The 144,179-nt window shown below is 47.4% G+C and overlaps 1 long non-coding RNA gene across 1 annotated transcript; it reads right to left on the bottom strand.

Annotated features, from left to right (window-relative positions):
• Positions 1-48,164: 48,164 nt before the first annotated feature.
• On the bottom strand, positions 48,165-124,414 carry LOC123626006. Its single transcript, XR_006730713.1, has 4 exons — positions 124,349-124,414; positions 54,117-54,302; positions 53,759-53,873; positions 48,165-51,048 (listed from the first exon to the last, which is right to left on the bottom strand). It is a non-coding gene; the product is annotated as an uncharacterized LOC123626006 (long non-coding RNA).
• Between the last annotated feature and the right edge of the window lie 19,765 nt (positions 124,415-144,179).

Genomic DNA, 144,179 nt, shown 5'->3' with positions numbered 1-144,179 from the left:
TGGGGGTGATCTGGCCCCCAGGGGACATTTGGCAATGCCTGGAGACATTTTTGGTTGGAGGGGGATGCTACTGGCATCTAGCGGGTAGAGGCCGGGGATGCTGTCCAACATCCTGCAATGCACAGAACAGCCCCTCCCCCCCCAACAAATAATCATCAGCCCCAAATGTCAGTGTGCCAAGGGGACACACTGAGAGCTGTATGCTGGGCGCCTTCTGGGCAGCTGGGAAAGACAGTGCAGGAGCTGAGCCAGGAGGGTGAGCCCGGCAAGGCCAAAGTGGGCCTCGGTTGTAGCTTGGGACCAGCCGGGAGACAGGAAGGGTTTTAGGCAGGGGCGGGTTGGTACCTTGGGACCTGCACTCTAGCACTGTGGGACAGGACATCCCAGAGGCAGAAGGGACAGCCCTCCGAGGGTCTGGGTGAGCTTGGTGGGCAGAGGCAGAGGGAAGAGAGCGGAAGAGAGGGAAGACCAGCCCCTCTGAGCAGCTGATGGGTTGACACAGCGTGTCCCACTATGAGGGATGGAACATTAAACTCTGTAAATGAGAGTAGTGACCTGATTAAAGATGGGGCTGAGGGCCTCGCCCCGGGGATGCGCACAGATTAACACGGTTATTCAAGCAGCTTCCGAGAGTGGAGGAAGGAAGGAAGGGCTGCAGCCGGGCAGGGACACCTGGTCTGTGGGTGCTGGCATCTCCGTCTTCCCTTAGTCTCCCCGGGGTCCCCCACTCCCACCGGCCCCTACTCATTTGTCCTGCTCTTCCCCAAATCTACTTAGTCCTAGAGCCCCAAGGATCCCCCACCCTGGGTTAGGCCGGTTGGTTGCCTCCTTCAACAGGGTTAAGGGACATGCTGCTGTGGTTGGTAGTGGTCATTGTTGCTGGTGTGTGTGTGTGTGTATGTGTGTGTGTATTGTGTGTATGTGTGCATTTGTGTGTGTGCATATGTGTGTATGCGTGTGTGTGTGTGTGTGTGTGTGTGTGTGCGTGCATGGAGTATTTAATATAAAGGCTTCTGGACATAAGGACAGGCTCATTGCATCTTAAATCATGCCAGACCCCTCCCTGCCCTGCTCAAATCCCCCTGGGAGCTCCCAGAACTACCAGATGAAACCCAGCATGGCATCTGGATCTCCCACGATCCAACACCTTCCTGTGCTCTGACTTGGACTAGTTTTCTCCTGAAATGAACCTGCTGCTCCAGCTGACTGGTCCCTTCAAAACCCCCAAACGTGCCTTATAAATTCCCGACCCCAAATCTTTCCTAGGGCGAACTCCGTGCGTGGGCTCCTCCCCCAAGGCTCGACCCCTGCCTTCTCCTTCCCAGGTGAATATTCTACTTTTTCTTTGATTCCCACCTCCTCCCAAAGGCTTCCACGATACCTGCGGCCCACACAGTCTTCTAGTTACCGCCTGCGATGCTCACACGTTTGGGGCTGCACATTTTGGGGACCCGTCTGCCGGTGTTCCCGTGGATGCACGGGTGTGGTGAGCAAGGGTGGTCACTGTTTTATTCTTTTGTTTTTTTAAAATCCTTTCATCTCTGACCCTCCCCGACCCCAGCCCTGAGCAACCACCAGTCTACTTTCTGTCTCTACAGTCTTCCCTATTCTGGACTTTCATGGGAAAGGAATCATCCAACTGGTGGTCTTTGGTGACTGGTTCTTTTCCTTCAGCATGATGTGTCCCCGTTTCATCCACCTTGCAGCATGCGTCAGCACTGCCTGCCTTTTTATGGCCAAATAATATTCCAGTGTGTGGATATATCACAGTTTGTGTCTCCATTCATCCATCAGTGGACGTTTGGGCTGTGTCCACCTTTTTGCTGTAATGAATCATGCCGCCATGAGCATTTGGGTACCAGTTTTTACATGCACGTATGTTTTCATTTCTCTTGGGGTGGTCACTGTTTTAATGGCTTCCTTTTTATTCCTGGTTATGTTTTATTTATCTTGCAATTTCAAACATTAGAACGTGAAATCGTTAGGCGTACGCAGACAAAGCACAGGTATAACCAAGTCTTAAGAAATATCGCTCTTCCCGACGGGACAGGAACCCTCTCGAAGGGCAGTGATCATACCTTATATTTCTTTCGGATCCGCAGGGATTGCTCCATGAGTTCTCACTGAGTGACTCAAATGATTAAATCAATTCAGTTTTTACAAATATGTCCTGGGCTGCGTACTTTCCCATGCCTGGGTTCATGTATCCTGCAAGACGTGGGAGATTATACGGTACAAACATTCATCCCCATTTTACAGATGAGGAAACTGAATGAGGGGCCAATGCCGCAGCCCTGTGCCTTGAAGTAGTTCCAGAAAATCGAACGGTGACAAGTCTCTGAAGCCGGAGGGGTAGCGATTCCCTTTTCATACCTTTTATTTGGCCTCCCCTGTGAAAATTGATGCCGGGGATTCTGCTTTAAACAGGGAAATCTGGATTGTCCCAGCAGACACGCAGTCTGGTGTGAGTCGTTTTACAAAAGGATTCTCTATGGCAAGAAAGAACTGAGGATCCTGGTCCTCGCCCAGTCCCGGGGGTCCCATGCTCCGCAGCCTAGCAGGAGGCAGCCCGCATCATTTTACACACCAGTTGGGCTTCCAGCGGAGTTGTAAGTCAAAGTTGCGTAAATTGGATCATATTTTAGAGAATGGATAAAAGAATAAGACTGGGAGTCCTTGGGAAGAACCCGTGCACGCGGTGATAAACAGAACCAGATTTATGACTTCTGTAAAGACAAAAATCAGAAATAAATGTCAACAATGCCAGGAATCAATCCTGTGATGATTCATTAAGAGCCTACTAGAGTAATAGCGGCTGTCTTAACTTTAAGGAGGTTTTTTCATTTAAATCTCACAAAAGCAGAAACAACAAAGAAATTTTTTTTGAGGTGGTATTTATCTTCAGTTTAAGATTTGGGGACATCGAGGCTCAGGGATGTTAAGCAACTTACCCAGGGTCACAGGGTTCAGAGGTAGAGCTGGGATTCCAACCAGAGCTGTGCTTTCTTGGAAGCTATGGCTCTTTGCAGGAGACAGTGCACTGGCTACGTGTGACTCCGTGGTCAGACTGCCTGGCCAGAGCCTCAGCCTCCTCCCTCAGTCTCTGTGCACCTGTTTCCTGGGCTGTAAAATGAGCTGCAAAAGCCCTACCTTAAAAGGTGGCTGTGATATTTACCCCTGGTGAGAACCACTATCCATATTTGGGTGTTTACCATTCCTGTGACTTTCTTTATACCTTAACCACACACAGCATAGACCTATGTAATATATGGTATTGGTCTGTATGTTTCCAAATTTTGTAGGAACGAGGTCATACCGAATGTATTCTGCAACTTGCTTTTTCCTCTGCATGACGTCTGCAAGATTCAACCGTGCAAAGATATGGAGGAACTGGAACCCTCATACATTGCTGGCGGGAAAGCAAAATGGTACAAGCCACTTTGGAAAACAGTCTGGCAGGTTCTCAAAAAGTTAAGCCCGCAGTTGCCATACGACCCATCAATTCTACTCCTAGGTATACGCCCAAGAGAATTAAAACATACACACAAATCTGTATATGAGTGTTCACAGTAGCATCCTTTATAATAGTCACAATGTGGAAACAACCCAAATGTCTACCAATGGATGAGTGGATACATAACATGTGGTCTATTCATATAGTGGAATATTATTCAGCTAGGAAAAGGAATAAAGCACTGATAAATACTACAACATGTGTGAACCTTGAAATTACACTAAGTGAAACAAGCCAGATACAAAAGACCACATATTATATGGTTCCTTACTATATGAATAGGCAAATAAATCCACAGAGACAGAAGGCAGATTAGGGGTTGCCTGGGGCTGGAGGGGGAGAGAAATAGGGTGTGACTGCTCGATGGGTATGGGGTTTCTTTTTGGGATGATGAAAATATTCCGGAATTAGATGTAGTGATGATTGCACCACTTTTTGAATATACTAAAAACCACTGCATTGTACACTTTAAAAGAGTCGATTTTATGATCTAGGAATTATATCTCAATAATCGCTCTATCATTCATTTTGACTACTTTATCATAATCCATTAGTGTGGATATTCTACATCTACCCATTCTCCCATTAATGGGCGTTTGTTTGTTGCTGTCACAAGCAGTGCTGCTATGAACATTCCCTGCATATCTCTTTGTGCATATGAGGGTTTCTTGAAGATACATACCAAGGAGTGTGGTTGCTGGGGTGTAGCGTTTATCCATCTGCAACTTCACACCCCCCTGCTCTCTAAAACTTCCTCCTGAGTCTAGGGAGAGAAGACAAGCAAGCAGGCTCTGCCTCCACCCTTGGCCCCTGCAAACCTCCCGAGGTCTCAGAAAATAGGGCAATTGAAATGGAAAACAAATAGCACAAATCAAGTTGTGGGCTGTTTCCCCTGCCGCCGCCGTTTGGAGACCCACTGGATGGGCAGCCGTGCCTCCCCCATCAGAAAATATTAACAGCATTTAATGAATATTCACAAGGATTCATTAAACATTTCCCTGTGTGGCTGAACAAAACAGTGTTCAAACCCCCAAGCCATTAACAAAAAAGGAAGAAGAAATATTACAGGGATGATATGCGCAAGCTAAAAATGCCACAAGCAAGAAATAGCTTTTATTTTTTTTTTTTCCAAACTCAACTTCATCTCCTTCATCTCACTGGTGTTTAGAAAGCGCCAGTATCCTGAGTCTTTGTGACATCTTGGAATAGAATAATCCTGATTAATATTATTATGATTATTGCATTTTTCACTTTATATACACAGAAAGTTGCCTTCGACACCACCATAATATGTAAATGAGACATTTAAGTTTGGAAAGGGCTTTTCTAAGAGCCACATCACCGGCTGGTCATGGCTACCTGATAGGATAGTCTAAATACTATTATCCCCATTTCACAGACAAGGAAACTGAGGCCCATGATCATTAGTGGACTCACCCAAGGTCACTGTACAGAGATGAGACTATCATTTGTTTGTTTTTTTGAGATACAGTCTCACTCTGTCGCCCCAGCTAGAGTGCAATGGCATCATCACAGCTCACTGCAAACTCCTGGGCTCAATCGATCCTCCTGCCTCAGCCTCCCGAGTAGCTGGGACTACAGGCACGTGCCACCACACTCAGCTAATTTTCTTTTATTTTTTTGTAGAGACGGGGTCTCACTATGTTGCCCAAGCTGGTCTTGAACTCCTGGCCTCACAAGATCCTCCTGCCTTGGCCTTCCAAAGTGCTGGGATTACAGGCACAAGCCACCGTGCCCAGCCTACATCAAGAAGTTTTGATGAAAAGACCAGATCCCAGGTAGAACCTGCACATAGACAAGCAGGTCTAGATAAGCCAATGGGATTCGCAGAGCTGAAGAGAAGGAAAAGTCTGGAAAATGAAATTTATATTCCTAGCTTTATTTTTTCTCAGTCAAATTAGGTGCATAGAACATATCTCTTGGTCAGCATGAAGTTAATGGGTGGATGAATGAATGAATGAATGAATAAAAGAGAGGTAAGGAGGTGGCAGAAAAGAAGGGAAAATAACAGTAGTGGCCATTGGTTAATTATTGTGGGTTAGGAACTCTGCTAAGTGGTCTACCTATATGATCTCCTCTCAATCTCACAAAAACCTTTTGAGATGAGGTTTATTAATGCCATTTTATGAATGAAGCAACTATGGCTCAGTGGGGTAAAGCTTGTATTAGTCATCTATTGCTGCAGAATAAATTACCTAAAAATTTAGTGGCTTAACACAACAATCACCATTTACTAACTACCTCTCAGTGTCTGTGGGTCAGGAATCCGGGAGGGGTGTAGCTGGGTGGTGCTAGCTCGGGTGTCCCATGAAGCTGCAGTCAAGACGTGAGCCCGAGCTGCAGGATTTGAAGGCTGGACTGCGGCTGGGGGGGGGAGGGCTCTACTTCTGGGTGATTTTCTCGCATGGCTATTGGCTGTAGGCTTTACTCGCTCTTCCATGTGGTCCTTCCCACAGGGGTTTAAGACTCCCCATTCCATGGCAGCCAGCTTCTCGTAGAATGAGTGTCCAACACAGAACAAAGAGGAAACTGCCATGCACTGGATGACCCAGGCTTGGAAGTCACACACTGTCACATTCCTTTACTTAGAAGTGAGTCACAAGGCGTGGGCCACACTCAAGAGGCTCCACCTTTTGAAGGGAGGAGTATCAAAGAACTTGTGGGTATTTAAAACCACCCCAAGGCTCAAGTCATATAACTGCCAATTGGTGAAACTGGGATTTACCAATCCATTCATTCCACAAATAGCAGCACTTACATCTTTGCTTTCCAATATGGTAGCCACCAACCACGTAAGTTATCGAGCACTTGAAATATGGCTGGTGTGCCTGAGGAACTGTATTTTTAAAATTTTATTTAATTTTACTTCATTTAAATTCCAAGTTAAAAACCTGTTCATGGCTGGGCATGGTGGTTCAGGCCTGTAATCCTTGCACTCTGGGAGGCTGAGGCAGGAGGATTGCTTGAGCTGAGTTTGAGACCAGACTGAGCAAGAGCGAGACTCCCTCTCTACTAAAAATAGAAAAAATTAGCCGGCTCTGGTGGTGCACGCCTGTAGTCCCAGCTACTCAGGAGGCCGAGGCAGGAGGATTGCTTGAGCCCAGCAGTTTGAGGTTGCTGTGAGCTATGATGACGCCATGGCACTCTAGCCTGGGCAACAGAGCTAGAATCTGTTTCAAACAAACAAACAAATAAAACCTGTTCATTCAACTATTAGAAAACTTCTATGAATGTTTGGAACAACTTAGGTAAGTGAATCTACTCTCCCCATGAATTCTATGAAACCCAAATAAGATCAAGTATTTCCAGTGAAAATTTAGCACCCAAGTTAAAATGTGCTGTAATATAAAATACACACTGGATTTTGAAGACCTGGTATGAGCAAAAAGATTGCAAACATCTATTAGCATTTTTATACTGACTGCTTATTGAAATGATAATATTTTGGATATATTGGGTTAAATAAAATATATTATTAAAATCAGTTTTACCTGTTCCTTTTTACTTTTCTCACGTGGGTGTTAGAAAATTTTAAAATGACGTGTGTGGCTCACTTTGTTTTTCAACTGACAGCATCGTATTCCATACTCAGTGCTATGGGGTCACAGTTGCTGCCTTCTTGGAGCTTACAGTCAACAGGGGACAGCTGTTAATGAATCCAAAGGCCTGACTGGAAAAAAAAAAAGGCTGTTATTACGAAGGAGAAATCAGGGAGCTGTGAGAGTTTCACAGGAGAACTGGCCCCGATTGTCTGTCCCCCAAGAGAGGCAGGAATGACACAGCCCAGGCCTGGGAGCTCCGGTGAGGGGCGGAGGGCGGTGGCTCTGCACTGGGGGGCAGGGCACCAGCCCCTGGGCTTCAGGGCCAGAGGAAGCGGATGTACCAGGAGTGCTGTCACTTTGATGTGCAGGTGGCCAGGCGGCAGGGAGCGGCTGGGCTGCCATCAGCTGTCAGGTTGGCACTTGCTGCTCTGCCTACGCAGTAGCCAGGCTCACTCCAGAGCCCTCCAGGGCTCTCTGGGTGTGGCCTCCTGTGGCTTCGCTGGAAATCACCTGGGCTCCGGGAAAAGCCAAGCGCCAAGCCGGGGGCTGGCCCTGGCTCTGACCTGGGGCCAACTCTGAGTTCTGGATGTTTGCGTTTCTTCCCATGCACAAGCCAGAAGGTGACATTTACAACTACACTAAGACTGGCCCATGACAACTAGGACTCTACCAGTCCCCGCTCCTGGCCGGTGTGTTGTTCAGCCTCCAATGATTTAAATTCCTTTGCCACCTCCCTGGCCCCTTAGCCACATTTCTCTTCCCCCAAATCTGCCCTTCTTAGGGTCACCCAAATGCTTACTGTTCCTAAAACATGCCAAGCTTGTTGCTGCCTCAGGGCCTTTGCACTCGCTGTATCTTCTTCCCAGAACACCTCCCTTCAGAAACACACATAGTTGGCATCTTCTCATCATTTAAGTCTCAGCTGAAAGGTCACCTCCATTCCTGACCCCTCTTTCTAAGGGTCTTTCCACACTCTGCCTCTTTTCGGTGGCTCTTTGTCTCATCTTCCCATAGATTTTTTTTTGTTCAGAGCATAAGTCTCACTATCTGAAATGATCTTGTTCATTTATTGTTGTATTTGCCGTCTGTCTCCCCGGCTTCAGAAAATAAGCTCCGCAGGAACAGGGACTCGTCCAGCGCCTAGCGCAGTTCCTGGCAGGTGCTCAAAAAAATATTTGTTGAATGAATTCACTCAACTTCCTAAAACGCAGATCTGAAAACAATTATGGGGACCTCATAAGAATGTGGACAAATGTTTGTGATGAAAGCTAAGTTAAAAAAAGAACAGAAAAACGATACCCTCTGACATCATGCTATAAAATATGTACGTGCAGGGAGGAGAAGGAAATGCACAAATGGAAAATAGCTACGTGTTGGGAAGCGTAGGACTATAGGTGACTGCTATTTTTCAAACTTTAATATGGTTATATTGTTTTTTTAATAACAGTTTTATTGAGATATAATTCATATACTATAAAGTTCACCCTTTTAAAGCATACAGTTCAGCGGTTTTTAATATATTCTTGAAGTTGTGCATAGATCTAATTCTAGAACATTTTCATCTTCCGCCCCCCCAAAAACCCTAGACCCGTTAGTAGTCATTTCCATTCTCCCTCCCTGCTGCCAAGCGCCAGGCAACCCTTAATCTGCTTTCTGTCTCTAGGGACTTGCTGGTTCCAGGTGTTTTCTATAAGTGAAATCACGCGATATGTGGTCTTCTGTGACGGGCTGATTTCACTCAGCCTAATGTTGTCAAGGTTCACCTGCGTTGTAGCATGTGTCGGTACTTCATTCCTTTTTAAGGCTAAATAATATTCCATTGTAGAATATCCAACGTGGATACGCCATATTTGGTTTATCTATTTATATGATAAACACTTGAGGTGTTTCAGTTATTTGTTGTTTTTACCATGATGTAAAAAAAAAAAGTGAAGTAGAACCCTCTCCCTCCCTGTTCTGCAAATTTGATCTTGTCATTCCCTGGCTCCAAAATCCAGGTTTCCCAATGCTTACAGGACACTGTCTCCTCTCCTTTGCTTATGCTGTCAGTCCCTGGCTATCTTTCCAGCATATTCTTTTTTTTTAAAATTAGAGACGGGGTCTCACTATGTCGCCCAGGCTGGGGTGCAGCCGCTATTCACATGCGTGATCACAGCTCACTGCAGCCTCAAACTCCTGGCCTCAAGCAACCCTCCCACCTCAGCCTCCCAAGTAGCTGGGACAACTCACGCCACCATGCCAGCCTCCAGCATATTCTTAAACTCCTGTCTCTGAGCCCCTCCTCGCTCTGTCGGACATGCCGGCCACGCACCCTCAGCCACTGCACCTTTGCAGACACCTTTTCTACTTCCTGGAAAAATCCTCCGCAGGCTGCAAAATTCCGCTCAGATGTTCCTTTCTTTGCAGAGACTTCCCTTCTTGTGGTCCTCTCTTTACAACTTTCTCCACTCCTAAAGGACTCATTATTTTTATTCCCCTGCCTGTTTCCTGCCTCAGCCTGGGCTAGGAGGACCCTCAGGGTCTCCTTCATCTTCTCTTCTCTCGAATCTAACATTCGTCTCTCTCATGCCTGGCACCTGGCGGGTATTCACCGCAGTCAAACGCCTGCACGTACAAATGGCGCCTCTGCTGCGATAAACCGAATAGGAATCCCGCAATACCACCTTTTGGCAAATAAGGTACGACAATGTCAAGGTTAAAGTGTGGGCTTAGGAGTCAGATGGACGTAGCTGGAATCCAGACTCTGCAACTTGCTGCCTAGGTGGCCTCTTGGAATGCTTTTCCTCTTTAAAATGGGCATAGGGAGAGGGGCTGGGGAAAACATAAATAAATAAATAAATAAATAAAAATAAATAAAAAATAAAATGGGCATCATTTCTCCCACCTGGTGGGGTTGTCGTGAGGATTAAGTGCAGGTAAAACACCTGGCATAGAGTTATTGCTCAATAAGGGTTTTTTAAAAAAATTGTCAATCATATAGACACTATAACATTTACATTGTAACCATTTTTAGGCGTGCAGTTCAAGTGGCGTTTGGTATCTTCATATTGTGTCAATAAGTGTTTTTGTTAATGCTCCTACTATCACTACTATTATTATTAGGCCAGAAGTCTTAATGGTGTGGATTTTGCTGGACGCAGGGCACGCTATGCTGAATCGGTCACGGACTTGCCTAAGTCTCTGTTTTCCCTAAATCATTTCACTCTCTCAAGAACCCCGGGAAGTTTTATCATTTCCATTTATACTGGAGGCTCTGAGGGTTCTAGCGACGCACCCCCCCAGGACGCCCCCCAGCAAGCAGCAGAGCTGAGACAAGCCCCCAGGTCCACGTTCCCGCCTGCTACCTGCGGACAGCTGCTTGCTGGACTGCGACGACCCCAGTCTGACCAATTCACTTGTCTGAGGCTTTGACTTTGACACCGGGAGGGGCGTAGCTCGATGGGGAAAGAGGCAGTCCCGTTCCAGGACAGGTGAATGGGGGCCAGTGGCTCTGGGGTCCCGCGCCCAGACGACAGGGTGGGGCAGAGGCCGAGCCCTGTCGAGCTGCTGATGTCTTTATGCAGAGGGGACCGACTCTGGCTGCAGCAGGCCCAGCGTGCGTCACCCCTGTGACAAATGATAAAGATCTCGCTGGGCACATGAGATCCACTCGAGGAACTGAATGGAGACAATTGAAAAGCGCTGCACACCGGCCGCCCCAGCCGCAAGCCCGCAGATTCTGCTGAGTTAAGGTCTTCTGTGTGGATTTGCTGATCCTGGGGAATCTTAGCTATTTGGGCTTTTTAATAAGCATCTCGGGGCCTCCTCGTAGGGAACCGGAGTGCTGGGACTCAAGGAGGACCTGTCTCATCAAGTCCACCGCATGGCATGGTGGCACTGGGACAGGATAAGTGTCTGACGATTGGCCAATCAAGTTTCATTCTGAAGACTAATTATGATTGCTTTCTAATTCTTCACTGCCTCCCCGGGACACTCTTAAAGGGACCCCTCTTCCCTCTGAAATGGGACAAATATTTGCCCTCGCAGTTAGAATCCCTCCTACTGCCACCATGGCTATATTGTAGCAACTCCTGAGAGCCCGACAAATGCTAGTTAACCAGCTAATTGCAGCTACAACTGACCCCTTGAGTGGGACAAGTGGCTGGTGACATGCTCAAGTCACTCATGTGTGTCGCTGAGTTTAGCCATGTTCCTGTGTGCTTCTAAGTTAGAGGATCTCACCCCAGGTGATACCAGTTCAAAGTGCCTTCGGAAACAATCTTGACATTGGCTCGTAAACTTAATAGTTATGGTGTACATGGGGCACGGACGCTAGCGCAAAAGCTAGAGAGAGCTGACCCGCTGCCCTCTAGGTTCTTAGGCTCCGGCCACACCAGACCAGCAACATTCCAGTCTTTCCTATAAAAAGCATTTCAAATTGAAAGGAACCGAGTAAATAAATGATGGTGCATGAGTAGAATGGGATGGCCTTTGGGCATTGAAAAAGAAGAGGTACATTTCGTGTACTAGGCCTTGCTCACTCGACTTCCCACCTGGAAACTTTTGCATATGCTGTTCCCTCCATCTGAACACTTTCCATCTGTCCCAATCCCGCAGCACACGTGCGTTTGGCATGCCGTAGATGTTTAATAGATGAGCTGGCTCTCCAGCCTTTCCCTCCTCGGGGGTTTACAAAGTGAGTCTGTTATCCTGCACCCGAGGGGTGGGCTTATGGGGGCAGCTGGGAGTAGAGGGAGATTGATCTGGGTGTTAAAGAAGAGGTCCACAGTGTATAGTTAAGTGAAAAAAGTAGGTTATAAGCAGCGTGTATCTTATGACCCACTTTTTTTTTTGTAAAAAGAAAATTCCATATTTACATGTTTGTTTATGCACAGAAAAATCTGGTAGGGTACATATGCATTCACGGCGATAACCTCTAGGGAGGGGGGTGTGGAGTAGAAAGTGTGAACAGAAACTTTTTGCTTTTGATTTTCTACTTTCTAAAGTGGGTTTTGTTTTTTTTTTTTTTTACGGTGGGCATTGTATTAATTTTACAATTAAAAACCTAATAAAGATTTTTAAACGTGCTCGGGGAACAGAAAAACAATGCTTCCAAAATATTTGTAGTTGGCCTTTGTCACAGATGCACCAAGCTGAGCTGCTGGGAGTGGTGCTGGGTGTGTGTGTTTTATTCTTTCAACCAGGTTGTGAGTTCTAAGGGGGCAGGACCAGGTCTAGAAGCTGTACCAGTAACAGCAGCCCCAAAACTAACTCCACCATTTGCTGAGTGCTAACCACGCTACCTGCATCGTCAAGTTCAATTTCAACTACTTGTAAGTTTTCAGATCCCCTATAATGCTCTGGGCAGGAATAAGGACTCAATGAAGATTTTCAACTGAAACGTGTGGCCAGCACTTTCACGAGGGGAAACACATAAAATTGCGACTCCCTCATTCAATTATGAGCACCTTTCTATTCCAGCAGGACTTTAAAACGTCTCTCCTCATAAAAGAAGACAGTAGGTAGCAATATAGGGGACAAGGTCTACTTCCTACCTAGGCCAAAATTCTAAAGGCCTGAGTTCTGGAACATGTGTGGTCATGTTTCCCAAAGTGGCTTCTGTGGAACCCCAGCCATGCCCAATGAATGCTCTGTGAAAGGGTTCCATGATTAATTGTATTCGGAAAATGCTTCTTACTACTGACCCTCTTGGAGATTCCCATGCCTGTGAACACACTAAAGGCTCTGAAAAGTCCCGCAGTAAAGAAGCAGCTGTAACTTTGGTCGATCCCAAATTTCCTCAAATAATTTGATCCCAGAGCCTATTGTTTCATAAAAGATTCTGAACATGTTTCCTGTAATACGCTTTGGAAAATGCTGCGCTAGAATGTTCTCAGTCAGCTGCCACCAAGAAATATCTGATCCCACTTGGAGGCAGATCAGGCTTTGAAATGGTCAGTACCGGATGCCCCAAGCACCCTCCACTCTGGCCATATCCCAAAGATAGCAAACGGTTTGCAGCATGGATGGAAGAAAGACATCCTATCTCCCAGCTGCCAAGAGGACATGCCACGCTAATTCTCGGTGCTTCCGGAACAGATGAAGTGATCACTGTTTAGCGAAGTATGCCGAGCGCCGGGAAGATCACGTGAGATCTGGGGCCACGCAGACCTGGGTTTGGATATCGGTTCCACCACAACTCACTGTGTGACCTTGGGTAAGTCACTGTACTTCTCTGAGCCTTAAAAATGGGGATTAAAATGCCTCCCTGAAGAACTGTTTGAGAAGCAGACATACTTACGTAGGAGATGCTTGGGAAGGGACAGTTGTTACAGTATTTGCACAAAGTTCTGCTCACTTGTGGCACTGCTGGGCTCTCCCTGTTTCTCTAAGTTTCTATCCCCCAAACACTGGGAGCGCTCTTTGGCACAGGAAGTATGTGACCTGCAGAGGAATGAGACTTCCAAGGACACTACAGGGAAATAGGGCAGATGTAAGATTCCTCTGATATAGCAAAGAAATCCAAATTGGAAAAACCTTGGAAAGAAATTCCATCTTAAAACCTTCAAATTGTTACAGTGAAACCAGGCACCATCAGTCTCAGAGAATCATTTAAGTGCTTTTAAAAATAGATAAGAAAAAAAAAAGAATAAAACCTCTTTGCACTGTTGGTGGCAGAAACAGATATAAGCAAAACACCTGGAGTCACCCAAGATTGGGTTGGAACGTCAGTTCTGCATTGTGCTCGCTGGGTGACCCTGGGAAAACAACTAAACCTCTCTGTGCTTCCATTTCCTCACCTGTGCCATGGACAGAAAGCGCACCAAACCTCACAGGAGTCGGGCTGTAAATCGGTTGCCACCTGCCAGCTCAGGACCTGGCCCAGGGTCACCGTCCAATGTTAATATTATTACTACTAGTATTATCACGCACTGGGTTTCTGGTTCCTTTTGGAACTCTTTCTCCTGTCCCTCTTTCTTTCCCTTTGCTACCTCCCCACACCCCTTTTTTTCTTTCTTTTCCATCAATAGTTAAAAAAAAAAAAAATGAACCCAAACAAGCCAACACCAAGCTGTGCACGCGCTCAGCTTTTAAGAAGCGAGTTCAAGGCCAGGACTCTGCCCCGCACCTCCGGGGACCGTTTGTGGGATGCTGGTGCCCAGGCCGCGCCCGGGCTCTCCGCGCGCCAAGGTCCCCCGCAGGCGGGACGCGGCGTCCCGGGAGCCGCGGCGCTGCTCTGTCCCCGCGGGCCCGCCGCGCCGCCGCCGCTCTCGCTGCCTCCTGCATGCCAATTAGGCCCTAATTTGATTTCTGTTCTATCTGTGCGAACCCCATTAAAACCCAATTCCGCTTATTACCAACAGCTTTCTTGCAACGCCGCGCCTCTCCCTCCCGGGGCTGCCGCGGCGCGCGCAGGAGCGGGACTCTGGCGGGGATCCCTTTCCTGTCCCCGCTGCCCCGGGAGGCGCAGTGTCCCCGCAACCCTCGCCCCGAGGCTCCCCGGGTCCAAGCCGGGGCCCCGGGTCACCGGGTTGTTTCTTAGGAAACAATAGGATCAGGATCGTAGAGAGCTGGAATCGAATGTGAACTCAAGAGGTCACCAGGTCCCGCCTCCCACGCCCTGCAGGAGGAATTCCCTGGACGCCGGGGCGATCACCTAGCCCCTGTGCTAGGGCTCTTCCCAGCCCAGGCAGCTCCCTCCCTCCCTCAAAAAAGCCCAGCTGGGTTCAAGTTACCGCCCCTCTGCTGTGTGATCTTAAGGAAAGCTCTTGACCTCTCTGAGCGCAGCGGTCTCCTCTGTAAAACAGCGCCTCCCAGATGGTAACGCTTGCCTCCTAGGGCTGTCGGGAGGACAAGACGCAAGCAGAGCCTTGGAAGAGTGCCTGGCACAGAGTGAACTGCGACAGGTATTACTGCAGGGCCCAGCCTAGGGTAAGGCCAGCGGGGCACTTGCCAAGGCGCAAAATTTAAGATCAAGTCAAAAATCTCCATAATCAAGATAAATAATATTCTAATGCAATATTTTTAAGAAGTGAAAATTAATGCCAACAAAAACCAATGATGAACAAACTATGAAAAAAAATCCAAGACAGGACTGGGATTAGAGTGAGGCACGTCCAGTGTGTCTTTCGTGTGTGGGGCAGGATCCTGTCTGTCTTTAAAATTTTGATGTTTTGTACATCATGGATTTTTTGCATTAATTTTGAGTTTAAAAAGATATTGCATTAAATCCTACTTCCCTTGATCACTGAGTTTTTTGCAGCTGACATGAGGCCACACCCTGGTCCTAGCCCTGGATAACAGTCACAAGAAACACCTTTCAAAGCTTCAGTTTCTTACTGCAAAATGGGGCTGAGAATGACCATTTACAGGGATGTTTTGAGAATTAATAAGCAGGCAGCATAATTCATAGCATCTGCTCTAGAGTCCGGGCAAGTTCAAGCCCCTTCTCTGCCACTTAATAGCTGGTGGAGTCACAACCACTCTGTGCCTCTGTTTCCTTATCTGGATGATGGAGACACTAACAGTGTTTAGTCCCTAGACATTGCTAAGGGCTTAATTACAATAACGCTTGCAAAGTACCCAGTGCATGCACGATGCGTAGCAAGACATATTTGAATAAATATCCTTGAACTTGCCTATCCTTGGCATAGCAGGGGCCCTTGGTCAGTAGAGGTAGTTGACATCATTTTTTATAAGGGAACTTACACATGTAATAGTAGGTGCTCAGTTGACTGTTGGGGCCAGATGGGCAGAGACCACTTCTGATTTGTTCCCCACCACAGCCCTTAAATGCCCTGCACATAGTAGGTCTGCAAAAATATTCATGGAATGAGTCTATGGTTACGTGATGCGAGACAGTCCATTCCATCTTTAGTTTCAGGGACAATCAGGGACCTGATCTTTCAAGGACCTGCCGTCCTTCTTCACCTCTGTGTAATAATAAGGATGCCAGTGACCAGGTGGCGCCTCCTCCTACCACCTGTGGAAAAGGCTTGCTCTCTAGACCTCGCTGGAGTAGCTTTGATTGTCAAAAAAAACACATGGAATGACTCCAGAAGCTTTCATGTTTGGCCCCTTGGCCTCGCAGAGAAAGTTAAAGGAGGGTGATAGAAACGCACTCCTTCTAAGACACCTGCAGCCAATTTCCTGACATGCCCGGGGGCCAGAAGCCCCCCTATGGAAATGCTCTTTATCTTGGTGGGAATTACAGATAGGGCTTTGGGACGTGTGCTCAGCCTGTCCCAGGATCAGGCTTGGGCTGGCGACTTCACTAACGTACCTACCTGCCTGGCCCTGCTGGCATTTGAATGGCACCCTCTGGCCCATCTGGAGCTTCCTCAACCTGGACCCCTGGGTCTGGCCTTGCTCTCTTGCCTCTGGGCTTCAGATGCTTGAGTTTTAGCAGGGGAACAGCTCATGAGTTGGAGGAAACACGGAGCTGCACCGCCAGCATGTAATTTGTAGCTAAGACCTATTCCTCCTCGGGCAGAGGATGCTGCTCGTCTTTATCCCAGGCTCGTTCTGCGGGATGGTCTGTGAGTCCCAGCACCAGCTGGGTCTTGAGTGGCATTGCAATGTGCAGTGTCCCTCTCGCCCCCCCTTCCATGCTGCCCAAAAGAGCCGGTTTCAGTGGTCACTTCCGTCTTCCCTTGTCTCTGAGCTCTGGCAGTGGCTCCGTTTCCTCATCTCTGCCACGGAGGCCCAGTTAGGTGGCCACGTGACACACGCTGGATGGGCAGTCAGGTTGCCTGGCTCTGCCACCAACACAGAGTGGGAGTTTGCACCCCTCACGTGCTGGTTTCCTAGGCAGCTGTGACAAATTTCCATGAACTGGTGGCTTAGAAAAACAGGCATTTATTTCCTCACAGTTCTGGAGTCCAAAAGTCCAAAATCAAAGTGTCCTCAGGGCCACAATCCCGCTGAAGGCTCTGGGACAGGACCCTTTCTTGCCTCTTCCAGTCCGGTGGCTCCTGGCATTCCTTGGTTTGTGGCCGCATCGCTCCAGTCTCTGCCTCTGTGTTCACATGGCCTTTTCTCTTCTCTGCATGTCTAATTCATAAGGATATAGGTGACTGCATTTAGGCCCTTACCTCAGTCATCTAAGGGGATCCTTTCATCTCAGGATCTTAATCAAGTCTGCAAAGACCCTTGTTCCAAGTACGATAACATGCACAGGTTCCCCTCTGGCTCTGCAATTCTGCAGGTGATCCCCAGAGAGCAGGCTGTGCCTCGTCTGCACGGCCAAGTTGACAACACTGTTATCTCAACAGCCTGCCTATCTCAACACAGGCACACAGCGTGGCTAATATTAAACCCATTTAATCGATGAGGCAACCAAGGTCAGAAACTCCCCACTCCTCTCTCTGCATTAGTCAGCTAACTGGAGCCGGGAGCAGCCAGGCGTTTTCCTGGACCACACTCTTCCCCTGTGCATAGCCTCTTCCCCAACCCCGGGCTTTGTTCTGGAAGCCCAGGAAGGTGAACCAGTCAAAGCTTGCCATGTAGACCCAAGCCCACTCCGAATCCCTGACTCTCACCCCCTGGGGAGTGTTTTGGGGGACTTCATTTGAAGTCCCTGGGGTCCCTGGGGTTCCAGGTAGCAGGTTGCCAGGTTGCTATTTCCTCGTGGGTATCTTCCCAAGCCAGGGGATCTTCCCAGACCTCAAGAACGGAGGAGCTGTTAGACATTAGCAGAATTAGAAAGACTTGCTTTGCCTCCAGGCGAAAAGATTTCAGCAGTCTTAGGACAGATCAAATTCAGGAATGGGACTGGGGGCGGGGAGGACGGGTCCTGCTTCCCAGTCCCACCTGCCTGTGACTTGCAGATCTGGACGGAGAATTTCCTGTCCCAGCTGGGCCTCAGTTTCCCTGAAATAACATGGATTTGGTGGGAGGGCATGAGGGTGGGTAGAATTTCCCTTACCCCTGACGCTTTTTAATCTAATTCAGAAATGAGGATGAGGAGATAATTACAGTCAAGGGTTTGGAGTTCTTGAGAAGAAAGATGCAACATCCACACAAGGTATCATTAACTTTATTACTTGTCAGGAAGAGGTGGGGGAACGAGTTAGGAATGGCCAGATGAGAGGTGAGTGTACTGCATTCCAATCCCCGGAGGGTGTGGTGGGCGTATGAGCTGGAAGTGACCATTATTTATTTATTGCATTTGTTAAGTGCCTGTAATGCGCTGGGTGCTAGCCCGGGTGTGCGTGTAACCCAGACACACATAAACCGCCCAGGGTCAACCCTCCGTGGGTGGGAGGAAGTTAAAAGCACCCGCATCTCTTCTCCCTGCAAACAAAAACATCTTCCTCATCCGCTTAACATGGTGCCAGCCATCCCCCCATTAGCTATGGCTCCTTGGGGGGAGCCTGCAGGAGCCGCGTAACTGGGTTAAGGCATCTTATTACCTGCCAGGAGTAAGGCGGCTGCCGGCTCACAGACAGCACACGCTGATTGAGCTCATTTCGGCCACTGGTGCAGCAGGGAGGACCCCGGGGGCCTTCTGTTTGGACGGTGGGGAGGACACGGCCCTGGGCCGATGGATCGCTGCTGGGCAGGTCCGTGGGAGCCAGGTGCCAGCACGACGGGAGGTAAGGCAGTGAGGGTCAATGCCAATGCCGACAGCCTCCCGCCACCAAGCAAAGCAGCTTACAGACTAGGGAGGAAACAAGACACCCATGCAGATGTTGAACTAGATCTCAGAGCAAGAGAGCAACTTCAAGAGCCAATGGCGATCCCAGCTACCGGGCATCTAATACCTTTTAACCTTTGGTGGATCCTGGATCTCTTTGAGAAACTGAGGAGAGAGTTTGGGAGCCTCTCTTTGGAAAAAATGCACTTACCAAGGTATGCAGATACACACACACACACACACACACACACACACACACACACTGAACACTTTTTATGCAATGGCAGGGTGTCCGCTGGTGCCTGAAGCCCATCCGAGGGCCCCAGTTAGGTTCTCTTCTTTGGACGTCCTCAACCACCCTGCGAGGTAGGTGTGATGGTCGGTGTCTGTCCTCTTTCACACGCCATGAAGCCAAGACCCAGAGAGAGCCCACCACGTGCCAGGGTTATGCAGCCAGGGAGCACCGGAGCCAGGCCAGGAGCCCCGATCGCACAACTCACGCAGGTTTACGTTGTGCTCCAAGGAGCGCCATCGACAGAGAACGCAATGAGAATACTGCCACGCCCTTGGAGTTAGGCAATGCAGCGCCCTGCTGGACCTGCGCCTGGGACTTCTGATAACCATTTCTTTAGAGCTTATTTATAGGCGTATATGCAAAAAGGCCACTCGAGTGATAGCGCTAAGGAGAACTGGGGAGTGCAGACAGGGATGCAACTTGGATGCCCACACTTCTAAACGGAAGACTATTTCTGAACCATTCATTCATTCAACAAATTCATAGTGATGCACCTCCCACGTAAATTTCAGCGCCCCACCCCAACCCCCTTCAGTAAAATCCGAACTCTCTGCCATGGTCTTCACGGTGCAGCAGGGACCGCTCCCTGCCATTCGCCCTCTCCTACCTCTCGCCACTGTCTTTCTTGTTCATTACACTCCAGCAACCCCGACCTTCTGTCGGTGCCCAGCTCCTGCCAAGCTTTTCCCACCCCAGGGCCTTTGCACTTGCTGTTCCTGCTGCCTTGGAATATTCCTGCCCTGGCTCTTCCCTGGCTGGCTTCGTCTCAGCCTTCAGCTCTCATCTTGAATGTCACTTTCTCAGAGAGCTCTTCTTTGACTTCATCTAAGAATATCCCTCCACTATTCTCTAGCCATCTGTTTCTTCTTAGCACTTATAACAATCTCTAACTGTTCTATGTCTTAATTTGCTTATATATTTATTATCTCTCTCTCCCTTGACGATAGAAAGCTTCATGAAGGTGGAAGCCACATTGTCCTGTTCACCATGATGTCCCCGGCCCCTAGCACATAATAAGGGCTCAAAAGTTGCAGAGTAATGATTGAAAAGTATATTTGGAAGCATCTAGAAGTATTCATCGGCCACCACTTGACCCTACTTAGTGCAGTAATGCAATCGAAATTTGGCTACTGCTGTAATGTTGCTCTGACCCTGAGCTGGTGAGAGCATGACTACCCAAGATGGTAGCCTCTGGGGCCATCCAAGAAACCACATTGAAAAGATGAAGGTCCTGGCGGGGCGTGGTGGCTCACGCCTGTAATCCCAACACTTTGGGAGGCTGAGGTGGAAGTATAGCTTGAAGCCAGGAGTTCAAGGTTACAGTGAGCTACGATTGATCGCAACACTGCGCTCCAGCCTGGGTGACAGAATGAGATCCTATCTTTAAAATGAAAGAAAGAAAGAAAAAAGAAAAGATAGAGGTCCCATATCTTCGGCTTTGGGAAGCAAGAACAAATGCAATGTTCTTAAGAAGGATGAGACAGTGATGCCGCTTTAAAAAACAAAATGTCTCGTCAACTGGCTCCATCCTCAGAGGAAACCAGCCTCTGGACGGTTTTGTGGTGCAGGCTGAAGCACAGGAAATGGGGGGTACAGGAGTGTCAAGGGACTTTTCGGAGTTGTATTGCTTTCTTAGGAAAATGCTGCTGGCTTCTGGAACTGCAGTTTAATTAAATTCAGTTGGCTGGATACCTGCAGAGGCTGTTCCAGGTCCTCACCAGCCCTCGCAGACACAAGCATCTTGCAAGCAAATGTGCGAGCAAGAGAGCGGTGAAGCAATCGCTGGCAAGACGCGGCAGGCGCTCTCTGATTGCGGTTCATCCCACCTGGGCGTGCGGTGGGGCCGGTGGCCAAGGACCTGGGCGTCCAGACCTTCCTCCACCCATCCCAGCCTGTCCCCATGTGCGACAGTGGAGGTGAGACAATGCCATCTTCATAGAGGTGGTGCAGGGTGCTGGGGGCTATCAGAGACACGCACGGGGCCAAACAGACCCACTTTGATTTCCCAGCCACGAGCTCTGATGCAGACCCTCCCTGCTGGACTCACCTTCACGCGGGGGTGGCATCTGCAGGGCAGGTTCCTTGACGCTGGTGTCCGAGGGAAGAAAGATTTGGGGGCCACAGGGGCCTTTTGGAAACTAGAGCTCTCCCAGACCGGTCTGTAACACGGAAGATAAACACGCCTGCGTCTTTTCACTGTTCCTAGAAAGAACAATAATTGGGTCAGAGATGCAGTCCAGATGCCACGGGGCATTTTGGATATCTTGGTAAAATATAAACATAAACATACGCCTTATCACTTGCAATGTCCAAAATAAATAAATTTTCATTTCAATATAACTTTTAATTAAAAAAAAAAACGATAACAAACAAAAATCTCACCCCCATTGCCCCACTTCCCAAAGAACTGAAAAAAAAAAAAAACAAAAAAAAAAACAGCCTCTAGTCTCCAGGAAAACCAAACCAAGCCGAGTCTGCCACCAGGATGAGCAGACCTTTGTCATCTGAGGTGTCCAGGACGAGGCTAGGTGCATGGAAACCTTTGATCTCATCTGACTGTGTCAACAATGTTGAGAAAAAGGTTTTGTTAAGCTCACCTTCCACACGAGCAAATCAAGGCACACGAAGGTAATTATCAGTCCTTCAAGATCACTCAGCTTAGAAGTGGCCAGAAATCTAAGTTGAGGTGGTCAAGCTCATGCATTTGGCACTACGTATTGGCAACCTGACGCTATTGATTATTGGCACTGTTTTGGGTGCTGTGGATATAAAAGTTAAAAAGAAAAAAAAGCAATCCTGGCCCCGAAAGAGTTCACTCTTTCTTTTACATTTGCGATTGCGTCCTACATTTTGATGAGTGTATTTGTCTCATTCCCTGATTACACTGCAAACTCTTGAAGAGTAGGAACCTCAACTCAGCTTCCCAGTACAGGCTGTGATTCCCTTGGGGAGTCTCGGGGAGCCTACGGACTCCTTTCCAGAGCCATGCGTTTCAATGCATAAAATAGTGCACATAGAATTGCAAAGAAAACCACTTATACTCTAATATAGATATCAGAATATTAAAACGCCAGTTTGTGAAATAGCAACACGTAAGCTTCTTATCTGTTAAGCAGCAAGATCGAGCCCCTGGTCTTTCTACGACTATATTTTCCAAGTTGTAAGGAGCACCAGTGATATTTTGATATATCTGCACCGATTGTTAGTGATACAAAAGTATCTGTGATTTGCACAGGTGCCGGAGTCACAGATATTGCGGATACCACACTGGTGTGTCACCTACATTCCTAGTAGAAGAAAATGCTGCCTTTTGGTTAGAGGTTAGTGAAAATAAAGATGTCATTTTTCCCCCCAGCTAAATTTATGGACCCTGAATTCTACTTATGTTACCCTCAAGGGGTCCAAGGGCCCCTATTAATCGAGTGGCATTTCCCCGCAGTGTGCTCTGCCCGCCAGCACCCAGGGCTGCTAAGGGTCTCAGTAACCGACCTGGGAAGGAAGCCCGTAGGGTCACTGTCTTATCTTATCATGAGGGAGAGAATGACTGCTTGGTTTTTCCATGTCATCCGGGAGGTTATGGGTACGAGTCACATTCCTAGTGTGGCACGTGGAGATCAAGCCACACATAAAATCAGGAGGGCAGAGTGGTCAAAGGCATGGCCTTGGAGTCACAGGAGACTTCGATTCACATTCGGACATGCCTGCTATTTGGTGTGTCCTGGGGCAGGTCAGTGGCGGGTCAGGTCTCAATTTTCTCATCTGTACAATGGGTCTGAAGAGCCTGTTCAGGGGGGTTGCTGTGCGGACCAACAAGATACAGGACGGAACATGTGCATACAGCTGGCACATGGAAATAACTCAACATAAAGCAACTGCTTGATGCCACCTTGTACTTCATTGTTTACCTAGTACCTTTCTCCAAAGCTCTCTGAGAGCAACTGACAGCTTTCGAGCTAGACCCTTCCAGATCACAGCTTCGTGTTCCCACTCGGAATCCCACTCTAGGAAGTGGTTGCTCATAGCTGGCAGACTGTCCTCATAGAAGCTCTCAGAAAGTTCCTCTCTTCCTCCCCGCTCCCCAACCCAGCGCCAGTGATGCTCCAGGGAGTTTGGGGAGGGCATCCTTAACCAGTGGCTTGGTGGTTTTTCTTTTCTTCTCTTCTTTCTTTCTCCTTCTTTTTTTAATTGTCCGCCTAAGCCCGAGTTGCTGAGTGAATCATTAAGGGAGCGAATTCCAAGAGCATGAGCGTCTCTGTGTTTCCCAGGACAGGTTCGGGCCAAGACAAACCCTGGCGATGCCAACAGCAGTTGCTTAAACAGTGGAGCTCAGAGCTGGCTTCCCGGGGCTCGCAGGGGCTCTGTTTGAACTTTCTCCTCTCTCCTCCCACCCGGTGATTAAAGGAACCACATGTCACTTTCTCCTTAGTCCTCTTTCCCCGGGTCCTTCCCGGTACACCCCCGGGGACAGGCTCTGCGAAGTCCCACAGTGGTTCTCAAAGAGGCTGGGCGGCCTCCTGATTTACGTTCACTTGGCAACGTAAAGTCCAAATGGCCTGAGAAGCCTGAGTAACTGGAAAGGGACGTGGGGAAGAGGAGGCTGCCGGGTGTCCGATTCCACGTGGCTCAGGCCTGGCACTCTCCTCGCAGACCAGAGCCCCGGCCCTTGGAGCCTGCGGGCAAAAGGAAAAGAAAACAAGGCGGCTGGAGTTAGAAAAAGAAGCCCAAATTGTCCAGAGACACCAGCATCATCCGTTCTTTCTGGAAGCTTGATGACTCCCTATTTTTTTCCTCCTTCCACAGGGATCGCCTGGTCATTTTGGGTTCAATGCATAAACCATAGGGATATTTTAATCCCCAATCCGGCCCATTGTTGGGGCTCCATAATTATTAGTGGAATTATATACTTTTTAAAGAAGACATTGGAAGTTGCCTTTTTTCAGTTTGGTTCTGGGAAGTGTCTTGCCTGGGCCTGTAGAATATGAGTTCACATCTCCATGAAAGCACGGCTTTCATCCCCCGTAAAAGGCCGTGTCTGTGTCTCGAATTAGATCTTGAGCTACGGGAGTGGAGGAACTATCCTCTCTCCTTCTCTCTTTCTCTCCCTCACTCCTTTCCTCCCACAAATATGTACTGAGCATCATTATTGTCCCCTGTCCACTCCACTCTAACACTTAGCGTGTTTGTCACTGATAGGTGTTCGGTGTTGAATGAATGAGTGAGTGAATGAATGAATGAAAAGATGGAGTTTTAGGTGGGAACTCCAGGAAGTGGGCCAGGCTTTGAGGTCCTCCTAAGAAGTCTGTACATGTGATTCACATTTTAGAACTGGGATCCCAGGCAACAGAGAGATGGGCCGGGTTTGGAGCTAGGAATGAGGACCCTTTGCCCGGGTACCAACTTGGCCACCATCTTGCCCTGAGGCTGGAACTGCAGTTGTTCTATCCCTAAAGTGAGAGGCATCTCAAGACTTCTTGCAAATTTAGAGTTCTGTGATTCCCCAGAAACTTTTGCCTGCAAATCCAGTGAAACCAGATCCTTCCATGAAAGAATTATATGACACCACCAGAGTCACTCCCAGCTCATTTGCTTCTTGGACTGTCTCTTCCTGGTCTCACTTGGAAATGGCCACATCTTTTCTTGTTGAAGAATCTACAGTAGCTCCCAATTGCCTGTCACATCCACCGTACCTTCCTCTCCTTGGCTTTTAAAAAATACACAGTCTGTACGCAAATCTACCTTATTTCTCAGCTCGCAGTGTTGGGACTCCTCCACCCCAGTGAGACTCCTCCCCTGCCAGCCTCTATCCTACACTTCCCTCTTGGAACACACCTTCCCGTTCTATTTATGACTTCTAAGCCTTAGTGATGTCATAAAATTTCCAATTAGAGTCAACCAAATTTAAGTTGGTTTGGAATAGATCATCCAAAACAAGGACTTACTCTAGGAAAGAAAAAAAAAAAAACTATCCATATTTGTACACCCACAGACAAACTCTGTGACCATCTTGGTTAATTTCCTTCCAGTCTTTTTTCTTTTAAAAAGAAAAGGGTTTGAGCAGGGTTTGAAAGGATGAGCTATGTAATTTACTTATCCGTCCCCTCTGGTTGGTTGGATGTGGAGGCTGTTTCTAATCTTTCACCATAATCTACATGTTGCAAAGAACATCCTGTAACTTGATCTTTTTATACATCTTTAAGTGTTTCCTTGGGCTAAATTCCTAACAGAGGAATCACTGGGATTAAAGGCTTTTTAATGACGGGGGTGGAGAGAGGGAGGAAGAGGGGTCACATTGAGATCCAAATCCTTCTGCGAGTCCAGGGAGCACGTTGAGTGAGAAGGTGACAATCCCCATCTTTTTCTTCCGGGACTGGTCAGTTTAATAGGTATTCCAGCCCCCTGTCAACCCTGCCTGTAATATTCCTGCCCAACATAAAGCTTCTGAGACATCTGGAAGGTTCTCCAAAGACAATATGTGATGGAAAAACCAGCCAGCATATCTCTAGCTGGTGGCAAAATTTGCCACACAGGGGCTGAGGATTCTGGAGCCAATTCTCCTGAGTCTCCCCACCCCCACCCCCCTTCCCCCACCATTTCCCTGCCCTCCCCCCTCCCCCTTCCTGGGTTGATGGACTATGCACTTGGACAGACACGTGTGATTGACTGTGGTATTAAGAAAATATGTATGACACAATGTTTTTTAGCTTTTTCCAGAGATATTTATATCACACAAATGGCATATTGGGTTTTTTTTTTCCCCTCTCAACCACTAAGAATGAATAAATCAATTGTCCTAATCAAGCTAATGGAGAGTGCATGGGCTGCAAGAGAGGCGGGAGGGGCTCTGTGCTGGCGTCTGATACTTCTTTATCAGGGGGGGCCCTGGTACAGTCGCTTCGTATCTCTGGGCCTCTGTTTCCCTGTCTCTGAGATGGGCATGGTGATATCTGACCGCTACTGACCTCACAAGTTAAAGATTGTTGGAAGCATTTGGAGTTCCTTGGAAGAAAGTAGCTGCATGAATTTTTAATCCTCTATTTTCAGCCCTTTGGAGTGGTGTGTAGGAGCAGAGCTGTAAACACAGAGAACTCGCCACTACATTCTAGTTTATAAGGTTTTTGGTTCACACAATGCCACAGACCTGACCTTAAGAACAACTCGAAATGTGGGGGAAATGTAGTTTGTTGTGGTCGTTGTTATTACATAAAAATTAATGGCTTGGCAAACACAGGGATCATCCTGTCACGCTGAGGTCATGTTTACACCAAGCAAATATATTTCAAGGTTCCTGAACCTTCAGCAGTATTGCAAGGCAGAATCGACACAATTCCCACGTAAGACGTGGAGCCCCATGCCAGATTCACACGGCTCCGAAGGAAGACATTAGTGAATATTAATTCTGCAACTAGAATCCCATCAGCCTCCAAATTCCTTATGGACAAAGCAGATTTTTCAGTTCCTAACTTATTGAGGCCAGCTAATTTTACTGATCAGTGAAAAAAAGAAATGTAAAATGATGACCAAATTGGAGGCTATGAAAGGAGGGCTATGGGATTGAGATCATTGTCAGAGGGGGGTCTGATCTAGCCTTGGGGTGAGAGTGAGTAGAAGCAAGGAGGAGGGGCTGGGTGTGGTGGCTCATGCCTGTAATCCCAGCACTCTGGGAGGCCGAGAAAGGAGGATCAGTTGAGGTCAGGAGTTCGAGACCAGCCTGAGCAACAGCGAGACCTCACCTCTACAAAAAACTAGAAAAATTAGTTGGGCATGGTGGCATGTACCTGTAGTTCCAGCTACTCTGGAGGCTGAGACAGGAGGATCCCTTGAGCCCAGGAGTTTGAGTTTGCAGTGAGCTATGATGATGCCGCTGCACTCTAGCCTGGGGGACAGAGTGAGACCCTATCTCAAAAAGAAAAAAAAATGAGAAGAAATGAGGAGGATGAGGAAAGGCAGAAGGCACTGCATATGCAAAGGTGCCTGGTAAGACACAGTGACATATTTGAGGACATGAAAGGTCAGAGTTGTAAGAATAAGGGGTAGAGAACTAAAAGTTGGAGCTAGGCATGGGGATGGCAGTAATAAAAACAAAATGGGAAAATAACAAGTGTCTGTTGGTGGGGATGTGGAAAAATTGGAAACCTTGTGCACTGCTGGTGGGAGTGTAAAATGGGACAGTCACTGTGGAAAACAGTCTGGCAGTTCCTCAACAAGTTAAACACAGAGTTACCCTATAGCCTAGCAATCCCACTCCTACGTGTATACCCAAAAGAACTGAAAACAGACGTTCAAACAAAAACTTGTCCATGAATGCTCACAGAGGCACCGTCCACAACGGCCATAAGGTCAAAACAACCCAGATGACCATCGCCAGTGAGTGGATCGACAGAATGTGGTCTGTCCTTACAAAGGAATAGTATTTGGCCATACAAAGAAATGAAGTACTGGCACGTGCTACAACGTGGGTGAATCTTGAGGACATTACGCTGAGTGAAAGAAGCCAGAGACAAAAGGTTCCATGTTGTATGATCTTATTTATATGAAATATTCAGAATAGGAGAATCCACAGGGAGAGAAAGCAGATTGGTGGTTGCCAAAGGCCTGGGGAGGGTGGAATGGGGAGTGACTGCTAATGAATAGGGGGTTTCTATCTGGGGTAGTGGGGAAGCTGAGGCAGGGCCTGGAGGGTGGTTTTCATGCTAAGATCTGTGGCCAGATCATCTCAGCTACTGGTAGGGAACAGATGGAGGAAGTGGGGGGACAGCTTAAGAGGGAGGCCAGTGAGGCCGGGAAGCAGTGGTCCAGGAGGACATGCAGGTGGCTTGGACCAGGGGCACAGGCAGGGTGCTGGAGAGAAGTGGGCAGATTTGAGCCACATGCAGCAGGTGAAACCGGGAAGGCTCGGCAAGGGCTTGGATACACAATCATTCCACACAGACTCAGCTCTGCTCCCTCGTACTCAATCCGAGTGTGCGTTACGGGGCGGTGGTGGAGGGAGGAAGCATGGGTTCTCATAGAGATGCTGGAAATCACACTGTCAGAAGACCCCTGGGTTCAAATTTTGAATTTTTTTGTCGCCGGACCTCAAGAGAGTAACTTCATTCCTCTATGCCTCAGTTTCTTCCTTTGTAAAATGGGGAGGCCAAGACCCCCTTCATAGGTCGTTGTGTGGAGATGGGGACAACAGCTCTCTCCCGGATTCCTGGGAGACCCAGATGAGCTGTTCATCCTTCAAGGACAACACACATCACACAAGGAGGGCAGCTCACACTGCTGGGGCTGATGTCATTGCTTTTAGAAAGCAGGTCCCTTGAACGGATTCTCCAAAAGCAGGAACTTTACGATCATCTCGAAAGCGACAGATTATAGTTGTTAAAGCTATGATAAAAAAACAAAAAAAGGCGGAGGACTCTAAAAAGCATGTGAGATGCGTAGCCAGGTGGCCCATAACGCTCTTTCTTCCGTGCTCGCCCCGCCCCCTCCAGCGCGGGCCCCGCCCCAGCTAAGCCCCGCCCCTCTAGGCCCCGCCCCCGATGTTAGCGCGGGCCACGCCCCCTGGGCGCCCAGCTCCCCGGGATGCAGGCTAACCACCTGCGCCAAGCGTTTGGTACCGGGGAGGGGAGGGGTTGGAAACTGGCAGGGTGAGAATTGGGGAAATTAGTCTGGGACGAATCCCTCCATGCCCCCCTTCTTCATTGAGCCCCTTGCTGAGGGCCTTGGCTTTTGCATAATGTAAGTACTTATTTAATGCGTGTGCTGGCTCATTTGTCTTTGCTGTCCTTCATATGCCAGTGTGCTTCCGCCTTGTGTCTGTCTAGGTGGTGGCGCCCGGAGAGGGGGGTGCTTCCCAGTAGCTCCTGTTCGACCCCCAGCCCCGGGGCCAAGGGCAGAGCGAGGCTGGGGTGGGGGTGGGGAGGTGGGAGCTGGGGCGGGGCGGGGCGGGGGGGGACAGCGAGCGGGAGGGAGGAGGAGCGCACCAGATGACAGGCTTGGGCAAGCAGATCCGGTGCCAACTTGGATTCTGTCCTTTTCTCCAATAAAAGGAACTTTTCACTTGTTTTTCAAACACCCTTTTAAAAAATGTATTTAAAGAGACTGGTTCGCATCCATCTGATTGGAGGCATCATAATGCAAAAGCAAAGCTGAGTCCTGCAGGCGCGCACACACCCGCACACACAGACACACGCGCGCGCGCCCGCCCGCGCGCGCACACGCCCCTCCTCCCGCGGTTTTCCCGAATGTTTCTACTCCGATTACAACTAGACGCGCCCCTCCCCCACCGCGCCTTCCCTCTTCCTCCCTCGGTCTTGGAAGGAGCATTCTCTGTGCCTTCCCAAGTCCCCGTGGGGGACCTTCCACGTTGGAGTGGGGTGAGGGGCGGGGGGAGGGTCACATAACGAAGGCCAGAAAGAACAAATTAGATAATCAAAAGAATTATAGTAATTGCTTTCACTTTCCCCGAGCTCGCTCAGCGGATTCCCTCTCCCACCCCTCCCGGGCTCTGTCTGTCGGGAATACAGGGTCTTTCCGACCCCTCCCCTCCCCCAGGTTCCTCCTCTCCTCTTCCCGGGCTCGCGCGATCCCCCTCTTCCTCCGTTTGCTGGTGTGCTGGAACGTTCAGCGGAATATGATGAATGATCACCTGTCACGGCTTGTTTATTATAATGCAGGCAATCAATTACACATCCCCAACGCTGGCCGGCCCGCAGGAAATTTATATGCTCAGCACAAACCAATGTGAAAATGGAATCTCATTTGCCAAATGTCTTTCTCCCCGTACAGCACGATGATTACAGTCTGTGTTTGTTTCAACAGTCGTGTACAACTGACAGTGCCATCATTTACTGCCTGGCTCGGGTCACGTTACTCTAAGGCTTTATTTATTGTGTTACGAAGGCCAGCACAGGAAAAGGACAAGGGTGTCTGTCAGGGATGCCACCGTGTTAAAAAGTGGGCGGGCAGGGCCGCAGGGCCGCATTCCCAGGGCAGCCGCTGCAACCTCAGCCCCTGGGCCCAGCCTGCGGCGCCGTCACCTCCCCCTGCGTCTGGCTGCGCAGACTCCAGAGTCCCCGCTGGAAGGCAGCTCTGGGACCCGGAGGTTCACAGGTCCTGGAGTGCGATGGACCAGAGTTCAAATTCTGATTCTGCTACTGTAATCGTGGGCAGCAGGGACTCACTCATCCCATCTGGAAAATGGGAGTTTTAATACCCCCTGGAAGGGATGTTGTGATGTTTGGGATGTCGTAGGTGTTGATAAAGGTTTGTTTGCAGAACTTCAGAAAGAGGCCCCACTGGCAGAAGCGTGAATCAGAATTCATGCCCTGTATTCAAATCTCCCCCAATCCCCACTTCTGAGACTGGCTATCTCGGGGACTGTTTGTTTCCCTTCCTAGTGGGATTTTGCACTTGTGTGTCCTCTGCAGCGACAGATAATGTGACTTTGGGAAAATAAACCAGCCACCTTGCTCTCCTTCTGTTTCTGTCTTTGTAGCAATGCTGGCTTTTCTAGCTGTGCGACCTCGGGCGGGTCAGTCCTTCAGCCTCGCCAAGCCTCAGACCCCTTCTCTGAGAACTAAAGGAAATGACTCCTAAAGTACCTCCCACAGTCTGGTTGGTAGGACACAAGGTGTCAATGGATGTAACAAGTGTCTTGTAAACTGTAAAGTGAGGTTGTCACTGCTGAGTGACATCCTTTGGTCGGGAATTCTGGGTTGGTCCTGGAGTTTTGCTGCACAAAGCATTGACCCAAATATGTACCCCTACAGCACGTGGGAGCTCAGTCAGTGAGGGGCTGGCAGAGTCTCATGGGTATTGGGTTGTTCTATATTATTGCATTGTACATTTATTATTTTGCACATGTATTTGTTTAATGGCTTCTCTGCCCTGCTAGTATGGAAGTTCCAAAAGGAAAGACACCAGGTTGCTGTGGGTCACCTCTGTATCCCCAGCATCTAGCCTCTACGTGCCACATGCTAAGTGCTCAGTAAATAGTTGTGGCTTTAACAGATAAATAAATGAATAGCTACATGGATAAACACATTACTAGGGGAACCTCTGTCTTGCAGGGGGCGGGCCCCGGTGAATGGATAGTTACAAGTATCTTCACTATTCCTGATCCCCACAGGGTCAGGCTATGCCAGGTGTACCCAGCCTCACCTGGGGTTGTGCATTCTACGTGTACTCGGAACGTGTGAACTGGTGGTGCACCACCCACGCTTCTGCCTGGCAACTCCTACTCGCCCCTCAGATCCATACCCTGGGAGTAAACTCCAGGCACTCAGGCATCCCATGTTGGTTTGTCACCTCTACCCCTCCCTGGACCATGGGACCCTATGGACAAGCAGCTATGCCTTTTGGGGGGGGTCCCCAAAATGCCCAGTGCAGTGCCTGCCTGCAAACAGGTGCTTTTCAATCAATTAATCGATCGATCGTCTTTGGTGAACACTGATGTACGGACTCTTCAACTTAGAATTCCAAACACCCAGGGTCAAGAAAAAAAAAAAATTCAAGTTCCTATTTTAAAAGTGAAACATTCATGCTGCACTGTGTATTTTGGTGAAGTGCTTCAGATCGGTGGAAGGGATTTCTTTCTATAAATGTAATTATTAGTCACCATGATGATGATAATAACGAGGGTAAGAGCAGGGAGCCCCAGCAGCACGGGCTGGGTAGAGCGGGGTATTCCCTGCGCTGACTTGCTTCACTAGTTGACTAACAGACCTTATTCCCTGGCCGAGCCCGTGATATCCTGCCGGCGCCAGCTTCCCAGCGTGGAGGGGTGGCGGGAGCAGGCACTGTGGGATCCCGGGGGAAAAGCAGCCTGTGTTTGCTGCTGCTTTGACAGTTGAGGCTCTGAGAGGGGCTGGCAAACAATGGGAAATGAAACATTTGAGTGGCTGCAAAAAATTCCGTGGGAAATCCCCCCTGGTGGTATTTATGTGCGACGGCTGTGACAAGGAGAGCGCACAGGGCTTTCGATTTCAAGGGTTCCTGAGCAGACCACAGTGGTGTTTTGAGACGGCAATCTCCGGGAACAACTCTCTAGGCCACAAAAAGCCAGTGTGGCGGTGCAGGGACGATGTGGTCTCACGCACGAAGTTGGCCTTGAACTGCAATGGCTTGTTCAAGAGGTCACCTACATTTGCAGACTCTGGGCCTCCAAGCCTTCTGCTCTTAAGACAGATCTGTCTCAACTGTCCCTCTAGCTTTTCCCTGGCCTCAGAGCCTGGGGGCTTACCTGACTGAGGGGCTTCCCCGGGGCTCAGCCCCCTCTGCAGAACTGTGGGAACCTCAGCCACCTTCAGACCCCTCCCTGTGGCGTTTTCTGGTTAGCACGTGGCCTCCTCTTATTTTCTCCATTCCTGTTTGTAATGCACATTTATTTAGCTGTCACCCGCACTCTGCTCTCATTTAGAAAATAAAGTTAACTGATATTAACCAATCCTTGTTTTGCTTTCCTTAGAACTAATAAATATTCAAAATGCCACTATTGCTAATGTTTTGCTGCTGGTGCTGATGTGATATAATTGATGTGTTTATAGATCTGCTGAAAGGTAACGTTTATAGATTTTTCGAGACACTCAGTAAAGGAGAAAACAGAAACTTAGAGAGGTTAAATCACTTGCCCATGTCTGTTAGTTGTGAGGTTTCAGTTGCAAAGTGACAAAAACCCTAACTTAAACGGGCTTAAGCCAGACTGAAATGTATTGAATTATTTAGCTGAGAAGCAAGGGCTGTGTAAGCTTCAGGTATGGCTAGATCCAGGCCCTCAATTAAGTCTTCAGAAATTTGTGTCTCTCTAGCTCTTTGGCTCTGCTCTTCCCTGTATTGATTTTATGTTTAGAGTGGCTCTCTCCATCTGTTTTACATCTTCCCAGAGTCAAATCTGGCCTTTTCCCTGGTTGCTTCCATAAAAGTCCCAGGGTCAGGTCCAGTGGGGTCTGACAGTTTCAGCTGCTCATTGCTGAATAATTTGAGTGTCTAGGTTCCAGTCACTGCTGAATCCTTGCCAAACCACCTAGACAGAGTAAGAGTACGTGGTTCCTCAAAGAAAATCAGGGTGCTCTTACCAGAAGAAGAAGGAATGGATGCTGAGTGGACAGAAAGACCCGATAGCCTAAGCTCTTCGGTCACACTGTCACTAAGGGGCAAGCAACCCTGCACACCAGCTCTGCTTTGAACCTTCTTTAAGGCGCTGGAGACCACCATGGGACCCTCGCATACTCTGTCCTGCCCTGTGCCTCCGGCCCAGCCACTGCTGCAGGAATTCAGTCTAGTTGGAACTTTTCAAAATGTGCAGAGGGAGGAAGCCAGAGAGAGCAGGTGGCTGTGTGACCTGTGACTATGACACTTCCCTCCCCTAGTTCAACCACCCAGCAATTCTTACGTCCGTTGATACATTCAGTTTCTTTCTACACTTTTATTTAAACAAATGACTCACCGGATTATTTTTAAGCTTGAAAATCAGAAATTTTCCTGGAACCCCTCTCCACTCACCCGTTCAGAAAGAGGCAAGAACTTGACCAAGGCCACGGGCACGTCTGAGAAACCACAGCTCTGGACCCCCACCTCCCGGCCTTTGCACGTGCAGCCTTGCAGACGGGGCAGAGATCTGTGGGCAGAGACCATCACACGCACCCCTGCCCTGCCTTCCGGATTTATCAGCCAACCGTGCAGACCCCGGACAAGGGGAGCAGCTTCCCAGGGCAGAGCAGGAAGAGGGAAGCTTTGTGAAGTTTTTTTCTAGCCTCTGGGTTCCCTGCACCCGAGGACTCAGGCTGTAGGTAGAATCCTGCCAGGATGGAGAAAAGCAGCCGGATTCCTGCTCCTCTCTCCCAGTCCTGGAAGCTTCCACCACTCTTCCAGAGAACTTACCGGAGTCAGCCATGTGCTTCCGTTTAGGAGGATGTTTACAAACAACTGTTCTGTCCTCCGGGTGTCTGGGAAGCTAGTCTCTTTATACCAGGCCCTGCCATGTGTCTCAAACACAGCTTTCCGCTGGGCTGACCCGACCTAATCCTCCTAGTTAACCCTTCTGAGCCTGTCCAACGTGCCTGGAATCGTGTGTTGAGTGCTTGACGTATATAGTTTCATTGAATCATCCCAACAACCCCATACAGTAGGTACTATTATTATTTTCATTTTCTAGGTGTAAAAAATGGTGCAGAGAGATGAATGAATTTGTCTGAGGTCCTCAGCCAGGTTCAAACCCAGGCAATCGGAGTCAAGACATGAGCTCTTACTTACGTTTCTACGCTGGATGCACAAGGAGCACGTTGGACCAGGAAGGTGTAGGGTGCAGCTAGCACCCATGCACGGACAGACAGAAAGTTCTCTGCTTCCCTCGGGCCCGGCCACTGCCCAGGGGCTCCCAGCTGAGCTTGTGTTGTCCTTTTATTTCCTCCTCTCACCTGGCGTCCTCTGCAAACATGCACAGGGGATTACAAGGAGAGAACTAGCCCGTGACCGGGTGGGCATGGCTCCGAGGGAGCCGGGGAACACAGGTAAGTCGGGTAAGGACACGCACACGGCCTCATTGCTTAGACTACCTTGCAGTAGCTTATTGAATTAGTGTGATTCTTAACATCTCCCACTTGGATCTGCTCCAGGCCGGCCAGCTGCTGCCTCCATCGTCAGGCAGCTCTCCTTAACTCAATTAACTAAGCCGGGCTGAGCCGGGCTGAGCTGAACTCAACAAGTTTTCCTTAAGCACCGAGCTGGCTTCAGGGGGGAGAAAAAAACCAACAACAACAAAGAGAGCGAGACTCCGACTTAGCCCTTCAGCGGTTGCCTTGTGCCTTAGTGGATTACACGGGGCCACGTTGTCTAAGTACCACCTTCATGATTTCTGCCATATCTGGGCTCCCACTGTGCTGCTATTTCGTTCATATTTTCCTTTCAATAAACTTCCTTTTTCAAACTTAAATAAGTTAATTTTTTGATGTATGGAGGTGAAGTTGACACACCATAAAACTAAGCATTTTAAAGGGAACAGTTCAGCGGCATTTAGTACATGCAGTGTGTGCAATCGTCACTTCTGTCTAGTTCCAGGACATTTTTGTCACACCGAAATAAAACCCCAGTCCCTCCCCAGTCCCTCCTCCCCTCAACCCCTGGAAACCACCAATCTGCTTTCTGTCTCTATGGATTTATCTATTCTGGACATTTTACATCATCTTTTTGGTCCTGGCTTATTTCACCTAGTGTAATGTTTTTGAGGTTTAGCTACATTTTAGCATTTGTCAGTGCTTCATTCCTTTTCATGGCTGAATAATATTCCATTGTGTGGATAAAGCACAATTTATGTATCCATTTATCCATTGATAGACGTCTGAGCCTTTTCCATCTTTTGGCTATTGTGAATAGTGCTGATAAATATATTTATTTTTATTTAAATTTTTTTTTAGAGATGGGGTTCTGCTCTGTCACCCAGGCTGGAGTGCAGGGGTGTGACCATAGCTCACTGCAGCCTTGACCTCCTGGGCTCAAGTGATCCTCCTGCCTCAGCGTCCTGAGTAGCTAGGACTACAGGTGCACACCACCATGCCCTGCTGATTTTTAAATTTTTTTGTAGAGACAGAGTCTTGCTGTGTTGCCCAGGCTGGTCTCAAACTTCCGGTCTCAAGCGATCTTCCTGCCTCGGCCTCCCAAAGTGCTGGGATTACAGGCATGAGCCACTGCACCCAGCTTAAATAAGTTTATTTAAAAGGAAATTCTACATCACTACCATGATTGAGAAACCTGCATTTTTCTAATATACAACAAAATACATACATAACTATCAGAAGTAAAAATTTCACCTCTGTATCACACAAAACCATCCCTTGAGCTATCAGATGCCATAGTAAAAAGCCAGGACTCTGGGACTTAAGTTTGAAATCTGACTTTGCCATCTGCGTGACTGTGTGCCAATGCCCTGAGCCTCAGTTTCTTCCCTTGGAAAATGATAATCCTTGTGATTCTTTCCCCCACAATTGTGAGAATTTAAATCATAAGTGTTGAGCACCGTGCCGGCCACACAGGAAGCTGGCGGGTAGGAGCACAAGTCCTAAACACAGCAGCAGTAATAACACTAGCAGCTGACAAAGCAACTGTTTGCTGTGTGCCGGACGCTGGGAGAAGCACCCTCCCTGTGTTATCTCATATAATCCCCTGAACGTTCTAGGAGGCACATATTGTTACCCCCATTTTGTAGACTGGAAAATAGAGGCACAGAGAAAGGGAGCCAGTAGTCAAAGCTCCATACAGCCCAACACTCAGACTCTGGGGAAGTTAAAGGACAGTAACAAGGAACTAAGGACGCCCTGGAATGTAAGGGCCATCCCGGGGCAGGGGTGGTTCACTGCACAATGGCTGGCTGGGCCCCTGAGGTCCAGCCCTGGCAATCACTGCAAACCTGGCCCCGTGGCTCTGTCCTTGCTGGGCTTCGTCCAGGAGTGAGTCTTTATCAAGTTGCTCTTTCTCAGGTCTGCCAAGACCCGGCTCCCTGAGAGATGGCTCTCGGCCTTCGCAGCTTTGCTAGTTCACTTACCTCTAGCAGTTTCATGGGCTTCACCTGCCCTTCCTGCGTCCCGTCACCCGGGGACAAATCCAGCGTCCCTAAAACCCTTCTCTCTGCAGTCTCTCTTTCTCTCGCTGTTTCCGAGCTGCCTCTGAGCCCTCAAGACTGTCACGACCGTCACGCAGCCCCTTGCTAATTATCCACCCCTGGTGCAAAGATTAGCACGTCTCAAGTTCACATGTATCCATTATACCTTCATCGACAGGGCTGCAGTGCGCATGTTTCACAGTTTCAGTCTGCAGTGGGGAATCCTGTCCTGCCCATCCGCGGTGACACGAGCACGGGGGTTGTATTAGGCTCCTAGGGCTGCCAGCACCAGTAACACAAACCTGGGGGCTTAGAACAACAGAAATGTATTCTCCCACAGTTCCAGAGGCCGGAAGTCCAAAATCAAGGTATTGGCAGGGCCGCGCTCCTTCTGCGGGCTCTAGGGGACAATCCTTCCTTGCTGCTTCCAGCTTCTGGTGGCCCCTGGCATTCTTTGGTTCGTGGCTGCATCCCTCCAATCTCTGCCTCTGTTGTCACCTGGCTCCTCTGTGCATCTCTGTATGTCCTTATCTGTTTCTTACAAGGACACTTGTCACTGGATTTAAGGCCCACCGCAATCCAGGATGATCTCATCTTGATCCTTGTCTTAGTTAGATCTGCAGAGACCCTATCTCCTAGGAAGATGACATTCTGAGGTTCTGGGTGGACACAAATTTGGGGGAGACACTCTTGAACCCACTATAGCTGTCTTCAAATAGAAGAGGTACCTGGTGTTCTTTGCAACTGCCTCATTGTATATCAGAGCCCAGTGGGCACAGACATAAAACAGTTTAATTCTCCTCCAAGGACAGTTGTCAGCCATATTCTTGCCAATCTCCCTGTATCCCAGCCCTTAGTGGTCATGGGCAGGTTGTGTCACTTTGTGGCCACTTTCCAATATTACAAAGGCCAGGCCGGCCCAATTTGAAACACCCACCTACTCCCCATCTCCCAGCTCAGGCTGGTCTCACAGGCTGGGGCACCTGGCGTGGGCCTGGCCCCCTCCTGCCTCTCCTGCCTGCGTTCCTGGTTCCCAAAGTCCACCAGCACCGCGGTAACCCAAGTCACCCAGATGTCTTTACTTTAGACTCCGCTGATGTGTGAATGCACATCCAAGAGCAGGTTTCCAAACTTCTTCAGCCCAGGAAATCATTTCTCCACAGATCATCCTACCTCCCTGGTGTTTCCCAGAGCACGCTTTGTGAAACGCCACCCAACATAAAATACTGCCAGATATAAAGTGTGTCCACAACTGTCATGTCTGCATAGCAGTGGAAGATGGCCTTTTGAGTAAACACAGCAACTGCAGAACAATCTTGTGATTCATTCAGAAAATTGGCTTCCAGATCACCGTGGACAAGACCCAACTTGGCTGGAAGATCACAGTCCCTCGGTAGAGCTGCACGGACAGCTCAGCTGACCAAATTTTATTCTGAGAAAGGATCAGAGACCGAAACCGCTCTGATTTCCCTAAACCCAGGAGGATGTAACTCTCACATTTAAAGGCAAGTCCTTTCAACAAAAATTTGCATTATAGTGTAGTCCTATAACTTACGCAATTATGTTATGCAAATTCAATGATACTTGGCAGAATAATACTAACAACAATAATAATATATTAATTAATAACAAGAAAAAAGATAGAATTAGTGAATAAATGGAAGTGCCAGGAGAGGTTTCACCAGCCAGTCTTGTGGTGTGGCTCTGGGGTCCACTCAGAAATCTCTGCTCCGCAGCCTCTCAGCCTAAACACGAGCCTAGTGCTTAACTATTTGTTGTTTTCCTATCATATCACCTCCAAAAGCTGGCCGACTTCTTCATCTGTTGTTCGGCTAAGCCATCAGCAACCTTCTCGAATGCTGGAGAAAACCCAGCCAGCCTGGACCGACTGGGAGAAAGTACACAAGCTCCGAACTCAATGTCTTTCTGAGGATTTCCAAGGATAATTTTTTTTGGGGGGGGTGAGAGAGGAGGAAAGAGATTTTACTTTGCTGGCAAAGGAGAAAAAAATGGCAGACCTTCCCCCAAGGGTAATTTCTAACCATAGCCTGTGTTCTCCTTAGGAGTCCTACCGACTATAGAGTCACACGACCCCGCCAGATTTGGCTGCCCTGTGGTTTCAAAATGGAATCAAATCTAGTTTTGCCCATATAGACAAGGCAAACATTTTCTGAAAGCCAGGACTAACCCAATGATTGGATTCAGGTGATGAGATTTTGGGAAAGTCAACCAACCTCACTCCATGCCCCATTTCCCATTCTTCCCACTCCAAAAAATATAAAAAAGCCTAGAGAAAAAAATGCTTCATCTAATTGTGTTAGCTGGATTGGGGGGATTCATTAATACTCAGCAAGGATCAGTTTATCGTCTTAGCTAACAGCCCACTACAGGTGAGAGGGGTGGGGGTTTGGAAAGGGTCAGCTGCCTGGGGGACACAGAGCCAGTTCTCCATGTCTCTCAGCTTTGTCCTCCTGCACAAAAGCCCTCACTGCCCATAGAATGACGCCTGAACTCAAGGCATCATTTCTGTGCTGGCCCAGCCTACCTCAGGAGCTGAGCCCCCTCAAGGAAGGGTCTGGCTCTCATTCATCTGCCAGTCTGCCCTGCCCCGAGCACAGGTTTCAGCAGATAAGCCAGAGTACAGTGGATGAGTGTCAGATAAGTTAAAAAGTAACCTGTGTAAAACTCGGGTGCCACACACTCCAGTCTCAGCGCTGCATCATGTCAAAAGAATTTTTTTCTTTAGTCAGGGCACAATGGCTCATACCTATAATCCAGTGCTTTGGGGAGGCAAGGCAAGAAGATCACCTGAGGCTAGGAGTTCAAAACCAGCCTGGGCAATGTAGCAAGTCCTCATCTCTACCAAAAGTTTAAAAAATTAGCCGGGTGTGGTGACACATGCCTGTAGTCCCAGCTACTCGGGAGGCTGAGGCAGAAGGATCACTTGAGCCCAGGAGTTTGAGGTTGCAGTGAGCTATGATGATGCCACTGCACTATAGCCCAGGCAGCAGAGCAAGACCCTGTTTAAAAAAAAAAAAAAATTTTTTTTTTGCCCTAAACTGGAGAACAATTTAAATCTTTACCAAATTTTTCTAGGAACACACAACACGCACAAATCCTATTTTAAAAGTTCAAAAGCAAAACTGTTGAACTTTTATATCTCACCAGCATGGCAGTTTGCCTGAAAATCTCTCTCAAATTCCTCCAAACTCTCCTTCAAATCTATCATCTCTCATCCCCTTCCCGTCTCCCCTTCCAAAAATAACTTCCACTCTTTCCTGGTGAGCACATGGGCTCTGGGGCACATCTTGCTGAGTTCAAATTTAGTTTCGTCACTGTCTAACTTGGGCAGCTACCTGGCACATAGTAAGTGCTTGATAAATGTACCTCATTGTTGCTTTTATTATCATTCAAATCCTGTTGGCTTCTCCAATATTTTTTTTTCCACTTGGCCCATTTTGCTGTTGACACAACAAGACACGTGTATTCATTTCCTAGGACTGCCATAAAAAATTGCCCCAAACCTGGGGGCTTAAAACAATAGAAATCTATTCCCCCACCATTCTGGAGGCCAGAAGTCCAACATCAAGGTAGAGGCAGGGCCATCTCCCCTCTGGAGGCTCCAGGGGACACCTTGGTCCTTGCCTCCTCCAGCTTCTGGTGGCTTTTGGCTCTCCTGGAGCAGTGGCTGCATCTCTCCAACCTCTGCCTCTGTCTGCACGTGGCCTTCCCCTGCGTGTCTCTTCCCTGCGTGTGTCCTACAAAGACACTTGTCGTGGCGTTTAAGGCCCATTCAGATAATCCAGAGTGATCTCATTTCGAGAACCTCAACTTCATTACATCTGCAAAGACCCTTTTTCCAAATAAGGTCATATTCCCGGGTTCTGGAGGGGAGGGGTCAGCATGTGGATGTATCTTTTGGGAGGGGGCGGGCACCATTTGTTTATTCCACTGCAAAATGACACTGGGTCCTTCCCCTCGGGGGTGGCAGGCAGGGAGAGGGCTGCAGACTCACATAATTCTTTTTTTCCTTTTATCCTTGTCATGATGAATAAATCAAGCCAGCAGCCAGCACCAAGTACCTGTGAACGCGGAGGAAAGAGAGGCAGATGGCAGAGAGGCCTGTCACCTTCTCCTTTTCATTGACATTCATGCTACTCCTTAAATGGTGCGAGTTCCTTGCCACAGAATACTGACCTGCAAGAACTACCGCATCCCAGGTGGGGTGAGTGTACCGTGGCACTAAGTGTTGGATTTCAGCCACAGGGTCCAACCCTCGGGCAGACGCATCCTGTCCCAGGACTGGAGACAGAGCATCTTCGCTGTCCCACCCAGAGTGGTCAGCTGCTCGCGGCCGGGTGCGGGGGGCGGCTCAGGTTAGTTAGCTGTTGATGCCCTGTGTTAAGATTCCTGCCTGGGCTGCACTGAAGCGATCTGGGAGGCTGTGACTTCGCTTGACTCAAATTGCAATCAGCCAGCCTCTTGGCTCGTGCATTTATCTACCCAGAACTATTTTTGGTGTGTGTTCATAGACAGCACACACCAAAGTATTTGGTATTTGAGATGCAGGCGTGAAGGATGATTAAAGTGAGCTGCTAATGAGTGTGCCTAAAATAGACATACTCTGCGTGTGTGCGTGCGCGCGTGTGTGTCCTCCGTGCGTGTGCTCCATTGTGTGTCTACAGAGCAGATGTCTACAAACCTGCCCTCAGGTGACCTCACGACGTCCCTGAGCTATTGCTGCTGGATCAGCTAAGGTGTCAGTGCCTGGATGGGAGATGGAAATGGACAATTGACCTGTCTCAAACTCCTGCCCGACTGGGTACCAGGCTCCTCCGTCTGGGTCCTACCTGTCCTTCAAAGCCTCGCCCACCCCACTTTACCCAGGAGGCCTCGCTCGACTCCCCGCTGAACTGCTAGACCAGGGACCGCAAATAGATTTCATCTCGGGCGCCAACTGGGATCGGATTGGCAGGGACAGCCTGGAGCACGGGACTGAGGGGGATGCTGAGAACAGATCTGGGCTGGGATGAAGGGTGCTGTGTTCGTTTCCCGGGGCTGCTGTAACAAAATACACAGACTGCATGGCTTGAAAAAACAGAAATTTATTCTCCCCAGTGCGGGAGGCGAGGAGGCTGCAATCCAGGCGTGGTGGGGAGGACCAGGCTCCTCCAAAGCCTCGTGGAGGTGGGGATCCTCTCTTGCCTCTTCCAGCTTCAGGTGGCCCCAGGAGTTCCTTGACTTGTGGCTGCGTCACTCCAACCTCTGTCTCCAGCTTCACACAGCTGTCGTCCATGTCCTCGAATGGCGTTCTCCTCTGTGTGCATGTCTGTGGCCAAATCTCCCTCTCCCGAAACGGACACCAGTCATCGGATTAGGACCCACGCTAATGACTTCATCTTAACTTGATTACAGCTGCAAAGACCACATTCACACGTGCCACGGGTCGGGGATTCAACATATCTTTTGCGGGGGACATGCTTCAACTCATAACAGATGTCGTGAGTAATTAGGAATATCTGGCATTGGCAAGGGAAGAAAAGGGACCCCCTATTTGCAAATTTTGCCCTCGTGCATTTAATTTTAGTAGCATTTAGTGGGTAATGAGCACAGGCTGCCATGACTACTGATTATCTATCTTTTTTTTTTTTTTGAGACAGGGTCTTGCTCCATCGCCTGGGCTAGAATGCAGTGGAGTCATCATAGCTCACTGCAGCCTCCAGCTCCTGGGCTCAAGTGACCCTCCTGCCCAGCCTCCTGAGTAGCTGGGGACTACAGGCCTGTGCCACCATGCATGGCTAATTTTAAAAAAAAATTTTTTTAGAGATGGGGTCTTGCTGTGTTCCCCCGGCTGGTCTCGAACTTCTTGCCTCAAGGGATCCTCTTGCCTCAACCTCCCAAAGTGCTGGGGTTACAGGTGTGAGCCACCACACCTGGCCTATTTTACCTTCTTAAATAGATCAAAAGTCCCTTGAGGGCAGGGACCACAGCTTCAAGCCCCTGTATTTCTCCACCGTCTAACCCAGGATGTGGGCAGCTGTAGTGGGCACTCAGTAAGTACTTGTTCAGTCATTAAATTTCATTGTTTGGACTCTGCAATTAGGTCAAGAAAAGCTCTCCGAAACACAATCTTTCTGAGGGCTTTGGAGCATAAAGTTAGGTGCTTGCTAAAGGGTTGGACAGTGTATACCGGGGTGTCTCCCGCTCATAGGACAGCCCTGTCATTGTTCAGCGAGATTACAACGTCAGGCTCATCCATCAAACTCTCCTCTAAGTAGTTTGGTTTTCCTAACGGAATGCAATGTCCCAAACAAGAAGGGAAGCGTCATAATGTGGGGCTTTATGTAGGCTGGTTTCTAGCTGTGAGCCACGGACCTGAGATGATAGTTAAATCGATGCAGAGGCTCTAAGCTGTGGCCTGTGAATCCGGGCATCCGTAAAACCCAATTATTGACAGCGCTGAGTGCATGCGTTGCAGGCCGCTCTCCCAGCCTTGATTGGGGGTCTCTCCCTCTCTCTGGCCAGAAGCAGCCCGAGAGAAATGGAACTATGATGGCCAGCTGATTGTTTTGCACTCTGCATGACAGACCACTCCCTAACAAGACTCTAGGTCAAGTGCTCTTTTGCTCTCTGCAGATCTGTTGGGGAGAAATTAGCTCTCGGTGGTATTTCCAATTATGGAGAAAAGTGATCCCTCCCTGCTCTGGCTACATAATGTGTTTGGCAGTGGACCGAGAGGCAGGAAGCCCGTCTTCTACCCTAGCCTCTTCTATCTGTCTTGCGGCATGACCCTGGGAGGTGACAACCTCTCGGCTTCTTCATTGCCTCCTCTGTCATGTTCCACCTTTACTGCCTCACAGTCACGTGCTAGGCTAGACGGGGAAGCCTCCACATCTTTTAGCTCCCCGGGAAAGACTGGAACCAGGTAAATGCCAAGTGTAGACATTTCCTCTGTTTGCTGTGCCTTACTGACATGCAGAATCTTTGAGTAACGGCAAAAGTGGATGGATTACACAAGTGGTATCGTATGATTGCTCACCTCGTCTACGGAGTGGATGCTGGTATGCCTATGTCTTAGTCTGCAAACGGAGGCAGGGAGCCACGGTGACACTGAGACTAACGCCTGCTCCTACTCTGGTGCGGGGCTTCACCACCAAGGCAGCTCCCCAGGGGACACTCAGGAAATGTTGGCTCTGACACGATTATTAAGCCACATCTCAGGCCATTCTCTCATCTTCCCTCCACTCCAGCCAGCCTGACTTTTTTTTATTTCCTCACAAGCACCAAGTGCTTTTCCGACTCAAACTGTGCACACCTGTTCTGCCCTGGGGGAGGCTCTTCCTGCTCCCATTTCCTCTGGCCAATCTGTGCCGTCCTTAGCCTCAGCTTCAGTGTCACTCTGCAGCAAAGTCTTCATGACCCGCAGGCTTTGTCAGGCCCCCACCATGTGTATGTTCTCACAGGCACTGCACTCTTCCTGCCCGGGGCTTATCACACCTGTGACTGAATACTGTAAGTTTAATGTCTGTCTTCCCTACCTATGATGAGTTCCATGAGACTTGTTTGCCTTGCTCTGTTCAGTACTGTGACCCCAGCACTGAGCAGGCACCTAATAAATATCTGTAGAATGAGTGAATGGATGAATGGATGGACAGATGGGTGGATGGACGAACAGATGGATGGATGGATGGATGGACAGATGGATGATGGATGGATGGATGAATGATGGATGGATAGATGGACAGATGGATGATGGATGAATGATGGATGGATGGATGGACAGATGGATGAATGAATAGACAGATGCATGATAGATGGACGGATGACAGATGGATGATGGATGAATGGATGGATGGTGGATGGATTGATGAATGATGGATGGATGGGTGGATGATGGATAGATGGATGGTGAATGGATGGATGGATGATGGATGGATGGATGGATGGTGGATGGAGGATGGATGGATGGATGGTGGTGGATGGATGGATGGATAGAGTATGTATGATTAATATATGAGTGTGAACCACATGACTAGTTTTCATCATTGAGAGAAATTTCTAAGAAAGTTGTAAGTTGCAAATGTTCAAAGAAACACATGGATGCAGACCTAGGATACATGTCAGCAGGGCCATGCTCTCTCTGAATCTCTGGGTAGAATCTTTCCTTGCCTCTTCTGTGCTTCGATGGTGGCCATCCATCCTTGGCATTCCTTGGCTTGCAGCTGCATCACTCCAACCTCTGCTTCCATTGTCACATGGTTTTCTCCCTGTGCGTCTCTGTCCTTACATTGTTTTTCTTCTTCTTATGAGGACACCAGTCATATTGGATTAGGGGCCCACCCTACTCCAGTGTAACCTCATCTTAACTAATTACATTTGCCATGATCCTTGTTTGATGTTTCCAAATAAGGTCATATTCTGAAGTACTAGGGATTAGGATTCAACATATCTTTTGGGGAGATACGATTCAACCCATAACAATCTGTGACACAGCAACCCCTCTCTGGGTTGTGTATCCTAGAGACATTCCTGCATAGGATCCTAGGGACACATGCGTGAGGATGTTGGTGGCAGCCAAGTGTGTCCCAGCAAAGAGCCAGAGGTGACCTATGTGTCCCTGACTGGGGGAAGTGGGTAAACCAGACATGACACATGCCGATGATGGAATAATATGCAGCAGGCAGAAATAAAACTCACTGTACTGGATTTGCATATATCATCATGGATAGATCTGAAACACATAGTGTGAAATGAAAAAAAGTAGGAACTAGACTGAGATTGATGACACAATTCCATGGACATAAATTTAAAATACACACTCACCGAGCAAGACTATATAAGTTTCCTAAGCACTGGAAAGTGGGTTGGAAGGATTCGTTTTGCAGACACGGGGGTCGCTGCCTGTGGGAGGCGGTGAGAATTGTCAACAGTAGACGAAGGCAAAAAACAATAAAACAAGGCACAAGAGGGGCCTTGAACAGACAAATGGTGAACGTGCGGCATAAACTGAGAAGTGGGATTCTACGAACGCGCCCACCTGGAGGCCAGATTTTGCAAAGAGGGAAGGAATCACGGAAAGGATTAATGAGCGACGGCGGCGCACGGGGCCAGGCGGAGTCCGGGTCCTGTGAGCATGCGCAGCAGAGACACTTGCGCTGAGCAGAGCTTGGGGCTGAGAAGAGGCCCCGAGCTAAGGCCCAGGGAAGGATGGGGGCTGCGCAGGTGACAGTTAAGCAGGCAGGTCCACACAGAAGGAGCAGCAGGTGTAAGAGCCCCCAGCAAAGCCCAGGCTGGCCCAGGTGCACCAGCCTAGGGACGCGGGCACAGTCTCCAGGGCCCCTCTAAGGAAGGAGACGCGACAGAGCTGGGGAGTGTGTGTCACCCACTCAGACATCTACCGGGACCAGGTGGTGGAAATGACCAAATGACCTAGGTGCATACTAAACACTTCCGCAAGGATTTACGGGCCGTCCTATATCCCAGAAACCCAGGAGCCCCCAAAACTGTCTTTCTTTTCCTCACTTTCGATGGAGACAGGGGTGATGGCTTCGTAAGAAAAACAAGAATGGAGTGTGATGAGAAGACGTAGCTGCCTCAAGTTGAGGAAACATTAGAGAGGGGTGGAGCTTGTGGGAAAAACAAGGAGGGGATGTCCCAGCTCAAGGGGACAGTTGCCACTTAGCTTTAGACGAAACCAGCACCACCCAAATGTGGTCCTAATGTTGTCAGATCTTTCCTTTTTTAAGAGAAGCCATTAAACTGGATTTTTATGTGAAGTCTTTTCATGGGACATGTTAAAATCGAATTGAACCACAATGAGGTGCCACATCACACCCACTAGGATGGCCATAATAACACGGAAAGTAACAAATGTTGGTGAGGACGTGGAGAAATCGGCACGCTTGTGCATTGCTGGTGGGAAAATAAAATGGCTTAGCTACTGTGGAAAAGCTTAGTGGTTCCTCAAGAAGTTTAGCATAGAATTACCCCATAACCCAGCAATTCCACTCCTAGGTATAAGCCCCAAAGAACTGAAAGCATGTACTCAAATATACCCACATGCATGTTCACAGCAGCACTGCTCACAATAGCCAAATGTCCATCATGACACATGCTGTAACGCAGATGAATCTTGAAAACCTCGTGCTAAGTGAAAGAAACCAGACACTGAAGGTCACACGCTGTGTGATTCCATTTATATGAAATGTCCAAACAGGCAAATCCATAGAGACAGGAAGCATATTAGTGGTTGCCAGGGGCTGGAGGGAGGGGTTACGGGAGTGAATGAGTAATGGGTCCAGGGTTCCCATCTGGGGTGATGAACATGTTTTGGAACTAGATAGAGGTGGTGGTTGCACAAGATTGGGAATGTGCTAAATGCCACTGAACCGTTCACTTTAAAATGCTTAATTCTATATTATGTGAATTTAACCTCGATTTTTAAACAATGGGGAAAAATGAAATTCAAATATTTAAGAAAAAAAATGTGAGCCACACAGATTCTGTCTGCAGGCTGCATCTGAACGCTGGGGTGCCAGTTTCTAAGCCTGGAGGTGCAGGGCTTACATTCAGAATGGGCCCCACAGACAATCTTGGGCAGAGCTGCAGGGGTAGGATCCCTGTTTTACTGAAAGGGAAACTGAGGCTCCAAAGAGGTAAAGGGATGGGATCAGAGTCAAGTGCAAGAGCTGAGGCTGGGAGCCAGAGTGTGGTCTGCAAGGACAGTTGATCTTGGGCTGCCTGTGGTCGGGGCTGAGGGCTACAGAAAGCATGAGAAGGGTGGTAGCTGTCGAAGCAGGTGGCGGAAGGAGGATGCCTGGAAGTTCTGCGCATCGAGGTCCCCTTGGAACTGTCACCTTCTCCTTCACAAGGCCCAGAGAACTCAATGTGACTCGAATTCTACTCAGCAATGCTGAGTTGAGCACCTACTATGCACATGGCATGCACATGTGAGAGTAGTTAAGTAGCCAGTGTGAATGCTCAAGTGTTCACCTCGTGCAAAGCACGTTCTGCAGGGGGCCTCTCTCCTGCTCACAGTAACTGTGATGCAGAGGCAGAGTGGCCACCCGCATTGCATGCGTGCATTCAGCTCACACAATGTATGCATTTAACTCCCACAAATTCAACTATGTGCAGTTGGCCAAAAAGAAAAGAGAAAAATGCTCACTGAGAGAGTATAGACCTGTCATGTCCTCATTCGAACTTGCCACGCGGGACGCATGGAAATGGCATATATGGATTCATTCTTCCAATAGTCTCCAATCCTGGCAACCTTTCCCAGAATGAGCAGCTCTCTGTGCTAAATGGGATTCTACAGCCGGATGTCTCAACCTCGGAACTATTGACATTCTGGGCTGGATAATGATTTGTTGTGGGGCTGTGTCGTGCACTGAAGGCTGTTTAGAGACATCCCTGGCCTCTGCCCGTTAGATGCCAGTAGCGCCCATCCCCACCCCCAGTTGTGACAACCAAAAATGTCTCCAGGCATTGCCAGATATCACCTGGGGAGCAAAATTGCCCTGGTGGCAAATCACTGGTCTAGGGTTTAAAATGCATATTCATTGGTGCTCAACTAAAGCGTGGGATTGGTGGCAAGCCTGTGGGGAGGAAGGAAAGTGGCTGAGTTAGGACATTTGCTGAGATGTGTGGCCCTGCCATACCTTTGCAGGGGTGGGGGGGGGGAATTAGAGAGTTTTCATGGAAGTTTTTTCCTTCCCGCCGACTGTAGAATCTAGCACCCATATGCGCTGCAACTCAAAGGCAGTGTTATTAACCCCTCCCACAGGCGAGAAAACCCAGGATCACAGGGGTAAGTCACTTGCCCAAGGTCTCAGAGCTCATGAGAGATGAAGAAGAGATAAGAGCCCAATCTGTTTTACTCCGAAATCCCTTCCCTTTTTTTTTTTTTTTCCTTTTATTTCCCCTCTCTAACTGTTTCAGCTCCCTGTCTGCAAGAGGAGCCTCAGGGACATCAGTGTGCCAGAAGGCAGAGTCCCTTCACAGGCTCTCACTATTGCAGGTGGCACTCAGCAATCACCTGCCTGCCTCTTGGTTCCGCATGAAGGGCCAGGTAAATCTAGATTCCAAAAGGTATTTGTCAAGCTTTGTATTACTTGGGACTCTTCTGACTGTGAGAGATCGAAACCTAACTCAGACTAGCTTAAGCCAAAAAGGGACTCTATTGGCACATCTAAGGAGCAAGTTCAAGGGGTGATGGCTTCAGGCGTGGCTGGATCAAGGGGCTCCAATGGTCATCAGGACACTGTTCTCTCCATTTTTGTTTTCATCTTTGTTGCCTTCATTCTCAGGCCAACTCTTCCATCTGTTGTATAAAGACAGCCAACAGCAGCACTGAGTTAAAACTTGACCTTTTGGAAACCCAGCAGAAAGATTTCCTCCCTCCTAAGAGTTCCATCAACATTCCTGAAGTTGGCTCTGATTGTCCCAGCTTGAGTCTCATGGCCAGGGGCTTGTGAGCCTCTCCACGGTCCGATCCAGGCCATCTGCTCACTTCCAGAGTTTGAGAGTAAGGTGAACCCAAAATCTCACAGAACAGAGGTGGGAGGAGGAAGAGTAGGATGCTGTGGCCACCCTAGAAAACCACAGAAGTCCCTGCCGCCTCCGCTTTCACTGCTCAGATCTGTGGGAAACTTGTAAGACACAGTCTGGGTGGGGGCGCCTGGGGAGGAACCTTCCAGAGGCCCAGCCAGGCGGGTTTGGCACAGCCCTTTGCAGAGTCCATCTGTCTGCATAAAGCTCAGCTGAGCCCCACCTTCAGCCAGCCCTTGAGCATACTGGTCAGCGTGGTTTTTTTTAAGTGCTTTGTGAGACTTTCAGAAGGTTCCCACGAGGAGGGAAGTGAGAGGAAGAGGGGACGGGGAAGGAACAGCTTCTTTAGGGGATGGGCCAGGGCAGGAAAACAGGGGCCACCCTGTACGGCCATGGCAGGGCAATTGGGCTACACAGGCTCAGTACATGATGTCATTTAATGCTCATGACAACCGTATGTCATCGCTGCTGTTTTACAGGTAAGGACCAGAGGCTCAGAGAGGTTCAGTGTCGCGGCTGGCGTCTCGCTTACACCTGAGCAAATGTCTCTCCTCGCCCAGAGGCGCCCTGTCCTTAGCTGGTGGCACCAGGGCTGGAAGCCAGCCCTGTCTGCCTCGAAGTCCAGAGCTTGTCCCCCGTCGCGCAGGGACCCCTCCACACTGGTGAGCCCCACGAAACCTCCTCAGCGTTTTGTTCCAGTCTTTTAACTTCGAGCCCCGTCAGCGAGTTCTTTATTTCCACAAATGGTGCTGTTAAACTAATGGCTTTGGGACCCGTCGGCTGGTCTCAGAGCAGCACACGTGTCCCGAGCCATCCCCATGCTCCGGCTTTCAAAGAAACACGTTAGAAGTTCCAGGAGCCGAAGACAATGTGGGGACATTTCAGGGGCCACCATTTTGCTTCGGGATGGCAAGAAAAGAACCGCACACCTTGAACTTGAGCTCCTCGTGTGCAGCCTCTTGGCCGGCCGGGCGCTCGATCAGGCCGGGGCCGGTCCCCTCCTTCAAAAGTCCCTTGTAAAAAAGGGCGGTAGCGGACCTCATGAGGCAAAAAGGCAGAGAAGCCAGGGTTGAAATAGAGGCCTCTTTCTGTTTGGTCAACGAGCAGCTGCGAAGGATGCGTAGGATGGAGCTAAATTTACTAGTTCCTTTCCGTCTCGGAACAGCAGCAGCGAGGCTCCGCGCGCAGCTGTCTCGCTTTGCCTGAGTCTTTTGCAGGCACCAACATGCACAGAGGTTGGCTCTCCAGGAGGAGGGATCCTTTACATATTCTGTTCCCTTCCTGCTTTGTGCAAGACTCTCTGCAATGCAGGGCGCGAGACTCCTGTGCCAAGGGGTAGGAGTGTGTCGCCGCCTCCCAGACCCGGGGTGCAAGCGTTAGTTACCTTTTAGAAACAGGCTGCACGACGAAGATATACCCGGGCCTGGCGAAGGCGGCTTGGAGCCACACCCCAGAAAACCACAGAAGTCCCTGCCGCCTCCGCTTTCACTGCCGAGACCTGTGGGAAACTTGTAAGACACAGTCCGGGACGAGGAGCGGGTGGGGGCGCCTGGGGAGGAACCTTCCAGAGGCCCAGCCAGGCGGGTTTGGCACAGCCCTTTGCAGAGTCCATCTGTCTGCACAAAGCCCAGCTGAGCGCCACCTTCAGCCAGCCCTTGAGCATATTGGTCGAGAAAGTCGAGGGTTTTTTAAAAAGTGCTTTGTGAGACTTTCAAAAGGTGCCCACGGGGAGGGAAGTGAGAGGGAGGAGGGGGCCGGGGGGAGCAACAGCTTCTTTATTTCTAGCCTTGCTTGAATGGCTTCTTGACGGTTACTGCCACAGTTTTGCTGACTCAGACGAATCCCACAGCCGCTCACCGGAAACACAGCTGTTAGGCAAAAATAACCACAGAGCCGAGCGTGGTGCACCTTCCAGAGAAGATGGCAGAAAACCTCAAAACAAAAGAGAGAAATACAAAACATAAGAGACGCTGTTAAAAAAAAAAAGAACAAAAAACCCCCACTGTTGCTCACTTAGTCATCCAAGCCCGTGTCTCTCACCTGGTCACTCTCAGCCCCGGCAACAGCTTAGAAAAGGAGGAAAGTTCGGTTGCTTTTTCCACTGGGGTGGGTTTAAAAGTGTGTCATCTCGACCCCCGCCAAAAAAAAAAAAAAAAAGATATGTCCTCATCTTAACGCCCCAATCTGTGACTGTGACTTTATTGGAAAAAGGGTCTTTGCAGATGTAAATTAACTGAGGGATCTGGGGATGAGAGCATCCTAGGCTGTCTGGGGGGGGGGTCCCCATCCAATGACAGGTGTCCTTCTAAGAGTGCGGTAGAGGGAGGTTAGACACACAGGTGACACACAGGAGAAGAGGGAGGTGGGTATTGGGGCTCTGCAGCTGCAAGTCAAGGGTCACCCAGGATTTGTCACAGCACCCACAGACACCAGGGCTTCTGTTCGCCACGTCCACTCCCTGGCCATGCCCTGCCCCCTGTTCAGATTGGAAACACTCACAGCATCTTGTTTGCGTGGACGTTGAGGTTCCCTGGCCCCAGGCTTCGTAATTATCAGGAAGCAGGAAGGGGCGTTGAGGACCCCGGGGACGAGGGAGGAGCTGGGGTCCCTGGTTGCAGGTAAGATCCTGGCTCTGCCCCTTCCTAGCTGTGTGGCCTCGGGGAAGGTGTTTAGCCTCTCTGGGCCTCAGTCTCCTCGTCTATACAGTGCAATGAGGATAATGAGAAAACCTCCCTTCACAGTTGTAAGGATGGAGTGAGCGCATTACTGTGTTGCTATAAAGGAATACCTGAAGCTGGGTAATTATTGAAGAAAAGAGGTTTATTTGGCTCACAGTTGTGCAGGGTGTGTAAGAAGCATGGCACCAACGTCTGCATCTGGTGAGGGCCTCCGGGAGCTTCCAATCAAGGCGGAAGGGGCAGGGGGAGCAGGTGTGTCACCCGGAGAGAGAAGGAGCACGAGAGAGGGGAGGTGGTGCCAGGCTCTCCCGGGAAGTAATAGAGTGAGAACCCACTCAGTGCCTTGGGGAAGGGCACCAAGCCGTTCCTGAGGGATCTGGCCCCGTGGCCCAAATACCTCCCACTTCCAACATTGGGGATCAAATTTCAATGTGAGATTTGGAGGTGACAAACATCCAAGCTAGATGAGCAAGTGAGTGCACGAAAAGCTATAGTTGGACCAGGTTCTACTCGGTAGCTGTTATTTTTCAGTGTAGGAAGTCTGTTGGTTTTCCCTGTTCAGCATCCATGATACCATCTTTTCCTGACAGCATCTGCCTTCGGGAGACCATCTCTCTTCCACCCTCTTGTTCCAGGAAAGGCGGAGCTCAGGTGGTGATGAGAGTGTGAATTTTTATTTTAGATATGATATTTCTTATCTCTAGAAATTCCATTAGTTTCTTTTTTATATCTTCTACTTCTCAGCATGTTCATATTCTTTTTTAAATCTTCAAACATATTTATTGTAACTGTTTTAAAATCCTTGTCTGATAATGACATCATCTTTGTCACTTGGAGTCTGTTCATATTGACTGTGATTTCTGATGATAATAGTTCACATTTCCCTGCTTCCTCAGATGTCTAGTAACTTTTTAATAGGTGCTAGACATTGTAGATGGTATGCAGTTGAATGCCTGGCTTTTGTTATTTACCTTTCAAGTTTGTTTTGGCAGGCAATTAAGTTACTTATTGATCAGCCTGATTATTATTTTTTTTTTTGAGACTTGTTTTTAAGGTTTGTTGTAGTGGTTCTAGGGAAGCCTTTCCTCTAACGCTAGTTTAGTCCTACAAGTAAGGTGTGGCCTCGCTGTGGTCTCTAATGAATACCTTGGAGGTTCAGCGAATGATTTCCATGTGGCTTGCTGAAACTTGAATATCCCCCAGTCACGTGAGAGCTCTTGGAATCATTCAGCTTATACCTCCCCTGTAGCTACATCTTGCCAAGCTTGTAGCATTGCACCCAATGCCTGAGGAACTTAGGACACAGCCATGACTCAACTGGTCCCCAATACAGATTTCTGGCACTATTATTTATATAACACCTCCTTCTCTGGGACTTTGCCTTACAAATTGTGGCCTTTTCAACATCCACATATTATAGTCTATTTCCTCAACTCAGAGAGTCCTCCATGCTCTGTGGGATTCTGCCCCATGCTGTAATTTAAAAAGCACGTGTAGGCAAAAATCCAGGGTGATCACAGGGCTCACTTCCTTTGTATCCCCCTTCTTCCAGGGCTCACAGTCCTGCATTCCCAGTTGCCCAATATCTGAAAACAATTGTTTTATATATCTTGTCCAGCTTCCTAGTTGTCTACAGCTGGAAAACAGCTCTGGTACCAGTTATTTCATCATGGCCAGAGGCAGGGAAAACTCTAATAACTTAAGTAAAAAAAAAAAAAAAAAAAGGCGGGGCTGGGAGGGGGCCTAGAATAAGAGAAGTAAAATAATAGAAGTAATAGCCAAAAAACAGTCCTCAAAAGGAATGGAGACCAGGGCAGCTCTGGAAACCCAGAGGAATTAGGAGACAATCTCTTTAGGGCATAGATGCCTGCACAAATGAGCTTATGAGTTCTAAGCCCGGGGAGTCCTTCAAGACTCAAATTTCTGGGAGAATATATCTGACCTAGTCACAATCCTAGACTTACCTCTTGGCCACGGGAGGGCAAGACACTTTGGTTAATGATACTGCCAAGATGGTAGCCGATGGTATAGATCTCCCAAACAAAACTGGGTTGCTCTTTCCAGAAGAAAGGAGAATGGCTGCTTGGTGGGCAAAAAAACAACAGAAACACATCACAAAATATTTACTAAAGCACAAAACCTTTAAGTAGGGATGGCTTTTGAATTCACAGCCTTGGGGTTTCTCTTTGCTGTTTAACCGCTAGACTGCATAGATCCCTTCTTTCCCGATAGTCCTACCATCCCCAACACAGACAGACCTTCTCCACCATTCCACGTTATGAACAGATAGGAAATACAAACTGTTCATCAGGCCAGACACACCGGTTTAGGGCTCGCCAGGAACAGATCCTCGGAGTCTGCTGACGTTCAACGAAGACTTCCAGAGAATAAAACTCGCTTGGGGGTGGAGGGCAAGCTTGAACCTGCGTCCTGGAAACTGCACATGAAACAAAACGTGTTCGTTCTCCTTCCACTACTCGTAACCACCAGGAGTTGGACGCTCCTTGCCTGAAAGAGAATGTTGTGTTTTGTGTTTCAAGAATGAGTTTGGGGTGGCTGCGGGCTAGTTTATTAAGCAGCTTAATTCAACCAGATGTATAGACAAACGCACCAGCAGGTAAGACAGTAGAATGTTCTCCGCCTAGATTGTTAGGAGGAAATTCCTCTGCCCCCACTATGCCTCGACACTAATCAGATTGCGTGTGTGTGTGTGTGTGTGTGTGTGAGAGAAACCTCTACGAAGCTAGTTACCCGAGATCATCAAAATTTCCACCAACGTTGTTTTCTTGTATGATCATACCCATTTCAGAGACGGAAAATTTGTGGTAGAGTACATGGAACCGTGAGTCAGCGATAAAACCAAGAATTGCGTTCAAGATGGCAGGATAGAACTTTCCTGGTATACCTTGAGAACAATTGTGAAAGACAGAGAAATGGAAACAAAGAGGGAGGGGAGGGGAGGGAAGGAGGCATGAAAGAAAAGCAAGCTAGCTCTTTGGCTAATTATCATCTTCAAAGGTGCCTGACTGAGGGTGCTGGGAGATGCTGCTTCCACACGATCAAGATTCACATTGCAATGCACATCACACGGCTAACTTATCTCTCCAGCTTTGTTTTTTTTAGCTATGTCCACTGTCAGGTTCAACTTAGAAAGAAATCTTTTCATTCCTCGTGGGGATTTTTGTTTCCCAAGAAAGAAACCATGGTACTTTCATGCTGATGGAGAAAAGACCAGAATGAGGTTATAAAATTAATTCCTGGGAGGGTTTTAGTGACTTGTATCTTGTCGACTGCTTGATAAAGTTTTGTTTTGTTTATTAAAGGCTGCAGAGAGAGAAGAAAATGGAACTCAAAACCCTTAGAGGAGGAATGATAAACTTTGAAGCTCATCTCCTAGGCCAGTGGGAAAGAGATTTGGGGATTAGGAAAAACCTTCCAGGGAAAAGTCTGGAGCCCATGAGGTCTTTAAAGGGACAAATGATCTTGTTCCTTGTTGTATTTCTGATGCCTGCTCCGTAGCAGGTATTCAGTAAATTACTTGTTGAACAAAAAAATGATTAAGTGGGTGACCGTGAATCTCCAGTCACACCTACCCTACATAGTCACCAAACCAGACTCCAACGCTTTGATAACTTTGCCCATTTTTTCCATTCTTTGTGGCAACTGTCACTGTTTTACAGCAATGGATCTGAACCTTTTGTAGATCCTGAATTCCTCTAAAAATCTGCTGCGAGCAAGGAACCCTCTTCTCAAAAAACGCAGGGGCGCACACACACAATTCTGCATCTCCTTTCAAGTGGTGAACAATCACCTTGAACTTCACCTGGGGCCCGAGCCTAACAATCTCTGGATCTCTCCCTACTCTTCTCCTCAACTTTGCTGTCTCCCTTCCCCACAAAGTTATATGCTCCTTCACTGGGTCCTCATAGCACTTTCTTTTTCTTTCTTAGCTTAAAGCATTTATTCTGCTTACAAATCTGCAATTTGTGCAGGGCCTTGAGGGTGCCCTTTCTCTGCTCTACTCCAGGCTGGGGCTGGAGTCACTTGAAGGGTCACTGCATGGTTTGAATATGTCCCCCAGATTTCACGTGTTGGAAACGTAAATCCCTAAATTCATATGTTGATGGTGTTTGGAGGTGGGGTCTTTGGGAAGTAATTAGGATTAGATAAGGTCATGGGGTGGGGTCCCCAAGATGGGACTGGTGGCCTAATAAGAGGAGGAAGAGACACCTGAGCTGACACGCTCTTGCTCTCTCGCATGTGATGCCTTCTGCCATGTTACGACACAGCAGGAAGGCCCGTGCCAGATGGGCACCTTGATGTTGGACTTCCCAGCCTCCAGAACTGTAAGAAACAAATTTTTTTTCTCTTTGTACATTACCGAGTCTGTGGCATTCTGTTAGAGCAACAGAAAAGGGACTAAGACAGTCCCTCACTCACCTGCCCAGAGGTTGATGCTAGAAAGACCTAAACAGCTGGGAGCTAAAATAGCTGGGGTTCCTGGGACATCTCTTTCTGTGTCTGTGCCGTCTTTCTATGCATTCTCTTTGGTGCATCCAGGGCGCTTTAAACATCTCTCTCCTATTACTTAACATGCAATGTTGTAGTGATTATTTATGTCCGTTGATTGTGGCAATTTACATATGTCTGTTTTTTCAGCAAGACTGTAAGTCCTTCAAGACAAGGAACATAACTTGTTCATCTTTATTTAGCACTTGCTAAAGGCACATAGGTGAGCATTTAATATATGCTAGTTGGAATAGGCATAGAGGTGTGAACTTATGTTATCATGATGCCCCACTACATTTCCAAAAAGAATTAGAAGAATTAAAAATGTGAAACAAGGAAATGGGGATGAAGTGAAAATAAAGGCAGGAAAATATATTAATATAAAGGAGATACATACACACACACACACACACACACACACACACATGTACACACACTATGGAGTTATATTTCATTACTGGCAGCGGCCCAGCAATCTGGTTTGAGAATCCTGGCAAAAAGGGCAAAGAAGGAAATATAATTAGTTAAGAGTCCATAGTGTTAGATACAGATGGTCTTCAACTTACGATGGCTCAGTTTACTAGTTTTCAACTTTGCAATGGTGCAAAAGCAATATGCATTCAGGAGCATCTGTACTTCCAGTACCCATATAGCCGTTCTGTTTTTCACTTTCAGTACAGCGTTCAATAAAAGTGAGATATTCAACACTTTCTTATAATATAGGATTTGTGTTAGATGATTTTGCTCAACTGTAGGCTAATCTAAGTGTTCTGAGCACATTTAAGGCAAACTAGTCTAAACTATGATGTTTGACAGGTTAGGTGTATTAAATGCATTTTTGACTTACGATATTTTCAACTTACAATGGGTTTATTAGGTCGTAACCCCATCATAAGTCAAGGATCATCTGTGTAAGCAAACTGATCGTTCAGGAAAACACAGCTTTTATTAGTAACACAGTATAAAAGAAAGGTTTTTATATTGGTTGCAATTTTATTGCAAACTCTCTGTAATAAAAATAATAGCAAGATTATACAATGAATTCTCTATAACGTCCCTCAGTTCCAGTTAAGGGAAGTTCAATATAAGCAAATTTGTAAGTGATCAAAACAAAGGCCTTAAAGCTGTGATTCTCTAAGGGTCTGGTTTTATCTACTTGAGACTATCTAGTCTAGCTTTTTCTCAAAGGTATACCATGGAATACCAATCTTGGAGAAGCTCTGCCCACAATGTAGGAAACCCACCCATGTCTTCCTCTTGGAACTGCGCAATGGACACTAGCATTTTAAAGGCTCTGAGAAGTCCTGCAGTAAAGAAACCCAGCCTCTCCCAAGTTTCTTTGGCTACTGTGGTGCAAGAACCTAGGGACGGTCTCCAAATGGGACCTAGGTCCACTGATCCTACCACATGATGAGTTTTTCCTTCTCGTGAGAATAGGTAGGAGTAACAGACTATTACTCTTCAGCAGGTGTGCTGAAATCTCTCTCCTTTGTCCTTTCCTGAAAGAAACCAGGAAGCGAACAAAGTAATATTTGCAAATCTCCTGCTTAAACCACTTTTGTTTAAGATCCTTCTTGCTTGCTGTTTTTCGTAGGTATATCAACAACAACAAAAGATTAGGAAGAAACTTGTCCTTTCAAATGCCAAAGAAGGTAAAAGGAAGCTATGATTGAATGTCACAATTTCTGTCCCTGAGAAAAACAGAAAGGGGTCATCTCTATAGGCGTCAGGTGAGTCCCCATCCTGAAGTTCTCTATAACCCTGATCACTAAAAGATCAACACTTGTTGAGGCCAATCAGAAAACCAAAGAGTTGCACCTTCAGCAGCGAGGACAGTAACTGTCTGTCTTGGCATTGCATACGAAAAGAAATAAAGGGTGTCTGTTATTCTTGTCTGGTTCCTGTCTGTTGGAACACTAACATTTCATCTCAAAAGAATCGAAGTTTATCTAGTCTGAAATGGGACGCATGCCTCAGTTTGGCATGCTACAGAACAATCCCAGAGTCTTCTCTTCACAAAACACTACTTAATATCCCACTTAATATTCTGTGGAATGCACTGCAGAAAACTGATTAAGTACATGGAGGGACCCCAGTCTTTAGGTTGCTGATTCTCAAGCTGGGTTCTACGGAACCCTAGCAGTTCTCAGAGTCTCAGAGGCTGCTTAGCAATGAAGAAGCCCTTGGCGGGCAGAGGTCTGGGCTTCTAGCTCCAACTCAACACTCTTTTGTCTGCATAAAAACTTGTTTGGGCCGGGCGCGGTGGCTCACACCTGTAACCCCAGCCCTCTCTGGGAGGCTGAGGCGGGTGGATCAGTCAAGGTCAGGAGTTCGAGACCAGCCTGAGCGAGACCCCGTCTCTACTAAAAAAAAAAAATAGAAATAAATTATCTGGACAACTAAAAAAATATATATAGAAAAAATTAGCCGAGCATGGTGGCGCATGCCTGTAGTCCCAGCTACTCGGGAGGCTGAGGCAGAAGGATCGCTTAAGCCCAGGAGTTTAAGGTTGCTGTGAGCTACGCTGATGCCACGGCACTCACTCTAGCCCGGGCAACAAAGTGAGACTCTGTCTCAAAAAAAAAAAAAAAAAAAAAAACTTGTTTAGGAAAAAAAAAAAGTTTCTGTTACTTAAAATTAGAAAACATTTGAGAACCATTCCCTTAAACAAAGCTCCATATAAATTATTTTTCCCAGCTGAGATTCTGATAAGCATTGCAGGGCAGTGTTAGTTATATTCTTAGCAGGAACCTGGGGGAAGAAATTTAATTTTTTTTTAATCAAAAGCAGAGCCATGGTAAGACATACCATGCCCAAATAAAATATTTGCAAGTATATAATTAATGAAGGGTGAATAGCCTTCATTTATAAGGCAATCATACGAATTAAAAAGAAAGGGACCCATAACCCAGTAGAAACATAGGCCAAGGCTATACAGCATTCACAGAAGCACAAATGCAAATGGCCAATAAACATATGAAAAGATGCTCGGCCTCACTTGTCAGGGAAATGCAAATGAGAACAAAGAGATACTATTTTTTACCCATCAGATTGGCAAAAATGGAAAATATGTGTAGCAGCCAGAGCTGGTGAGGGTATAAGAAATCCAGTTCCTTCAAACGCCATTGGGGAAGGCTTATAAATTATTATAACATTGTGGAAAATCAACTTTTGGTATTTTTGAAAATTTAAACTGTGACCCAGCACTCCTGGGAATATATCCACCAGAAATGAAAATGCCAGTGTATAAAGACATAAATATATCAAGAAGTTTATTGCAGTATTGTTTGTAATAGTTAAAAAAAAAAAAAACCCTGTAAACAGTCTGAACGTACACTAATAGAAAAATGGTTGAACAAATCACGATATATTTATATTAAGGAATATAGTGCAGCTATTAAAAATTATAAAATAAATCTATACATACCGACTGGGAGATAGGTCTGCAACACCTTGTTAAATAGAAAAAAAAGCAAGCATGATCCCATTTTTATTAAAGAAAGAAAGAAAAAAGAAAAAAAAAGGTCAAATCCTGAAAGTGAGTTTCTATATGTTTTTATAAATGAAGAGAACACTAAGGAAACATTTATTTCAAATTCTTAATAGTGACTGCATCAGGGAGTTGGGTTGGAGAAGAGCAGAGACAATTTTATTTTAGACACTTCTTTATTGTTTGAATTGCTACAAAAGATATACATTTGCTTTTGTAATTCAAATGATCAGTATTTTAAAAAAACAGCATTAGGAAAGGAAATTCAAAGCAAATCAAATTACTTTGACAATCACCCAAAGGCACGATGGAGTCTTAAAGAAGCCAACTGGGGTTTGTGCCTAATGGAAGACCCCCCAGCTATGCATGGGGGTGGGTTGAAGGGGATGCCTTCCAATAGGGTCAACATTTCCCCTGAAAAACAGTCCTGACTCTTTAATATCTGCAGAAGGCTTGAATGAGACCTCAAAATAATATACTATAAAACAGGGATCAGCAAATGTTTTTTGTAAAAGAACAGATGGTAAATATATTAGGGTTTGTGGGCTGTAATACTTACAGTCTCTGCCACAACTACTCAACTCTGTCGTTGTAGCACAAAAACAGCCTTAGCAGCGTGTAAGTGAATGGAGATGGCCGTGTTCCAATAAAACTTTATTTATAAAGCAGGTCACTGACCAGAGTTGACCCCGGGGTAATAGTTTGCTGACCTCTGCTATAAAACATGGGCATAATTATCTTTTAAAAGCAAACTTTTAAATTGAGATGTGTATAATATGCATATAATAAAAGTATACAACTCCAATTAATTTATACAAAGTGAATACATCTTCATAACTACCCAGATCAAGATATAGAACATTACCAACACCCCAAAAGTGGTCCTCATGCACCTCCAAGTCATCCCTGTCCACCCCATTAAAGATAACCACTGATTTGACCTCTATCCTCCTAATTTGTTTTAATTGGTTTTGAACCTTATGTAAACGAAATCATATAGCACGTTCTTTCACTCAATGATGTGTTAGATCCACCCTTGTGATTGGGTTTGTCCAACTTCATGGCTATATAGTATTCCACATGTAGTGTTGCATTTATAGCACTGTAGGAATGTGCCACACTTCATTTATCTGTTCCACTCTGACGCTATCTGGGCAGTCTCTAGTTTGGGGCTATCACAAATAACGTCACTATGAACTGCGGTCCCCAACCCCCAGGCCACAGACTGGTACCGGTACGTGGCCTGTTAGGAACCAGGCCACACAGCAGGAGGTAGGCGGTGGGTGAGTGAGCGAAGCTTCATCTGTATTTACAGCCGCTCCCCATTGCTCTCCATTCCCTCCGTCCCTGATCTGTGGAGTAATTGTCTTCCGTGAAACTGGTCCCTGGTGCCAAAAAGGATGGGGACCAATGACTGTGAACATTCTTGAACATGTCTTTGGTGCCCACATTTACACGTCACTGTTAGGCATATTTATGGAGTGTGTGTGCTTATGTTGGGCTTTAGTAAACACCACTGAACAATTTTCCAGAGGGGTTGTCCTAATTTGGACTCCCACCGTCCGTGTACGGGAGGCCCAGCCGCTCTAAGCTTTACAACACTTGGTATTACAGGTTTCATTTTTGTTTGTTTCTTTCTTTTTTTTTAAATTTAGCCTGTCTTGTGTGTGTATGTGTAAAATTTATATAGAGTAAGGAGCAAAAATTTTAGGTATACAGCTAAGTTTTATTTACATATGTAAAAATTCTCACTGGTTTTAAGTGCATTTTAATTGACTAGTAATGTTGACTCCTTTTTGAGAAATTTATTGGCCATTTGGATTTCTCTTTTGTGAAAAGCTTATTTGTGTGTTTTGCCTATTTAAAAAAAAATGGGATTGTTTGTGTTGGAAACACAAAACGCAAAAATTTGCAGATATTTTTTTAAATCTTCTGAGTCCAAGTCCTCTGTTTAATATCTTTAGTCCAACTAGCTTCTCTAATTCTGTGGTTTGCGTTTTCATTCTCTTAATGGGATATTTTGAAGAAAAGAAGCTCTTAATTTTAATGAGGTTCAATTGATCAATGGTTTTCTTTATGGTTACAGTGTTTTTGTGTCCTGTTTTAGAAATATTTCCCCATCCTAAGAACGTGAGGATATTCTCCTATGTTGGATCACAGATGCCTGATTGTTTTAGTTTGCACATTTGAGCCTACAGCCATCACAGTAATTATAAACAGGAATGTCTAATGGGTAGGCACTACCCATGGCAATATTTTCAGTCCCGTATAGTCTTCCAGAACCTTGTCATCGTCCATCAAGAGGTGGAATCTATTTCCCCTTCCCTTCAACCTGGGCTGGCCTCTGTGACAGAACGCAGCAGGAGTGACAAAGCATGACTTTCTTATGACCGCCACATAAGAAGTCCACTTCCCCTAAAGTCACCCACATGGAAAGACCACATGGGGATAGAAAGAGACACCCCACGAGCCAGCTGTTCCGGCCCGCAGCTGTACTGGTATTCCCTACCCACACACCCCACGTGAGCATGAAGAAGCCTTCTAGATAACCCCAATGATAGCCACAAGAGATACCCTGAGCTAGAACTGTCCAGTCAAGCTGCTTCCAAATCCCTAACTTACAGAAACTGTGCATGATGACAAATGACCATTGTTTAAGCCACGACGGTTGGGGCTCATGTGTTACGTTTTAGTAGATGAGGCAACAGCAAGAAGGAAGGACAGCCGTCTTTTCTCTCCTATCTCTAACTTGGATGGGGGCATGCTGGTCTCCACCCCTGCCGCTCATTGCAAGTGTGTTTGCAACCTCCAAAGGCAAAGGAGGCCTTGACTTTCCTTCTAGAAGCCTCTCTAGTTAGTGCCTATGCAAATAGCAGAGCACATTCAGGAAAAGGGAAAGAGTCCGGGGATGAAAGAGTTGGGAAAGCTGAGATAAGAAAGATAAGAAGTCTTTCTTGGAAACTCTTGAAGGGTAGTGAAGTCTTGGTGCACATCCAGAGGGGTTTGCAGGGGACACTCCCTGAGTCAGAAAGATAAGAGCCACGAGGGGACTGGGGGAGCCCTTCCTTCATCCAACAGAGGAAATAAGGCGGGTTCACAGAGACCCCCTGGCCCTGGAGCGCCTGCCACTCAGCTCTGGCTCCAGGGCGATTTAGCAGCTCAGGCTCCTTCCAACCTGGCCCTCCCGACACAGCCCAGGGAGACGACAGTTCTACTTACAAGTGGTTGAAATGGAAGAGGCAAATCAGGGTGGCTGTGTCATTGGCAGGACTATACTTTTCACTTTTTAAACACACGCTTAATATGCTAATAATGGCAATAACCCCTGCCTCGATCTGCAATCCTATTATTGACTTGTTAGCCTGTTTATTCCCTCTCCCCACCCCTCCCCTGCCAGTCCAGCTACAGGAGATCAGAGACCTTGTGCCTCCGGTGCGTGCTGTCTCCTCTGCACCTCGCCCAGGGGCTGGCAGACAGCGGGACCCCGGGACTATTTCCTGAATGAATGGAGGAGTGAATGAACGGATGAGGGAGTGAAGAAATGATACTAGCAGCCTTTAATGAGTGCCTCCCTGGTGCAGGCACTGGACACGACTCCATGTCCTCCTTCAGCCTTGCCCTGGGTGGTTTCCTGGTCTTCCAGAAGTCAGAAAACTTGCCTGAAGTCCTAAAGTCACTAAAGGGGACAAATCTTATTTCAAGCTCAGCCTGTCTGACTCACACACTTGAACTCTTTTCTCCTGAGCACACTCTTAGCTACTCTTAGCCTGCGGGGAGTCCACCCACACTTTTCCCTTTCTTAAGATAAGACCAGAGTGTTTTCACAAGGCCCTCGGGCAGCGAGAGCCGAACTCCTGGCTGGTGCAGCGGGGCGTGGCTCAGGCCCCAGAACACCGACCTAGTCCAGGGGTTCCCTTCCCACTCCTGTGGCCTGGGAACTCGGAGGGAAGGACAATTAAATTAAAGGGGTCAGGGCAGGAGGAGGAGGGTGGGGAGATGGTGGCCAAATCCAGAAAAGGCCAGATTTCAATTTGCATAATAATTTTGTTACCAACAATGGGCACGCAGGACATCTATTTAAAGGCTGTAATGTTAATTTAATGGGAAAAAAGCTAATACAATTCTCCCAGAATTTTTCAATTAAATTAATGTGATGGGCTTTAATGGATAGCTTAAGTAGAGAGCGTGAACAGGGGAAACACTGCATAATTATACATACATTTCTATACATGCTGCCGAATACAGGAGCTCTCTGCTCTAAGGTTCTGACATATGGGAGGGCTTGTTTAAATCTGGCAACCAGTTATGACTCTATTTCAATTAAAGTGACCCTTTTATCATTCAGAGAAGGGGGGATGCTCCTCCCCGTGGAGTTTCCACACACCCCTTCCCTTCAACGACACACCAGAAGATACTGGTCTTAAAGAAACAGAAGGCTCTCGGAACGATAACCCGTGATAACTCACCCATGCACAAAAAAGCCAACGACATGAGAAATCCTTTGATGCAGAATCTTGTTCCTCTGTCACCACTTCCCCCAAGACATCTGACAGAGCAACTAAATAAAATGGACCGAGTTTCAACAGCCCCTTTATTTTTTCGAGCACGTGTTCATTCGTGTTCTGTTCAGCAAATGTTTATGGAACACTCACTAAATCCTGGACATTGTTCTAGGTGCTTCTAGGAATACTGCAGAGAACAATCAGACATGACCACAGCCCACGTGATGTGCTCACTCTTCGTCAAGTCTACAAAACCTTGCTGATTTGGTCTCATAGAAAAGGCAGGATACATTCAGGGAACCTCTTCATGCCTCCATTTTATTTTATTTTATTTTATTATTTTATTTTTTAAATGTTTTAATTTTTAATTGTTATGGGTACATAATAGTTTTCCACGCCTCCATTTTGTCACTTGTAAATAATATATATAACAACTACACTAGCCATAAGTCAGTGTCCAAGATGGCCCCCAATCATCTCACTGCCTGGTCTTCACATCTTTATGTAGGACACTGCAAAAATGGGGGAGTGTGACATCTAAAGCAAGGCCATAAAAGACACTGCACCCTCCTCTTTGCTCTCTCTTGGTGCCTTTGCTCTGAGGGAAGCCGGCCGCCATGCTGTGAGGACACTCAAGCAGCCCTACACGGAGGGCCCTGTGGTGAGGAACTGAGGGCTCCTGCCAATGGCCAGATCCTCTCACCAATACCCACGGGAGTGAGTCACCTTGGGGTGGAACCTCCAGCGCCATCTGAGCCTTCAGATGAGACTGCAGCCCGGCCCACATCTCACCGGCAGCCTCATGAGCGATCCGAAGTCTGAACCACCCAGCGGCCCCATTCCCAGATTCCTGACCCACAGAGACTGCTTGAGGTAATAAATGTTTATTGTTGCTTTAAGCCACTAAGTGTCAGAGTAATTTATAACGTACTGATAAATAACAGATACGATATTCTCCCTTTCGAACTGGCCCTAGGTGAAACTGCAGTGGAGACAAAGTAGGTCCTCTCTTCAAGGTCCCCACACCTGCTTTCTGCCTAACTTTGTGTGTCACCTGTCTCTTTCCTAAGCCCGCACGCACCTCTGCTCCCTTGTGTAAGCTTGTTGCTGATGTATAGGCTCCAAGTTTAATATGACCAGTCTCAGAGGTACTGTCATTTTAATTAAAGTCTCTTGAAAATCAAAAAGGATTTCAGACTCAAAGAAATTCATTTCTCCAGGTAAAATCTCAGGAAACCAGGAAGCTATTAGGTGACAGAAGCTCCCGGGGATCCTCAAATCACATCTCCAGGGATCCATGCTTTTTCTTCAATCCTGAGCATGTCCGAGCCTAAACAAAAAGGGCACACAAGTGCTAACATCAACTAATTTCCAGTTTTTTAGCATCAGTCTGTTTCCATGGGCTATGTTTCTCCCCTCTTGGGCTGTGATGGTTCATGAATTGCTGATAGGGAAAACAAAAAAGCTAAGTGAGGTTTCCATTGATTAGACTCTAAAACCAACCAGCAGTGAGTGTCCACGAAGTCCTGGCCACACCAGCCCATGGAGCCTGCCGTGGACCCGCACAGAGCCCTGGGTGGGAATCTCAGCTCTGCCACTCACCGGCTACGTAAGGATGAGCAAGTCCATTGACCTCTCTGGGCTTCGTGGGGATATTAATAGCTGTCTCCCAGCCTGCCACGTAGGAGTCGAATGCACGTTTGCTGGTGCTCTTATATGGCGCCCCACGGAGAGCATGGCAGAGGCAGCAGGAAATAGCGTTTCTGCTCAGCATCCAGTGAACTATTTAATTTAAGCTCACGAGGGCTGACACCTAAGGGAGATGGTGGGTCGGTAGCACTAGATGGTGAGTGCTTTCTGTCTACTGAGCCCCATGCCTGTCAGCACAGGTGGCTCTGTCTCTGCTGATTTCCCAAGAGGGCGTCCCTCTGAGACTGCTGTGTTGGCCCCTTTCCCAGGAGACAGGAGGGTGACGGCAAGGTGGCAGGGGACCCACAGCTCCTTAGAGGAGCAGAGCGATGCTCTCCCTGGTGGGATCAACTCTGATCTACAGTGGAGGCAGGTGGGGAGCTTGAGTCTCTAAAGGCAACACATTTAGGGAAGTCACAGTGGGGCTGCCTCCAGAGCAGTGTACGTGCAACTCTTGGTTTGTACGAGTCAGGGTAAGAGAGCTGCTTTTCTCCACAGAGCCGGAAGGATGTGACCCAAGGGCTACCCCAGCCATCTTCACCGCCATGTGGACAAAGTCTGCAGGAAGAGAGAAGGGCACACAGCTTCTGCTTCTTAACCGTTTCCTTCTCTTTCTGAGCAGACACCTGGACTCTCATCCTCTGCAGCATGGTGTGTCACTAGCCTCAATGACAAACAGCAGGAATGGAATGGAGACTCACTAGGCAGAGGAGCATCAACTCCTCTGTGTGGTAAAAGAAAGTGAATAGGGACTGTCACAGAAATCATGTAGCTAGACAATGAGAGTCACCAGTCAGCCATGTTCCTGTGATAAGAGCTGCTCTTGGCTTCTATCAAGGAGCAAAGAGGTTAAGAGTGAGCAGTGATCAAGACAGCATCCATCAACTGGTCCCTCCATCCATGCATCCATATATCAACTCATCCACCCATCCACCCATGCATCCTCCATCCATCAATCCATCAGTCTGTTCTTCCAGTCCACCAGCCACTCATTCATCCATCCACCCACCCACCCATCCTTCCATCTATCATCCATCCATCCATCATCCACCCATCCATCCAGCCGTCCATCCATCCATTCATCCATTCATCCTTCTACCCACCCATCCATGCATCATATCCATCTATCCCTCCAACAATCCAGCCATTCACTCACTCATTCAGCAGACTGTGGTGGAGCAGCCTCCATATCCTTGGCCCTGTGAGAGATCCCAATCCAATGGGCATTTATGGCAAGGTTGCTCTGTGCTTGCTCTGCTAGATGCTGAGGATACAAAGGGAAATGAACCAGGGTCCCTCAAGGAGTTTGCAATCTGGTTGTGGTGGGAAGTAGAAAAGTAAACATCCAGCTGAGTGAGGAAAGGATGAGAGAAACACAGAGGAGGCCAAACAGCCATGGTTCAGACTGGCCCAAGCAGGAACGGGCTTGCCCAGAGCCAGTCCGTGTCCTCAGTCCGTCACCGCCTTCTGTAACTTTAGCGTATTTGGTGAGGAGTCAGTGAAGTGGGAACATTGCTAACCCACCATGTGGACAGTCGTTGGGGTTCAGGTGGAGCTGCCCCCACCCACCTGCTCCAGGCTTGGCCAAGCAGAGAACTAAATCCTGCTGGACTCCAGAATGGGCTCTGGAAGGTAACCATTGAGCCACCCTGGGGACCTCAGCTGGAGCCTGGGGAAAAGGACAGACTCTCCTTCTAATGCTGATGAGCCTGGAGCTGCCGGACGCATGCTCCCCGCCATGAAGGAAGAGGGTGTCTGAGAACTATGCCAGTGCAGGGGGAGCATTGCCAAGAGGAGAGACAGGGATGAGGGCACCAGTTGAGCTCTCGGATCCAGCTGCACTAAAAGCCACAATAGAGCCCTTGCCTGAGACAGGAGCCAATGAACCCTTCTTTTGGCTTCAGCCAGTCTGCAGTGGCTTCCTTCACAAACTTGGGGACATTCAGAAAGGAGACCTGTGTCCCTAGGAGTAGGAAGTGCTTTGCCAGGAAACTTGGCTTGCAAGTTGGGAGACATGGTGGTGGAGTGGTGGGTGGATGGATGGATGGATGGAGTGGATGTGATGACAGATGCTGTCTTAATTATCAGTCGCAGCCTCCTGTGCAAGGAGCAGTCCCTGTCAAGGGCAGACAGGCTCACTGACTCTCTCACTTGGGAGACAACTGACCTGGAGTTTGGTTTCACCCCTGCCTCTAACCTGCTGTGTCACCTTGAGATGGACACTGTCCATCTCTGGGCATAAAGCACATCAACTGTAAAGTGAAGGAAGCATATTAGATCACATTTCTTGAAGTGTAATCAGAACAGTAGTCCTTTGGGATACACCAGGGGGGAAAAAAACTGTGTGTGAGCACACACGCTCGGGAGTCGTTATGGGTTGAACTGTGTCTTGCAAAAGAGATATATTGAAGTCCTAATTCCAATACCTCAGAACGTGACCTTGCTCGGAAATAAGATCATTGCAATTGGTTAAGATGAGGTCATGTTGAAGTAGAGTGGGCCCCTAATCCCATATGACTGGTGTCCTTACAAGAAGACGGCCATGTGACGACAGAGACACACAGAAAGGACACCGTGTGCTGATGATGATGTAACAGAGATTGGAGCAATGTATCTGCAAGCCCAGGAACCCCAAAGATGGCTGAAGGATTGGAAGCCAGGGAGAGGCATGGAAGGATTACTCTGTAGGTTTCAGAGGGAACATGGCCCTGTCGTCACCTCAATTTTGGACTTTTGGCCTCTAGAACTGCGAGACAATACATTTCTGTTGTTTTGAGCCCCCCAGTGTGTGGCACTTAGTCACAGCAGCCCCAGGAGACTGATCCATGAGTCCAGGATGTTTGCTAATTCTGTGTACTGTATCCCTCCAGATCCACCATGCGCACTCTCGTATTAAAGGCTCTACGACGTCCTCCAGTAAAGACCCATTTAAATGCGTCTAATCCAGCATTTCCACAACTTCTTTGATGCCTCCTAAGATTGGATGATCTCTAAGATCTTTCCCAATTGTGACTGTGTAGGATGCTCTTAACCTAATCATCCGACAGGAAACCAGGAAGAACACGACCGATCAACACTGGTAAGTCTGGCCGCACGTTTATACTTTTCGTATTTTAACTTTTGAAAGAACCCACGGAGGTGGTTTAAAAATATTCAAACAGTACACAAAGCTGTAGAGTGAAAATAAATCTGTCTCCCTCACACCTCTCCCCCTGGGCCTTCGCAAGACACGGCTCCCAATTTTCTTATTTATTCTTCCAGAGATAATTCGACACAGATATAAGCATGTATGTAGATATGCTCCTTGTGTCGCACAAATGGTAGTCTACTATATTTATGGTTTTCTACAGCACTTTTTTTTAAAAAAAATTTAACTTATCTCAGAGATTTCTGTATCATAGGTACAAATCTGGTGCTCAACCTGGGGACTATTGACATTTTGTTCTAGATAATTCTGTGTGATAGGGGTGTCCTGTGCACTGTAGACTGTTGAGCTGCACCCCTCACCTCTGCTCACTGGATGCCAGTAGCACCACTCCCCCGCATCCAGTTATGACAACTAAAAATGTCTCTAGACATTGCCAAATGTCCCCTGGTGGGCAAAGTCACCCCCAAGTGAGAACCATTAATATAGATCTAACTCATTCTCCTGAAGGGCTGTGCCGTCTCTGGTGTCCAGGGGCAACTTGGTTTGTAATTCCCATAACTAGTCCCCTGTTGGTGGATGTTTAAGTTGTTTCCAGTCTTTGGTTAGTATAAACAATGTCGTAATGAATGTCCTTATCCATGTGTCTTTGGCACATAAGTAAGTTTATCTGCAGGATAAACTGTAGGACATTGTCTCACTCACCACTCAGTAAATATTGGTTAAGTAAGCATGTAAATGGAGAGAAGCATGGGAACTGAGAGCTTCTGGTTCCTATCTTTTCCACTGAGTGAGGAAATCCTACCTATGGTTGGAGAAAATGAGGCCAATGCAGAGAGAGAAACAGAACCAAGAGCTGAAGTTCTCCTTTAAGCCCCTTGATCCAGCTGTGCCTGAAGCCACTCTACTCCTGGATCTGCCTATTCTGTGATCCAGTGTGTTTTCCTTATGGCTTAAGCCTGTTTGACTTAGGGTTTTGTAAGCTACCACTTGAAGACTTCTGGGTATGAACAGAAGCATTACTCCTCCAAGAAGCCTGTCCTGACTCAGCCCTCCCCATGGCTCCCACAGACCCTGTGCTGTCTGCATTTGGCCAAGTATATCCTCTACGGGAGTCACTGTCTCCTCATCAGTGTCTATACCCGCAGCACCTGGGTCAGAGTGGCTGCTCAAAAGGATCTGTTCAATGAATGAGATCAACTCTCTGATGCAACTCACAGCCTCAAAGCTTCTGCTAAGTGGGGGTTCAATAAATCCATGCAAGGAGCCTTCTGGCAATTGGAAGAATTTTCTTAACTTGACTCAGGAAGTTCTGCCAAAGGAGCAAAACAATACTTGCTCCAGGGCACTGGGCTGCGTGACAAAGGGAGGGGTTCCTGGCGGGGCGCAGGGAGGGGCTATCTTCCAGGAATCCCTGCCATCCGAGCTGCTGGCTGGACATAGCCGGGCAAATGGTGCTCTCTGATGGTGCTTAAACTTTCCACTCACTTCCAGAACAGGTTTGGATTCAGTCAGAGCCATCTTACTTCAGCAAATCATGCCCCAGCCACCACACACAAAGCACGCTATTTACAGAGTGAATGTTTATAATGCGCTCTCAGGGCCTTGGACAGGAGCCCCTGCATGAGGATGACACTTTACGGGCCAGCAAGAAGTGACAAGCACCTCCCTGAATGTCTTCCAATCTGTAAAGTGGCCCAAATTCACCCTCGTTAACACGAGGGGGTCCCAAAAGACTGAGGAGGGAGGGAAGCAGAAAACATGCACATCTAAGTGCCGGGCACATTCACCAGCATGCCACACTGACCAGTAAATGAGCACCTACTATGTGCCAGGTCCTGTTCTAGGCCCTGGGTGCTCAGTAGTGAACAAAAGCTGTCATTCTAATAGAGGGACAGCTAGGCAAAGAGATAAATGAGTTGTTTCAAATGCAAATACATGTTATTTAAAAGGCGAATAATGAAGACAAAACAAAAAGGGACTTGGGGCTCACACCTGTAATCCTAGCACTCTGGGAGGCCAAGACAGGAGGTAGGAGGATCATTTGAGGCCAAGAGTTCAAGACCAGCCTGGGCAACACAAAGAGATCCCATCTCTACAAAAAACATTGTTTTAAATTAGCCGGGTATGGTGCTGCGCTACTCAGGAGGCTAAGGCAGGAGGATCACTTGAGCCCAGGAATTGAAGGTTACAGTAAGCTGTGATCATGCTACTGCACTCCAGCCTGGGGAACAGAGCAAGACCTACCAAAAAAACAAAAAACAAAAGGAGGGTCGTGGGTGGTGCTTCTTGAGGTAGGAAGTCACTTCTGTTACTTACTCAATCCTCTCAACCACAGGACGTCATGGTCCCCACTTCATGGAGGAGAAGAATGCAGCTAAGAGAACACAGTGACCTGCCTCCGTCACTTACGGAAAGAGCAGACTGTGTTTTGGGTACCCGGGATTTGTTTTAATCAGGGGTGATAAGCCACACAGCCCCAGAAATAACAGTCATGAAGCAAGAGTTTATCATCTGCACACATCCCTGGAAACAGGAGGCCACCACATGCAAGGCTCAGGGGGCAGCCCCAGGGTCGGTCAGGAGACAGAGGGAAGGAGGGGAAACGTGGGCAGGAGCCTTTATTGTGGCTTCCACGGGAAGGAATAAGCAAGGCAGGGCAAACGGGTTCCGGATTGGCTCGTTTAAATAATTTCAGTGGGCTCTGGGGCACAGGGGCTGTCCCTAATTGTCTGGTCCCTGGTGCAGGGGTGATTAGGGCAGATGGACAGTGGCCCAGAGTGTAAGGTTCCAATAAAGAAGGCTGCTAGGGCTCTAGATTGGAGGGTTTGCATTTGCAAAGCATGCTCTTCCGGTGAGTTGTTTACTGTCTCCAGGAATTGGCCGGCCCTGGGAGGGGCAGTCCCTTCCGTGTCCACAAGGTCCCCAGATGTCAAAGCATCAGAATACAGAAAATAAAAGACACGGTCAATACGCAGACCCAGCATGGAGCTCCAGCAACCCTCGGGCTGCCTGTATTCACCACTTGGACCAAGACCCTGGAGGACGCTAAGAGATCCTCCAGTTGCGGGGAGAATGCAACAGGTTGGCCTCAACTACAAATGGAAAGAGCAATGCTCCTCTTTTGTGTCACTCTCTTGGCACGGGTTCATGAGTTCTCACAAGCCTGCGGGCAGAAGGGTAAAATGAGGTATAGAAAGGCACTTAAACTGGGGAGCTGATGAGAGGGAAAATGAGTTTGTGCCCAAATATGCAAGAATTCTTTCATTTTCTTATAAATTCTCCCCCATTTCAATTCAGAGTTTGTTATTGAGGGTGGGAAGGGTGTCCTTGATTAAAACAACAAAAACACTGTTTTCAAAAATGTCGCTGGCTGGTGCCCATGTTGTTTTAATTTGCTGGGACCAGATTGTCCAGCCCTCATGGATTTGATCCCAGACAGGCTAGTTTGACTTACTCAGAGAAAAACTCTGTTTTTCAGCCACAAACTGTACCCCTAACCCTGGCCAAATGTGTTGCAATCCTTGCTAAAGGTCCCAACAGTGGTTGTCCAGGAATTCCAAGCCCGCATTCTGAATCTCATCTCCACACCCTCCTTGCATGTCCTCCACATGCCACCGGCCCCTGGAGGAACCATGTTGATTAGAGACCACAAGGCTAGTTTAGGCTTAGCCTCACAGTAAAACTAGACAAGGTACAAGCGTATGGTAGATACTCTATAATTTTTTGCTGAATGAATGAGTGAATGATTGGATGGATGGATAAATGGATAGATGGATGAATGGATAGATGGATGAATGGATGGATGGGTGGATGGGTAGGGAGATAGGTGGATGGGTAGGGAGATAGGTGGGTGGGTAGATGGGTGAGTGGGTGAATAAATAGGTGAATGGTTGGATCGGTGAATGATTGGATGGGTGGATGAAGGGATGGATGGATGAGTGGATGAATGGTTGAATGGGTGAATGGGTGGGTGGATGGGTGAGTGGAGGGATGGATGGATGAATGGTTGGATGGATGAATGGTTGGATGGATGAATGGTTGGATGGGTGAATGATTGGATGGATGGATGAATGGTTGGATGGGTAAAGTGGTGGATGGGTGGGTGAATGAATGGATGGATGCATGGATGGTTGGATGAATGGGTAGATGGATTAAAGGATAGAGGGATGGATGGATAGATGGTCTTACTGATGATGAACCTTGTGCATTTCAGGATGAGCTTCAGAACTGAAAGGCAGATAGCATAAGGATGAATGTTTTGGAGCCAGACAGATCTGAGCCTCCGAATTAAAGTACCTACTTTGTAGACTTGTCAGAAGAAAGGTAATGCATGCACCAAGCATAGCACCTGGCCAGTGGATGTGCTGGCAACCATTATCATGGAAAAGGGTGAAGCCTGTTATGATCTAAAGGGTATTAACAAAATAGCCTTCTACCCAATCCTATCCCCAACCCCATTTCCTGCCCAAATGACATAGGTACAAAAATTTCTGTCATCAGAAACTCAGACCTTCAGGAATCATAAAAGGACATATAAATGGTCAATCACATGGGAAAAGGTTCAAACTTGCTAGTAATCAAAGACATGCAAATTTAAGTAAACAGATATCAAATTAGCAAATTTTCTTTTTAAATTAAAAAAACAGTTTGGCAAAGTATTCAGAAAGGGAGACTCCGATATAGTATTTATGGGAGTATTAATTGTAACAACCTTTCTCAATAGCAATTTGGCAATTTGTACCAAGAGTTTCAATTAAGTCCCATCCTTTAGCCCATTAATCCTACTTTTAGGGACGTTCACTAAAGAAATAATCAGGGATCTGATCAAACGTTTAGGTACTAGGAAACTGATTGCGGTGCTATTTATACTAGCAAAAAAATGGGAAATGACTCTTCTGTGTTCAACTGACCTAAGACAGCACCTATCAATGCACGCATGCATCCACCCATCCATTCAATCATTCAATCATTCAGCAAATATTTTTTGAGTACCTACTATGCTTGGCCCTGTGAGGGATTTCCAATTCAGTGGAATTTATGATACACCTATGTAATGGATTATTAATCCAGCCAATAAAAACAAATTTTTTACAAAATATTAAATGCCATTAAAATGCATAAAATGTAATGTTAACAAAAGAAGTATAATATGAAGTTTTACACATAATATGACCTTAATTATTATTACATACACACACACACACACACACACACACAAGATGGAAATACATTGAATACATCAAAATGCTAACCATGGTGATAAGTTTCAATGATTTTTATTTTTCTTTTATTTTTCCCTATTTGTAAAATTTTTACACTGAGCATGTCAGAAAACAAAGCTAACAGAGTTTTTTTCTGGATTATTTGAAAGTTTTAAAAATGAACATAAATGATATAATTAGAAAAAAAGCCAGGCATGGTGGCTCGTGCCTGTAGTCCCAGCTACTAGGGAAGCTGAGGCAGAAGGATTGCTTAAGGCCAGGAATTCAAGACCAGCCTGGACAATACAGTGAGACTCCATCTCTAAAAATATTTTTAAAATTACCCAGTTCCAGATATTGGTATGATTTGAGCCAGGAGTTCGAGGCTGTGGTGAGCTATGATTGCACCACTGCACTCCAGCCTCAGCAACAGAGTGAGACCTCAGCTCTAAAAAACCAAAACAAAACACAAAGATAAGAAAAAAGAATAAAGCTATTGTCACTGAGAAAAAAATAAAACCAAGGAAATCAATTAAGCCTTTGGATTGGCGCATACATTCTTTTATTCAACAAACATTTACCAAAAACTTACTCTGCACCAGGCACTGTGCTAGAGATGACAAAGATACAGGCTCCAGTCTCTAGACACTCATGCCAAGGTGCAATTAAGATGCAGTGTCCTAACTTTTATAAGATAAGTACATATGTAAGTGAAGGAGTTTTGGGCTGGGCTTATCGAGGGAAGGGGACAGGAATGAGGTCCCTGAAGGCAGAGAGGTAAAGACCTTAAGCAAAGGCAAGGACTTGGGTGTCATGATGAGAGACCCAAGATGAGAGAGTCAAGCTCTCTAAGGGACTCCTGAACTTATAATCCGATGGGGCTCAGGATTGACCCAGGCCTGAGAACCAGATGTAGCCTGCAGACCTGTTTTGTTTGACCTGTATCATTTTACAGCTTGAACCACTCCTTATAAAACTCCAGATTCCTGGCTTCTTAAACATCTGGCGATGCTGGCCTGATTCCTTCCAGGCCATGAGCAGCTGTAGCTGAAAGGCAGCTGCACCCTTGGCCCCGTCTCTTCTCTTCCCTCCCTTATCTTACGTCTGGCCCCTGGAGGCATCGAGCTGGCAATTCCTGATCTCCCCCAACCCACGACCCATGTACAGATAAGGCAGCTGAGGCCTAGGGAGACACTTGGCTTGTCCAGTGTCACCCAGCTACGTTGTGGCTGAGCAGGACCCCAATCAAGAGCCAGATTCAAAGCTGCTTCTTCTTCCCTTACGTGGTCCCAACTAAACTCCTGACCGTGGCTCTCCACGTAAAGAGAAAACAGAATTGTAAACATCTTCCTGGCTGATTGGTAATATTTTAATTGTAGTTCTTCCTACAGAGACATAGAAATATCATTGTGAGTTTTCAAGATATTTTTCCTTTCGAGTCTTGATGTTCCTTGTCATGTATTTGCCATGAGGATGGCCTGTTGCCCTTCACGGGGACAGAAGTAAAGAAAGGACAGTGACTGTTTGCATGGCATTCCTGGTCTACCCGAGTCCTTGACACAGGAAATCCATAAACCTCACGACCCCCTGACACAACAGGTATTCCTGTTCGCCACTTATCAGAGGAGGAAACTGTGGTTCAGAGATATCAAATGGCTTGTTCAAGGTCATGCAGCTCACGAACGACTGATTCCCAAGCCCCCTGCCCTCTCCTACACGCCTGGCTGCTCGGAGCCCATGATGAAGTAATCTGGACAGATCAATGCCAGGCCATGACTCTTAACCAAATGGCCAGCGCTCGGCTTTGGGCTTTGGCCTTGGTTCAAGTTCTATTGGGCTCATGAAAAGAGTTTTTTCCCACTCTTTTCCTCTTCTGCAATGAAATATTCCATCCCCATATGGACTAGAACAGCTCCTTTTTTCCCCCCCCCCCAAAACCGCCACCTCTGTCTCCTTCATTTTATTGTTTTCACTTATTTGATTGCCTTGGAACAAGCCCGACAGCAGCAAGAGGACAGGGTGATTGCGAAGCCAGCCTCTCCTTTAAAAATGACCATGATCTCAGCTCTCCTCCCAACCCAGTGGAAACTGGGGCACGGCTCAAGGAGACGCTGTTGTCACAGGATCCTGCTTACGGGCACAAAAGCCGGGAAATTTCAGAGCCAATCTGGGCCAGGGGAGGCCGGAGCTCGTGAGCTGGGCTTGAAATGATTCTTCCAGACCGCAGGGAAGAGAGGAGCCTGCCCGCCGGCCCGCCTGCCTGCCCAGAGGCAAACAGGAAATCCCAGAATTTATAGATGACCCCGTTACAAGGCAAATGTTTTGGAACAAATTGTTCTTCTTTTAAAGCCTTGTTTTCCACTAGTTTTTCTTTCTAGAGCCCCCCCGCCCCCCCCACCTTCCACCTTCCCCCTTCCCACTGCCCTTGCTAAACCGGGGCCATGGCGCCACCTGCTGCCTGTCCTGGGCGGCGGTAGGCAGCTGGGACCCGGCCCTGGGTCCTCCCCCCACCTCCCCTGTCTCGAAATGGGTGGGAGAGTGGCTTTCTGGCTCCTGTCCCGTGGATTTGTGCTTAAGATCACGTACCAAGCCGCAAGAGAATTGCCTCTGTGGTTATGTGACCTGAAGACTCATGGCAAACTCCCCACCCTGCCATTGCTTGTCCTCTGAGAGAGCCAGAGCTCGCTGGCAGAAAAAGCAAGTCAGATGGCATCACCGTCCAAGACCAGGTCTCCACGCCCCGCAAACCAGCTATGCCAGCTTTAGCCAACCACGAAAGCCCAACGAGCCTCGATTTCTTCTGGACCCACTGCAGCTACTTTGCCAGGTGGCATAGAAAAGGGATATGCGTGTGCCGGGCCCACGGTAGGTGTTTAAGCAACATGGGTTTCCTTTCTCTCCCATTTGGAGAGTTGCTCATTGGGAAGGAACAGCGTGGAGGGTCTCAGGGGCAAAGGCTGGACCTCAGGAAAATGGCACTTTTATCTCTTTACAAGAATGTAAGCTCCAAGAGAGCAGACCGCACCAGCGCACACAACAAACCTCTGCAAACCAGTAAGGGACACCCCAGCCCCTGCTTACAAGCCGAGTGACCTTGGGCAAGCGCAGTGTCTTCCCTTGTATTTGGGGACAGGAATAGTAACCATACCTCAAAGCGTTCCTGGGGGCATTAGAATTTAGCAAAGGGACTTGCAGGTAGAAAGTGTAGGATTGTGGAGACCACTCCAGCTGTATAATCATTACAATGAGACGAATGCAGCGCCTGACACATCATAAGGATTTAATAAGTATCTAAGGAAGGAAGGAATGAAAACATCACAGAACGTGGGTCAGAGGAGTTTGATCAGTTACATTTCAGCCACCACTTGCTACGGGACATGAAGCATCACTGTGCCTCCTCTTCCTTATCCAGAAACCTCTCTTTGTTGGGTATAGGAACTCTCTGATGGGCACCTTGGTTTTTCCACCTGTCAAACGGGCATGATGTCGTCTTACTTGTTGCTCAGAGACACGGAGCGGATCTGTTGAGTGATGTGTAGGTGGAACTGCTTTGAAAAGTTTAAAGAGTACAGGAAGGAAGGGAGGGAGTCTTTGTTTTCATTTAGGGTGGTTTCATGTGCCTGGTGGCCTTTGCCTTCCCCCTTCAAGGGTCCCTGGGGCCCTATGGGGTAAATGGGGTCCCTCCTGACACTAAGTAGTAGTCGTCACTTACTGGCAGCAGCATGGGGAGGATTTGACAAAGCCTGGGCTAATTAACTCCTTTGCTAATGGCACAAGTTGAACACACTTCAAAAATTGGGTTCCCCCCTGGGAAAGCTCCTTTTTTTTAATGTAGCGGACACAGGACAGTGCATGGTGGGTCTCCGGTGTGACACCTAATTGGGGTGTCTCACAGCCAGATGGAGGCGGATCAGGTGACATCAAGAAGACTGGGGCCAACTTGAATGCCATGAAGAGCTGTTCCAACCCAGTCCAGTGGGCCCTAAGGAGCCACAGAGGGTTCAGAAGCAGGGGAGGAGCATGCCCAGAAACTTCAGGCAGCGGCATGAGGGATAAATGACAGTGAGGACTACAAAGCTCCTCCTGGCCTAGAGTTAGGGTGACCAACTGTCCTGGTTTGCCTGGGACACAGGGGTGTCCCAGGACATGGAATCTTCAGTTTTAAAACAAATAAAGTCCCAGGGTGAGCTGGTCACCCTAATTCAGTGTGAATTGTGCCTTGTGGAGCTGTGCAAGACGGTGACACTAGCCCTGTAATCCAACTTCCGCCAGCCTCTCTCTCTCTCCTTTACCCCGTTCCAATTCAATTCTGTTCTGCTGAGTGACAGCTAGTTCAGCAGATTAGCACACCGGGATGAACTGCATGCGTCTTCTTTCCAGGTAGTATTTATGCATCTAAACAAAGGTCTCCTGGAGACAAAGCTTTAATCCAATGGAGTGACTCTAACAGTAAAAAATTTTAGCCCACGAGAGATGGGGAAGATTTTAGGGGGTGAGTGGGGAGTTGCCACATCACATCCTGTCAGCAGTTGTCTATTTTACCTTGCACGGAATCAGCTGTGTCTTCCTGGATCTCAGCTCACCAGCCTGCCCTGCCAGGCATGCCTGCAGGAGCCTGGGCTGCTTAAATATTCTGTAAATAATGCTGACTACAGAACTTTGAAGATAGACTCACAGAATCGCAGCAACAGAATCACAGAATGTCACAGGAGAAACAGATGCTAGACATCATACAGTCCAGGGTCAGAAAATACACTGCACTCACGCTGCCTCTTCCCCCTGCCGTGCCCATGGCAGACATCACTAATCAATCATGACACTGTCTAGCTGAGTCTGTTTGCAGCCTTAGAATCCTTTGAGGCATTCCAGGAAGCAACTACCAATGATCTTGGATGTACTAATTACAGCTAAGGCTTTTTGAATACATTTACTATATTCCTTTTCCCACATCCTTTTTTATCATTGCCACTTTAATCGCTAACTGTTTGCCAGGCACTTTATATCAGGGTTTCTCAAGCTCAAGCACTGCGGACATTTGGGCTGGATAATTAATTCTTGGTGGCGGGGGCTGTCCTGTGCATTATGGGATGCTGAGCAGCATCTCTGACCTCTACACACTAGGTGCCAGTTATAACAACCAGAGCTGTCTCTAAACATTGTCAAATGTCCCCTGGGGTGGGGGAAGGAATGGGGCAAAGTTGCTCCCGGTTTAGAACTACCAGTTTCCATATTATCTCTAATCTTCACAATACTCCTCTAAAGCAGATTTTGCTGCATTTTTATTTCACAGATGAAGAAACTGAGGCCAAGAAGGAGCCGCAGCTGAGTTGGTAACAAAAGCAGGATGCAGAGCCCAAATTCCCCTCCTACAGCTGGGAAATTCCGTTTGGATCACGGTCTTAGGCTGCAAACTCCCCAGGGAAAGACTAGAACCCGTGAGGCTGAGAAAAGCCAGATGCGTGATCGATGCTCCCGCGCTGGACCAGGGCGCGGGAGGTAGTCGGAGCCCGGTGCAGCGTGGCACACGCCGCATGCTCTTTTCCATCCTGAAAATGGCTCTGGTGTGGAGACAGCCCAAGGAAGAGGCTGTCTGGGACCATATGGCGCTTGCCAGTGGCACCAGGGCTGTTAGAGGCAGCGGTGGCAATCCTGCTAATAATACTTCTCTTCCCTCAAACATTGACAAGACTCTCCCCACTTCACGGGGAAGCACATGAAATCTGGCCTTGCCTCCAGAGATTTGGGATTGAAAACCTGACAGTTTGGACGTACAGCCCGTGGGCAATGTTTCCCTTCTCTGGGGCTTGTGTCTGTGCCAAGAATTCCTAACAAAGGGGGAAAAGATTAATTAATTTTTAAAAAACCCATAAAAAATGCTCATGAAACTGACTAGTAAGAAACTGTCCATTATTTTTTTTTCTCCCCTTGGTAGTGATCAAATTGTCTCGCGTTCCTACGCACATATTTTACAGACGTTCCATAAATCTTCCCGTTGTGCCTTTCCCCTATAAGTAAGGTCCCTTGGGAAGTTATTGAGGCTTCTTCACTACATGTATTCAAGAGAAAATTGGTTGTAACACTTAGAGAAGGCGGCTGTCCGGGAGGGGTAGGAGGGGATGGGGAGGAGGGTGTCTGAGGAGAGGAACTCATCCAAGTTTAGTTGCCAAGGACAGAGGGACTAGGAAGACTCCTTTTCTTGGAAATTCCTGAAATTTCTAAACTGTCGTTTGCTCTTAGAGCACAAATAATCTCTTTGTGCTATCTTTTTCTCCTTTATATTTATTTCCAATCTCAAAAGAGGTGCATTTTTTTGGGGGGGGGCACAAAAATCTGAAAAAGTAAAGTAGAAAGAAAAAAACAGCAACAAAAAAAAAAAAAAAAAAAAAAAACCATCCCAAATCCCAAGGTTTTTTTTTGCTTTGTTTTATTTTGTTTTGAAAAGATTTTTCCTGGGCAGTTTGACAGCACCATTTCAGCGAAGGGGGTCCAATGTTAGTGTGCACAGTTCCCCAGGGAGCTTGTTAAAATTGCAGATTCCCCAAGCCTGCGCCCCCGACAGTGGGAGTTTGTAGGTCAGGGAGGCGGGTCCCACAAATCTGCGTTGTTTTTTTTTTTTTTTAATAAGCCCTTGGGTGACTCTGAGGAGGGCGGTCATCAGACCACACTTTGAGAAATAATGAGTTTCAGGTTTTTCAGACCCTCCGCAAATGAGAAATCTGAAAATCCTGATTTAAAACAAAAAAATCGGGGGGTAATGATTTGTTTTCGGGAAGGGCTCGGCTTAAATAGGCATTTCCCTTAGTGCTGTTAACATATGATTCCGTTCACACTCGGTGATTCAGCCATGCAGCCAGGACTTCATCTGCAACAGTCTGGGCCAACGCGGCAAATCGCCACCTTTTTACAGAGCAGCGTTGACACCCATCTGCTCAAATAAATTAACGTTTCCATCTCAAATAACTCATTTGGCTGGATCATCAAGGTTACACGCCAACCCAAAGAGGGAGGAGGGGAGGCATGCAGGGGAGGGAGGAGAGGCAGGACAGGCGTTTTGCAATGTATAAGTTGCAAGTCACACCGTTGCATTTTTATAGCCAGAAAGGAGGGGAGAGTAGATGAACTCAGCGACTCATATAATTCATACGCACCCTGTTACTATCGCCTTTCCCAATGGCTACTGATGCCTTAGAGTAGGGCATGGCTGCAGCTGGATCAGCTGATGGTGACATTCCCTGTGCAAAGACACGGGTGGAGTTTGTGTGAGCACTTGTGTGTGTGTGCGTGCGTGTGCGTGTGCGTGAGTGCGTGTATGGGGTGGGGGATTGTTCTGGATGATAAGACCAGGACGTTCAGTGAAAGGCACAGAGAGCATAGAGACAGAAGGCAGTTTCTGTCTTTTTTCATGGACTTCATTTTTCTACAGCAGTTTTTAATTTCAGTTTTGAGAGTTTCACAGCAAAATTGAGCAGAAGATAACAGAGAGATTCCCCATATGCCGCCTGCCCCCACGCGCACACCCTCGCCCTTATGAACACCCCCCACCAGAGGGATACGTTTGTTACAATTGATGAACCTACATTGACACATCATCCCCCAAATCCCACAGTTTCCATAAGTTTCCAGGATAATTTTAGAGTTACAAAAAAAGGTGCAAAAATAGTACAAAGTTCCTGTAGAACCTTCACCCAGCTTTTTCTAATATTAACAGCTTACATAACTCTCATAAGATGATCAAAACCATGAAACTGACATTGCTTCCTTACTATTAACTAAACTACAGGTCCTATTTTGATTTCCACCAGTTTTTCCACTAATGTCTTTTTGTTCTTTTTCTTTTTTTCTTTCTTCTTTTTTTTTTTTTTTTTTTTTTTTTTTTTATGGAGGACAGTTACTTTCAAGTCAGAGAGATTTGGGTCCAAATCCAGCTCTGCCACTTGTAAACTGTCCAAGTCAGATCATCTCTCTGAGCCTCTGTTTCTTCTCTGTAAAATGGGACATAACAATACCAACCTTCTAAGGTCCTTGTGATGATTAAATGCAAAAATGTGTGTCCAGGGCTTGGCACGGAAGTGGGCACTCATGTTGGTTTTATTTTCCTACCCTCTTTCAAAGAAGCCTGTTCCATCCTCAAGGACAAATGGGCATTTGCGTAAATTCCTGTTGGACCAGTTTGACTTAATCTCAGCTGCTGGATCAAGTTGCTCTATTTTGGAACAACAACAAAAAAAAAGACAGGAGGCACAGAGATTAATTAGGAAGCTATTGCAACAGTCCTTGCAAGCGAAGGCTGCACAGTGGCTGCAGAGAGGAAGGAAGAGAACGAGTCTAATGAACTTTCAAATGCGGACACAGAGGACCTAACGCCGGATTGGCTGGGCAGAGTGGAGATGGGAGGAACCAACAATTAAAAGATGACGGTTTGGAAGGACTAAGAGACTGGTAATCGCTTTAACTAAAGTGAGCAAGAGGAAAACCAGCTCAAGGGAGGAGAAAGGTGAGAAACAGTAATGACCCTTAACCAGCGCTTGTCCAATCCCTTAGCACTTTCTGACTGCGATTTCATTAAACTCATCTAATAACCCCAGAAAACCGAGACACAGAGACATGAAGTCACCTACCTAAATCCTTTTTTTTTTTTTTGGAAGTACTATACCGTGAGGTTCCCGCAGGCAGGACCAGCTACATAATTTGCGGGGCTCACTGCAAAATGAAAATGCAGGGTCCTTGTTCAAAGTGAATGAAGAATTTCAAGACAGCGGAGAGTGGAACATTAAACCAAGCACACGGGCCCTGGGGGACCGCACAGTGGCAGCCCCACGGAGCAGGCTGTGCCACAGGAAGTCTGTAAGAAGGTAGGCATGTAGGCGGATTTTAAGAGAAGAGAGTTCAGGAAGAGCTGTAGGGACAGGCTTGTGCTTAGAGTCACACTAAGGGCAACCAGCAAAAGAAACTCACAAGGAGTCGTCAGCAGGTAGGAGGAAGACTAAGAGAGTACAATTACAGCCACCAAACTGGGGAAAAGTCACATGAAAGAGGCAGGGGGCCCATGAAGCCAAACACAGCAAAAGCGTTAGGAGCGTGAGAATGAAGAAGCCCCTGTGTCTGCCGATCTGAATATTTCTGTCGGCCTCTGGGAGCCCAACTCTCAGAATCGCAGGGGCCAGAAGTCAGACTGCAATATACACAGAGGACTTAATGGCCGTGAGCGAGCGGCAGAAGTAACCCCGGCGTTCTTATCTCAAGACGTTCTTCCATTGCCAAGATCACAGGGCGAGTTTATGGCACTTACGAAAACGATTTTTTTTTAAGAAGTCAAACCGCTTAAAGACTGCTTCTCATTTAGGCCCCACGGGTGCTGCGAAATGGCTTCTTCCTTTTGCCTTTTCCTCCACCCACTTAGCCTCACAAACGGTTGGCAGGCTCCAGCCTTAACTTGCGGCCAGGGACTGGGGCTGGAAGTGCCTTTGAGGATTCCTGTGCTGCAACCACTAAAATCTCTTTCTGGAGACACAAATGCTGCCGAGGCTTCAGCGTGGTCAGGGCGGGCTCGCATCCAGCAACAGGCTACTTTCCTTCGGACGACTGCAACCAGGAGGGACCCATCTTGGTCTCATTCTGACTCAAGACGCTAAAAGGTCAAGAGGCAACCCACATCCCACACAGACCCAGCCTCACAAAAAGAAACTTGCCTTTGATTTCACAGCCTTCGATGTTTTCAGTGTGATTCTCCTGAATGTTTTCATTCTCCTTTTCCTTTCTAAGCCATAGAGTCCCCCAAACTATACTGGAAGTCCTCCAAGCTTTGGCCTTCTCCCAAAGCATGTAGATTATCACCTATATTGGCATGGAAAGCCTAGACTTTTTCACCACTGGTTAATTCCTGAGTCTAACAATTGGTGTTTTCAGGAATTTTTATATTTTTAGAGTCATAGGAATGGCCGTACCTCACAAGTTTAATTTTTAATAAACTTCTTATTTAAAAAAATGCATGATTAACATTGAAAAATTCAACTGCACAGAAGGATGTGCAATTTGCAGAATTAGTCTGCACAGGTATGCTATGCTGCAGTAACAAATAAGCCCTGAAGTCACGGTCACTCATAACAAGTTCATTTCTCACTTGCACAGAGTCTGATGCAGGACAGTGGGGCCTCCCCTCCCCATCTTAACACATGGTTTCCAGCATCACAGAAGCAGCAGAAGAGACAGATGGGAAGCTCCCACTGGCTTTTATTTTTATTTATTTATTTTTGTGGAGACAGGGGTCTCACTATGTTGCCCAGGCTGGTCTCGAATTCCTGGGCTCAAGTGATCCTCCTGCTTCAGTCTCCCCAGTAGTTGGGATGACAGGTTCTTGACCCTGCATCTGGCTCTACATGCTTTTAAATGCATCATCCCAGAAGGGACTCATAGACATGCCTGCTGCCCAATGGCCAGAACTAGTCACTAAGCCACCGAAGAACCACGTGAGATGAAGGAAGGGAAGTGAGCACAAAGGATATTTAGTGGCCATGACCATCTCTGCCACAGACTGGAAGTCATCTCCATGGCTGATCCCACCCTGCAGAGGTAACTGAACACTGCCAACAGCTTGGTTACGATCCTTCTAGAGCATCCTAAAATACACGTACATTTACGTATGTTACTTATAACTTACTCTACTGTACATTTATATATTATATGTAAAATTTCTTATATAAAAAATGGAACCATGCTATGCACACACTCTTGCAATATGCTTTTTTTTCCCTTAACACTGTATCTTAACTATCCACTCCAGTAAAGGACGAGCTAAAATGATTTGACAACAGAACAGTGAGATTAAACTGCATTCTCTTTTGTGCCACAGGCACAGCGTCACATCCCTGGTGCCATTCACTGGGACATTCCTGATTACCAGGCATGGTGCCAGGCGACTTATCGCACCCCCAACAACCCCATAAGTCAGTACTATTATCTCTCTCCAGTATGCAGCTCATGTACCTGGAGCTTAGAGAGGAGAAGACACGCACTGTCCAAGGTCACACAGCTGGCAAGTGACAGGACAATCCATCTCCCAACCTGGGTTTTCTCCTTCCCTCTTCATACGGTGCATTTTCAGAGATTCAATGTCTAACCCAGGCTTGGGACGTCATAGGTGCTAAGTCACTATTTATCGAATAAAGGGCTAAGAGGAGCCCTAAGGCTGAACGGAGCCCCCAAAATATATGGAAGTGGCCATAGGCATCTGTAATACTTACTACCAATACCACTCATCAAACTCTTAAATAAAATTTGTACTTGCATTTGTATTCCGATGCTACTGCAAGTTCCTACAGACCTAAACAATGTCTTTCCTACTACGAATTCCCAACTCCCACCAACACACACACAAAAAGCTAGGCAGCGTTTTAGACGCACAGCAGGTATACAAGACCCAACTCTCCAATTCAGGCTTTCCCAACCTCAGCATCACATCGCTTGTCTGGGGGATGCCGGCAGCCTCCCGACTGGTCCCTGGCTCCCCTTGGCTCCCCACAGGTTAAGTGAGGGTATCTCCTGCCCTGCTGGGACCCCCAGGCTACAGTGCACTTAGGCTGGAATACCCACATCTTCCCCCACCAACCTGCAGCATGGGCGCCTCCTCCCAGCCTCTGAGAGCCTCTACCCAAAGACAGCTTTCACCTGCCTGGGGTCTCTGCTCAAATACCCCTCTCCAGAGTCTTCCCTCACCCCTGTCCTGAAGAGCACACTCTGTCTTCTCCAGCTCAGGGGTTCTCAGCCTCGCATTGGTGACATCATGGCTGGATGAGTCTCCATTGGGGGAGAGGGGCTGTCCTGTGCATTGTACGATGTTAAACAGCATCCCTGGCCCCTACTCACCAGGTGACAGTAGCACTCCCCACCCACTGTGACAATCCAAAATATCTCCAGATATTGCCAAATATCCCCTAGTTGAGAGCCTAACTGATTAGTGTGTACACTGTGAGCTCCCTAACACAGGTTGAAAGCCTGAATCTATTCTAAGAAGCTAGAATAACATCTAAAGATGCGTTTTTCTCTGTGCCCTTCCAGAAACTACTCAGGCCACCAACCAGGGCAGCTCTACAAGAGACCTGGAATTGGTTTCCTGTTAAATCAAATCAGGCCTTTTAAGCAAAGGTCTTCTTTGAAAAAGACTTTCCGGGAAGTGCAGGAGGAAAAGCTTGTGTTTTCTCTTTGCCTCCTCATTAGCAAAGTGGCGGTGGTTTTTCACTGAAGCATCTGAGGATTTCTTCTTGGAGTTCCTGCTCAGAAACCAGGTAGAGGCTGCTGGTAGAAGCAGCTGGGCTGAGAGGCAGGACGCCACTGGCTAGGTTAAAACTCTCTCCTGGTCCACTCCAGAGTCAGCGGAACTGGTGTGAAGTTGTCGCTGTATATGTAACTAACACAGCGCTGTGGTTAAGAACACAAGTTCAGAGCGAGCTTACAAATGAGAAATTGATGCTGTCAATAGGGATAGCTGAGCTAAAAACAATAAAATACATTCACGTGGGATCTTCTCCCCCTGGGGTTTCTGGCTTCAAAGGGTCAGTCCAAACCTCTGTTTCAGACCTTGTCATTCTTCCACTACCAAGACCCCAAGCAGGACACGCAATAAACCAACCAGGAGCCTCTTGCATGTACCCTTGGCTCAGGGTTGGCTGCCCTAAGAAGTATAGTCGGATACCAACAGGCAAATGTGATAACTAATTTTCTTCTTGGGATGATTTACAGATTCATTCATTTATTCATTCTGCAAATGCTTATTGGGCTTATTGGGCCCTTACTACATTCCAGGTGTTGTAGCATCTAATGGTTAAGAGTGCCGGCTCCCAAAACAGAAGGCTCACTTAAAGGCCAGCTCTGCCCCTTATTAGCTGTGTGACTTGGGGGAAATTACTTAACTTCTCTGAGCCTAAATTTACTCATATGTAAAACAAAAAATGAAAACACCTGCCCCCAGGGCAGCGAGGATTAAATGAGATAATGCATGTAAAGTGCTTGGCAGAGGAGTATCAAATAGAAAGCGTAAATTATCATTATTATTATTCTTCTATGTTCAGAAAACTGTAGATAGGGCTATAGTCCTTAGACACAGTGTGAAGGGACAGTGGCGGACAGTACAGCCACGCAGTAGGTAGAGCAGTAACATTTCTGCCTAAGAGATTATATAGAAGATTGAATTTTAGAGCAGAAAGGAATATCTGAGATGATTTGGTTCCTCGCTTTACAAGCAAGGAAGTGCAAGTTCGCGGATGTCGGGTGCAGTGACTTGTCCAAGGTCACAAGAGCAGTAAGGGCAGGCCTAGGGCCAGCACTCAGGCTTCCTGCCGCCCAAAGGCCGATTTTCCACTCCTTAATCCACCACCAAAGGGTGGATGGGAGGGGAGTACCGCATCCCTCCATGCTAACCGAGTCCACGGTCACAGACAGATGTTCGGAGGCATTGCTGGTGGAAAATTCAAGTGGATGTACAGTATTTTAAAGGAATGTTTCCATAGAGATGCACAAATAATTGGAAACAATAATCCCTTATCTCGACAGAAAAGAGCCATTCATTCAAACAGGACGTGTAGAGCGACGGGGGGTGAGGGGGTGTGATGTCCCTGCTGACCTGGGAGGGGAGCGGGGGGGGGGGGGGGGGACGGTCAGAAAGACCAGGCTGGGAGCTGGAAGATACGGGTTTAAAAGCCAACATTCCAGAAGGGGGGCCCGAAATCTTCTGATAGTCCCATGCATCGATCCTGCCCAGGCCCCATGTCTCCACGGAACAGGCACAAACTGGGCATTTCTGCACGCCAGGCCCCGGGGAAGGTGCTGGTGACACAGTGCCAGCCCCTTCTCTTGAAAAGCATTTCCATCTCTGTGAGTTTCCTGTGACTGCCGTGACAAATGACCAGCAACTCAGTGGCTTAAAACAGCACAAAAGCATTCTCTTATAATTCTGAAATCAAGGTGTCAGCTCGGCTCCTTCCGGAGGCCTCAGGGAATATCGGTTTCTTTGCCTTCTTAGGCTTCTAGAAGCCACCTGCTTTCTTTGGCTAGTGGCCTCTTCTTCTCATCACTCCGACCTCTTGTTTCTGTCGTCACATCTCCTCCTACCGATGACAGCACAGGCCCAGCATTTGCTAGCTGAGGGGTCCTTGGAAAGGGACTTAACTTCTTTTGAAGGCTCAAGTGATCCTCCTGCCTCAGCCTCCCGAATAGCTGGGACTACAGGCACACGCCACCATGCCTAGCTAATTTTTCTATTTTTGGTAGAGATGGGGCTCTGGCCATGTTGCTAAGGCTGGTCTTGAACTCCTGACCTCAAGTGATAGATGACTGGGAAGGAACGTAACCAACAGACAAGCGGAGAAGGGGCGCTCTGGGCAGAGAAACCAGCACAGCAGAAGGTATACGGATCCTTTGCAGAGTGGGAAGGGCACAAGTGGCCAGAGAAGAGGGTCACAAGTCAGTGCCAGGAGGTGGGACGGACAGTTAAGGGCTCAGAGCCAGGGCTTTGGGCTCAGACGGCCTCAGGTTCAAGTTCTGCAGCTCCACTCAGAATTCCGAAACCTGGGGCATCTCCTTAGCCTCTCCCGTTCCTGCTCTGTGAAAGGTGCAGGGGAATGGGGCCCGCTAGGCTCGCAGCCATTCGAGGCTGTTCTGATTTGCCAGAGGCCTGGCTAAGGAGCGTGGATTCGGAAAGGTCCCGTTCTCTTTTCTCATCCACTCTGCATTCCATGTGCTCTATCACTTTTTTCTTCAGACAACAGGATGTCTGAGCACTGACCTTCCTAATCTTATGTTTCTGTCACTGTCCTCCTGAACGTAAAAATAATAGATTTTTCACAGGTTGGAAAAGATGTTACGAGACCTTTGCTCATCTATAAAATGTGGGTAATGATAGCATCGACCTCCCACGGTCGCTTGGAGGATTCACGCAGAGAGGACGTGCAGAAAGCGCTCGGTATCATAATGTGGCAGGTCAAACGCTTGGCCTCTGGAGTCAGAGGGACTGAGCCTGAATTCTGGCTGTGTCGCTTACCAGCTCTGTGATGTGGGCGAGTGACTTAACCTCTCTGAGTTGTAGTTCCTTGTGTGCAGAATGAGGGTGATTGTACCAACAACAGAGATCCTTTGGAGGATACTAAGAGAACGTCTAGGATGTGCTTGTTAACTATGATGCTGATGGTGCCCTTTCTGTTGACACAGGAGGAAAATCAGGCTCAGAGAAGGGAAGTGCCTTGCCCAAGGTCACACAGCAAGTTGGTGGCAATCTGTCATACGGGCAGCTTCCTGTCGGATCAGCAGCCCAGGCGGGTTCCTGGCATGAGTTCCAGGGATGGGAACCCGAGACGGTACAAAGCACTCGTTGGCTGTTTTCCTGTGTGAAGGGCGAGGTGGCGTCCCCCACCTGCAGCCTATAAATCTGCCCTGGTGGCCACTGCATCCCAGGACTGCGCAGCTCTGCCTGCTGCGGCATCAGATGGCACCAGCAGACGGTCTCTCCATGCTACTGGAGCCTGCCTTGCTCCATCATTTATTTTGGACAGGACACAAGATGGGATATCAAAGGGATCGGCTGCTGGCCGGCTGCTGGTCAGAGGAAACAGATAAGGGGCCAGAACCCCTCCCGGCTCTGCTGGGCCCAGAGCAAATCCTCCTGCCTCGTGCAAATCCAAACCTGGCTTCCCGTTTTAATCCAACTTTATTAATTGAAACTTAATCAATTCAAAGATAGAAGAGGCAAACTATTTTCTGAGTTTAAAGCTTTTCACTAAAAAAAAAAAAAAACTAGTTATATCTACATTTAAAAAAAAACTGGAGGTATTTCTAGAATTCGAGTTAAGATTAGAGAGTTTTGGGTAACAGTTGAAGCCAATGCAAATAAAAGGTCGGGAGTCCCAGCTCCCCACATTTAGATCAGTCAAAGGATGACCTTAAACTCATGAGTTTGGGGTTTTATTTTTCCATCATGCTCTGGTGAATAACTGAGCTTTTCAGACTTCTCTGGAACAGATGCTGGTGTGAATAAAGCCTCCCTTTGCTCAAGGCACAACATAAACACTCCCTAATGCCCCTCCAACGTGCCCACAAGATTTCAACTATTATTCAGGCCAACAGGAGGTATTGCAATTAAGAAATGACTGTCACCAACTCCCTTTAACAGCAAGAATGCCCAAGGAGGGGGCTCTGGGGGTTCTCAGGGGCCACCATTGTCAGTGTTGGCAGGCTTCCACTTGGGGTGTGAGGGACCAGGTCATGGGTGGGTTGACACAGTGACATTTTCTTTGGCAGGTAGGACACAGTGGAAAGAACAGAGTCAGATGAGCTGCATCCCACCTGGGATCAGCTACTCCCTCCTCAACTCTATCCTCAGTTTCCCTCTTGGTAAAATGGACACATCCAGGAAACTGCCCTCCAAGTTTTTTTGTTTTGCTTCGGTTTTTTTGAGACAGAGTCTCGCTCTGTTGCCAGGGCTGGAGTGCAGTGGCGTCATCAAAGCTCACTGCAACCTCAAACTCCTGGCCTCAAGCGATCCTCCTGCCTCAGCCTCCCAAAGTGCTAGGATTACAGGCATGAGCCACCACACCTGGTGTGCCCTCCCAAATTTTAAAACATTGAATAGCCCCTAAAGAAAATCAAACCAGCTGTGTCTCAGAGGTACAGCATCCTTTTGACAGTTCGGAGACTATAAGGAGGCTCCAAAGAACCCGCTCTGGCTGTGGAAGTCACATTGGTTACTGGATTCTGGAAAGAGGTACTGAGAATCCCAGGGAAACGGCCTGAGTAAAGATCAGATCAGAGGGTATGAAAATTATCTTTCCACCTGTGGGAAATGGCAACCTTTGGTTCAACCACTTTTTCACAGCAAAATCAAAACGCTATCAAGGGAACACCCCCCCCCAATCAATTACTATTGTTACGATGAATAACAATAGAATTGCCCTCCACTTCAGCCTGTCTAGGATTCCAAAGTGCTTTTGGAATGCTAATCCATTCATCTTCGCAGTAACCCTGGAAGCCTTCCATCAGGAGAAACCTGTATTATTTTTACCACTACAAAATATGTAGTGTCGTTCTCTTGATGGAAAAATTAATTGGGCTATGATCTGAAAAGAGTCACGGGGAGAAGGTGGTGGGGCGGTCGGGGCTCACATCGACAGCTTGAATAACTCCGGACATAAACGTTGCACCCAGACCTCCGCCAGGGCGGGAAGTGTTGATGTTGAAGGGTCAGGGCCGGGAAGTGCCTTCTAAGGGTCTGAGTACCACGGGGCCCCAGGAAGCCCTTAGGTTCACTGCATTTGCATCTCCTAAAATAATATTATTTGTTATTCTTGGCTGTGGCGCTGGCTTTCTGGGGGACTTCAGGGAATCGCGTGACCTCTCCACTTTCCTCATTTGTAAATGGGTTAATTGTATTTGCCCACTTCATGGAGGTGCTGTGCAGCTAAAACAATTAGAAGGTGAAACAGAAAGGCCCTTCAATCACTTGGTGGGCTGCCGGAGAAATCCTAACTCTGCACGCGGTGAAGTAGCTAAATGCCCCACGTGGATGATCAGGGTCGTGGCCTATAGTCACCAGCCAGCGATCAGCTTTGCAGCAGCAAATTAGTGCCCAGGCTGGGGGACCTGGGGCGGTGCAGGACTGGGGTAGATTCATGGGCTTCCCAGTCAAAAAGACCTGGGTTCAAATCCCAGCTCTGCCACTTCCTGGCTGTGTGACCGTGGGTAAGTCACCCAACCTCTCTGAGCCTCTGTTTCCTGCTCTATGAACTGGGAAAGCCCACCCATATCTGCCTCTTTAGGATTGCTGTAAGGATTAAATGGAGCTCCTGGCATTTAGTAGGCAATTGACAAAGAGCAGCAGCTATTAGGAGGTCCTGTCATTTTCCATCAGGTTTTACAAATTGAATGTAGTGTTTCCGAAATGTGTGTACTTGTACCACGTACAGGAGACAAGGAGAGCATTTCAGGGGTATGTGGAAATGTTTAGATATGTAGAAGTCGGGCCCCAGAGAAGGGGCACATCAAACTTGCAATTTTTTATGCTGTTACTGATTAGAATGAGGCTAAGTTTTTAGAATGAGTCAATTAAAATATTATAGTAAGTAAATAATCATATCAGTGTACGCAGATAGGGTAAAAATTTTTAAGGTAGTGCATGATAGGCTGAAATCACAACACAAAGGCTGACAGCCTAGGAAACAAGCGCTGGGCTTAGGTTTTTACATGCATTCGTCATGTGTCTGTGGCCAGGCTCCTAAGTCTCTTGAAGCCTCAGTTTCCTTGTGTGTAAAATGGGATAATAATACACGGGAGAGTAAAAATAAGATCATAAAACTGAAAGCTACTGAAAAATTGCAAAAGCGTGGTCCAACCTAAGAGGTTTATTTATTATCCCTAACGTGTAGTTTGACAGAGAAATAATCTACACTTAGCGGCCAGCCTATGAGACCACAGCATGAGTCAAGTTCAACTTCAAGGATGTTTTCAATCCTGACTCTGCCATGTGTCATCTTGTAACCTTGGGCAAGTTATTTAAGGTCTCTGAGCCTCAATTTCTTCGTCTGTAAAAAGGGGTTAGCCATAACACCATCATTTGCAATTCAACTCAAAGGGCTAATTTCCCTCTAAGGAAGGATAAATCAAAAGAAAAGCCCAACAACCCAAAGAAAAATTGGCAAAGAAAGTGAAAAGACAGTGTACCGAAAATAAAATACAAATGGCTCTTAAATATGTAAACATATCCTCAAGCTCACTCATAAGAAACCAGCCTGAGCAAGGGCGAGACCCCGTCTCTATAAAAAACAGAAAAATTAGCCGGGCATGGTGTTGCACGCCTGTAGTCCCAGCTACTGGGAAGGCTGGGCAGGAGGATCGCTTGAGCCCAGGAGTTTGAGGTTACAGTGAGCTATGATGACGCCACTGCACTCTACCCTGGGCAATACAGCAAGATCCTCTCTCTCAAAAAAAGAAAAAGAATCCTGAGCTGGAGAGACTAGTTTATACCAGCAGGACTGATGGAATCACAGGGGTCGTTATATGAGGTGCAGGAGGCCAGAGAGCCGAAGGTGACATGATGACAGATCAGCGGTCAGAGCGAAGTCCTTAGAAGAGAAGGAAGGGGCCACTCGAAACCGGAAAAGCCAAGGAGACAGGGTCTTCCCTAGCGCCGGTGGGAGGAGCAAAACCTGCCCCCACCTTGATTTTAGCCCAGTGAACTTGCTTCCAGACTTCTGGCCCCCAGAACTGTGAGAGAATACACCTGTGCCGTCTCGGGCCAGTGAGTTCGTGGTCATTTGTTAGAGCAGCGATAGGAAACGAACACACCCTTTCCCTCGGCAATTCCACTTCTGGAATTTCATCCTCCAGACACCCTGGGACGGGTGCAAAGTGATTATGTACCAGCTTGTCCATGGAAGCACAAACTGTCGCAGCCAAAGCCTGCAAACGAGCTAAATATCCATCGATAGGGGATTAGTAAATACATCTGAGTTCCTCCGTATGGTGGAAGGGAGGAACGAAAGAAAGAAGGGAGAGAAGAAAGGAAGGAGGGAGGGAAGGGAGGAGCAAAGGGAAGGGAAAGAGGAAAACATGAACAGGCTTTCTAGATTTTCAGCCCAGCTGTGCTGGCTCAAAGGTGATCTCTGGTCACCTGAGGGTAGGACAATAGAGGACAAGAGAAAGTGATGCATCTGGAGTTAGGTCATCGCTAGCCTGCGCGTGGTGTTCTCCCTTTCATCCCGGACGTGGTCCACGTAGGTGTGTCCCTGCCAGCCCGGTGAATCCGGGCAGGCTGTCCTGGCGGTGAATCCGGGCAGGTTGCGATCCCACGTCGTCTACAACAAGGCAAACCAAGACACGCTTCCTCTTTCCCGATGCCCTGAACCCAGCAAGGTGACGCCCTCTCACTGCCTCTCCTCTGCCAAGCCCACATCCAGCATTTAAATTGCAGGAAGATCACCATTGCGACAGCAGACTTCCAGCTGACACCCCCAGGGTAAGCACTAAGGAGCTTCCTAATTATCTAATCCTGACATGCCCACGGGTGAGCCCAAGTGGAGCTCTTCCCTGTCAATAAACACCGCACGCGCTTCTTTGTCTCCTTCCTGCCGCGTGAGAAACACTCCTGCGCGATGCATTAAAATCCCTCAAAACGGGAGACAGAGAAAGGTAAGAATAAATGTATTTCCATGACTTCAAGTACAAATCCCTGTGCGAGGCCGCACGCGATCCTCAGAGCTGGGCCGGAGCTATTTTAAAACTAATGTGCATGAAGCGAACCCACTCGATTGAAAAATCTTCTGTTACTCGGTGGAGATGGGTAAGAAATCAGTGCCGGGGCTCTCGGAGTGCTTGATTGTGGTTATAAACGCGAGCGGCTGCATCAGCAAAGCTGCCGCGCGTCCACCGTAAACCTCTTGCAGGAGGGCTGGGGAGGCAGGGCTGACAAGGCAAGTTCAAAACCGGAGCCTGCTGCACTCCGAGACTTCCTAGGCTGCTAAAAATACCCAGCGATCTGCCTGAAGCAGGGGCGAGCCAGGGGAGCCTTTCCTCCCTCTTGTCGCCTGCAAGAAGAGGAGCCAGTTAAGGGGTGATGGGGGAGGAAGAGAATCCAACAGATGCAAGGAGCAGCGACTTTTGCCAGGTGCACTGCAGTGCATCAGGGTCGCAGAGGGGTCCCTTTCCTGTGCTGCAGCCGCTTAGACCAAGGTGAGGGCACAGCCTGCACTTTAGACCAGGGAGATCTGTGTTCCAATCCCAACTCTGCCACTCACCCCTTCGCATGGCCCTGTGCCCAAGGCAGGCAGCTTCATGTGCCTTGGTTTTCCCATCTGTACAATGGACACAATAATACCCACACAGTGAATTGTAAGCGTTAAAGATGACATGCAGCAAGTGCCTGGCACAGAGTATGTCCTTGCCCAATGGCACCTGTTATTAGTGCTATGACAATTTAGTGGGAGACAGACAGACACAGAAAAGCAATGGGAGATCAAACAAGGAGGAAAAGTGCACACAAAACCAGGGTTGTATGGTTTGGACCGTAATTATCAGAAAGATTCTAAGAGAGGAAATGTTCTTGCCAAGTCCTCTCCCGATTTCCTGCCCATAGAAATCTCCCCCACGCTTCCAAAGCAGGATAAATGCTAGATTTCCTCAAATCCTACCCAGATTGCCAGTGGTTTGTCCTTCCTTTGTGGCACAGTTGTAATATTCATCCACTTGGTGTATGTAGAATTGAATGGCATCATCGCTCCCTCTCCGTCACCCAAGTAATTTGCCCAAGGACACACAGCTAGCAAACGAGACTGTGGACCCAGATAGACTAGCTTCAGAGTCCCTGATTTCAACTAGAGCTGTCTCATGGGAAGGAAGGAAGGAAGGAAGGGAGGGAGGGAGGGAGGGAGGGAAGAAGAGAGGGAAAGAGGGGAGGAGAAAGGAAGGAAGGAAAGAAGGAAGGAGGGAGAGGGAAGAAGGGAGGGAGGAAGGAAAGAAGGGAGAAAGGAAGGAAGGAAGAAGGAAGGGAGGAAGGGAGGAAGAAAGGGAGGGAGGATTAAAATGAGTGAGCAAATGCGTGGAAAGTATCCTACAAGTTCAGTATTTGCAGAAGCAGGGCGATCTCTAGAGGTTCCCCGGAGTCCCAGGATTCTATTATTCAATCAGGTAAAGCCGGCCGGAGCTGCCATACGTAATGGGCATCTGCACTTCGAGCACGTGGGTATTTTACCAATCCCCTGCCAGGCACTGGTAAATATTATCACATCCACCTCTCACAAGGGAATTGGGGTTTCAAGCTCAGAGTCGTGGATCTTTTCCTGTGTACAGAATCACAGACCCTCCTGGGAAACTGAGAGATCCCTAGGGGGGAGAAGTTCCGGCTGAGCAATGTAAACCCCGCAGGAGTCCCCCGGCTGGTCCACAGGTCTAGACCACGGCCAAGCAGAGCCCTCCAAGCCACCTCGTGTCACATCCAGAGCACAGATTCCTGCATTCAGCTAACGATTCTCTTAGCTCATTCAAACGCTTTTTGGACTGAATTCTGGTCAAGCCGCGATGCATTTTTCACTAGCAACAGTAGAAAATATCAAAACAGCATCAGATTATGTTATGAATGGTAGAATCTCCAAGTTTGAGTTTCTTCCAAGCATATTGAATAATCCTAGTGGAGACAGGGTGGAGACCACCGTCATACTCATCCATTAAAGAGTGAATGAATGAAATATGACATCAACCAAAAAGATGTGTGACTTCAGCGTTTTAAAGATCATGACGGGGTCCGTGCAAAAATATTGACTGCGCCTTTCCCAGGAGCTGAGAGTCAAGGTGATCTCTGTTCTGCTCTTTTTATTTCTATTTGCTGTATATTTCTATTCTCTTTATATTTTTTGCGTGTTCTGTGTGTGTTGATATTCTTTGCTGGTAAGCACGTTCTAGTTGCTTTTAGGGTCAGAAAAAATAATGATAAACCTATTTTTGAACAAGTCGCCAAAGGAAGGGGTGTGATAGCTAATCTTGTCATTCCATAGAGCCCTGAGATTAAAAGCAACAAAGGGGGAAGGTTTTAACCGCAGGGTTGAGATGGGAGAGTGTCGCCGAACAGGGTCAAGGGGAGACTGAAGCCGATGCCTGGAGACCAAAGGAGGCAGGGAGCGGGAAAAATCAATCTAGATGTTTTCCGGCCCAGGGAGGAGGGCACGGGATTGTCCCATTTTTAGCACCGAAAATCCTGTGTCCTGGGAACCCCTCAGTTCCGGACTCACTGGGACAGTTGGCCACCCTACCGGGGACTGGGGGGTGGAGGGCGGTGGCGACAAAGAGGGAACTTAGAAGGCAGCTGTCACTACACTATGACTTTGGTCTGTCACCTTCCTGAACATGCAGAATACTTTAATAAAATGTCTCATCTGAGAGGCCCCGTGCATTTCCTTGGAGATGACTTTATTCTCCATTTGTTTTCACAGTGGTCTCTTTAAAGTCTCAGCTGTTCCAGGGAGAGTAAATAGGTTTTAAAATTAATTATCAATTAAAGGGAGGTTAATTGGCACCAGGCTAGTCATCTATTTTGTCTGTAACTGAGGCAGTCCGCCCCTCCCCCTCCCCAGAACTCCGAGTCCTACGCGGGGGCCAATAAACCCCAGCAGTGGGAGGCGTTCGTGTGTGACCCGAGGACTAATGAAAATAATTCTGGGTATTTACGTGGTACCTTTCCCCTGTCGGAAGGTGAATTCTGTGGTCATTTTGATTTTCCAGGTCATCAGGATCTAAGCCAGCCTTCTAGGTGGGCTTACCGATTTTTTTTTTTAAGTGTCTTGCAAATATTTTTATTGGCATAAAGATTTTTCACCGATCTCCACTGCACTTAGGGAAATTGTCATGATAGAATACATTTGAGCAGCAGCGTCCTGAGGAAACAGCACATTCGTCACTGAGCTTGGATTCCCTCCCCCACCCCACCTTTTTTTAGAGACAGGGTCTCACTCTGTGGCCCAGGCTGGAGTGCAGTGGCCCAAGCATAGCTCACCGCGGCCTTGAATTCCTGGGCTCAAGTGATCCTCCTGCCTCAGCCTCCTGAGTAGCTGGGAGTACAGGTGCACATCACCGCGCCTGGCTAATTTTTTAATTTGTAAAAATGGGGTCTCACTATGTTGCCCAGGCTGATCTTGAACTCCTGACCTCAAGTGATCCTCCCACCTCGGCTTCCCAAAGTGCTGAGATTATAGGCATGAGCCACTGTGCCCAGCCACGTTTTCCCCTTTAACATCTTGTACTTATTCTCACAGCCTGATTTCATTTAAGCTCAGTCCGATTTCTTCTAATCTCTTGAAATGTGATCCTGTGCCTGCCCCTCTTGCTGTCCCCCCAGGTGGGGAGAAGACTGTGGTTTGTGTTCATAACGCTCCTCTGCTGAATTCCACTGCTTCGTCTGACCTCATCGTTCATGAATATTTATAGAGGGCCAGTAGGGAGCATTTGCAAATGGAGTTTGGACCAGACAGGTGAGCACACACGACCAAGACAATTACGTAATCTGGTGTTAGGATGTGCGCCCAAATTAAAATATACCAAATTACAAACAGGACCCAGGAGGATGGGGGACCATGTCTTGTCTGCATTCTGTCACTAACCCAGAATACCTTAACTGGCATAAAACAGGACTTGTGAAAGTCACGCGTCCTTTAGGTGTGTGGGGAATATCGATCGATGACTTGAAACACAGTGACTCTCTTAGGAGTTGGTGTAGTGCGGTGGTTATCGGTGTCAGCAGGAAATGCACTTGGGGGCTGCCCTGGGAACACACAGCCACACCTTCTCCCCACTCTGGTCCCTCCCACCTCTGGGGTCGGGGTGGGTGGGGGCTGTCCCCTTCCTGGGTAGGCTCGGGAGGACCCCTGCACCAGTGCCGGAGCACGGGCCTGTGAACTTGCCCTCGGCCTCTGCATCACGCGGATGAGACATCACACAGATGAGACTCACGTTGGCCCCACTGCACAGAGCAAGGTGCTGAGTCGACCGGAAAAGGAAACTAAGTGATTTGAGAAAAGGACCGAGGTCACAGGTAAGGTGGGAGGAAAAGCCAAGTTCACTCCCTGACTCCCAGGCTGCAGGTGTATCTGTTGCTCCTTGCAGGATGCAACTATGGCTTTTTTCTCTCCATCCTCCCTTCTTCTTGTCAGAGTCCATCTCCTTTCCTTCCTTTTCTTTTCTTCCTTGCATCTCTTAACTCAGTTTCTCCACCTGAGCACTATGCACACGTTGGACCCGGTACTTCTCCGTGACAGGGAGTCGGGGGGCTGTGCTGTGCACTGCAGGGTGTCAAGCAGCATCCCTGGTCACTCCCCTCGAGATGCTGGCAGCTCCCCCCACCCGAGTGTGACAACCAAAAATGTCTCCAGACATTGCCCAGTGTCCCCTGGGTGGGCAAAATCGTCCCCTGGTTGAGAACCACTGTCTTAGATCCATCAGTCACAGTGAAAGTTGTCCCTTCAGTATCCGGGGGACACTTGAGCCTAAATCCTGTTCCTTGTCCCTTTCTCCTCCAACCCCAAAGGCTACACATTTGGCAGTTTCTGGATCCCAGGTCACCCTCTAGACTCTCCCCAGGGGGTATCACCTCTATCCTGCAATCTCGTCTCCTCTCAGAGGATCCCAGTTTACAACTTTCTCCATAAACAGCGTGACCATGTAACTTCTCGTCCAACGCCAGCTCTTTCCGACAGTGAAGGGCAGGCCATTAATAATTACACCGGGACAACAGGTGTCAGGCAAAACCGTCCTGGGCAAACGGGGACATATGGTCACTACAACAGAGTCTCTTCTTATGAGGGAAGGATGCGTTGTCTGTGTGTCTAAAGTCTGATGAAGAGGTTTCCCAAGGTCACATACGACTGTCAAGGGCAATGCGGGGGGAAATGAGGAGTGAGTGTTTAATGGGTCCAGGGTTTCACATTTGCAAGATGAAAGGAGTTCTGTGAACAGATGGTAGTGGTGATGGTACAATGGCATGAATGTACTTAATGTCCCAGAACTATACACTTAAAAAAGTGAAAATGGTAAATTGTATATAGGTATATTTTACTGCAATAAATAATAATAATAATATTAATGATTCAAAAGAGAAAGTAACCAGAAGGCTGGGTGCAGTGGCTCAGCCTGTAATCCTAGCACTTGGGGAGACCGAGGTGGGAGGATCGCTTGAGGCCAGGAGTTCCAGACCAGCCTGGGCAACACAGCAAGACCCCATCTCTACAAAAAATAGAAAAATTAGCCAGGCCTGGTGGCACATGCCTATAGTCCCAGTTACTCGGGAGGCTGAGGTAGGAGGATCACTGGAGCCCAGGAGTTAGAGGTTGCAGTGAGGTCTGATGACGCCACTGCACTCCAGCCTGAGTAACACAGTGAGACCCTGTCTCAAAAATAAATAAATCAATAAAAATTAAATAAAAATAATGAAAGGAACTAGAGCTGTGTTCAACAGGGAAATGCCAGTTCTGTGACATCCAGAGTCTTGTCTTGTCATTGGTTCCTGCCCAGTGCAGACAGAGGGGAGTACATGGGTATGTTACACTTGTCCTAAGAGAGCAGTTAAGCTGTCCTGGGCTTGAGAAACACAGCTTGGAGAAGAGCATTCTCTGTTTCTCAAAACCTACAGTCCTCCCTGCACTGCCCGCTGCACCCCTGTTTTTTTAAACTACTCGTTGTACTAACCCAAACAGCTAACAGAAATAGCAACATCCTCTTTGTGGGCCTCTGTGTAGTATCCCTGTGGTCTCTTGTTTGCAACGATTTCCTTGAGACACTATTTTTAAATCCCCTATTAGCAAAAAGGGAAACTGCGTCTCCCACCACTGGCAGCCTCCCCCCCGACCTTGGCCCTGCCCAATCCATTGACAACTCCAAATATGAAAAACCCAGAACAATTTGTCCCGATCTGCCACTGTGAGTTATTAGAGGGAGGCTCAGCTGTCACCTCCCTAATGGGCTTTATGCAAAGCACTCCTTCCCAGGCTGCGGAGTTCAGTGGCCAGGCCTGGCCTCACCAGGGCTCTGAGCGGAATTTGCCGTAAATGGGGTTAATCTATACAATCTGGAGGATGCATGCCAAAGACCCCATAAAAGCCATAGAGTGCAACACTGGAGAAGCTTATGCTTCGGCGTGCGCAAAGTGAAGCCAGCCGTTGCCTGATGACTGGGAGACACAAGTCACTGACAATGAAACAAGTGTAGCGGGCCAGGAAATGTGTACACAATGGGTACAGGATCCACTGACAGGGTGGAAGGGCTATGAGCTTTCCAGATTGCCTTAGCACCGCTCTCTGTTCACCCTACAAAAGGAGGGATGAGTGAGCTGGACAGCTAATGATTTCTGAACGGAGAACTATGCATGTGAGTGTGTGTGTGTGTGTAAGGGTCTAGCACAGACTTCAGATTTCAGGCAGAAGTGAGACACCCTGCCGCTCTACCCACCAAACGATCCCTGAAAGTCCGTCTCAAATAGCTGAAGGTCAGCACTGGTGAGTCCGGGTGACAAATATTGGCCTCATTTTATTTCGAGCAAAGTCAGCCTATTTCATCTTCCACCGTGCTCCTCGGGAAAATATTTCCCAGGAGCCGAACTATTTTCGGACGCAAAACAAAACCTGTTCATCTCGTTTGCAGTTAAATACGGAGGGAAATGGAATTGAGCATGTTTCTGTAAATAGTCATTAATTCAACGAAATGGCCTTACTGTGGGCCAGGCACCACGCTCGCCAGCTCCAGGGATACCAAGATAAGAGCATTTTCAAGTGACACATGTTTAGGTAAAAATACCTTGTGTTTAAATGCCAATGTCTCTTGCTCAATTTAGGACAGTGAGTAGCTGGGGGCCTCTCCCGGCCAGCTGGGACTGTAACTTTCCCTAGATGACGGGAATCGTCTTTTTTTTTTTTGTTTGATGTTACTTCTGCTAACTACGTTTCTCAGAGCGAAGGTAAACACGAAGGGCCAAGGGAGATTCACAAATATTTGTTCTTTGGTTAATATTAATGTATGTTCGTGTTTACTCGAATGTTCAAGTAGACTCTGAATTGGTACTGACGGGCCATAAAGGAGCTAGGTGCAAAGTTGATAAGGACAACGAGAAGACAGGTGCTAGTTTCTTTAGAACTATTTTCAGAGCCTTTAAACGGTGTCCCCGACAATGCCCATTTCTGTTTTCATCCTAATGGCCCATATTAAGTAAGCTCTGATATTAAAGTAGAAGAGAAGTTAATAATTATCGAGGTCTCCGACGTAAGTGCTTTAAATTCATTGTCGCATTTCTCCACCTTATGGAATCCCTCAAACAGCCTGCAAGAGCATCACTGCTCCCACTTTACAGACTGGGGAAACAGAAATGAAGTCGCTTGACCTTTGAGCCTAGCTCTGAAGCTCTCCAGGATTACGCGAATAAATGAAAAGACATGCTCCTCTTTATGAAGCATAGAGATTGCATGGTGCATTATAAAATGTTGTCTTCGGATCATTCATCACTTCACAGAGAACAGGGAAGGGGTGGGGGAAACAGAATTCAAATATCCAAAGCCACTCTCAGCTGAAGATGACTTTGGAATGAAGATGAAACATCTCGGATATGCTGATCAATGGGAAATTACCACTCAATTTGGAATGTTTGCTCTACGCCCAACTTTTAATATACTCATTCATAGCATAAATTAAAGCATATCGGCAACACAAACAGAGAGGGCAGGATGGTATATTGGGAAGAGGAGGGGCTTTGGAGTCAGACAATACTGGATCCAAGTGTCCTCTGGCACGTACAAGCTGTGTGACGTTAGGCAAACTGCTTACTCTCCCTGAGTCTATGAACTGAAGGTGACACCACTCACTCCAGCAGGGTTATTGTGCAGTTTAAATAGGATAAAGCACACAATGCCCACATCGCATTGGGGATAATCAGGAAATATTCATTTCCTTCTCTTCTCTATTTACTAGATATAAAATTGTCACTGAAGCATCTGAGGTTACTTCTAGGACCACAGACTGAGAATGGTATTATTAGCCTACGAGATCAGAAAATAATCCCACTGGGAAACTTATTGGAGGTACAAAAAAATGGCTATCTATATTTATAACCCAAATATGTGTGTCTATGATCCAAATGTGTGCACTTGTGACTCAAATGTAGAGCCGTGTCTGTTTGTGGATGGGTGCTGCAAATATGCCAACGGACATATGCCTGCTTTCTCAAATCGAAGAATTCGTTCAACACAGACCTTCCTAAATGGAAAACCGAATGAGTGTTCAAACTCTAAGTAAGTTTGGAAGTCACAGCAGACTGCTTTAGGAGATTTATAACACACTTTAATGGCAGACCTATTTGAACATAGAACCCTTTCCATTTAATACCTATTATTCATCTGATGAAACTGGCGTCCCAGGAACACAGGTTCAGAAATGCTGATTTTAGACCGGCCCAAATCTACCCCATTTCGACAGTGCTAGAAGAAAGAATGAAATTTCTAGCCACTTCTGACTTGACCTTGGCCATGGGAATTGGTGCCTATTAGCTTTCTCTTTCAAAGTCATTTTACCTCTCACATGTGTTCCCACTTTATTCTACTTAACATAACAAGGGGCAATTTATTCCTGTTTCAGAATGTGAGAGCTGGATTCTTAGGAGGGAGAGAAACGGCGTGGCCAGGAATAAAGAGTATTTCCTGAAGGTGACGTCCGCCACGAACCGCAAATACAATGACTGTGCTTGTGTCAATATGGGCAGATACCCATTTTCTCCACTTAAAATTCCTTAAAAGTTTAACTGTCTGTATTTGGCACATCAAAGAGGATTTTATTGGGCACATCAGAAGGGGAGTCCTTTCCAAAGAGCCACAGACTCGCAAGAGGAAATAAGCATGCAATTTATCACTTTGTCAAGGTTCAACAAGGTCCTGATCAACATGCTAAGAGCCCTGAAGCCAAGAGGAGCCATCGATTCAATCAACAACAAGGATCAGTATAGATAATACCAACGGATTTGCAGAATAGTGTCATACTTTAAAGAGTTGTTATCCAGCGTCAGCCATGAATCTGGAACTCCTCACATGGTTGGTGCGTTAAAGCATTTTGAAGCTGTGCTGAGCAAAAGATCCATTTTAGCGTTCATGTCCAAAGCCTTGTGGGAAGCAGAATTCTACAACAGCCAGCCCCGACTGTAGACCCATGTTCCCAGTTACTCAAATCCTAATCTGGGTACTGCTGGGAAGGAATTCTGCAGATGTCATGGAGGTCCCAAATCAGTTGACCTTAAGATACAGAGATTATCTGGGTGGCCCTGACCTAATCACATGTGTCTTTTAAAGCTGGGTCTAGAAGTCCCAGACAGCAAAGTCAGAGCTTCAAGGAACGAGAAGGAATCAACATGCCATTGCTGGCTTGAAGATGGAAGGGTACCATGTGGAATAGAATGTGGGCGGCCTCTAGAGCTGAGGGTGGCCCCAGCCGACAGCCAATAAGATCTCAGTTCTACGGCCACGAGGCACTGAATTCCACCACCAAGAATGATCCGGGAAATGGAATGTTCCCTGGAGTTTCCAGATGACAGCTTGATTTCAGGCTGGTGATGCCCTAGGCAGAGAACCCAGCTAGGCCATGGTGGACCTCTGCCCTACAGAACTATGAGCTAATAAATGGGTGTTAAGTTTGTGGTCTTTTGTTAGTGCCGCAATAGAAAATGGACACATGCCCCCAGCAACATCTCAGGAGAGCACAGGAAGGTGATCGTTAAGTAAGAATCAATGCAATTGCAGGATGCTTTTCAGAAGCCTGCTGCTTTTGTAGGTTCAGCATCTCAGCTGACAGTTTCTCCTAAGTGTTAGGCTGAACCCAGAGGCTAGTGGGAGGTTCCATGGGAACTTTCCCTCTAAACTGGCCCCACCTCCCTTAGAGGGCCCGCCCAAACCTGACTATAAAAGCCCTAGACGCCTGCCATTTTGGGCTGACGCCATCTTGGACTCAGCCTTCTGTATGCAGGCATTAAGATAAACTTTCTTTTCCTTCATCTCGGCCTCGTGCGTTCCTCCCTCCGTGTTTCTAACACTAAGCCTATCAGAATTAAAATAGAAACCAGAAGTGGCAGAAAAGCAAGTCAAAACTGCAATGAGAGCTCACTCCACACCCTTTAGGATGGCTAGTTTAAAAAAGCAAAGGGACAATAACAAGTGTTGACGAGGATATGGAGACATGGGGACCCTCACGCGGTGCTGGTGGGAATGTAAAATGGTGCAGCCACTTTGGGAAACAGTCTGGCGTGACCTCAAAATGTGAAGCATGGAGGTACCAAATGACTCAGCAATTACACTGCTAGGTATACACCTGAGAGAATTGAAAACATATGTTCACACAAAAACTTAAGTAGGAATGTTCACTGCAGCATGATTCATAATAGCCCAAACGGAGAAATAACCCAAATACCCATGCATGGATGAATGGGTATATAAAATGTGGTATGCCCATATAATACACTATTATTCAGCTATGAAAAGGAATGAAGGACTCACATGTGCTACAACAGGGATGAGCCTTGAAAACATTAAACTGAGTGAAAGAAGTCAGACAAAAGGCTGCATGTTATAAGATTCTATTTATATAAAATGTCCAGAATAGGCAAATCTATAGAGACAAAAAGTAGATTAGTGGTTGCCAGGGGACGGGGAAATTGAGAGAAATTGCTAATAGGTATGGAGTTCCTCTTGGGGGTGATGGAAATGGTCTGGAATTAGTGGTAATTGTTGCACAATATAGTGAATATATATTAAAAACCACTGAAATGTACACCTGAATTTTATCTCAATAGGGTGAATTTTATGTGAATTGTATCTCAATAAAAATTTAAAAACAAGTGGCACTGAGTTCATGGATGAAGTGTTTTTTTTAAAAATATATCTATTCTCTATATTTTATTCCACCCTCCAGCTTTTTATTGTGAAAAGTCTCAAAGATATAGTAAGGTTGAAGAAATGAATCCCTGAATACCTTCCACGCACATCCAACGACTGTTAACATGTTGCCGTATTTGCTTGAATGCTCTCTCGTTTTCTGTCCACAGATTCACATACACGCGGGGTTTGTTTTGGGTTTTTTTTCTCCCTTTAACTGGGTCAGATGTGTTTGCCTTGCCCACACTGTGAGTATAAAAGTTTTTTCAGGGTAATAACTTCTTTTGCATTCCCCAAATCATCTAACAGTAAACACGGCAGTAAACTCTGGTGAACTGATGTAGTGGGACACCTCACTCATCTCCAGAAACACTACTGGCTAGAGCAGTAATCTTCAAACACTTTGTAAGCAACTGAACCCTTCCTTTGATTGGCATCTCATTCAGATGAGCGTCTGTTACCCAGAAAACTAACATTGGTGAGAATTCAAGGTAGAGAGCTTGGTGCACAGTGAGTGAATAGTAGCTGCTATCTTATTGAGTTGCAAATAAACCAGGTGTTACTAAAACAGCAAATGAGCAGTTTCAGCTTGGGTATAAAACAGGAGGTCAAAAAGCTTTTTGGATTAAGTAAGTTAGTTAATGCAGTAAAATGTATGTTCTAGGCTTATCATTCACGCAGAGGTGATAGAGTTCATAGACTGGCAGTGGCTTGCCTGGAGAGCTGGGTTGCGATGATTGATTAGTGATGTCTGCCCTGGTGCAGGATGTGCTCTGTTCTGAGTGGGCATGTTTCCCACATCTGATGTAGATTTGTAAATACAGTGTGAATGCAGAGAAAAGGGCTGTCCAGTCCAAAATCAATTTTGTTACAGATGTTTATGTTTGTCCTAAATCCTCTTCATCATGCCCGACTTTTTCTTCCTGGAGTCATTTTGCTGCTTATCTGTCCAACCCTGCACCCACTTTTCTCCCACCAACCTTTCTTCACTAAGATGACAGAAACTGCAGTAAGTTAACACACAAAAACAGCACATGGTCCCATTGCAATCAAAGTGTGACACACTGGTTATGAACACCTAGAAGCATGAGGAGAAGAATAAGGATCATAAAGAATAAAACATACCTCCCTCCCCCCTTTCAACTTGAAATAATTCACACTAGCAAGGGCTTTAGAAGCTTCTGGGGCATCCAGGGCAAAGTTAACGTGGCTGTGTGTATCAGAGCACTGGTTTGGTGCTTCACATTCCTCAAGTGCTTGAGTTTTTATCCTAAGCAGGGGCATTAATTTTTCCCTCTGTGCCAACGAGGCCAACCACAGGTCCCAGACACACAGAGACAGGAGCAAGGAAAAGCCAAGTGCGATCTCCTCACGGTGCCAACGGTCTCGGCATGGGGCAGCCTTACGAGACAAGGGAAGGATTAAAAATAAAATAAAGAGAATTTGGGATGTGTTCTACAACTTTTACACTAATATTTCCAACCCCCTTATGATATTCTAAAGTGGTTCTTGACTGCGGTGATTTTGTGCCCCCAGAGGACAGTTAGCAGTGTCTGGGGACATTCTGGTTGTCACAACTGCAGAGGAGGGTGCTGCTGGCACCTATTAGATAGAGGCTGGGATATGCTCAACATCCTGCAATGCACAGGACAGCCCCCCACAACCAAGAAGAATCCAGCCCAGAATATGAGTAGTGAAAGGCTGAGAAACACAGTTGTACTTTACTACATTAAAAGATTATTTTTATTTTATATCTTGAACATATTGCAGTCAATCAAAAAAGAGAATTTCACATAGGAAGACATTTACGTAGGACCCCAAATGTTCATTCATAGTAATTTGTAATGAGAAAATTCCTAAAATAGAAAAATAACCCAGAGTCCCCAAAGCTTCATCTTTTTCATTAATCTACAAATCTACAGACTAGGAATTTTTTTTTTTTTTTTTGAATATGTACCTGAAATGCCCACAGAGGGAGCAGCTACTCTGTAGAGAAGCTCTAAATGGAATTCTAGGACACGGGGCTCTGTTCTCAGATGAATAAGGTGGCTTCTGCCCTCAGGTGGCACACAACGTGATAGACTCAAACAGAAATGCAGAAATGCTCTAAAGACAAAGAGGTGACTCATTTCTCCTGGGGTATTGAGAAAAAATAACCAAGAAGGTGAACTTTGAGCTAGACCCTCTAGTAATTCTTTAAGAAAACAAAATTAGAAAGAATATTCCAGACAAAGGAAGAGCTAAGACATTGTTGTGGGTTGAATTGTGTCCCCCGAAAAGATATGTTAAAATCCTAATCCCCAGTACCTGGGACTGTGACCGTCTCTGGAAATAGGGTCATGCAGACGTCATTGGCTAAGAAGAGGTCATGGTGGGGTAGGTGGGCCCTTAATCCAATATAACTAGTGTCTTTACAGGAAGAGGAGAAGGGACAGAGGCACAGGCAGGGAGAGTGCAACGTGAAGATGGAGGCAAAAACTGAAGTGCTGCAACTGCAAACCCAGGATGCTAAGAATTGCCAGGAGCCACCAGAAGCTACGAAGGGGCAAGGAAGGATCCTCCCTACAAGTGTCAGAAGGAGCAGGGCCCTGCCAACACCTTGATTTCAGACTCTGGCCTCCAGTGCTATGAGAGAATCCATTTCTGTTGTGTTGAGTCACCTAGTCGGTGGTAGTGTGTCACGGCAGCCCTTGGAAACTAATACAGGCATAGGGGAGTTAAGCAATATACAATGTCTTCATTTCAAGCAAATGATTGGGTAATGATAATCAGTGTGGCAGTGAGTGAGGGAAGAATCAATGTGGAAACGATATCAGAGAACCTGTCGTACCCTTTCATGGCTTCACGGAAGAGCTGTGATTGTGGGGGCTGTAAAAAAGGAGGAAAGTAATAGAAGAGAGATGGTTTGATGAGCGGAGAGTCATGCCAAAGATAGCACAAATTCTACAACTATAGGCAAGTCTCAGGATAGCATCAGTGCCAAACCCTGACTAAACCATCATCTGGGATCATTGAAACCTGGATATGAGTAGTGTCAAAGAGGAAAAGGAGTATTTAATATCAGGTTACAACCAGGAAGGAAGAGATCACTGAAAAAGAAGGAGAAAGAGGAGGAGGAGGTGGCAACAGACAACTGGAAACAAATAAAAAATACAATTCCCTCAAAATACCAAGAAAATCAAAGAAACTTAACAAAGTGTATATAAACCCTGCAGAACAAAAACCACAAAATGTTGCTGAAAGAAATTTTAAAAGACTCAAATAAATGGAATTATATACCATGTCCATGGATGGGAAGATTCAAATTACTAAAATGTTGCTTTGCCCCAAATAGTTCAATAGATTCAACATGACCCCAACCAAAACTCCAGCAAGGTGTTTTTTGTAGAAATTGACAAGTTGATCCTAAAATTTATGTGGAAATGCAAATACCTAGATTAGACAAAGCAATTTTTTTTAAAAAAAGAAAGATAAAGCTGGAGGACTTACCTGACAGTATAGTATTGGTTTAAAAGACAGACTCCCGCCCACAAAAAAAAAAAAAAAAAAATAGGCAAAAGAAGTTTGGTTGAAAAGATAGATCAATGGACTAGAATGGAGAGTTCAGAAATATACCCATAGATTCATGACCAATTTATTTTTCAAAAAGGTATCCAAGTAATTCAGCGAGGAAAGAAAAGTTTTGCAATAAATAGTCATGGGACAACTGAATATCTATATGAAAAAAACAAACATTAAACCTTACAATATGCCTTACAGAAAAATTAACTAGAAGATCATAGATTTAAATGTAAGTGCTAAAACTACAAAATTCTAGAAGAAAGCAGAGGAGAAAATCCTTGTAATCTTAGAGCAGGCCACGATTTCTAAGATAAGACATAAAAAAACACAGGCCATAAAGGAAAAAACTGATAAATTAGATCTTATCATAATTTTAAACTTAGCTTAATATAAAACATAGTTAAGAAAATGAAAAATCCAGCCACAGGCTCAAGGAAAATACATATATCTGACAAAGAACTTGTAACCAGATTCTAAAAAGAACTCCTTACAACTTAACCATAAGACAAACAACCTAATTTTTTTTAATGGATAAAATATAAGAAAAGACTCTCCTAGAAGAAGAAATATGAATGGCCAATAAGAATCTGGAAAAGTGTTCAACAATAGTCATTAAGAAAACGCAAATAATAATCACAATGAGATACCACCACATAACATTAGAACAGCTAAAATGTAAAAGACTAACATGTATCCGCTCAGATGTGGAACAATTAGAACTCTTGTACATTGTTGGTAGGAATGTAAAAATGGTACACCCACTTTAGAAAAAGGTCTGGCAGTCTCTTCTAAAGAAAACATAAACCTACCATACAATCCAGCTACTCTTAGATATTTACCCAAGAGAAATGAAAACATATGTTCACACAAAGACTTATACACAAATGTTTATAACAGCTTTACTCATAATATCCCAAACCTGGAAACAACCCAAATGTCCATCAACAGGTGAATGGATAAACAGATCATGGAATACTACTCAATGATAAAAGTGGCCAGGCACAGTGGCTCACGCCTGTAATCCTACCACTCTGGGAGGCTGAGGCAGGAGAATCGCTTGAGGTCAGGAGTTCGATACCAGCCTGAGCAAGAGCAAGACCCCGTGTCTATAAAAAAATAAAAAAATTATCTGGACATGGTGGCGTGTGCCTGTAGTCCCAGCTACTCAGGAAACTGAGGCAACAGGATTGCTTCAAACCAGGAGTCTGAGGTTGCACTGAGGTATGATGATGCCACTGCACTCTAGTCAGTGCAACAGAGCAAGACCCTGTCTCAAAAAAACAAATAAATAAAATAAAAAATAAAAGGGAACAAACCACTGATACATACAACAATACAGATGAATCTCAAAGACCAGTAAAAGAAGCCAGACACAGAAAGGCATATTGTATGATCTATTATATGAAATTTTTTTAAATGCAAAACTGGAGTGACAGGAAGCAGATCAGTGGTTGCCTGAGGTCAGAAGGGAGAGATTGACTTCAAAGGGGCTCAAAGGAATTTTGGGGGGGGCGACAGAAATAGTCTATATTTTGATTGACGTGATGGTTGCCTGGTGTATACATTTGTCAAAACATCAAACCATACACCTAAAATGGGTGCAGTTTATTGCATGTAAATTATCCCTCAATAAAGGTGATTAGAAGAATAACAAAGCCAGAAGCGAAGATCTCCTTGATATTTCTGGAGCCTAAGGAGGTTGGGTGGTGGCCTGACTCTCTGTCTCAGCCATCCACATTACTCAGGCATGCTGTTGACAAGCAGCTGGAGAACAGGGTCTGAGTTTTCCTCTGCTGACTTATGTGTATGTCATTCCAGCACTCAGTAAATGATGACACTAAAAGGCTCGAGATCAATTCTCATCTCGTGTGCTCTGCGGCAGGAGACTCTGATTGCAATTCGCAACGTTATCTCTCCGTCGGCCTCTCTTTCAGAATGCAGAGAGATTGAAAAATGTGTCGTTCCTCTGAAAGAGGGAGGCTGGCTTGGGTAAACACCAGCCTGAATCAAGAGCCACTTTGCATGGCCTCTGATTGGGAAGCATTGAGACACTGGGTTCCTCCCAGCCCAGCTTCAAACTGGGAGCCCTGGTGGGTTCGCCTGAACCTAAGCGATTCCCTGCCACTGAAGCCAACCTCATGTCACAGGCTCAGAGGGCCACAAGGAGCCTTGAGAACCACGCAAAGCTTCACCCCCACACTCAGTTCTAATGTTCTCTGAACCATCCCGACAGGTGGGATGACAGGGAGGAGACACCCTTGGGCAGCAGACATTGAGGATCCACGTGAGACATCCAAGTAACAATGGACAATCTGAAACCTGAGATGGGGACAACCTGGAGCCCGGGTCTCGCACCTGTCTCTGTGCGGTCCAGGCACCACTGCATGAGGGGAGAGATGCCCAGATGCCCTGGGATTGGTGAATGAAATAAGGACCGGGTCTACCCAGGGAAGCAAAGGGTGATTGATGGTTGTCTACACTGGGAGGCAGTGTAGACATCTGCCCTGGCCATCCAAATGGTCTGCCCACCTTCTCCCTTATCCCATTCCACGCAATTCCTCCCCAAGAGGCCAAACATCTAGAAAATGGACTGCAACATTCCTCTCTTCCAAACACTTCCTTGGCCTCCCTTTGCATTCAGGATAAAATCCAGAAAGGCTTAATGTGGACTGCGAAGCCCCCTGCATAAAATAATCGCCTAGGGCGCTTGCTCAGGAAGCAGCCTCCAAGCTCCTGCCCGGAGATGCAGGCTCAGCAAGTCTGAGATGGCCCTGAGCATCCGCGTTTGCAACAAGCCCTCACAATAATCCTGATACGGGCCACCCATGAACCCCACTTTGGAAATTCCACCCTCCAGATCTGGCCTCCAGTGCCTCTCTTCTCAGCTGGTGCCACTTGCTCTCCCGGCCCATGATCTGTGGCACGAGTGTCCTTCCTTCTGGAGGCACCAAGTCCTTTCCCAAGGGCGGGGTCCCCAGGGGGCCTGGTATAGGCTTTAGCCCCCAGCCCTGATCTCCATTTGCTCCCCTCACACCCATTCTTGGATTTGGACAATTCTCATTTCCTCAAAGTCATGGAAAGTGCTATTTTAATCTTAGCCTCAAGAAAAGTGATCAATTTTCTATTAATATATAACTGATGAAGAAACTTCTGGAGCCACCAGCAACTCTTCCTGTGTCAAGATGTCCCGATGGCCCATAGCTCTCTCCCTAGAACACTGATCTCTGCCCCAAATCCACCCCCATCCCATTCTTGGAGTGACTGATTATGTGTTCAATGTCCAGCTCCCTGCTAGACTCAAGGCCCTTTGAGGGCAAGACCCTTAGTTCATTTTTTCTTTGCTGTGTGCCAAGAGCCAAGCACACTGCCTGGCATATAATTAAGGCTCAATAAATGTTTGTTGCATGAACATGAAAAAGCAGGCGATTTCTGTAGGACCTCCAAGCAAACAAAGTTAGCCTGAGGTCTGGGCCGTCTCCACTGCAGGTGAGGAACTAAGAAAAGTGAGCGGTGAACGGGTGCTAGTCTGGAGGTGAGCAGTGGCCTGCCCGAGATGTTCCCTGCTTGGCGGGGCAGACGGGGCGGAGGGAGCCAAGGCTTCTCCATGCAACTCGGGGAGGGCAGGCCCCACAGGTACCAGCACAGCCTCAGCGCAGCAGGGAGGGCTCTGTCCTAACACCAGCGAACACTTGCAAACGGCCCCACAGCTCTTAACCTTTAAAATCCTATGCCAGAGTCCTAGCTTGGTTCCAAATCAGGGGCCACCTGCGACTGTCCGTCGGGCCCTGGGACTCCCCTGCTCACCCAACTGCAGGTCCCGGGGCCCTTCCCCACCCTCACGCCCCCTCCAAACCCTCAGAGACCAGATCCCACTCACCTTAAAATCAGTGTCCCTATCTGGCTTTTTGGGAATAATAAAATCCTGGAGGAGATGTTCTAATGAGCTTATTTTCCTTGATTTAAGAGTAGGGAGGTGTTTGGTCATTTTAAGGGTTTCTCCTCATGTTACTAAAAGTTTTGTCTCTACCCCCAACCTCTCAGCAGATATTCTGGGACCTCTGGTGCCCCAAGACTCCTAGGAGGTGCATAGCTTTAGTAGGCCATGAGCCCCTTAAAATTGTTTGTGATATTTTGTGTGTATATTCATGGTTTTCCATCCTTTTCTTTTTCTTTTTTTAGAGACAGGGTCTTACTGTTGTCACCCACGCTGGAGTGCAGTGGAGTCATCATAGCTCACTGCAGCCTCCAACTCCTGGGCTCAGGCGATCCTCTTGCCTCAACCTCCCTAGTAGCTGGAACAACAGATATGTACCACCACACCCAGTTAATTTTTTTATTGTTGTAGAGATGGGGTCTCACTGTGTTGTCCAGGCTGGTCTCAAACTCCAGGGCACAAGCGATCCTTCCACCTGGGCCTCCCAAAGTGCTAGGATTTCAAGCATGAGCCACCGCACTTGGCCTCCCGTCCTATTCTAAACGATTGAAAATCACTGGTATAGTAGAAGCAGCATGGTCTTTGTAGCCAAAATGCCTGTGTTCGAATCCCAGCTCTAATCCCAGTTCGAATCCCAGGTTTATTACCTGATAAACGAAGTAATTATGGGCCAATCATTGAAATAGTATGAAAGTGCTGTAGGAGACTCATGGGATTTTGCTAAATTGTCTACCTGGAAGCCCTCCTAGAATACAAAGCTCAGAATTCCAGCACGTTCTCTCTTGAGAACCTCAGCCAGGCACCCCCAGACAATGACACTTGCTCTCTTTTCATCATCCTCACCACTGCGTGAGGTCTGCACCTGCGATTCCCATTCTACAGACGAGCACACTGAGGCCGAGGTAGGTGACAAATGTCCCCGAGGCCACAAGATCAATTACCGAAAGTGGCTGAACCGTAAAAGTAGAAGGAAAAAAGAAAAATACAACGGAAACGAGAAACAAAATCATGCTTCTTTGTTCCCCTCCCGGAACTCAGACTCCCAACTCTCTGCAGCATGCCTTCCGTGGAATTCTGGAACGTTCTGCAAGACGCAGATAGCTTGTCGCGTGCTCCGATGCCCACCTGCTTGTTGCTGTCTGCTGGTGTCCCACCTTCTGCGTGCTGGGAGCGCAGCGCAGAGGCGGGCCGGGTGCAGCCAGGGTCCCATCTGCCCACGTGCTTGCCGGGGATGTCTGAAGGTAACCTGGCGCCGCCACCCTTTGCCAGGAGGCTTGGAAGCCTTCTGCAGCGCCACCCGGCTCCCAGCCACTCTCCGCGGAATAAGCTGGTACCCAAGCCAGCCCCGTGGTGCGGCTCAGCCAGATGGCAGGGGAAGCACAACAAAAGTGACCTTGTGAGCAGAACCCGTCTTCCCCGGGAGAAGCTATTTTTGTTGTGGTTGTGAACTGAAGTTGTCTCGGCTGAATTCTCCTTCCCTGCGAGGCCTGTGGAATGTTAATTTGTTCCAAAGTTCAGTATTTTGATTAGAACCAGGAGTGCCAGATTTTGTCAGAAACATTTTGGAATGGGTTAGGCTCATGCTTGAGCTCTCTCTCTCGCGCTCTCTCTGTCTCTCTCTTGGCCACCGTACAAAGTAAATGTTGCTGCAGCAGCTGCTCTGGGGGAAAAGCCCTTCACAAGTGGGAGCTGAGGGGTGAACCGCCTCCTCCCTTGTAGCCGTGACCTTATTGCCACACGGGGCACCCAGACTTCACAAAAGGACAGCGGTGCTGGCGGGAGACACCCCCCGGGTTCGCTTGGAAAGAGCAAGGAGCCCCCGCACAGAGCCTGGGACACGAAGGGTCCTCAGAAAATATGTGTGAGCTGAATGAAAGAATGAACTTCTGCAAGGCTTGCAGCCGCCGGAGTTGCTGCCACCAAGAGGTCACGTCCAAAGGCAGCCGTCTGAGTTCTGGAGTCTGAGGACGCTCCATTTCTCTTCATCTTTGGTCCTCCTTCGCTGACTACTGCTTCTCTCTCTCCCCCTATCTTAATGAGTTAGGAACCCAAGCAGTGCATGGCTACTTTCTGCATTACACAATAAACACAGGTAAGATGAAAGTGTCCCGGACCTGTGCCCCCATCCCAGCCCTCCGGTCCTCCCTGGGGGTGATTAGCTACAGATGCCTCACTGTGGCCTCACCTGTGCTTCATAGCATCAAATCTATTATTTGGTGTCAGTCTGGGAGGCGAAAAATGTGTTTTGTTTTGTTTTGTAGCACAGTATGGTGGTTAGCAGCAAGGACTTTGAATCCAGGTTGCCTGGGGTCTCATCCTGGCCCGGGAGCAGCGCTCAGAGAAGGAAGAGGGGCAGCGGTGTGGACGAGTCACCCTGGCTAGGAGGTCAGTGGTGTGTGGATGTGGACCAGGAGTGATGGCGGAGGTTCGCCCCAGGTGTGGCGTGAGGGCTGCTGCGTGAATCGATGCCTGTTAGGTGCGTAGGGCAGCCTGGCCCGTGCGAGCCCTCTGCGGGGCTGGTTGGCTTTCGTCATCTCTGCTGCCATTTCCCCAATCACTTAGGATGTTGGGCACCCCCCACCCCACCCCTTCACTTTCAGCTCAGTGTAGACAAGTCCCCACATTTCCCGGGCTCCACACTAAGGCTGGGAAAGAACCCGGGAGCGGTGAATTCTGGGTTTCTGTTCCAGCCACTGCAGGGCCCTGTGGCTTCTCACTGGTTTCTTCAAAGTTCAGCCCAAGAGGAAGAGAGACCCAATACTGTGGTGGCTTTTTCTTCCAGCTGGTACAACTGAGACCCCTAGCGGGCAAGGGCTCCTCCAGAGGCCACGGAGTCAGAGCCAGGACCATCATCCCACAAGGCAGCTCTATCTCTTCAGGGTACTTCCTGAACAGCTGGGTTAAGGAGGATTCTGAGGTACAGCAGAGCTCACTGGGAGAGAGATGGTGATGGGTAAGCAATGCTCTGCCATGAGCACGGGGCAAGGGGGTGCCTGCTGTCCCCCCACCTCCACCCATCACCTCGCACCCCTACACCCCCTCACTTACCCCGACCTTGCCACTGTTTCACCTCTACAGGAATGGTTTGCTTATATTTAAATCAGGTGCTATGGTTCAAACGTGTCTCCCCAAAGTTCATGTGTTGAAAACTTCACTTTGGCTTCTCTCTCTCTGGTGGATGTTCAGAAATGCAGCAACACAGCCCCAGGGCGAGCATCGTCCAGGAGCTCTAGGAAGCCTGCAGCCAGCCTGGGCTCCCTGAGATGCCTCTCCTGGGCCGGGATCCGTACTTGGGAGGGAAGGGGCAGACGTGCCTGCTTTGCTGGCAGAGGCGGAGCTTGCTGCTGGAGGCTGCAGCTCAGAAGGGCCTGGCCAGCCTCCCCCTCCCTTCCCCTTGCCTTGCGGGGGCCAGGAGGGCTGCGGGGGACTCTGCTGGAGCCTGCCATCTTCTGCTGCAAACATCTGCGCTTGCTGCCTTCCACGCACAACAGACGAGTGAGCTGTCTGTCCTTCCTCCTCCCCCTCCTCCGTGAAAGCTATTCAAATGTGCGTGCAGCTGCAGGCAGATGTTCAGGATGCTCCCCAGCCTGTCCAGGTACAGGGCAGCCAGCACTTGCTCTTCAATACCTGGGCAGCTGTATCTGCAAGCCCCGGAATAGCTCACAGGTGCACCCTGCTCTAAAAAACCCAATAGGAGCAAAATTCTCCTTGCAAAGTAGACACCTGTGGGTGATGTCTCTCTCTCTGCATTGCACAGAGACCATCCTGACCGAAGGGAAGATTTCTCCCCTCCGTGCATTCTAGGTTCCTAACCAGAAGAGGATCTATTAATTGAATCACCTGGGAGCTTTTTTGATATTTACTTGGTCAGTCCCCATGTCCCCACTCCCAGACAAGACAGATTTGGGGAGAAGAGCTGGTTGAAAGAGGTCCCCAGGGCCCGGGTGATGTTGGTAGGTCCCTTCCTTCCCTCTGCCCCACTGCCCTCCTTGTGCACAACAGCTTTGATTCAAAAACCGGTAATTACCTACGGTTGAGGAGGGGGGCTTTAAAGCCGAACTGTCCCATATCACTGTGAATTCAAAGATCAGTTAGAAATGAAGTTTACACACCTGAGACAATAATATGCACACTTATTAGGTAATGGGATTACTGTATATTTAAATATTTAAAATCTACATAAATTAGGTCCAGAACACATTGTTTCTATAAAATGAGGCTATCTAAGGCAAGCCCCTGCTTCCACAGGAATAATTTTATTTCATAAAATGATCTATTTGTGAGTAGGAAGAAGGAACCTTTAAAGATCCGAACAGTCCCCTTTAAGTTAAGGAGAAGGATGAGGAAGGCTGACGCGCTTCTCCCAGTTTGTGCTGGGAGTCGCAGTTCTATCAGTTCATTTCTTTATATCCACACAGGGAAGATCAGCCCCTTTCTGCTCACATACCAGGTCTGCTTTGTTCATTGCTGTAACCCCAGTGCCCAGAGCAGTCTGTGTTTGTTGAATGACTGAATGAGCACGTGAACGGGATCTACCAGTGGACAGCATTGTGGGCATCTGTGAGAATGCATCGATGCGTGCATCTGTGTCATTTTAACACGTCCACTTCTGTGCACATCTGCATTACTAATGCATGTTTTTATGGATCGACCGTTTATTCTTAGAGATGACCTAAATATACATTCAAGTGCTGCCAGCTAAGATCATTCCACTGAGGCATCAGGCACGGTGTTATTATTCATTATAAATACGAATACAAGGCATGCGTATTAAACTCTCAGACCCTGCGAGACTAGTTCCAGGAGATGCCACGAGAAACAAAAGTTTCCATGGTCAAATAAATTCTCCAAATGTGGGATTCAACAGGACGAAACCGGTATCTAAATGTGGGACGTCTCAGAGATTTTAAATGCCAAAGTGCATGGTTTCTCTCTAAATATGGAAAGAATATTCAGCATTCCTCAAATTCATTTGACTTTGGGATGCTTCTGGACTCCACTTTGGGGGAGGATTTTGCAGTGAATGCAGGTAAATGCTGAACTAGAAGAATTTTGCTTGGAGTAAGAAGAATTCACCCTGGCTGGGATTAGAGAGAGCTGGAAGCAGGCAGAGGCATGCGGGGATAAAGATGTTGCTCCTTTTCATTCATTCATTCACTCACCCACTCACTACTCAACACACACTGTTGCACACCTACTAAGCGCCACGCCTTGTGAACGACTCCAAAGATATGAAGACGGATGAGGAATGAGCTGCCACCCCAACTTCATACTGCCCGGGAAAATCAGAATATCGGGGCTCCCTGCTGCAAATGTCAGAAGCCCCATCAAACTGACAAGCCAAAAGAAGTGAAAGTTTGGACACACACATTTGCGAAGTCCATAGCATGGATGGGAAGGTGAAATAAGAAACTGTTATAAAGGTCCAAGGAACAGACTCTGGGGTGACCGAGCGTGGAATGTAAGAAACATTTCCCCTGTGGAGCAACTGGGTTTGTCCACTCAACCCATACGTGACCTTAGGATGCTCTCTTCTTCCAGGCACTGCGGGGACACAGAAGCAGCAAACACAGGACATGGTTCGGACCCCGGAGGAGTTTATATCTAGTCGATCCACTAACAACCATCTCCTCAATCAGGCTAATCAACGTTGTCAGGAGCAAACAGAACCCAGGATTGAAGGGACAAAAATGAGAATGCCACTCAGACCCGGAGTTCTTGCAGAACGCGGAAAGGAGATGCAAAAGACCAGCCAGCTCCTTCCATCCCTCTTGCCACAAGCTGTGCCGCCTGTTTGCGGGACAGGCCACCACTGGATGACAGATACGTTGCCCCTTGTTTCTCCCGTGATAACTGGCATGACTCCAGCTCAAGAGAGGAAGGAAATCAAACGAAACAAGAACAAGGGTAGGGTGGGAGTGAAAAGGTTTAAACAGGACAACAAATTATTAAAAGCTGCAGGAGCAGTGGTCAAGCCGGGCTGTGCCAGGAGGGAAATAATCCAGCACAAGGAGTCAGGTGTGTCCGCACAGATTCGGAAGGTACGAATGACATCTGGAACATGCTCTGGGGGGTGCGGCTCCCTAAAATGGCCTTCTGGGACCCCAAATTAAACAGCAGCCAACGACGATGTGAGGCGCGAGCACAGGTTGAGAGGACACGTGCTTGCAGAGGAAAGTGGCCTGTCTGGGTCGGCGGTGAGATGCAAGGTTGGTATTTTATTAGTTTGGGGGAAATATTGTCTTCTCTTCTCTACTAATCACAAACCAGCAGCCATGTCTCGACTTCTTCTTAACCTGGGTAGCATGAATGCCTGATCAAGTCCAGACTGGTTCTCAGGCTGTTGATTGGATTTCATAAGGAAATCTGGGGGCATCCTGGTTTTCTGGCCAGCTTTTCCTATTGAGACTCTCCAAAGTCATTCAGTCCCCTGCCTTGATACTTATCAATGATTTACCGCTGCTCTAGGCTAAAGGTCGCAAGGTTCTGCTTTCATTCTAGTCTCATCTTGCTACCTGAACTACGTCTGACGCTCTTTAAGTGTTAGTTCCCTCAACCGCAGGGCCTTTGCACGTGCTGTTTCCTTTGCCTAGACCCCAGCCCACACCTGGTTCACTGAATTATCTCCTGTTCATTCTTCAGATCCCAACTCAGTAGTCTTTATCCTACAGCAGCCTTTTCTCATAGGCACAGCAGCAAGTGAGACCTTTAGGGACTCATGAAAAAAGGTTTCATTTCTTTTAAAATCAGAAGAAGAAAAACTTGACTATAATAATGACTACATAATGATGAATCCAGCCTGGATTTATACAAATGAAGTTGTAATGTGTACATTTTTTTTTAAATGTGAAAGGGGCCTCCCCAAGGCAAAAATCCCTTGGGCCTTTTCTGACCTTTTTTAACCCACCAGCACCCCCAGGTCAGGTCTCCCCCTAAGTTAAATGTTTTCATTGTGCCCTGAACTCTTCCATCCAAGCGCTTACTACAGTTGTTACTTTACATTTGTCCCCCTAAACTGCCAGCTCCAGGAAGGCAGGGACCGCGTCAGACTTATTTCCACTGTACAACACCGCATCTAACACAGCTCTTGGCTCGTAGTACGTGCTCAATAAATATTCGCTGCAGGCTCGACTGCCCGGTCATCCCACAAGAACACTCACTCCATCTGTTTTTAACTGCAGGCCCGAGGGGAGGGGACCGGCCAAAGGAAGCCAAGAGGAAAAGGCTCACAATGGACGTGGGAGCATTGGCGGTGCCAAACTTCTCCCCTGGGGGAGAGGCGGGCAGAGGCAGCAGAGATTTAGCAGTAAACAAACATTTCCTTGTCTGGTAGGTCATTTTGTAATTATGTGCAGGTCAATCGCTTTAGAGCTCCCGGAACTTGCCAGGGTCATAACTGCTCGAGGGCCCCCAGAGTGAAGGGGACTTTCATTAGAAGGTCTTTTCCTATTCAGGCAGGAAGCTGCTAAGTGACAGTCCAGTGTGAAGCCATCGGAAGGGGAGTTGACCTCCGAGTTCAGAGGAGATGTACAGGAATAAAACGTGTGTGAACTTGGGGAAAGGGCTGAACTTGAAGCCCCGGGGTGCTCAGGGGGAAAGGAGGTGAGATTGACTTTGGCCTTCATGCTCTGGGGGAGGGTCATGGGGAGAGGCGCCTTGCTGCACAGGACATTCTAAACCACCACCACCTGCACTCTCCGTGGCCGGCAAATGTGTCAAGTTCGAGAGAGGATGGCAGGAGACCAGTAAGAGACAGCAGATGAGGCTCTTGCCAGAGGTGGGGCCTGGTCCTTGCCAACTGGCTGCCCTCATCATCTTCACTGGACAAAGATGCAAGGCAACTTCCATCCCGTTCATCGCTGGGGTTCCAGCACCCGGGAGGGATGGGGACAGAGGGTAAAAGGGGAGGCTTTGCTGACAGCCAAAAAGAAAACTTAACGACACACACACACACAAACCCCCAACTGGTCGCAAACAGGATGGACCGGTGGGCCACGTGCCAAGATCCTCCGGGTTCGCATTTGACTTCGGCTTGGTGGGGCAGCAGCCGGCACTTCCCTTTGCCGGAACAGGGCAGATTATGGGAAGAGGCACTGGTGCTCTTAAACTTCCCCTGCCCTCATAGACCTAAAATTACCACGACTGTTTATAGTGCTGGCTGCGGATTCGGGCTATCATATTGCAGCAGCAAATAATATACCAAAGATACCGTGATCCAATACTGGATATCCGAACCTGGGTTACTTTGCCTATGGCTACCAATCGCTAATGCAGTTAACAGGTCATAATTATCAGCAATCATATCGCTGTCCTTTGTATTCAAGGACAGGACTGATATTGTGGCAAAGATGTACGTGGCAAAGATCACCAAAGCATGGACAGTGTCATGTTTTTCTTTGAACGGCATTTTGAGATGTCATTCACATACCATGCAATTCATACTATGCAATGGTTTCTGGCATATTCTCAGGGTTGTGCAACCATCACCACAATCTAATTTTAGAGCATCTTTGTCTCTCTGAAAAGAAACCCCATACAACAGCACTTAGCCTCGAGTTCCCCTTTCCTCCAACCCCTGGCAACCCCTGTCTGTCTCCAGGCCTTTGTTTCTACTGTATATTTCATATAAATAGAATCATGCAAATACGTGGTCTTCCGGGGACAGCTTCTTTCACGTAGCGTAATGTTTTCAGGGTTCACTCACGTTGTAGCACGTGTCAGTACCACACACTTCATTTATCCTCATTGCCAGATACCACTGCACAGTGTGGATGTGCTACATTTTGTTTATCCAGTTGCTCATTTAACTTCCTAAGGAACTGTCAGACCATTTTCCAAAGTAGCCGCGCTATTTTACATTCCCACGAGCAATGTTGAAGGGTTCCAATTTCTCCACATCCTCAACAACACTTGGTATGGTCTGTCTTTTTTATTATATAGCCATCCCAGTGGGTGTGACGCGGGCTCATTCTGGATTCATTTGCATATCCCTAATGGCGAATGATGTTGAACATCTTTTCATGTGCTTATTGGCCATTTGCATATCTTCTTTGGAGAAATGTCTGCTCGGATCTTTCGCTAATTTTTCAGTTGGGTTGGCTTTTTATTTATTATTGAGTTGTAAACGTTCTCTATATATTCTGGATACAACTCCCTTATCGGATAATATGATTCACAAATATTTTCTCCCATTCTCCCATTTACAACACAAAGGTTTTTTATTTTTGTGTAGTCCAATTTATCTTATCTTTTGTCATTTGTGTTTTTGGTGTTGTCTCTAAGCAATGATTACACTTCTTAGATACGTAATCACAAAGATTTACTCCTGTGTTTTCTTCTAAGCGTGTTTACAGCTTTAGCTCTTACATTTGGGTCTTTGATCCATTTTTGTGTATGGCAAGAGGCAGGAATCCAAATTCATTCTTTACATGTGTCTATTCAGTTGTCGCAACACCCTTCGTTGAAAAGAATATTTTCTCCCATTGAATTGTCTTTGCAGCCTTGTCAAAAATCAATTGATACCATCTGGTAGTTCTATTTTTCATTCTTTGAGGAACTTCCATCATGTTTTCCATAGTGGTCGCACCAAATTACATTTCCACCAACAGTGTACAAGGGTTCCCTTTTCTCCACATCCTCACCAATACTTATCTTTTGTTTTCTTAATAATAGCCACCCTAACAGGTATGAGGTGCTATCCCACTTCTGGGTATACATCCAAAGGGACTGAAACCAGCATCTTGAAGAGATATCTGCACTCCCATGTATACTGCAGCATTGTTCACAATGGCCAAGATGTAGCAGCCTAAGAGTTGGATGGATGGATGGATAAAGAAAACATGCTGTGTACATGCAATGGAATGTTACTCGGTCTTATAAAAGAAGGAAATCCTGCCATGTATGACAACACAGGTGAACCCACAGGACATCATGCTAAGTGAAATAAGCCAGACAAAGACTGGCAAACACTACATGATCTCCCTTATATGGGGAATCTTAAATAGTCTAACGCACAGAAGCAAAGAGTAGAATGGTGGTTTGCAGGGCCTGGGGAGAGGGAAGGGATTAGGGTGATATTGGTCAAAGACTGCAAAGTTTCAGTTATGCATGATGAGTAAGTCCTTATTCTAGAGATCTAGTACAAGCACAGTGTCTATAGCTAACAATACTAGATTGTGCACTTAAAATTTTGCTAAGAGGGTAAATCTTAGGTTAAATATTCTCGTCACAAAATAATAATATTAAAGAGGTTCAGAGCAAACTTTTGGAGGTGATGGATATGTTTATAGCATCGACCGTGGTGGCGGTTTCACAGGTGTATTCTTATCTCCAAACTCATCAAGCTGCATCCATTACATACAGGTTTTCGTATGTCAGTCACACCTGCTAATTTCTTTTAATATTCACTTCCCTGGTTTCCCATAGCGCCTACTATTGCACTGTTGCCCAAAGACGCCTCAATACATAAATAGGCTGTCATATTCCAATGAAATCTTTCAAGATAATAGGTACATTTATTAAACACTTGCTGCGTGCCTGGCTCTGTTCTAAGCTTCTTAAGTATATCATCTCCCCCGCCCCATGAGGTGGGCACAGTATCATCCTCGTGAGGCCCAAACAAGGCAGGTGGATTGTCCCAAGTCACACAGGAAATGATGAAGCTGGCACGTGAAGTTAGGGGATCAGATTCTAGAATCCACTCGCTCAACCACTAGTCTAGGCGGCTATTCTAGATTGATTTTCCTTTGGTGTGAGGTCTCTTTTTTTAACAGAGTGGAAGAAGCTGAGCCACAAAAAGAGACCTGAGTCTCACCCCAGATCAAATGAAGCCTGAGTGCCCAGGGCTTTCTTCTGAACGAACCATCAGCAAACTCTCTGCTCTGTGTCACGCAGGCACCTGATTCTCCTAGACACCAGCCTTCCGGTTCCAAGCCCGTCTTTAGCTTCTCTAACATCGGGGACTTGGAGATAGCAGGACTTACTTTATACAAGAACCCATTAAGAAAAAAAAAAAATGTTTAGAAGCTATCTTTTCTCATTAAAAACAAAAAAAAGATTTAAAACCTCTGTATCCCACAAAGAGATAAATTGTAATTTTTATAACTTACATGAATGACTTTACTGAATAGAAGGAATTTCATAAGAAGATTGTTCTGCTTTAAAGCCACTAGAATGTTGAAGGCTGGACACATCTGAAACACATTAATAGAAGCAAAGAGGCAGTCAGTAGTTTAAACTTTCTGTCTGCAGAGCCCGCTGGGGTCCACCGAGTGCAAACACATCCATTATTCCCTTTATTCTAGAAACTTCTTGAAACAGCCCCTGGAGGGAGGTATGATGATGGGGAAAGTGTGGCTCAGAAAGATGAAGGGACACGACGTGCTCAGGGTCCCAAAACCACCTGTATCAAGCCAGCAGCAGAGTTGGGCCAGCATTGGTTTATTCCACGCAATGCAACGATTACCAAGCATCTACCAAGTGCCTGGGTCTGCAAGAAGCACTGGGAAGACAGAGATAAATAAGATGTGCCCCTCTCCTTCGTAGGGTCTCTGTGCTTGGCCTTGGCTGTAGGAAGGACTAGCCTAGACATGCACCCCAGAGGAGCCCCCATCCTGCTAGCAGAATCAGCCCAGAAGGGCTTGCTGCTCTGCGTTCTGGCAGCTTCCACCAGTGGGGTGCCAGCCTGCTGTGGCATTGACCCTCCCTTTGAGCACTGCCCCCTACCTCCACCACTTCCCCACCCAGTCTGGTGAAGCCTGGGAACCAGGGTGTCTAAACAGTTTCCTCTCAAATCCAAAAAATTAGGCTAGACTCCTATATCACTCCTTACTCCAAAATAAATTCCAAATGGATTAGAGTTCAATTTAAAAATTAAAACCATAAAAAGGCTGAGAAGGAAAAAAAAATCAGTCATTAAGAAAATAAATAATCATGGAGAGGAAAAGGCAAACACAAACCCCAAAAGCCATAAAGAAAAGACTAATATATCCAACTACACAAAAATGAAAGTCCTCTATATGGTGAAAAACAATACAAATATAAACAATAAATGGGAAAAATGTTTGTAACACATTTCTCTAGTATTCAAAGAGCTCTTATATATCTCCATGAATAAGACAGAGCCAAAACATAAAATGTGCAAAGGATGCCAAAAAAAAAAAAGTTCATAAAGGAAGTATAAATGGCCAATAAATACATGAAAAAATTTGCTCATAACGCATGTGAATTAAAATGAGCTAATTTTTCAGCAGTCAGATTGGCAAAGATTAAGCAGGTAGGCAGTGCCCAGGGTGGATGAGGGTGTGGGGCCGATAGTTTCATACATTGTGGGGGAAGCGTAAATTGGTGCCGCTGTTTGGAGTGCACTTTAGCAATATCTACCGACATTCAAAGTGTGTGTACCCCATGACTAGCAAGTCCACGCGCAGGAATTTATTCTACAGATACATTTGTTCAAACGTCCCAAGATGGACATACAAGGATGTTTCTGCAGCAGCAGCACTTGTAGGAGGACATTAGACATAGTCTGAACATCCATCAATAGGCAAATGAGGAAGTCACTAAAATTGCGTATCCGCTATGTAAATTAAGACATCTGCATGTACTAATATGGAAGTATCTCCAAGCAATGCTGATATACAAAAAAGCAAGACCCAAACACCACCAGACTAGTCCTGACCAGCCACAGCTTGCTATAGTTTAAATAATTGTCCCCTCTAAATCTCATGTTGAAATTTAATCCCCAGAGTGGCAATATTGAGAGGTGAGCCTTTAAGAGGTGATTGGGTCATGAGGGCTCTATCCTCATGAATGGATTAATCCATTTATGGACTAATGGATTAATGGGTTAATGGATTAATGGGTTATCATGGCAGTGGGACTGGTGACTTTGTAAAAAGAGGGACAACTAAGCTAACACATTCAGCCCCTTCGCCATGTGGCTGCCTCGGGACTCGGCAGAAAGTCCCCACCAGCAAGAAGACCCTCACCACCTGGGGCCCCTTGACCTTGGACGTCTCAGCCTCCAGAACTGTACGAAATAAATTCCTTTTCTTTATAAATTACCCAGTTACAGGTATTCTGTTATAAACAACAGAAAACAAACTAAGACACTTAGTAAATACTATCTAAATATTAGAGTTTTAAAAATTATTATCACCAAGCAAAAGAGCAAGAAATAGAACAGTGTATGTAGCATGCTATATAGCTGTTGGCCTTAAAGGAAAGAGAGAAATAACACATGCAAGCATGAGTTTGCATATGCATAAACTTTCTGCATAAACACAAGAAAACGGCAACACTGGAAGAAAGACAGTGGCTGGGCTCAGGAGGGGAGAGATTTTCGCTGTAAAACCCTTTTGAATGTTTGAACTATGTGCATGCATTAACTGGTTGAAAATAGATAAAATTAAAAATTAAAAAAGTAGGCAACACGTCCATAAATCCTCACAGAGGAAGAGAGAATTTCAGGGAGGCTCTACAAGAGATTATTAACAGTGGTTACATCTGGAGAACAGGGCAGGGTTTGGGAGGGAACTTTTGCTGCCATTTCTCTTTTCATACCACTTAATCTTTTTTAAATTTATATGCCTATGTGAGCTTTATAGCAAAAAAATAAAAAAGCATATCCAAGCCAAAAAAAAAAGATAAAGAAAAGGAGAAGGCTCGCTTTCCACCAGGCTCAGGGGGCTGGTCCCCTGGGAATCTGGTTCCATCAGCCGAGCAGCTGGCCACATGGGCAGCGCCAGAATCCGATGGGTGGTCATGGTTCTAGGCTTCAATTTGACACAGCGCATTTCTCCCATCCATCTCCCATTGGTAACAGAATCAATATCCACTTAAAAACCTCTGCTGGCTTCCCACTGCCTACAGGAAAAAGTCCAAACTCCGTAACACAGCATGAAAAGTCCTTTGCAATCTGCCCTACACACACACACACACACACACACACACACACACAGATTCATCTTCTATATTAAAGTCATACTGGGCAGCGCAGTTGTGGGGTAAAGCTTAGGAGCTCGGGGGGATGGTCAGGCCTGGGAATCTCAGTTCTCCACTCACTAGCCCGTGACCTTGGAGTCCCGGCAGTATCTCCCAGCGTCATCTGAGTTTTTTATCTATAAAACAGGGATAATACCACCTACTCCTTGCAGGATGTTGGAGGATGCAATGAGGTGATGTGCATTAAAGAATCTGACATACTACTTGGCATACAATACGGCATACGGTAATCAAATGGTGCTATTTGATGGCTCTATTTTTTTTTTTAACCTTTTCTTAGAAGGTCTTCCTTCTACCTCCCAAGCAACTTCCTCCTCTTCCACCTGGCAAACTTTCCACGAAGCCTTCCATGACTCACCCTCACCTTTGTATTCCTATAGCATTAATTCACTTGCCCATGGTGACACTCATCACTTTGACTATAATTATGTCACACATCAATCTGCTTCCCCTGGGCTGTGAGGGAAGTCTGCAATGATAAGGGCTATGTCTCATTTATCACTTAGGACAGATCTGGGCAGAGTAGGTGCTCAGTAAATGTTTATTGAGTGAATACATTTGCTCACCTACCCTTACTGAACTGCTAGGCACCAACTTTATCATTTTCATCACGAGAAAAGGATTCACTGGGAAAAAGAAAAAAATGCTTCCAATCCAAGGAAACAGAAAGGTCAACTACCAGGGGCTGGTCTTTCATCTAAAAGAAAGTCACAGAGACCTTTGCCATTGGTTTCCATAATGCTTTGCCATTTCTCACTTACAAGACTTCCGCTGAATGCATACCTGCTTACATACAATGCAACCCCTGGGCACAACAACGTTGCTTTCTCTTTCAAATGGAATGGCTATGATGAAATGGAGAGGTGAGTGTACCGTTTTGTTTTCCAATTACAGATGCACTAAGGCATCGGCATCAGAGAAATATCAACCTTGTTCCCTTCCTGTCTGCGACCTGGAAAATGTCAGAACAGATGTTTCTAGATTGTATGTAAAAATACACAAATACAGGGCTCCTTGGCTGGACGCCCAACATCAGCCTGGAGTGTGTTCTACGGCTGTGGTGGAAACCCATGAAATTGCTCCTCCGTGTAACAGCCCATCGGTTGGGTGGGGACACAGTGGGTCCCAGCACCCTGAGCTCAGAGGGAGGCAGGCATGGCAGCATTTGGGTCTTTGCATGCGTGACTCTGGGATCTGGGTCCCCACTGTTGAGTCGAGCACTTTACAGCATAAATTATGGAGCTAGCGAAAAAAAATGAAAGAATGAAGGAGTGAAGGGAGGGAGGTAAGCAAAGGGCAAGGAGGAAACTGTACCTATTTGGCAGCGCCTATGTGCCTGCCGCTGTGCTGGGGGCTTTTGTATCCATCATCCCATCTCATCCTGACGTCCATGCTGGGAGACGGACATTCCTATTTTGCAGATAAGGAAACTGAGGCCAGGCAGCGGACACACAGACACGCAGCGGGCAGCACAGTGAGAATCCCATCCTCCTGTAAGTGCCTCCAATCTCGGCCCTTTTTATACTACTCCCTGGAACAGCAACAGACGGGGCAGGATTCCCCCTCTGCAAGGAAGGAGCGATGTCCCCTGGGTGCCCATGAGCTTTAGCGTGGGGAAAGGCCAGCTTCACCTTGCGTCCCCCTGCCCAGGCAAGAAGAAATCTGTTCCTCGAGAAGCCACGGACTAAGGCCAGGGAGGAGGCGGCACCGCCCCCTAGTGCTGGGAGGACCACACAACCCTCTGCAGCTGGACAGACCCATTCAGGAGCTTTAGGGGACATGTGCTGTCTTAAGACAGCTCCTTCCTTTTAAGGCTGCCCTAGACGTCCATTTTAACCAGATTTTGACTTCGTAACCACGGAGGAGCACTGTGGCAGTCAACTAGGATTCTAGGGGTGGCCCTGGTTCAGTGTCATAATGCACAAAATGAGGCCACGTGTAGAGACATGCCTAGCACAGTGCTTGGCACACCACAGGCACTCGGCGCTGGCGGAATTAGATTGCACAGCTCTAGTCCCTCACTTCCATCAACTTCAGTAGAGCAGAGGCTCCCAGATCCCAAGCACACCTGTGCCGAAACCCCGTGTTTCTGGGCAGGCGAATACTGCCCACGAGTCTTTAAAGACAGGATGACTCACCCGCCTAAGCAGGGCAGGAACTCTATGTTTGCTTGGGGGTTGGGGGGATCCTCTGGTGGGGAAAAAACAAAGTCCATGTGTAATTGATGCAAGATGTCATATTTTTGATCAGATCAAAGATTTTCTGGTCTTCATCCTACTAAAGAGACTTTCTACAAGCTTCTTTTTCCATTATAAATGCTTAGTAATCAGAAAAGAGTACAATTCCAGATAAACCCATGCTTTAAAACAGAATTTTGGGCACCCCTTCCCCCTGCTCCCCAACAACGGACGGATCCCAGTTTCACGATGCCCATTCCAGCTCTGCAACTTCCTAGAAATTTCCCTCACCCCCGTTTGCCTTGGTTTCTCCTATCTGTAAAATGGAGCCACGTTATCTACCATTTGTGAAGAGATTCAAGGAAACTTAAGGCTCTCAAAGAAGCTTTCAAGCACCCTGGACTGGGAATCCTCACCACCAAGAGATCGTTTCACCTCCCGAACACCCCAGCATTAACTAGACCTGCCTAATTACATTGCAGGGAAATGGCTTGCATTTATTGTACCCCGAATATGACAGAAATTGGGGTCGTCATCTGTCAAAAAATGTTCCCATGCCCAAGAGATAGTTTTATAAACTCTCAGTCTTATCTGATTATCAGTGAAGGTTTGGTGAGTGTGTTTTTAAGGCCTAAATACCGGGTGCATGATAAAAGAACAGTTCCTTTTTGCAATATGCCAGCTGTCATGGGTTTCCAGGCAAGACATTATTTCTGATAAATAGATATGGACAATAGATAATGTCTATATTAATATCACTAAAAAGTGGTCCTCTCCTGCAGCTCACCCGAGACGGGGATGACAGTGTATAAAGAGGCAGCCTGCAGATGCCAGACAAGAGACTTTCTTCTTGTGACAGTTTGAGCTCCCTGCCGCAATTAACTTTTTCTCCCCCTCCCCTCTGCTCCTTCATCTTATGCAATGCGGTTCAGAAGAAGGGGGCCTGTATTTTCCTCCTGCTGATGGAAGTTGATTAGCAGTCAGGTGAAGTGATGCTCAGGGGACAACACAGCGGATTAATTAAATCACTTCTACTGGCTAAGTGGTGACACTTTGATTTATAGCAGGGCTCACTCAACCAGACAGCGGCTTTTCTTGCATGCCGAAGGAAGAAGGGCCAAACTGGCCAGTGGTTGGAGACGGGGAGCTCTGCAAACTCTAAAGACAAGCATCCTAGTCATCAAAGCAGAGCCCCGCCCCCCCACTGCCCCCACCCCCACTGGGCTCCTCTCTCTGGAGCATGGGGACCCACAAGGGAGAGGAATGAGAGAGAGTGGAAGGACTGGGGCAGGCCAGATGCAGAACTCTGTTACACCCTGCAGAAAAGCAGGCTGGAAGCAGTTCAGCTCTGTTTTCTCCAAGTCTGTCTTACTGGACTGTTCTTTGGCTTACCCTGAAGAAACAGACACCTACCTATTCATTGGGGCACTGGTGACATTTACTCATACAGCACTGGGTCTTTCAATGAGAAGACCTCAGATCAAAACACACACATTAGCTGTTCTTTCAGTGGTATGTTTCATGTTGTGAACTGCATATATCTTGTGGCTGATCTGATTTCACTCTTTGCTTGGGCCATTAAGAAGCTCAGAGTTGAACATGCAGCCCAGACTGCAGGCACTCACACATGGTCCTGTGTATAAACTCTTTATGGATTCCATGTTTAAGTCTCTCCCAACTCTCCATTTGCCCAGAAAATTTTTATCTTATCTTAAAATGTGTTTTGAGAAGTTGTTTCCAATAACCTTAAGAATGAGGTCATGTAAGATAGTATTCAAAACCCTAAACTTTAGACCATATTTAGCAAGGCCTGGTTCTCTGATAATCTATTTGAGAGTAGGGAGCTTGTTAAGATACAGATTCCTGGGTCCCCTTCCAGACCCTCTGAATCAGGTCAAGACAGGGCCTTCACTTCTAACAGATTCTTCTACGCAATCCTGGGACATGCCAGCATTTGAGAACCATAGTTTTAGAGTCAGACCAGACCTAAAAGCAAATCTCGGTTCCACCAATTAATAGCAGCTTACTTCAAGCGAGATTCTTCACCTCTCCAGGCCTCCTTTTCTCAACTGTAAAATGGCATCGGTGAAAATAAAATTGGATATCTACAAGTAGGTAAACACCTATCGTGGCTGGCTGGCAACCTGTGAGATTCAATAAATGGCAGACAACCTAACTGTCCACGGACAGATGAGTAGATAAACAAAATGTGGGATCTATTATACATACAATGGACTATTATTCAGCTTTTAAAAGGGAGGAAATTCTGACACATGCTACAACATGGATGAACATTATGCCAAATGAAAGAAGTCAGACACAAAATATGAAATGATTCCACTGATACCAGATACCTATAGTCATTGAAATCATAGAGACAGGAAGTAGAAGGGTGGTTGCCAGGACCTGGAGGGAGGGGGGCGATGGGGTTAGTGTTTAATGGATACTGTAGATTTCAATTTGGGGTGATTCGAAAGTTCTGGAGTTGGATGGTGGTGATGGTGGCACAACACTGTGAATGTAATGTCACTGACTTGTATACCTAAAAATGGTTAAAATGGTAAATTTTATGTCATGTCTATTTTAACACAATAAAAAAATAAAATAAATGAGATTGTTACCACCACCGCCAACAAACAAAATTTATTTTTCAACTCCTCATTCCCCACCTTAGGCCCTCAAATCCTCTACAATCAATTTTGCAACAAAGCACCTGGCTGGGGTGCAGGGGTGAGGGGAACAGAGGAGGAGCAGGAGAGAAATAACAGCATCCAGCCCTCTCTCTCATTGTTTCTCCTTAACCCAGGAGTCAAAAAAAAGTCCCCGAGAAGCCACAGAACGCTTATCCCAACTGTGAAGGAAGCTGATGCGACATCAAATATTAAAAGGGTAGAGGGAGCCGGCATAGTTTTCCATATAAATGAAGCTACTTACATATATGAAGATTGCTTTTAAAATTCAAATATAATTATTTTTTAAAAGGCATCCTGCGAGCTCCGTCTCTCTCCCAACACTGACACTTCTGGGCTGTTGTCATGTTCCAGTGAGGTGCCTGTTGGCAGACAGCCCAAAGCACTTTGTAACATGCCCTCCAGATCCGAAGTGAAAACTGATCAAAGAATTGGCACCGGCGCTCTAAAAGGGGTGGGGTTGGGCTATTGTCCTTCTTTGTGGGAACAGCTGCTTAACGGGGCACTGGAGCTCCGTGATTATAATATGCATACGGACCGCTCTGTTAACAGAAGCCAGCTTAAAGTACTCCGGGGGCCTCCACCTTGTGTTTTGGCAAAGGGATCTGCGAGGATGCTGTGTCAAACCTTTTTGAAAATGTCTCCTTGACACGCAGGGTGAGGAGCGCGCCTGCGAATCTCATTACACACGGTCCCACGCCTCCCTCTACCGTCCCCGGCTCCGGGCTCCCGCTTCCCAGCTGCAGCCAGTGGGAGCCACTCGGGGGTCACCTGCCCCCACTTTTAATCAGGACAGAGAAAATGCACCAAAGGAGAGCCGCCGGTTACCTGAGCGGCCCCCGGGAGCCGGGCTCCCCCAGTCCTAAGGGAGGATCATTCATTTGTCTGCACATCAGCAGCCGGGCAGGTTTGCAGATTCCCTGGGGGCTGGTAGTTCTTATAAATGATAATGCACCGCCAAGCAATTAGTCTTCCTTGTGTTCTGCACAGGGTGGCATTGCCTGCTCTGGAGTGCAAGAGGAGAGGGGACATCCCGGCACTGGGGGTGGAGGGAGGGCCGAGAGCGACCCCGTGGACACATCCTAGCCCTGGTCCCACAGGCCAGGGGAGGGAAGCAAAGCCCGTGGGCTCTTCCGTGATCCTTATGTGGCATGGCCCTCCTGGGGCACCGAAACTTAGGATGCTCCTTAGCATCACCTATCAACAGAGGAGAAAACTGAGGACCAAAAAGGTCCGAGCAATTTCACCCAAGTCTCCCAGCTAGTAAGTGGCAGGGCCGGGCCACCCCATCTCTGTCTGTCCCACTCCAAAACCTATTTGTTTTGCTGGTCAGTTTTGTTTTTACTTGCACCCCACCCAAAGGAAACGGATATGTTTCTTTTGCTAGAGGGAGGAAAGTTAGCTGCTCCCCAAGCCCTGCCGGGCCCCAGTTCAGAATGGTTCCCCGCCTTGCCCTCCACCCGTTGGCAGCTAAAAGGCACCCCCAGCCTCCGTCTCTCTGTGTCTGTGGGTAGAGGCGAAGGGAGGGCGGAGGGCAGGGAGGAGGGGAACAGTTTTAAAATGAATATATGCATGTATCTCTCCTGCTAATCACCGGAATGCATTTTCAGGAGAGGTGAGCAGAGGGGTTAGCTGCAGGACTCCCATTAATGTTAACTTTATTTCAGTAATGAGGTGCCAGGCGTAGAACAATCACTGTGGCTAACACGGTGTAATCACAGTGATGAGATCCGCATGCTGGGAGGGGAGGCGGGGGATGATCGCTGGTGGGGACGGATGACACAGAAGAGGCGGCGGGAGCAGGACGGGAGAGGACGAGGGAGGAGGCAGGTGACCCTGGGCAAGGGCTGAGCGGGTTAAATAACGAGGGCCCCAATAGAGAGGACACAATCATGGCAACTCCTCAGTGAACGCTCAGGGTGGCCAGGCCAGGAGGGGGATGCTGCGCAGGTCATTTAATCCTCGGGACAAAACGGAGGGCTAGATATCATCCCCATTGTACAGATCAGCAAACTGAGTTTGAGAGAAGTTCAGTCATTTGCCCAAAGTTGTGCAGCTGGTGGAAGAACCTCAGCTGGAATTCAGGTTCCTCCTGACCACTGCGCTTTAAGGTACTGCACCCCCCAGTTGGAGCCACTGAGGGAATCACCAATGTGCCCACGAACAAAAGTTGGAATCCTCTGAATCTCCTGACCTCCTCACTCCTTCCATTCACAAATGCTCACACATCAGGGGCAGTTAACTCTTACCAGCCTGTGGGGAACATGGGGAGCCGGGGGACAGTCGGGGGGAGGGGGGCTGCTGGTGTCACCCAGGCAAGCCACATGGGGGCCAGAACCACGCAGGAGTGGCAGAGTGGTAAGAAGTGGTGCAGTTCAGAACATACCATCCAGGCACTATTCTCTGGGATTTGCTAATGGATTAGATTGGGGTGTGAGACAGGGATCCAGAACAACATCTGCAATGCCAGGCATGGTGGCACACACCTGTGGTCCCAGCAAGTCCAGAGGCTGAGGCAGGAGGATGGCTCGAACCCACGAGTTCAAGGTTGCAGTGAGCTGTGATCGTGCCACTGCACTCTGCCCTCCAGCCTGGGCGACAGAGCAAGACTGCGTCTAAAAAAAATTGTTTTTTAAATTTTGAAATGTGATAGTTGGAGCCAACTTTCTATGAGGTCCCCACTCCAAGTGTGTCCCTGAGAAAAGGGACTCCTAACCTGATGGTGCTCACCCAGGGGCGATTACGCCCCCCAGAGGACACTTGGCAAATGTCTGGAGACATTGTGATCGTCACAGCTGGGGATGAGGGCTGCTACCTGCACGGGACAGCCCCCGCCACAAAGAATCCTCCGGTGCCAATGTCGGTAGTGCCAGGCTGTGCCCTCTCCCTCCCTGTGACCCCGCCTGGTCTCACACAGGGCCCCCAGCCCCACCAACTTAGCAGTGGGGACCTCGTCAGAGGCCGGAGATTGCGAATCAGTGCCTCTCGGTGGCGAAGGTCCACATTAACTACATCTCACTAGCTCCTGACGGTGACATAGATCAGATGCTGCTGCTGTCGCTGCTGCCGCCCCATGAAACGAGAGCATATTCATTTATCCGGCTGTTAAGAGCGACAGAGCATGCACACGTCGCTCCCCGACCAGGGTACCTGAGAGCCGGCCCCGCCGTATGATTGAGTGGCTGCCAGCCGCCTCCTGTCTGTAACCTTGACACGCCAGAGCAGGGCCTCCTGCGCACAGGCTAAAACTCCTAACGGCCACGTCGGCAGCAACAAATGGACGGGTTAATTTGTTTCATGCCCCCGTCGCCACCAGGCTCTCATGGAAAAACAACCACCACCACCTCCATTTGTGGGGTTTAATATCCCAGCTGCTGCACATCGGCTTCGGCAGAAGGAGGAAAATGGGACGTCGATGCGGGGATCCGTTTACTCAGTGATGTTTGCTTAAACCCCCCCCCTTTTTTTTTTTCATTTGCAGGTTATTCTTGCAGGCTTGGACCTCAAGCAACAAAATATCACACTTCCAGGTGGTATCTTTAAGGAAAGCTAATTAAGACTCTTGGCACTTGGAGCACGAAACATTTTACAATGTTCTTTAAAGCAATTTGCCAACATTAGCTAATTAAAACACCCAGCCTTCCATTGAGGGACAATGAGAAGAGAGTAGAATTGGCAATTCTGAGCATCTGCTGTAGAGTTAGAAATCCCGATTCCTGGTGCTTCTACTTGGTCAAGGTCTTTCTCGGAAGGCAGCCTTTCACTGCAGCTCCCGGCAACCTGCCCGGGAGCTTTCCGAAAAAGATTCTGGCTAAAAGATTCTGGACTCAGGCTGTAAGATAAGGGAAAGGAGTTTCAGCCATTACAGCTGGTCCACGAAGCCACGGGGTCAGCAAACTATGGCCTGAGGGCTGAATCCGGCCCTCAGCCCACCTTTGTAAATAAAGTTTTATTGTAACACAGCCATGCCAATTGGTTTACATAGCATGTCCATCTGTTCTCAAGCTACAACAGCGGAGTTCAGCAGTTGCAACAGAGAACACGTGGGCCTAAAAAGCCAAAAATGTTTACTATTTGGCCATTAAAAAAAAAAAAGTTTGCTGACCTTTGCATTAAGCTGTCACTTTGCATCAACCTAACTATGCTCTTTCACCTCAGCAGGTCAAACTCCCGGCCACCCTCGAGCCCTGACCAAGCCTTGTTTCACTCATCCTCCTCCAGGTGTCTACGCCATCAACGGGACCTCTGAGACTCTGCACTCTAGATCAAAACACGAGAACCAGCAAGCCGAGCGCGGTGCTCAGCTGCGATGTGTGGGTGTTTTAGGCAGAAGGCAGGAGAGAGCCCAAGAATGAGCACAGAGGACCTCACTTTAAGTCACTCCACGCACCACGGTTTGGGAGGCCATGGAGTGGGACAGGCAGGGGCTGCGGCTGAATCCCACGTCCCTACTCGCTAGCTCCTCAGTCCTGGGCAAGTCACGTCACCTCTGCTGGCTGGTTTCCCGTGTGTAAAATGGGAAACACTACCTTTTTTATAGGCAGCTGTGTTGGGTCACACTCTTTCAAAATCCCGCTGTCCACATTGTTACAAGACACTCTGTCTACTCCACCCATCGAGGACCAGAGAGGAAGACTGACCCCGTTGCCCAGTGTTCCCCTATCAGGATCGAAGCCTCCATCCCGCTTCTTGGCTGGGCAGCTCCCCTTCCCCGGCAGTGTCATTACTGTCATGGCACCAGGCTCCAGGTGACGACCTCTAAGTGTCTCAGTACAAAGGTTATTCGAGGAAAGGGAATTTGAATATACTCCCCCGGTGTGAAAGCAAGAGTTTAGCAGTGTCAAAAACCCAAGAGAACCTTTCTCCCTTTGTATTTCACTTTCATAGGAATTGCAAAGTCAGCCCTCTCCTGCAATTGATCCAAAACATTTCTCCCTTCCCAGCTCCCTTTCCCATGCATGTTCGGGGTGTCGTTCCCCTTTATTGAGGCTTGCCAGCTGGGTGGACCCCCTTCTAAATGCAGGTGGCTCGAGGAAGAACACCAGCTCCCGGTTCTCGGGTGGAGCTCATGCTCACCTGGCCGTCTAGGACTGGGGAGGGATCAAGGGTCAGTATGGGGCCAATTTCATCTGGGTCCTGAGGTATCTGGAGGCAGGGCCAATGCGACGTCGGTTTGGGGGTGGCAGAGATGTTTTTAGTTACCCCCTTACATTCTCTGCCAGTTCCTTAGCACACCCTGACTTGCCTTTATGTAATACATTGTGTGTGTGGCGTAGCCAGAAGGGTCCTCATTCAGCCAGGACAAACTGCTTTCAGAGGGGGTAGGGAAAACTCTGCTCGTGGCCACCCGCCAGCAGCACCCCCACAATAAGGCTGCTCTGCAAATCGGGCCCTTAACGGATGAGCTGGGGAAGACAGTCAGAGAGGGCAGAGGTGCCCTGCCTAGAGGCACAGGCACTTTGGAATTAGTTTCAGGCAGATGTATGTGTGTCCCCCAGACTCACAAATCGCCACTTGCAGCATCAGGGTCTTGCAACGCAGGACAGACCGGGCCCGAGCTGACCCTAAGGTAGAGAGGGCTTCCAAACAAGGAAGCCGCAGACGCCTGCAACTGGCGAGGCTTGCAGCTTAGTCCAAACCCTCGCTCTGTGTTTTAGACCCGCTCAGCTACTTCTGCCTGCTAGAAGCTTCTGAAACCACAAGGACTTAGTAGGAAGTGCTCACTACGTCCTAATGATTTCACACCCTGACTAGTCCATCATGCATTTAAAAAAATAAAGTTGTTGCTGTTCCAGAAAACAACCAAATGTCAACCATTTGTCTTTTCAGGGCCTCACTCTCCTCAGCAAGGCGGGACCATGCTGAGACCCGGGAGGGGCTGGGGGAAGCAGGAACAACGACATACCAGAGAGTTCTGGAGAATCCGGGACCGGACGAATATAAATGATAATAATATTACCATTATGATATAAGAAACGCTATGCATCCATGTCCTTTCCTCACCTGAGATAAAGTATTGCTGCCCACTCAGGGATGACATTGTTCAGGTACCAAGACTTGCCCATGGAACAAGAAGCGCATAAACTTCCTTGCCTTGTAGGAAACAGACTCTGTTTCAGTAAGTGGTTTAATATTTAAACACCACCTCCAAAGGTTTAATATTTAAACGCTACCTTACAAAGCCACAGGAGTGGGCCAGAATGAAAAGAATTAGCTGATGGTACCTGACAATCCACCGTGGAGAAGAAGCAACAGAGAAGCTGTGTCAGCAGACCCTTAAGGTTCTTAGCATTGCACTTGCCCATATCTGCCAGCAGATGGCGCCGCGGTCCTGCAAGGTTGCATTAGTGCCACGCTTGGCAATGAGATGACAGGGACACAGCGCACCTGAAGCTGTGCTACTTGGAGACTTGTGAACCTTGTCGATTGCTTTGCAGAGGTCCGAACACCTCAAAACACATGTGTGAGGGAGAAAAAGAGGAAGGTGGACCAATGACGTATTTAAAGCAGCTACAGGGCTCTGATGAAATTTGCAGATGGCTTGAGCTCCAACTCCAGACAGTCCTCAGAATGAAAACATCAGTCCTGTGTGTGGAGGAGGGATATTTAAGACAAAGAACTCGATGCAAATTGGCATCAAATAATTATCCCCTTACGGCATATCCGAGGAATATTATTCATTAAAAATCAAGTGATATTAGATACAACACCAGAAGTACAAGCAACAAAAGAAAAATAAGACAAATTGAACTTCATCAAAATCAAACTTTTATGCTTCCAAGAACACCATCAGAAAAGTGAAAAGACAACCCACAGAAAGAGAGAGAATATTTGCAAATCAGATCCAGAATATATAAAGAACTCTAACAACTCAAAAATGAAAGGACAAATAAGCTAATTCTAAAATGGGCAAAGGATATTTGGATAGACATCTCTCCAAAGAAGATACACAAATGGCCAATAAGCACACAAAAAGATGTTCCACATCATTAGCCATCAGGGATATGCAAGTCAATACCACAATGAGTTATCACTTCGCATCCACTAAGATGGTAGCAATAACAAAGAAACGGACAATAACAAGTGTTGGCGAGGATGTGGAGAACTTGGAATCCTCATATGTTGCAGGTGGGAATGTACAATGGTATAACTGCTTTGGAAAATTGTCTAGCAGTTGCTCAAAAGGTGAAACATAGAGTTATCAAATTTGACCCAGCAATTCCACTCTTATGTATACCCAAGAAAACAAAAAGCATACGTCCACACGAAACTGGTACATGAATTTTAACCAAGTATTGTTCATAAGAGCCAAAAGCGCAAACAACCCAAATGTCCATCAACAGATGAGTAGAAAAACAAAACATGGTCTATCCACACAGTGGAATATTACTCAGCCATAAAAAGGAATGAATCACTGACACCTGCTATAACATGGATGAACCTTGACAACATTACGCTAAGTGAAAGAAAACAGACATAAAAGGCCACATATTGTATGATTTCATTCATATTAAATATCCAGAATAGGCAAATCCATAGAGACAGAAAGTGTATTATTGGTTGCCAGGGGCTAGGGGAGAAGGAATGGGGGGTAACTGCTGACGGGTACCGGGCTTCTTTTTGGGGTGATGAAAATGTTCTAAAATTGATAGTGATGATGGCTGTGCAACTCTGTGAATAAAGTCATTGACTTGTCCACCTCAAATGGGTGAACTGTCTGGGAAGTAAATTATATTTCAATAAAGCCGTTAGCCAAAAAATCAAGTGCTAGACTATTTAACATGGGAAACCATTTCCATTACATTGCTAGGTGGGAAAAAAAAAAAAAGAACAGTTACAGGGCTGCTGGGTTGCACACCTTGGGCGGGGGACATATCGCTGTCTTTATGACACGAGAATGATGCCCTCTGGAGCTGTGGAATGAAATGTAGGATTTCACCATCCCCACGTGGAAAGCGACCCTAGCTGCCCAAGTCCACAGTGGCACACAACTCACTTTCTCTCCAACTTATCCCTCAAAGCCACGTTCTACAGCCATTTATCTGGTTACAAATTGGTAAAATATAAAAGGATCGCGAGTTTTGTTTTTATTAAATATACTAATATATAAGTGTACGTGTGTGTGTGTGGGTGTGAAAATAGATACGCACCAAAGAATCATAGTGGCTGCCTATAGGTGGAAAGATTATGGAAACTTTTATTTTCTTCTTTATATTTGTATTGCTCTAGTTTTCTATAACATATTCATTTGCAATTTGAAAAAATGTAAAACTTAATATATGTATTTAAAAACATAGGATTTTACTCTGTAATTCTTCTCTGCCTGCCTCACTAACACTCCCTTTATTCTCACGTTTATAACCCTATATGACATGTAGTGGCATAACTGCCTGTCTTCCCCAACTGACATCTGAAGGCAGATATCATTCCTAATTCACCACTGCATCCAAATCCAGAAACACCTAACTTTGGTATGCTCTGTGGACATAGTATGCACCACTAGATACTAAGCAGTATCCTGTCTACAGCTCACATGAAAATTTTATTTTGGACTTTTCACTCTTTGAGGAAACAGTAGTACGATGCCTTTAATGCTTTGCATTATCATGAGGGATTATTTCCCTTTTTGCCCTTGCTGCCAGGAAGCTTAATTGCATCAACTGTATTGCTGTCATATAGTTGCACATCTGTATTCTATTTTTCCTTGATTCTAATTTTGTTTCTATTTTATTAAACAGTATTATATATAAATGTGTGGGGTTTCCTCAACTCCTTTTTGAAAAGGAACAAGCTACAATCAGTGGAGTTCTATGAATGAGGTAGGAATAAATAAGTGGTGCCTGTGCTGTTCAAACATAAAAGATTTCCTCTGGAAATCCAAAGTGGCCACCTGTCCTGAGCGGGACAGTAGCACTAATATCTAAGGATGCTCTGACACTGCGTTTCCAAAGCCAGACGCTCAGGGCCAACTCAGTTTTAAGCTCTGGAAGGCACTGACCATCTTCTACTTATACACTTGCCAGGACCTAGCACAGAGCTAGGCAAACGGTAAGCACCATTTAAATACCTGCTGAATAAATGATCATGGCCCGTAATTCATTGTTCTCACCACACAAGGGGTCACAAAGTTTAACCCAGGGTTTCCCAACCACAGCATTTCTGACCATTCTTTGTTGCGGGGCTGTTCTGGGCACTGAGGGATGCTCAGCAACATTTCTGGCCTCGAGCCACCAGCTGCCAGTAGCACCCCTGCTCATACACTTCTTACAGTCAAGAATGTCTTCAAACATTGCCAGATGTTCCCGAGGACGGCGGTGGTGGCAATATCTCCCTCCGGTTAAACAGCGCTAGTTTAAAGCGACATGTTGCAGGTCCTGGAAGCCACCACCTCGAATCCTAGAATGCCAGGGCTGGAAGGACCCTTCACATCATCCTGTTCACAGCCTTTCACGGGTGGGCAAATACGCTCAACAAAGAAGAGACACGCTGAAGCCAGAAAAAAACCCAGCAGCTCACATCAGGGTTTCCCCCTGCCCGTGCTGTCCCTTTGGGTTTGCACAGTAACTCAGAACTCAGTACCTTCAAGGACTCTACTAGTCAGCTAGGGCTGCCGTGACAAAATTCCATACACCGGGGGGCTTAAACAACAGACGTTTCTTTTCTCACAGTTGTGGAGGCTGAAGTCCAAGATCAAGGTGCGGGCAGGGTGGTTTCTCCTGAGGCCTCTCTCCTTGGCTTGCGGACGGCCGCCTCCTGGCTGTGTCCTCGCACGGTCGTCGCTCTGTGCTCGGGCACCCCTGGCGTCCCTCCCTCTTCTCTCAAGAACGCCAGTCATGTCGGATTAGGGCTCCACCCGCATGGCCTCATTTTAATTTCATCACTTCTTTAAAGACCCTATCTACAAATAGGGCCACATTCTGAGGTATTAGGAGCTACGACTTCAACACATGAATTTTGCAGGGGACACAATTCAGACCATGACAAGGACTGTGCTCAGTGGAGAAAAGGATATTCAGACTCAGAGAGGCTAAGTTCCCTTTTCAAAACATTCTTCAAAAACCCTTCCTGGCAAGTACCAGCAGCAAGAAGGTAAAACATTTTGCTTAAACCAACGATGATCCAATCTCAAGGCCAAAGAGCAAATTTCAGGGCAAATGCCAAACCCGTTCTCCGCCCATGCCCTGCTCCTTAGCGCTCAGAGTCCAGTGCAGCATGTACGTCGGAGGGGCTCAAAGCCCAGGTTCAAGAGCAAAGATCTGTATGTAAATGACTACCCTGGTTTAAGCACTAAGATGGGGTGGGCCTGCGCAAAGTCCTTAAGCTCTGAGTTCCTTTCCTTAATACGGGGATAAGAGAACCTACCTGCCTAACGCATAAGGGTGGTTGTTAGGATTATTAAATAAGAAAACGTTTCAGCACAGCACCTGCCCATAGGAAATGACCAGAAGACAGTCAGTGTTGTCACAATGTGCCAAGGTGACACACTGCCCCCTGGGCCTGCCTGCCCCTTGAAGAGTTCCAAAGTCACCTGGAGTTTGCAGGCAGGTCCTCTCATGGTGTAACCTTGAGCAAAAATCAGCCTGAGCCTGTAAGTCGTCCTTGATAAAATGAAGCTAAGAAAGAATGCCCAGCTCAGAAGATTTCAAAGTGACGATGCGCCTGCAGAGTGACACATGCTTTCTTCAATGGTTAAGAAACCCATCCCACTTTTTGTCTTGGCGGATGGCACAGGAGGAAGGAGGTTGCCCTGGGCACTTATTTAAGCCTCAGAACTCCCACAGCAGCAGCCGCAGAGCTAGTTCCCTCTTCTTCAAGGGTTACTTTCCTGAGTCCCTGGCCACAAAATTGCCAGGACCCAGGAAAGAGTCTTCACTTGTCATCCCACCGGATGGTTCTCCATCTTCAGAAACAGCTGCATTGTTTTCGGGAGAGGGAGCTCCACGCAGGCACGGGCCACAGTCCCTAGACAAGGATCACGCTGAGGACGGAAAGCCTATGGAATTGGTGCCACCAAGTGGCACAGAGAGCAATTGTTGGTGTCTGTACCACCGGCACTGCCTTGCTGTAGCCCCACTTGCATCCCTCCCTCTTCTCTTCTCTTGAAAGAGCACCCGCGAGCGTCACTTGACTACACGGCCGCCCTTCGAGGTCTGAAAAGGCTGCGGTGAAAAGAAAGGGCTTTCGGATCACAGCTGACTCGGCTGCGTGGTTCCTCCCGTGCTAAATCAGGTCAATGAGCTTATTTGTGTCAAATAAATTAGCCCGGCTGACTGCTAAGCTGCCGCAAGACTATTTATCTCGGGCCTCCGAGTTGGCGCTCGGCGGGCTGCAGGCAAAGCCCGGGCAGGTACGGATGTCACAGACGGAGCTCGAGGAGCACACCCCGAAGTGCTGCCCAGATGCAAACCTCCCAGGAGAAACTGGGGCCAGCACGTGACAGGGTTACTCCATGTGCTCTGGGCCTCGGGAAGAGAGCACAGCACATTCCACCTCCAAACACTGCCTGCCACCAGGTGCCATGGAGCCCCTGGGAACATCTTTGAAACCTCTGTACCCTCGAAAACCACCACAGGAGACCAGACACTGGAGAGGGCAGAGCTGGTGTTGGGGGGAATCTGGGCTGCCTCCAGCTCACATCATCTTTTCACGACACCAGACACCCAGCAAGTCAATCCATGGATCCTTCCCCAACCTTTTAATTTTTTAAATGGCTGCACTTAGCGATTCACCGAATAAACGACACACTTAGGAGATCTGGAGTGGGGTTTTCCTGATCTGCCTGTCTTAGCTCTCGGGAAAGTGGGAGTTGAAACGGGAGTGCCCCAGCCTCCCATGACAAGGTTTCGCCCTCAGCCTGCCTGTTGCAGGTCAACTCCGGCCACAGCAAATGCCTGTGGATTTATTTGGGAAGAACAAAAAGACTTCTTTCCTCCCTGCGTAAAACCCGACAAGGGAAAAGGATGCAGCAACGCAAAAGCCAAGCTCGTGTGCAATTATGAAAGGATTTTAACCTCCAACTGGGGTTCAGTTTCCGAGGCAGGATGATATAAGTAGAATATGCACTTTCC

Source organism: Lemur catta, chromosome 21 (assembly GCF_020740605.2).
Source record: "Lemur catta isolate mLemCat1 chromosome 21, mLemCat1.pri, whole genome shotgun sequence".
Lineage (NCBI taxonomy): Eukaryota > Metazoa > Chordata > Mammalia > Primates > Lemuridae > Lemur > Lemur catta.
The sequence above is the reverse complement of the archived record's forward strand: the minus strand, read 5'-3'. Positions and strand labels throughout refer to the sequence as shown.